The 144179-nt window shown below is 44.8% G+C and overlaps 2 protein-coding genes across 15 annotated transcripts in view; one reads left to right on the top strand and one right to left on the bottom strand.

The window, feature by feature from the left end:
- Nucleotides 1–40669: 40669 nt before the first annotated feature.
- Nucleotides 40670–110226, bottom strand: LOC110491105 (protein SOGA1). Of its 6 annotated transcripts, none has more exons than XM_036947295.1 (14): nt 108587–110226; nt 104357–104581; nt 97245–97403; nt 64867–64929; nt 62011–63354; nt 59511–59627; nt 56668–56892; nt 56071–56301; nt 55334–55489; nt 54879–55046; nt 44345–44599; nt 43345–43418; nt 41727–43230; nt 40670–41538 (listed from the first exon to the last, which is right to left on the bottom strand). In XM_036947295.1, exons 1-14 carry the CDS (start codon nt 109496–109498, stop codon nt 41386–41388), a joined length of 5586 nt encoding a protein of 1861 aa, XP_036803190.1. In that variant the 5' UTR covers nt 109499–110226; the 3' UTR covers nt 40670–41385. The 6 variants fall into 6 exon arrangements, with proteins under 6 accessions (XP_036803190.1, XP_036803193.1, XP_036803191.1 ...); XM_036947298.1 differs by having other exon boundaries at nt 56668–56889; nt 59511–59624; nt 62011–63357; XM_036947296.1 differs by having other exon boundaries at nt 59511–59624; nt 62011–63357.
- Nucleotides 110227–115374: 5148 nt separating this feature from the next.
- LOC110492309 (oxysterol-binding protein-related protein 2) overlaps nt 115375–144179 on the top strand; it is a 36950-nt gene continuing 8145 nt past the window's right edge. For 2 of the 9 annotated variants that reach the window (XM_036947300.1, XM_036947308.1), the window contains exons 1-9: nt 115375–115501; nt 130059–130243; nt 136122–136245; nt 136647–136722; nt 136893–137159; nt 137396–137493; nt 138425–138607; nt 140540–140647; nt 141868–141957. In XM_036947300.1, the coding sequence (XP_036803195.1) occupies nt 130207–130243; nt 136122–136245; nt 136647–136722; nt 136893–137159; nt 137396–137493; nt 138425–138607; nt 140540–140647; nt 141868–141957 (983 nt within the window). In that variant the 5' untranslated portion in view covers nt 115375–115501; nt 130059–130206. Of the gene's footprint in view, nt 115502–128653; nt 128747–129408; nt 129565–129778; nt 129801–130055; nt 130244–136121; nt 136246–136646; nt 136723–136892; nt 137160–137395; nt 137494–138424; nt 138608–140539; nt 140648–141867; nt 141958–144179 lie in introns of those variants that run through there. The other 7 variants (XM_036947303.1, XM_036947307.1, XM_036947301.1 and 4 more) reach the window with 7 other exon arrangements.

Genomic DNA, 144179 nt, shown 5'->3' on the forward strand with positions numbered 1-144179 from the left:
GACAGTCGTGAAGAGGGCACGACAAAACCTTTTCCCCCTCAGGAGACTGAAAAGATTTGGCATGGGCCCCCAGATCCTCAAAAGGTTCTACAGCTGCACCATCGAGAACATCCTGACCGGTTGCATCACCGCCTGGTATGGCAACTGCTCAGCATCTGACCGTAAGGCACAACAGAGGGTAGTGCGAATGGCCCAGTACATCACTGGGACCAAGTTTCCTACCATTCAGGACCTATATAATAGACAGTGTCAGAGGAAAGCCCATAGAATTGTCAGAGACTCCAGTAGACTGTTTTCTCTGCTACCACATTGCAAGCGATACCAAAAGGCTCCTAAACAGCTTCTACCCCCAAGACTGCTGAACAAGTCAGAGAAATCAGAACCGGACCATTTACATTGACACCCACAATTACATCTGCTAAATAAACTCAGCAAAAAAAGAAACGTCCTCTCACTGTCAACTGCATTTATTTTCAGCAACCTTAACATGTATAAATATTTGTATGAACATAACAAGATTCCACAACTGAGACATAAACTCATGCTGAAAAAGCCTTCCCCAAACTGTTGCCACAAAGTTGGAAGCACAGCATCGTCTAGTGTCATTGTATGCTGTAGCGTTAAGATTTCCCTTCAGTAAAACTAAGGTTCTAGCCCGAACCATGAAAAACAGCCCCAGACAATTATTCCTCCTCCACCAAACTTTACAGTTGGCATTATGCGTTCGGGCAGGTAGTGTTCTCCTGGCTTTCGCTAAACCCAGATTCGTCCATCGGACTGCCAGACAGTAAAGAGCGATTAATCACTGCAGAGAACGCTTTTCCACTACTCCAGAGTCCAATGGCGGCGAGCTTTACACAACTCCAGCCAACGCTTGGTATTGAGTATGGTGATCTTAGGCTTGTGTGTGGCTGCTCGGCCACGGAAAACCATTTCATGATGCTCCCGACAAACAGTTATTGTGCTGACGTTGCTTCTAGAGGCAGTTTGGAACTCGGTAGTGAGTGTTACAACCGAGGACAGACGATTTTTACGCGTCACGTGCTTCAGCACTCAGTGGTCCCGTTCTGTGAGCTTGTGTGGCCTATCATTTCGCGGCTGAGCCATGGTAGCCCGTAGACATTTCCACTTTACAATAATAGTGCTTACAGTTGACCAGGGCAGCTCTAGCAGGGCAGAAACTGTCTTATTGGAAAGGTGGCATCCATCCTTATTCACCTGTCAGCAACGGGTGTGGTTGAACTAGCCAAATCCACTCATTTCACGGTGTGTCCACATACTTTTGTATATATAGTGTACATAAACTAATGTGTGTCTATGGTTCTAGTAAATGTTAAGAGAATATGAGGTCAAATGTAAAGCTGTTGAATAGCCCTTCCCTATTGTTGGAGTTGGAGGTTAGTAGACCTTCAGCTAATGTTCAGTCCTGGTCCTCAGTAAGGCTGAAAATGAGCCACCTGAAGGAGTGTAGTGTACTCTGCTCAAGCTCCTGCTCTTTCTCAGCATCTGTCTCCTCTTCTTCCATTGATTTATTTGTTCACTGTCCTCCAGACCCTCTGACTCATACAAGTGTTCATGTACTGCTCTACTCCTATCTGCTCCAGGTTGCTTGTTGAGATGCTTCTGATTTCTCTCCATCCACCTTCTGATAAATTGTTTCGACACAACAATACCACAGTATCTTCTCCATGGTTTGCAGAGAACAGCACATATTGTTTGATCACCACAGATACAGTTCAGTGGGGTTTTGTTTTCCATTGTACAGAATTACCACCTGATCTAGCACGGGGCGAGTAACAGGGTGTGTGTTTGTGTATGAGTGTAGGTCTCTTTATGCTGTATCTATTTCTCTCACCTAGGTGGAAAAGTGAGGAAATGGGTTGAGTGGGTAATTATCTTACTCTGTAAAACAGGTGGAATGATATTGCAGTTAAAGGGGCAATTTGCTGTTGCTACATCCATTTTTAGACTTTAATTAATGACAAATACCCATATAATTCCTGAATAATATTATTTCTAGATGACCGATGAGCTTAGTTCAACTGTCGTACCCATCAGAACCCAAAATAGAAGTTGTTTTACTCCAAGTTTAAAACTATAATTTGTATATCATGGATGGCTATTCCTTGTATCCATAGCTATGTCCTTGAGTTTGCGAGTGGTTCCATTTTTCTAGCCCTCAGCTGTTTACTTAACCCTTGTGTTGTTTTAAGGGTAAACAATGATCTGCCACTACGTTTAACAGCAGAGAAAACACCCTAAAAAATATTTTTGTATGGAGGTCAGTGACAGTGTCAAATTCAGTCAACAGAAAATGTCACTGCTAATTTTCTCCACCTGCCTTCCATCTTTGAGGACGTGCATTTCCATTGTTAGAGCGGTCACTCAACTCTCTTGTCAAAATAATAATCTTAATCTTTGCCTGTACTTTGACTTCCACCCACAATTCCCACTGCAGCGCACTGCTGTCAGGATGTAGTACCTTGATGAAGAGGGGGTATTGTAGCTTTTCGTAGTTGAAGGTCTCCTCTACGGACTCTGCCTTTGTGTTTGTGAAGAACAAGAATCGTCAGCTGAAAAAGAGACTGGTAAGTGCTTTAGAAAGTCATGTTTTAGCCTACACAACCAGCAATGAACATATAGATTAAACGATTGTAAAGATAAGGAGAGGTCTGTCTAATAAAGAGATGCTCTGCTTTTTTGACACCACACTCCACAAAGCAAGTCCTGCAGGCTCTAGTTTTGTCTTATCTTGATTATTATCTAGTCGTGTGGTCGAGTACTGACAGGAAAGACCCAGTTAAGCTGCAGCTGGCCCAGAACAGAGCAGCACATCTTGCTTTTCATTGTAATCAGAGGGCTGATATAAATACTATGCATGCCAGTCTCTCTAGGCTAAGAGTTGGATACTGACTGCATCACTTCTTTTTTATAAGAAACAATGTGTTGAATTTCCCAAATTGTTTGCATAGTCAACTTACACACAGCTTTGACTCACAGACTTACCCCACCAGATATGCCACCGATCCAGAACAAATTCAAGAAAACATTCCGTATTATAATGTCACGTTCGTCATAAGGAGTAGACCAAGATGCAGTGTGATATGTTTCCATCCTTTATTTCAGATTTGAAAACTTATAAATGTAAAAAAAAAAAACGTGACGCTATAATAATGCTCACAGGCAATTACACAAAAAACAAGATCCCACAAAACACAAAGGGGAAATGGCTGCCTAAATATGATCCAAAATCAGAGACAACGATAAACAGCTGCCTCTGATTGGGAACCATACCAGGCCAACATAGAAATATAAATCACCTAGATGACCCACCCTAGTCACACCCCGACCTAACCAACATAGAGAATGAAAAGCTTTCTAAGGTCAGGGCGTGACATATAAAGAGACATTATTGCATGGAATTCCGTTCCATCTCAGATCAGCTCAAATAAAAGCAAACCTGGTTTCAAAAAACAGATAAAGCAACACCTCACGGCACAACGCCTCTCTCCTATTTGACCTAGATAGTTTGTGTGTATGTATTGGCATGTAGGCAACGTGTGCCTTTAACAATTTTTTATTGTCTATAAATGTTCTGTATTAAGTCATGTTTCATGTTTTGTCCTAATAAAATAACAAATACAATGAAAACAATTCCCTGGTACTTTAATCTATTGGTAGAGATAGAGGACTGGGCAGGAGTGGTGTTTATCCTGTGTGTTTATCCTGTGTGGAAGAGTAGACCAGACTGACAAAATGCTTTCAAGGCTCAATATGTAATAATTGTTATAATGCTGTATTCATTTGGTAATAAATTGAAACAAGAATCTTTAATGATGTTTGGAATTAATGGATACAAAGCCAATGTTCTATCTACAGAACAACTTGTTATATAATGCATTGGGGGTACTCAAATGGACAAACACTCTAATAAAGAGGTACTTTTACGTAATTTAACAGAGCAATTAGCGTTGAGTGTCTTGCTCAAGGGCAAATCAACAGATGTTTCACCTAGTCAGCTCGGGGATTCAAACCAGTGAACTTTCAGTTACTGGCCCAACACTCTTAACTGCTAGGCTACCTGCCGCTGTAGTGGATTAGTTGGCACTTGGCAATGACAGCAAGAGATGGTGTCCATAACGCAATTACTGTAAAAGGACAATTGGCAGAAAAATTATTGTTCTTTGAAGTGTCTGTTGACTCAACTATGGATTTTATTTCATTATGTGAGCCCACATAAACCATGTATTCTGAAAACGCTGGTAAGAGACTGAAATGAAACCTGTCCTTTTGAATAACTGATGCAGTTTAAGGCTTGCAAAATAATGTAAGTGCTTTGTTGATGTTATGTTTCTCTCTCTCTTTCTCTCCTCTTCACTGCCAACTCGGTGAATGCCAGGCCATGAGGTTGCCATGGCAATGTGGACTAGTGCAGCGAGTTGCCAGGTGAGTTACTTCACCCCTGCTGAGCCCAACAGTACAGAGAGACAGAAGGAACACAGCTCACTGACATAGAGAGAGAGAAAGAGAGAGAGAGTGAGAGAGAGGAGCCACAAAAGAGCATCTTTCCTCCAGACAGACATGGTGCTCTGAAGAGGAGGAGGGCTGAAACTGTGACATCAGTGCTGACTGTGAAATCTGTTCAGACAGACAGACACTGAGCGTGTGTGTGTCTACTCATCAGACTGGCCACCCATTCACTCATCATCAGGGGCTTATTATGGGGTTTTCACAAGCCCATGCTATCCTGCTGTGCGTGGTATAAACATACCACTATCAAATGATTTGATTTCTGTACCCTCCCCCCTCTCCTACTCTGATATGCTTTATGAGTACAGCACCTGCTGTGTGGGCTAGCAATATGTACAGTACAGTGTACTCCTTCTATCCTCTGTGTTCCCTCTTTCCTCTCTCCTTCCTTCTGCTCTACCCTTTGTTGTCAACACACCTCCTCTCCTGGGAGAGCTGCTGCAGTGCAAGGGCAGGGGAAAATAGCTGTGCTCCTTCGCCACAACCCTCCCTCCCTTTCTTTTGACTGTCTTTAATCAGTCCTCCTCAGTCTGTTCTCCACTCTCCACTCCCCACCTTCCACATCTGCACATGACACAAGCGTCCTTCAGGATTCTCAGGTAATGGTGGTGGTGGCTGCGTTCTCTGTCTCCCCCTCAACTCACTGACCTCCCTCCATCCTGTCTAGTAGGTACCATCATGTTCCCATCAAGCTGCCCACGTGAAGCCATTGTGAAGATGAAAGGTTTTAGAGTGGCAGACAGTGTGACTTACTGCCAGGGTCTGCACTATGGGGCTCTATGGAGAGAGCTGTAGATAAGGCTCACAACCCTATTCCCCTTTGTTTTTGTTAACAAAGTATTTGTATCAACTTCAGTAGCTAATTACTGATACTCAAACAAGCAAGGACATAGCAGTGTGTTTACGCACATGCGGGTTCATCGTTCTTTTTCGCTTGTTTACTGTATTGGTCACTTCTTCTCTATTAGTCAGTGGGCCTGTGTAGCTGAATCACTAGCTGCTTCAGCTCCCAGCCTTGTTCTGTGTGTCTGAGTAATGATGAAACAGCAACAAGAAGAACATCACCCCTCCACTGCCTTATAAGGCTAGCACCAAGCCTGGCCTGCTGCTGCTGGAGGGAAGTGTTCACCAGGCTGTCTTAGACCAACATCACAGCCATCCATCTCCCAGAGAGGACCCCAGACTCACCAAGGGTGCCCAGGAGCTCTGTCAGGAGGACGGACCACATTATGTGCCTGATAAAAAAACGACATTTAAAAAACCTTATTGACGTTTAAATGCAGTTTATAAGTGAAGTGTGATGGTCTGCAAATGTTCTGTTTAAGGACATCCTCCTGTACTGTTCTCCTCAATGTAATTTAGTACTGAACAAGACTTTCTCTGGACAACATTCACCCATATAATGACCTCAGATGAAAAGGGTAGCTTTGTCTAGTCACTGCATCATAACAGTTTAACATTGTGTTGTGTGTAGACACTACCCCTCTGTGTAACGTATCGAGCGGTTCCTAGTGCAACACATTACAGAGAGCCTGTGTTCCATCACAGATGTGCTGTGGCTTCGTTAGCTGTCCAGAGAAAGGCTGATTGTTGAGTTCTCTTAATGTAATCTTTACATCACTTATTATGGTCTGACCTGTGTGCGTGTGTGTGTGTGTGCGTGTGTGCATGCGTATGTATGTGTGTGTGCGATAGCGCGTCTGTGTGCTGTCAATATGCCATGGTCTTTCAAGCTAATTCATTCATTCATTCATTCATGCTAGGTCCACTGGTTTTACAGTCAGAAATAAGGCACATTAGACACATCCACAGTCTTTTGCCAGTGGACCAGTCAGAGAGAGTCTCCCTCTGCTGCTCTAGGGTTGATCACATCATCAAGTTACATCTTTATTAACATAGTTTGCAGACTGGACACCACAGTGTAATGCACAATAAGCTACATCAAACTACAGCTGCAAACCCATAGAAATAGTTATTTTATTTTATGTATTTATTCCACCTTTATTTAACCAGGTAGGCCAGTTGAGAACAAGTTCTCATTTACCACTGCGACCTGGCCAAGATAAAGCAAAGCAGTGTGACACAAACAACAACACAGAGTTACACATGGAGTAAACAAAACATACAGTCAATAATACAATAGAAAAAGTATGTATACAGTGTGTACAAATGAGGTAGGATAAGGGACGTAAGGCAATAAATAGGCCATAGTGGCAAAATAATTACAATATAGCAATTAAACACTGGAGCGAGATGTGCAGAAGATGAATGTGCAAGTAGAGATACTGGGGTGCAAAGGAGAGAAATAAATAAATAACACTATGGGGATGAGGTAGTTGGATGGGCTATTAACAGATGGGCTATGTACACGTGCAGTGATCTGTGAGCTGCTCTGACAGCTGGTGCTTAAAGTTAGTGAGGGAGATATGAGTCTCCAGCTTCAGTGATTTTTGCAGTTCGTTCCAGTCATTGGCAGCAGAGAATTGGAAGGAAAGGCGGCCAATCTGGGAATTGGCTTTGGGGGTGACCAGTGAAATACACCTGCTGGAGGCCGTGCTACGGGTTGGTGCTGCTATGGTGACCAGTGAGCTGAGATAAAGCGGGGATTCACCTAGCAAAGACTTATAGATGACCTGGAGCCAGTGGGTTTGGCGACGAATATGAAGCGCGGGCCAGCCAACGAGAGCATACAGGTTGCAGTGGTGGGTAGTATATGGGACTTTTATGACAAAACAGATGGCACTGTGATAGACTGCATCCAATTTGCTGAATAGAGTGTTAGAGGCTATTTTGTAAATGACATCGCCAAAGTCAAGGATCGGTAGGATCGTCAGTTTTACGAGGGTATGTTTGGCAGCATGAGTGAAGGATGCTTTGTTGTGAAATAGGAAGCCAATTCTAAATTTAATTCTGTATTGGAGATGCTTAATGTGAGTCTGGAAGGAGAGTTTACAGTCTAACCAAACACCCAGGTATTTGTAGTTGTCCACATATTCTAAGTCAGAACCGTCCAGAGTACTGATGCTGGATGAGCGGGCAGGTGTGGGCAGCGATTGGTTGAAGAGCATGTATTTAGTGTTACTTGTATTTAAGAGCAGTTGGGAGGCCATGGAAGGAGAATTGTATGGCATCGAAGCTTGTCTGGAGGTTAGTTAACACAGCATCCAAAGCTGTGTTTGTTCTGTGTGCACATCCACAGTTGACCAGATTCTTTTGGCAATAGTAGGAAAACAGTATGTTCAAGCTTAATATACTGTACCAGACCAGTTCAATGGACCCCCAGACTTAATGGTCTGAGAAATTGAGCTAGCCGAACCACTGCTTGTCGATCTCAAAGTTTATTCATAGGTTGTTTTAATGGCTATAGTTTGTCATGTGTTAGTTGGTATATGTACGTGTGTGTGAAGTATAACTTGAGGTGTTACTTTATAACAGCCGCAATCAAATCATCCTAATATGTTTTCTCTGTGAGAACATGAATATTGAACGGGCCGAGAGTACAACATGCCTTGTGCTGCTACATCTCAATGTTTTACATCACAATGTGTCACGATCGCTGTCTTCAAACTCCCTGTCAAAAATGAGGCAAGGCACAGAGTGCATGTAATTCCACATCTTTAATAGGAGTGAAACCTTCACAAAAAAACAGGTAAACAGAAACCGACCGTGGCGCACACAAACACTCACAGAAAACAAATAATTACCCACAAACACATGTGGGGAAAAGGCTGCCTAAGTATGATTCCCAATCAGAGACAACGATAGACAGCTGCCTCTGATTGAGAACCACACCCAGCCAACAAAGAAACAGACAAACTAGAATGCCCAACAAAATCACACCTTGACCTAACCAAATAGAGAAATAAAGTAAATAATAATAAAGTAAATAATAATAATAAATAATAAGGCTCTCTAAGGTCAGGGCGTGACACAATGGAAGGGATGGCCTTTGAAAAGCCCACCCAGTCTCACCAGGTCCCTTGTTTGATGCCCCATTCAATTACTCTCAACACTCTGCAAAATACACACAGCAGAGGTCAAACTGGAACCCCATTATTTAGATCATATTGTCTGAATACAAATCAGCTTGTTGATAATAGCCCCTGGGAGTTGTTTTTCAGTGTGGTTGCTAGACCTGCTAATACTCTGACTAAAAAGAAAAAGAACAGCGAGATTGGTAGATTCGTTACATAGATAGATCTCAGTAGGCTGCTGATGGGAGGAAGGCTCATAATAATGGTTGGAATGGAGTGAATGGAATGGTATCAAACACATGGAAACCATGGAAACCCTGTGCTTGATACCTTTATATTTATTCCATTCCAGCCATTACTAAGAGTCCATCCTCCCTAATCAAGGTACCACTGGCCTGTGAGATAGATGTAACGCAACCATTCAAACAGAGCATTGGTAGATAGATAGATTGAGATCAACACCAACAAACGTTACATTCCACCCCTTTGATATCTATCAATATGCACTATCTATAAATATTCCTCAACAGTGTTTCCCTAGATAGCGTGTTTCCTTGGAAACCACTATAACAGTCCATTGTGTCCAATGTGACTGTCACACCACCGCTCAATGACAAAAGATGGTGTAATTTAGATTCCCATTATCTCGTAGTCTGGTTATATCATCTGGTAGCAGCAGTGTCCTTGTTCCACTGGTGTTAAACAACGATGTTATGAGTCTGCTTGCCGACCCCGAGGGAAAGATTTCCCCTAAATTAACAACAGGCGCTTTACTAGAGAACAGACCAGACCTGGGTTCAAATACTATTTTAAATCTTTCAAATACTTTTAGCGTTTTCTTCAGCCTGCCTAGAGTACCCGATGGGCGGGGCTTGCAACATTTGCGACTATTATATTGGTTACATTGTACCAAAAAAGCTCAATCAAGCCCAGATAAAGTATTTGAAATGATTTAATGATTTCAAACAGTATTTCAACCCAGGTCTGGTAGGGGCAACGCCAGCTGTGTTCTACAGCTTCGTCTGATAGTAACTGTCTGGCCAAAGTTACCACTGCTTTATCCGTGAGTTACGACCCGTATCGAGCGCCCTGTAACATTACAACTACTACTGCTAGATTTATGGGTGAGAGGTTGAACAGATATGTGTGCGAGGGGAATTGTCCAGCTATCCAGCGCGTATCCTCACAGCTCAAGGTTCATTTGCTATCGGTCAGAGCTGCTGATGATCACTTTGTCCGCACAGTGTTAATCTAACATTAGGGAACAGGAACACACAGACCATAAAATATATTGCCAACTAATGCTCCATTGAAACGTATGTCTCTTTCCATCGAACGGAACAAGATGCTTAGCTATGCTCAGGTTCTTTTTTATGACTGAGTCAATGTGGACCCTTAATCTCTCTCTCAATGTTCAAAATATAAACAACATTTTAGACTTTCAGAGGACCCAAACAGAGACCAACTCGGAGATGTCCCCAACTAGTTTTTCAGAATAATCTGAACCATCTTCCCCATTCCCATATTTGTGATATTAATTAAAGTAATTGCTCTCAATGTGTTTGCAGGCACACAATCATGGTGTGGGTAGAGGGAGAAGTGCTTACCCAAATTACAGTCCTCTATTTGACGACACCAAAGCAAAGTAGTGTGAACCAAAAAATTAAACGCCACACCATCTGTCATGTCAGAACAGCAATTCCCGCTCGAGGTTTACCCAGCAGAACGTAGAGCAGTGGTGTCCATAGAGAAATAAACTGCTCTGGTCCTGAATGGGCCTCCCTATTTCACATTATGGCCTTATTGGGCCTGTTCATTAAGGGGAAAGGGGGATACCTAGTCAGTTAGTAGTTGAACTAAGTGTTGTTGTATTGCTGCTGTTGTGTGTCAGACTGTGTCCTCTGGGAAATCAGTGTGCCACTGGTTTCAATTCTCTTTCGCAACATAATGACCACAGCTATTGATTTGATAAGTTTTGATAAGCTCTTGCTGTGACACATAATCAGGCAAACTGTTATTTGATTGGATTGAGACGATTATTTGATTTGGTTCAACTTTTTATGTAATGACTGTTTTCTACCGTTTCATGCTATGTTATATCAGTTGGGTCATAGACATATGCTCAATAAAATCACCCGTCTTGTCAAACCTTTCTTATCTTCATCTATTTTCTAAACGAATGGGCAGGCTGAGGAATCCAAACGCTGGTCTGTGAGTGTCCAATGGACAGAGGTGGCACTGAGGGTCAAAAGTCCAGCAACCCCAATCCGTCCCACCCCTCCATGCCAACCAGACCTCAGAGTCAGACAGGTTGAGTGAACGTGTCACATCCTGTGACATCACCGCCTGAGTAGACAAGGTCCTGACCTAAGCCATGGCAGGATGGAGTGGTGGAGAGGGATGGTGACAACGACAGCCCCTGTCCAAGGACGGGGTCATCTGGGGTGGGTGATGTGTGTGCTGGATTCACAGACCTGGCTGCCTGGTACACTCTGGGGGGGTGGGGGGGGGTACTTATACTTATTTTCCACCATAATTTGCAAATCCTACAATGTGATTTTCTGGATTTTTTTCTCATTTTGTCTGTCATAGTTGAAGAGTACCTATGATGAAAATTATTTTCCTCTCTCATCTTTTTAAATAGGAGAACTTGCACAATTGATGGCTGACTAAATACTTTCTTGCCCCACTGTATATATTTAAATGTTTTGTATTTTTATTGTTGGACATAAAAGACTGTAAAAACATCTGATTTTAATTTTGGAAATCTGTTTCAAAGTATTCCCACGCATAAAAGAGAGATATACTTTATGCGATCAAATATAAATGTAAAAGTAAGCAAGATTTGAAATGATTATGTTTTTAGTCAAATCTTATATCTGTTTGGGCTTCTTGCGGTCAATTTGCAAACTACAAACTATTTGTAATTATGTTCCGGCTCCCTGACCATCCGCTCAAGTAAAAATCTGCCCATGATGGAATCTAGTTGATGATCCCTGCACTAGACTCTACCCACACACTCACACATACTACACTGACACTCCAACACAACACAACACAACACACACACACACACATAGACACACTTTCACTCTTCACATCCTCTGCTGCTACTCTGTTTATTATATACAGTGATTTTTTACGTTTGCCCACTGACAAAGAAATTATCAGTCTATAATTTTAATGGTAGGTTTATTTGAACAGTGAGAGACAGAATAACAACAAAAAAAGTGTGTAAAAATGTTATAAATTGATTTGCATTTTAATGAGGGAAATAAGTATTTGACCCCTCTGCAAAACATGACTGAGTCCTTGGTGTCAAAACCCTTGTTGGCAATCACAGAGGTCAGACGTTTCTTGTAGTTGGCCACCAGGTTTGCACACATCTCAGGAGGGATTTTGTCCCACTCCTCTTTGCAGATCTTGTCCAAGTCATTAAGGTTTCGAGGCTGAAGTTTGGCAACTCGAACCTTCAGCTCCCTCCACATATTTTCTATGGGATTATGGGTGCCTTGGACCTTAATGTGCTTCTTCTTGAGCCACTCCTTTGTTTGCCTTGGCTGTGTGTTTTGGGTCATTGTCATGCTGGAATACCCATCCACGACCCATTTTCAATGCCCTGACTGAGGGAAGGAGGTTCTCACCCAAGATTTGATGGTACATGGCCCCGTCCATCGTCCCTTTGATGCGGTGAAGTTGTCCTGTCCCCTTAACAGAAAAACACCCCCAAAGCATAATGTTTCCACCTCCATGTTTGACGGTGGGGATGGTGATCTTGGGGTCATAAGCAGCATTCCTCCTCCTCCAAACTCGGCGAGTTGAGTTGATGCCAAAGAGCTCCATTTTGGTCTCATCTGACCACAACACTTTCACCCAGTTGTCCTTTGAATCATTCAGATGTTCATTGGCAAACTTCAGACAGGAATGTACATGTGCTTTCTTGAGCAGGGGGACCTTGCGGGGGCTGCAGGATTTCAGTCCTTCACGGCTTAGTGTGTTACCCATTGTTTTCTTGGTGACTATGGTGCCAGCTGCATTTAGATCATTGACAAGATCATCCCGTGTAGTTCTGGGCTGATTCCTCACCATTCTCATGATCATTGCAACTCCACGAGGTGAGTTCTTGCATGGAGCCCCAGGCCGAGGGAGATTGACAGTTCTTTTGTGTTTCTTCCATTTGCGAATAATCACACCAACTGTTGTCACCTTCTCACCAAGCTGGTTGGCGATGGTCTTGTAGCTCATTCCAGCCTTGTGTAGGTCTACAATCTTGTCCCTGACATCCTTGGAGAGCTCTTTGGTCTTGGCCATGGTGGAGAGTTTGGAATCTGATTGATTGATTGCTTGGACAGGTGTCTTTTATACAGGTAACAAACTGAGATTAGGAGCACTCCCTTTAAGAGTGTGCTCCTAATCTCAGCTCGTTACCTGTATAAAAGACACCTGGGAGCCAGAAATCTTTCTGATTGAGATGGGGTCAAATACTTATTTCCCTCATTAAAATGCAAATCAATTTATAACATTTTTGACATGCGTTTTTCGGATTTTTGTTGTCGTTATTCTGTCTCTCACTGTTCAAATAAACCTACCATTAAAATGATAGACTGATCATTTATTTGTCCGTGGGCAGGGGATCAGCAGGGGATCAGCAGGGGATCAAATACTTTTTCCCCTCACTGTATCCTGATTGCCTAGTCACTTTTACCCCTACCTACATGTACATCTACATGTATTACCTCAATTACCTCGTACCCCTGCACATTAACTCGGTACTGGTGCTCCTTGTGTATAGCCTCGCTATTCTTTTCATTGTGTTACTATATCCTTTTTTATTTAGCAAATATTTGTCTTACTTTTTAATTCTGCTTTGTTGGGAATGGGCTTGTGAGTAAGCATTTCACTGGTTTGATTTGATCTCAGATCAGCTTACGGATGGATGGTCTTTGACTGACAGGATTGTGTGAGAACTACAGGACCATGAATAATTCATGTCTCTCTCTCCATCTTTCTCTCTTTCGCTCACTCACTCTCTCACTCTCTAAGACACTAATGGGATATCAGACATTTTCTTCCTCAAACCTATCCTACATCATTTTGATTTTGTGTTCACAGTACCCGAAATGGCCTCCCAATTATTCCAGCTATCACAGCCAAGAATTTAGACACATTGTCTGATGCCAAATGGCATCATTAGCTTTGCATGCTGGGAAAACATCAAATGATCAGGCCTACCTCTGGGAGCTGTTTGGTGGCTGTTACCATGGTTACGTATACTATGTGAGGTTACGGTACAGCAGAGATATGTAGACTATTTAGCTTTTGTCGTTGCTACCAAGAGATGGAACTGAGAGGTGCCCTGCTTGAATGAAACATTAGGTATTAATGGTCCTGGATGGAAGAGAAAATGATTCATGACATGAACAGGAGTCTCACAGTCTGGTGTGGAAAGGTTTTGTTTTTAAAGCTCTTTGTGATGTTTGTAGAAGAGGGAGAGGTGAAACTAACCTAAAGGATTTTGCTATTTATTCCTTTAATATCTCCTCAGAGGAGTAGTGCCAATGAAGAGGAGCTTCTCTCTCATCTCTCATTAAACACAATGTATTAATCAAATCAAATGTATTTATATAGCCCTTCGTACATCAGCTGATGTCTCAAAGTGCTGTACAGAAACCCAGCCTAAAACCCCAAACAGCAAGCAATGCAGGTGTAGAAGCAGGTTGCTAGGAAAAACTCCCTAGAAAGGCCAAAACCTAGAAGAAACCTAGAGAGGAACCAGGCTATGAGGGGTGGCTAGTCCTCTTCTGGCTGTGCCGGTTGGAGATTATAACAGAACAAGGCCAAAATATTAAAATGTTCATAAATGACCAGCATGTTTGTCGAGGGTGCAACAAGTCAGCACCTCCGGAGTAAATGTCAGTTGGCTTTTCATAGCCGATCATTAAGAGTATCTCTACCACTCCTGCTGTCTCTAGAGAGTTGAAAACAGCAGGTCTGGGACAGGTAGCACGTCCGGTGAACAGGTCAGGATTCCATAGCCGCAGGCAGAACAGTTGAAACTGGAGCAGCAGCACGGCCAGGTGGACTGGGGAAAGCAAGGAGTCATCATGCCAGGTAGTCCTGAGGCATGGTCCTAGGGCTCCGGTCCTCCGAGAGAGAGAAAGAAAGAGAGAAAGAGAGAATTAGAGAGAGCATACTTAAATTCACACAGGACACCGGATAAGACAGGAGAAGTACTCCAGATATAACAAACTGACTCTAGCCCCCCGACAAATGAACTACTGCAGCATAAATACTGAAGGCTGAGACAGGAGGGGTCAGGAGACACTGTGGCCCCATCCGATGATACCCCCGGACAGGGCCAAACAGGAAGGATATAACCCCACCCACTTTGACAAAGCACAGCCCCCACACCACTAGAGGGATATCTTCAACCACCAACTTATCATCCTGAGACAAGGCCGAGTATAGCCCACAAAGATCTTCGCCACGGCACAACAGAAGGGGGGTTGTGTGTGTGTGTGTGTGTGTGTGTGTGTGTGTGTGTGTGTCTGTGTGTGTGTGTGTGTGTGTGTGTGTGTGTGTGAAAGTGTATGAGTGTGGGTGCATTTGTGTGTGTGTGCACAAGCGCACACTTGTTCGTGCAAATGAATTCGACTGCAATTGTGTAAATGTACTCTACCATCTATATTTAGATCCTTATTTGCACATTAATTTAGGATTTTCACACATTCTAATTAACCCAGTGTGAATGAGATTATACAGCGGAGCGCAGTATCTTCCCCTTACTCTCACTGTTTGGAGATGGCCTCCTGCTAATGGGTTGTCAACGAGCGATATGTTTTCCAACTCCCCCGCTAGACAACGGCAGACAGGACATCTGCTCTACCACAGACATTGACACAAATACACACATGCACACAGACACAGACAGACATGCACGCAAACGCACACACACTCACACGCTTCCCCAAAACCTCCCTCTTCTCTCCTTAACTTACCCTTTCCTCATATCTGCCAATGTTTCTCTCGGTGGGGTATTATAATTTGAGTCGATATCAGTGGTGTGTTTTTTAAGAAATTGTGATTTTGTGTTGATCTTGTGGGTGGCGTTTCTAACAACCTTGATCAGGAAGCTGACAGGGAGAAAAGCTATGTGTGAGAGAGGATGACACTTCTTTGTAGCAGAAGTGCACGACTTGGCATTTCAGCACCTCGTTAACCTGTCCCCTGCATGCACCTGAGGTATAGACACAGTTTTCAAGATATGCAAGGAGAACGAGAGGGATGGGTGAGAGAGATAAAAGTATAGACAGAAGAAAGGAAATTGAGAGCAGAGAGAGGGAGAGAGATGCAGAGAGAGGGAGAGCAGAGAGAAGGAGAGAGATGCAGAGAGAGAGAGAGAGAGAGAGAGAGAGAGAGAGCAGAGAGATGCAGAGAGAGAGAGAGCAGAGAGAGGGAGAGAGATGCAGAGAGAGAGCAGAGAGAGGGAGAGAGATGCAGAGAGAGAGAGAGAGAGGGAGAGAGATGCAGAGAGAGGGAGAGCAGAGAGAGGGAGAGAGAGAGAGAGAGAGAGAGAGAGAGAGAGAGCAGAGAGAGATGCAGAGAGAGGGAGAGAGCAGAGAGATGGAGAGAGATGCAGAGAGAGGGAGAGAGATGCAGAGAGAGAGAGCAGAGAGAGGGAGAGAGATACAGGGAGAGAGATGTGGAGAGGGAGAGCGATGCGGTGAGAGGGAGAGAGATACAGAGAGAGAGCAGAGAGAGGGAGAGAGATGCAGAGAGAGAGAGAGCAAAGAGAGGGAGAGAGCAGGGAGAGAGATGCGGAGAGGGAGAGCGATTCGGAAAGAGAGAGCAGAGAGAGGGAGAGATGCAGAGAGAGGGAGAGATGCGGAGAGGGAGAGCATTGCGGAGAGAGAGAGCAGAGAGAGGGAGAGAGATGCAGAGAGAGAGACAAAGAGAGAGAGAGCAGAATAAGTTGACAGGGAGAGAGAGAACAAACAACAACACGAAGAGCTATCTATTCAAAACGGAGATGTATGGATAAACCACATCTCCAATCTTTTTGGCCCTATAACAAAGAACAAACAGCAAAAACATGTACATGATCAAATACAAATCTTAGAATCAACTATTAAAGACTACCAGAACCAGGCTACCAGAATTCGGCTTGTCACCAAAAGCACTCACAAACTTCTACAGATGCACAATTGAGAGCATCCTGTTGGGCTGTATCACCGCCTGGTACGGCAACTGCTCCGCCCACAACCGTAAGGCTCTCCAGAGGGTAGTGAGGTCTGCACAACGCATCACTGGGGGCAAACTACCTGCCCTCCAGGACACCTACACCACCCGATGTCACAGGAAGGCTATAAAGATCATCAAGGACAACAACCACCTGAGCCACTGCCTGTTCACCCCGCTATCATCCAGAAGGCGAGGTCAGTACAGGTGCATCAAAGCAGGGACTGAGAGACTGAAAAACAGCTTCTATCTCAAGGCCATCAGACTGTTAAACAGCCACCACTAACATTGAGTGGCTGCTGCCAACATACTGACTCAACTCCAGCCTATTTAATAATGGAAAAATTGATCTAAAAAATGTATCACTAGCCACTTTAAACAATGCCACTTTTATATGTTTACATATCCTACATTACTCATCTCATATGTATATACTGTACTCGATACCATCTACTGCATCTTGCCTATGCCGTTCTGTACCATCACTCATTCATATATCTTTATATACATATTCTTCATCCCTTTATACTTGTGGGTATAAGGTAGTTGTTGTGAAATTGTTAGGTTAGATTACTCGTTGGTTATTACTGCATTGTCGGAACTAGAAGCACAAGCATTTTGCTACATTAACATCTGCTAACCATGTGTATGTGACAAATAAAATTTGATTTGATTTGATTTGAACCCACTGGATTCTCCAATCACATTGAACAAACTACAGGACAAAATACAAACCCTCCGACCCAAAAACACCTGTGATGTTGATGGTATCCTAAATTAAATGATCAAATATACAGACCAAAAATTCCAATTGGCTGTAGTTTTTAACATCATCCTTAGCTCTGGCATCTTCCCCAATATTTGGAACCAAGGACGGATCACCCCAATCCACAAAAGTGGAGACAAATTTGACCCCAATAACTACCTTGGGAAAATCCTCTGCAGTATCATTAACAGTTGACCTGTACATTTCCTCAATTAAAACAATGTACTGAGCAAATGTCAAATTGGCTCTTTACCAAATTATCGTACAACAGACCACATATTCACCCTGCACACCCTAATTGAAAAACAAACAAACCAAAACAAATGCAAAGTCTTCTCAGGCTTTGTTGACTTCAAAAAAGCTTTTGACTCAATTTGGCATGAGTGTCTGCTATACAAATTGATGGAAAGTGGTGTTGGGGGGAAAAACATACTACATTATAAAATCCATGTACACAAACAACAAGTGTGCGTTTAAAATTAGCAAAAAACACACACATTTCTTTCCACAGGGCCGTGGGGTGAGACAGGAATGCAGCGTAAGCCCCACCCTCTTCAACATATATATCAACGAATTGGCGAGGGCACTAGAACAGTCTGCAGCACCCGGCCTGACCTTACTAGAATCTGAAGTCAAACGTCTACTGTTTGCTGATGATCTGGTGCTTCTGTCCCAAAACAAGGAGGGCCTACAGCAGCACCTAGATCTTCTGCACAGATTCTGTCAGACCTGGGCCCTGACAGTAAATCTCAGTAAGACAAAAATAATGGTGTTCCAAAAAAGGTCCAGTTGCCAGGACCACAAATACAAATTCCATCTAGACACCGTTGCCGTAGAGCACACAAAAAACTATACATACCTTGGCCTAAACATTAGCGCCACAGGTAACTTCCACAAAACTGTGAATGATCTGAGAGACAAGGAAAGAAGGGCCTTCTAAGCCATCAGAAGGAACATCAAATTCGACATACCAATTAGGATCTGGCTCAAAATACTTGAATCAGTCATAGAACCCATTGCCCTCTATGGTTGTGAGGTCTGGGGTCCGCTCACCAACCAAGAATTCACAAAATAGGACAGTCACCAAATTGAGACTCTGCATGCAGAATTCTGCAAAAAAAATCCTGTGTACAACGTAAAACGACACACAATGCATGCAGAGCAGAATTAGGCCAACACCCTCTAATTATCAAAATCCAGCAAGAGACGTTAAATTCTACAACCACCTAAAATGAAGTGATTCCCACATTTTTTTAACCTTTATTTAACTATGTAAGTCAGTTAAGAACAAATTCTTATTTTCAATGACAGCCTAGGAACAGTGGGTTAATTGCCTGTTCAGGGGCAGAACTACAGATCTGTCAGCTCGGGGATTTGAACTTGCAACCTTCTGGTTACTAGACCAACGCTCTAACCACTAGGCTACCCTGCTGCCCCCAAATGGAGAAGAGTCCACCAAGCAAGCTGGTCCTGGGGCTCTGTTCACAAACACAAACACACCCCACAAAGCCCCAGGACAGCAACACAATTAGACCCAACCAAATCATGAGAAAATAAAAAGATAATTACTTGACACATTGGAAAGAATTAACAAAAAAACTGAGCAAATTAGAATGCGATTTGACCCTAAACAGAGAGTACACGGTGGCAGAATACCTGACCATTGTGACTGACCCAAAATTAAGGAAAGCTTTGACTATGTACAGACTCGGTGAGCATAGCCTTGCTATTGAGAAAGGCCAACGTAGGGAGACCTGGCTCTCAAGAGACGACAGGCTATTCGCACACTGCCCACAAAATTAGGTAGAAACTGAGCTTCACTTCCTAACCTCCTGCCAAAACATATTAGAGACACATGTTTCCTTCAGACCCACAAAGAGTTCAAAAACAAATCAAATTTTGATAAACTCCCATGCCTATTGGGTAAAATACCACAGTGTGCAATCACAACAGCAATATTTGTGACCTGTTGCCACAAGAAAAGGGCTACCAGTGAAGAACAAACACCATTGTAAATACAACCCAGATTTATGTTGACTTATTTTCCCTTTTGTACTTTAACTATTTGCACATCGTTACAACACTGTATATATATCTTGCATGACATTTAACATTTGTATTGTTTATTTCAGTTTCTTTGGCAATGTAAACATGTTTCCCATGCAAATAAAGCCCATTAAATTGAAATTGAATTGAGAGAGAGGGAGAGAGAGAGACTCATGTAAAATGTGCCACAGATGCAGCAGCACCTCCACCCTGCTAAGCAGTGGGCTCTGTCCTAAAACCCTGCACATAAACAATGCACTCACACAAACACACACACACACACGCACACACACGCACACACACGCACACACACACAGGTCTCCTAGGCATCTAGGATGTACAGTATTCTGAGTGAGACAGGGAACAAGGAAGGCATGTGCACACAAGCCTCACATCTTCACATCTATATATAGACAAATAATTCCTCTGTAAAGTCCTCTGGAATTTCCCAACCACATAAGTCTTGAGAGAGACATGGGGAACTGTCTGTATCATTGCCATGATGGATGACTGTATCTTCGCTCTTGTTTCTCAACCAGAAGGGACCATGCACTAATTCTAGATCTGTAGAATGTTCATGTAAGTGTGTGAGTGAATTATGTGAGTGTGTGTGAGTGTATGTGTCAATCTAGATCGCAATGTTAGGATTCTTCATCTTTACAGAAAGGATAACTGCCTATATTGTTGCCGAGATGTTTTCTATATATCCTTGTCCTAGAAATTGTAAATTCACCTTGGTTCATTAATTGGTGTCATGCAAATGTCATTGGGTAATCCTGAGTGAGTTTCCCAGATACAATCTACTGTGACCTTGATGTGTCATTGTCTCGGGTCACGTTGAGCTCCAGAGAGACAAACGTTTTGTCGCTTTAATGTGAAGAGTCTTTTTCAAACCTACTGTATACTGTATATCTGAGGTCTTTGTGTTCATTGAAGAGCATGAAAACAACTCGCTTGAGTGTGACATGCTAAATACATCTGTCTGTCTGTCTCTCTCTGTCTCTCTATGTCTCTGTCTCTCTGTCTCTGTCTCTGTCTCTGTCTCTGTCTCTCTGTCTGTCTGTCTATCTCTCTCTCTCTCTCTGTCTGTCTGTCTGTCTGTCTGTCTGAGAAATTCCCTGTTTGCCCATGGTTCAATCTCCCTCACATTTGAGACAGAATGATTGGAGATCCCCAGTGGAGTGGATTATACAGTATGTCGGCTGCTGAGGTACAGTACTGTACAGCCTCCTTTCCCAGCACTAGGTTCTATTAGTGGTAGGTCCTACCCTCCTCCTAGAGTTATTCATGCGTATGACAGGCTAAGCTTTGTGTATGTGTACTAGTGTGTGTTTGTGTGTATGTGTACTAGTGTGTGTTTGTGTGTATGTGTACTAGTGTGTGTTTGTGTGTATGTGTACTAGTGTGTGTTTGTGTGTATGTGTACTAGTGTGTGTTTGTGTGTATGCGTACTAGTGTGTGTTTGTGTGTATGCGTACTAGTGTGTGTTTGTGTGTATACGTACTAGTGTGTGTTTGTGTGTATGCGTACTAGTGTGTGTGTGTGTGTGTGACACCAGGTGATATATGACCATAGGGGGCCAGGGATGTCCAAGCCCCAGGGGTGATGAGGGAGCTGGATGTGGGGTGGAGGGGATTTGGGGGTGTTAAGATCACCCCTCATTGCCATGGCTAATGGAGCTTAAGCTAGTGGGTCTAGTGGGAAGTTTCCTGGGCTCACAGCAGGAAAGGCCAGGGGCATTACCCGCACTGCACTGTGAGAAGGCACAGCATTCACCAGGCAGTGGTGCCGGTGACATGAGTGACCCTCGCTGCAGCAATTATGTAACATCTCTTTTGCATCTAAGGAATATGCTTAACTGAACGTTTTTGTTACGTACTCACAGTGTAGTGAGCCAGCCAGTATTAGAATACTACCGTCATTTACGTCCTTGACTCAAATGTGTTTGCCATTGAGGCATAACGGCAGTAGAAAAGCCAAGCCTGTTGTTCTTCCCACAGAGCACCTGCTTTTTCACATGCCTTTTGATTCTAAGTCCCCGTGGTGGATCACAGAGGAGAGCAGGGTGGTGGATCACAGAGGAGAGCAGGGTGGTGGATCACAGAGGAGAGCAGGGTTGTGGATCACAGAGGAGAGCAGGGTGGTGGATCACAGAGGAGAGCAGGGTGGTGGATGTGTCCTTCTCTGTCCTTTCTCCCTCTACCTCTCCAGAGAGGAGAATCACTGTGTGAAGGAGAGGAGCTTTATAACGGTGGTGCTGGAACAAAGCAGCTCACACACACACACACACACACACACACACACACACACACACATTGAATTGTTGTGTTTTTCTATCCTTGTGGTCACCAAACAATTGATTCCAATTCAAAACCTAAACCTAAACCTAACCGCTAAGGCTAAAATTGTATCCCCCCTCAACACCACATCCTCAGCATGTCTCTGAACAGTGGGTTTCCTGGGTTTGCCACTGACACCTAGTCCCTGCACATGCACACACGCTGCTGATTATTACAGTTTTTTTATCGCTTTGGCACTAATGTCACAAGTATGTGGTACATTTTCACAACTCTTAGTTGTGAGGGTAGTAATTTTAAGTTCCTCGGCGTACACATCACGGACAAACTGAATTGGTCCACCCACACAGACAGCGTTGTGAAGAAGGCGCAGCAGCGCCTCTTCAACCTCAGCGCCTCTTCAACCGCGATGCGGAGAAAGGGAGAGATACAGAGAGATGCAGAGAGAAAGAAAGAGAGCAGAGAGAGGGAGAAAGATGCAGAGAGAGAGAGCAGAGAGAGGGAGAGAGATGCAAATAGAGACAAAGAGAGAGAGAGCAGAGGGAGGGAGAGAGACGCAGAGAGAGAGACAAAGAGTGTGTGTATAAGGTAGTTGTTGTGAAATTGTTAGGTTAGATTACTCGTTGGTTATTACTGCATTGTCGGAACTAGAAGCACAAGCATTTTGCTACATTAACATCTGCTAACCATGTGTATGTGACAAATAAAATGTGATTTGATTTGATTTTTAGTACAAAACTGGTCACACGCAGCCAGTCTTCCATTCAAACCTGTCATTGTGCATTCATTTGGATTGTAAACATCTCTCACCACACAACCATTGACTACAACTATGTTTATAGTGAAATGTAATGAGAACATTGGTTAAATCACCAAAACACAACATAATGATATATTTAGAATACAGTACTGTAAATTACAGTAGATTACACCGTTTTCACATTAGGAAATACACTTACATTACCCAACAAAATTAACAGAAAATCTATAATTTCCATAAATATCTATCAAATGTGTAATCAAAGGTGTGATCAATGAAGGTGTGATCAATGAAGGTGTGATCTACAATCATTCATGCAACAAAAAATGTAGGTGTACTGTCTGTAATCAAATGTAAGAAATTAAATGAAACAAATTAAATGAATGGAAATTAAACATAACATTTAGCACACATCATTTTAAATCAAGGCTCTTAAGAATTTGGCCATAAATTCTCCCCCACATCACAGTGAATGTCCTCATTGTTCATGCACCGCGGGTAAAACCTTTTGGCATGGAGAATCCAGCTTGACATTGGTCTGCATTGATGTTGTCAAATGCCTCATCCATGGCCAGAAGGAGGGTGGTACGCTCAAGAGGATGGTGATCGTACACCTTCCACCTCCATGCGGAAATAAATCCTCAATAGGGTTGACGAAAGGAGTGTATGTGGGCAGGTATATGGTCACGAATCGGGAATGTGCCCAAAACCATGTCTGAACCACCTCTGACCTCATCTCACCTCTGGAACCTGACATTGTCCCACACAATGACCCCTTCACTTTGACAGGCCTGCTCAATTTCATTGAGAAACACAATAAGGTGTGCAGTGTTGTAGGATCCAAGTAGTGGACTACGTCCCACCACACCATCTTCGGAGAGAGCTGTGGACATGGAGACGTCTCCCCCACGTTGTCCAGGATGAGGTTCCATCCCAGGGCCGAGGTTTGGCCAGGTTGAAGCCCGCTTCATCAACAAAGTAATACTTGTGATGGTTCACAGCAGCATCAAGCACCATCACCCTCCAAAAAATATATTTTGGATAGTTATTTTTACAGTATAGTTCTAATAGGATATTGTGAAGTAGCATGTGCATTAATAGTTACAGTAATACAGTATATAGTGCTGTACCTGAACATACTCAGCCTGCAGTTGTTTCACCCGGACGTTGTTTCTCTCAAAAGGCACCAGGTAAATGTGTTCCATAGATACCTGGTTCCTGGTCAAAAGGCGGGCAATTGTTGGAAGGCTGATGGATGCCACATTGGCAAAGGCGTCATCGTTCTCGTCAATGGCGTGCTGTGGCCCCATCCGATGATATCCCCGTATAGGGCCAAACAGGCAGGATATAACCCTGCTAGTCTCCACCATACCCTCGTCGGCCAAGGCGCACTGCTCGAGCAACATGACCAAGCCCAGAAGACCCTTCTGCACATCATTTTGTCACTAAATGTGTTCCATAGATACCTGGTTCCTGGTCAAAAGGCGGGCAATTGTTGGAAGGCTGATGGATGCCACATTGGCAAAGGCGTCATCGTTCTCGTCAATGGCGTGCTGTGGCCCCATCCGATGATATCCCCGTATAGGGCCAAACAGGCAGGATATAACCCTGCTACTCTCCACCATACCCTCGTCGGCCAAGGCGCACTGCTCGAGCAACATGACCAAGCCCAGAAGACCCTTCTGGAGCACATCATGGAGTTTTCACAGAGCCTGTCTGACCTACCGGGCTGACCCTTCGCCCAGAGCTCAAGTCCTCAAGTCCTTCTCCTCCCCTCCGGGAGCTGTTTGTTCCGACTCCCAAACGTTACAATGGCAACCTCGGAGCTTGCAGAGCCTTTTTGGTACAATGTTCACTAGTATTTGAGCAACAGCCCTACTCTTATGCTAGCGAACGGGCCAAGATTTCCTTTCTGATTGGCTGCCTCCGTGGAGCAGACCTTTCCTGGGACACGGAGGTGTGGGAGAGACAGTCCCCCATCTGCTTCTCCTACTCCAGATTCACAGAGGAGATTGCTCTTGTTAGGGCTTTGAGAATGTTTATTTAAAATGTGTATATATATATATATATATATATATTTTATATATATTTATTTTTTAACATGGCCTGGCCAACCCAATGTCGTGGACTATGTGAGGGGGAGGGAGTGTGCCTGCCTGGGGGGGATTACCATCTATCAGGTGCTAAAACGTCTTTGTCCATGAGGCAGGTTAGTACATGGTGTACATCACATCATCACTGTATAGCCATCCTCCAAGTGACTTCTCCAGCTATAGGGAGGAGATTCATCCACATTAGATGCAATCTGTGGTGTCAATAACGGTCTTATGTAATCATACTAATAACATCCAAATAATCCACAAGTAGATTGTTGCATTATTTCGTCTCATAGTGAGGAAATGTCAAGGTTATTGTTGTAGCTATACATGTCTGCACATGTCTGTATATGTATGTGAGGATATCCATAGTGCTGCTTGTGTAATGTTGCTCACTCAAGTGTTTTGTTATTTACTCTCCTCTTGCACACAGTAGGCTGGACAGCGAAATAGAGAGGGGGGGGGGGGGGGGGTGCCTGTGCTTTGATGGCCATACTGTGGGTAGTCAGGCAGAGACAGAAAAGGGCAAGAAGAATGAACAGGGTATCAGTCCACACACATACCCCCTCCCCCTCTCTCGATACACCCTTTGCCTTTCCCTCTACATCTTACTCTCCCCCATCTCTCTCTCTATCTCTCTCTCTCTCTCTCTCTCTCTCAAATATCCCAAAAAATCTCCTTGTCAGGAGAATTAGGTCAGTGACAGTGGCACAGAGAAGGAGAATGAGGGATCATGCGCTAGGTGGTGCTTATAAAGCAGAAATGTAAATACAGAGGCCCTGGTCTGGTTAAAGCATCTCACTCATTTATCCTGACCTGCATCATCAGAACATCTGCTTTCCTTTAGAAATGCAGGCTTACCTTACCATAGACCAAGCATCGTATGACTCCATGACTATGCTCCTGTACTGAGGAATCCAAAACAATATAGCACAGGTTTAATGTAATGTTTATTCTCAGTGGCTCTGGTTTGTGTTTACTGTTGTCTTTCATTCTGGAACAACAGACTTCTATTGTGCCTAAATGCTAGACAGATTCCAGCTCTGTCTTGCAATTTCTTCATAAGTCTGCTCTCTTCCTAATGTGTTCTAATAGAACCTGGAGCCTCTCTCTACCAATTTCACTGTACAGTAAGTGCTCACTATTGGGGGAATTCCGACCGATGTGTATTCTGATCTTAAACTTAAGCATGAGAATAGCATGCTATTCACCCGCTATTCGTTTGGGGTGGAGATCAAAGACACACATTCAACATATTCTAACCTTAACTTAATTCCCTCTAAATTCCACATCCTTTACAAGCGATGAAACAATGAATAAGGTAGAGCAACCTGTCGGTTCCAAGTGGAACATCTACTTTTCCCCCCGATTAAAATAACACCATTTTCCATGCACTATAATTTACAACTTGAAAAGAGCTATTGATAAGAGCTGGGTAAATTAGTAATCCGTTTGGATAAAGGAATTGTAAATATAAATTGCATATGTTTTAGAAATATTTTACCTTATAATCGATGGAGACAAATGTGAAACCAGTCATATGGCAGCAAACTGAAGCATATCAACATATCAACTTTCCCACAGTGAAGTTTATGAAATGCTGTGCCTTGTAACTTTCAGGGATGGAATTTGGAGACCCAAGGCTTCTGTAGTGATGAGGAAATGACAGTATAATGTCTAACCTACCGAGGTGATCTATGATTTCTAAAAAATGTGTTAAATATTAGCCACTCTCTGTAGCCACCGTCAGTTATACCCACATACATTTAGAACTGCCACTTGTGTTAGTTTCCTTTCATTTAGAACTGCCACTTTAGTGTTAGTTTCCTTTCATTTTGCTCTGTCATGTTTGTGTGGTTGTTCCTGAGGATCACTAGCAATAGTGGATCATATAACGTATTACAAGTTGTGCAATAATGAATTTAAATCGTTATGGAACGCAAACCATACAGTACAGCAGGTTGAAGCTGGAGCCTGGCGCACGGTTCCCGACAACTACCGTTGCCATCACAGTTCCATGATTAGTGAGGATTATTAGGCGAGATTTATAGGACTACTGTTATAGCCCGATTGTACACTTTTCTTACCTTGCAATGTTTCATGGATTAAACAATTAAATATGGCATCTTTCAGGATGAATCAAATCACTGTAGTTTTGGTTCACCAATATATTTTGTGTGTAAAGGCTCTTCAAGACAGTTTTTTAAAATTATTATTCATGAATAATTATGCAAGATCAGTAATTTTAAATCTACCAATTGATCCTGAAAAGGAGATTAATACGTATGTATTTACATGGCTTTCTTTCATTGTGTAACGGTTTTCTAGGTGTGAAGGAGAGTCGGACCAAAATGCGGCGTGGCTATTGAGATTCATGTTTAATGAAAAAACACACTAAACACAAACACTACCAAAACAATAAACGTAACGAAAACCGAAACAGCCTATACTTGTGTAAACTAACACAGAACAAGGACATCAGGACACTAAGGACAATCACCCACAAAACACCCAAAGAATATGGCTGCCTAAATATGGTTCCCAATCAGAGACAACGACAAACACCTGCCTCTGATTGAGAACCACTTCAGACAGCCACAGACTTCACCAGAACACCCCACTAAGCTACAATCCCAACACACCACATACAAAAACCCATGCCACACCCTGGCCTGACCAAAATAAATGAAGATAAACACAAAATACTTTGACCAGGGCGTGACACATTGTTCCCTAATATTCTGAACCGTCCTCTCATATCTGTCAAGAAAATTCAAAAGAAAGGTACACCAAATTTTAATGGATGGCTTTAGATAAATGTACTGAAAAACCCACTGAGTGAAAACTCCACTAGAAAATCTGTTGGCCAGCAAATGGGAGGATTTTCAGCTGTTGAATTAAATGTATTCAATGCGTGCAAGGGAACCACATCTGCAAATCCTGTTACACTCTTTCATAAGAAGACGTGCGTAGGAAATGCGTACATTTCCTAAGTCTGAATCAGAGAGAACTAGGGCACTGATTATCTTTTGACCTCTCTGCTATCAGTAGGGGCTTTTAAACCCACGTCTGGATGGTTATCTGAATAGGCAGCTCCAGGCTACTGCAGACCCGTGAGTGCACAGCAGCCCTGTTCACTTTGACTCCCATTGGTCTCTTTATTAAATATTGCAGTTGTGATTTGGAGTCGCCATGGCTTCCTAAATGTGTTTTCATCTGCGTTATTGATGGAGGAAACACAAAACCTTTCCTCAGTTTAGATGGCCACCGCATGTAACCACCCAACAAACACCTGTTTTTCTGTCCATTTTTTCCTCTGTGTGTGAGGGCAAGCCTGAGAGAAACAAGTTGGATTTCCCAGCGTTGTGCTCAATTGAACCTTTAATTGAAGGAGACCCATTGCATGCATCCTGTTTTTGTGTGGGATCCGGTCCAGGCCATTCTCATGTCTGTCTATGATCCCTTTTTGGGACAGTCACAGTGGTCTGACTGACCCAGGGCCAGGCACCAACAGTAGAAGTGCTAATCTAAGATAAGTTTGACCTTTTAGGTTATAATGAATAAGATGACATGGACGGGGGGGGACCTGATCCTAGATCAGCACTCCTACTCTGAGACTCTTTATGAATACAAGCCCTGAAGAAGGAGAGTGGTCAGACTGAACATAGAGCTCCACACTATGAATGGGAGTTTACCCCAGACACCAATACACATTATAAGTAGAATATACAGTACAGTAGTGACTTTCACCATCGTATGACATTGAAGAATTCCATTAAAGAAGAATTGCTCAGATCAGCTGTTCTATTGGTTGCACATATTGATTGATATCTGATTGTTAAGTTCAGCAGGCGGGGTTTATTAACGCAATCTTGATGGAGCACATGCCCAGGGGAGGCACGTACGAGAGTTGGGCCAGTAACCGAAAGGTTGCTCGATCGAATCACCGAGCTGACAACGTAAAAATCTGTAAAAATCTGTCGTTCTGCCCCTGAGCAAGGCAGTTAACCCACTGTTCCCCGGAAGCCGATGACGTGGATATCGATTAAGGCAGCCCCCCGCACCTCTCTGATTCAGAGGGGTTGGGTTAAATGTGGAAGACAGATTTCCGTTGAATGCATTCAGTTGTACAATTGACTTGGTATCCCCCTTTCCTATTTGTCCATACCCTAATCACTGCACTGCTGCTTTATCACATCCAATCAGATCATTAGACTGTCCATGCATAGTATAGTGGGCCATATGCATGTGAAATAGACAGCAGGGGGTAGTTAAAAAGTTTAACCTGTCCAGTGGCCTCTCAACCCATTGATTGGTGTGAGGGAGATTTGGGCCTTGGACCCCAAGTTTATGGTGAGATTGCTTGGTGCTGTTGTGTAGTGTGTAGTGTACAGTGTACAGTGTGTAGTGTGTAGTGTGCAGTCCCAGTCCAAGCTTTGCTTAGGCAGGCGTTTTCTCAGAGCAGGCCTTAAATAGAGGAGCGTTATGGGATTTGGGATCTGGAGACCTTGAATCTATGTTAATTAAAGAGAATCGATGATGACTGCCCCATCTCTCACGTTCTCCCCCTCTCTCTTACTCCTCCTAACAATCGTTCTTCCCTCCCCATCCTTAGTTGTTGAATTAAAGAGCTCATTGTGACACAGCTGCCGCCCTCTGATAGGGGCTTTTAAGACCAAGATTAAGATTTTTCATATTTTCATACAGGAATTCCTCAATACAGTTTTTCTTGTTTGCTTAAACACAAACTGGTTCCTGTACCACAAAAACCCATAACCTTATGTCATTCCCAAAAACACACACATTTCCCATAACCTTATGTCATTCCCAAAAACACACACATTTCCCATAACCTTATGTCATTCCCAAAAACACACACATTTCCCATGACCGTAAACACTATTCACCTGTTTTCACACCTTCCAATATTCAAAACTCTTTCTGCAAAACCTTACACAAAAGTGGCCAAACAAATCATTAATTGCACTATATATTCATTCATAATTATGCTCTCAATATAATTAACTCAAATCATCACAACCTAAACTCAAAGAGCACACCTTACTCCAGGTGCAAACACTAAGCCTCAAAATTGTTAACACACCAATCAGAATTGCAGGATCAATAAATGGGCCGAGAGGCATGTCCATGTGCTTCGGAACAATGGATCCTAACAATGCCGAAGTTGCAAGACAAACAGAGCGGAATAGGACGACGAAGACAACAACAAAGACAAGTAATCTCAGATGAAATCCATGCCACACTAGTTCATCATGTGTTCATACATGGGAGGACTATGAGAGAAGCTGGACAGCTAGTGCAACCCAGCCTAAGCCGTTACACGGGTTCATCCATTGTCCGGACTTTCAGAAGGGAAAACAGGTCATTTGGCTTGTTACTATGATACATGTAATGTTGTAGTGCATATAGACTGAATCTCCACTTTGTCCTCAGTGTAGTTTTTACCACAGTAATGGACGACCATAGGCCAGTAATGGTCAAATTACATTTTTGCAGAACTGAGAGGCGGCCATCTATTGGAGGTAGGTGGAGACCTCTCACAGCTGAGCAAGAGACTGCCCTAGTGAATATGGTGATTGCCAATAATGCCATCCATTTGAGGGAAATTCAAACCCAAATAGTTGAAGACCAGGTTGTCTTCCAAGGAATTGACAGCATCAGCCTTTACACCATTGTAAGGACAAAACAGCTGTACCGTGTGCCTTTTAAAGGGAATTCAAACAGAGTTAAGGAGCAACGATTCCAATACAGCTGAAGGCGGAAGTTTACATACACCTTAGCCAAATACATTTAAAAAAAAATCAGTTTTCACAATTCCTGACAATTAATCCACGTAAAAAATCCCTGTTTTAGGTCAGTTAGGATCACCACTTTATTTTAAGAATGTGAAATCTCAGAATAATAGTAGAGTGATTTATTTCAGATTTGATTTATTTCATCACATTCCCAGTGGGTCAGAAGTTTACATACACTCAATTAGTATTTGGTAGCATTGCCTTTAAATTGTTTAACTTGGGTCAAACGTTTTGGTTAGCCTTCCACAAGCTTCCCACAATAAGTTGGGGGAATTTTGGCCCATTCCTCCTGACAGACCTGGTGTAACTGAGTCAGGTTTGTAGGCCTCCTTGCTCGCACACGCTTTTTCAGATCTGCCAACACATTTTCTATAGGATTGAGGTCAGGGCTTTGTGATGGCCACTCCAATACCTTGACTTTGTTGTCCTTAAGCCATTTTCCCACAACTTTGGAAGCATGCTTGGGGTCATTGTCCATTTGGAAGACCCATTTGCGACCAAGCTTTAACTTTTGCTTCAATGTAACCACAACTTTCCTACTTCATGCTGCCATCTATTTTGTGAAGTGCACCAGTCCCTCCTGCAGCAAAGCACCCCCAAAACATAATTCTGCCACCCCCGTGCTTCACGGTTGGGATGGTGTTCTTCGGCTTGCAAGTGGATATAGGTACTTTTGTACCGGTTTCCTCCAGCATCTTCACAAGGTCCTTTGCTGTTCTGGGATTGATTTACACTTTTCGCACCAAAGTACGTTAATCTCTATGAGACACGTCTCCTTCCTGAGTGGTATGACAGCTGTGTGGTCCCATGGTGTTTATACTTGCTTCTTATTGTTTGTACAGATGAATGTGGTACCTTCAGGCGTTTGGAAAATGCTCCCAAGGATGAACCAGACTTGTGGAGGACTACAATTTTCTTTCTGAGGTCTTGGCTAATTTCTTTTGATTTTCCCATGATGTCAAGCAAAGAGGCACTGAGTTTGAAGGTAGGCCTTGAAATACATCCACAGGTACACCTCCATTTGACTCAAATGATGTCAATTAGCCAATCAGAAGCTTCTAAAGCCATGAAATCATTTTCTGGAATTTTCCAAGCTGTTTAAAGACACAGTCAACTTAGTGTATGTAAACTTCTGATCCACTAGAATTGTGATACAGTGAATTATAAGTGAAATAATCTGTCTGTAAACAATTTTTGGAAGAATTACTTGTCATGCACAAAGTAGATGTCCTAACTGACTTGCCAAAACTATAGTTTGTTAACAAGACATTTGTGGAGTGGTTGAAAAACTAGTTTTAATGACTCCAACCTAAGTGTATGTAAACGCCTGACTTCAACTGTATGTGCAGGTAATTGCTATACTGTACAGAATTTAAACAGTATGTAGAGTATGGCCCATCTCTCCAGCATATCAATACAGTACTGAGTTACAGTACTGAGTTACAGTAACTGAGTTACAGTAACTGCAGTACACAATCTTTCATACCAGTACAGTAGTACACTACAGTACTGTGTTTGTAGTACAGTAAAATGTGTGTTTTTGGACTTCTGTAGAGAATTTTTGAGCTGGATGCCATGGCTGACCCACAGGAGAACATCTTCTTTGACGAGGCAGGGTTCAAACTAACAAAAAGGCGCACCATCATTGGCCACCGTGCCGTCATACAAGTTCCTGGCCAGAGGAGAGGCAACGTCACCCTTTGTGCAGCCATCAGCAACCGTGACGTCCTCCACCGCCATGTCAAAGTGGGTCCATACAACACGACTCCTTCCATTTCTACATCAGCTGCACAATAACATTATTCAACAGGAAGGGGAGTCAGGGAAACCAGAGCAAGCCCAATATGTTGTCATTTGGGATAACGTGAGTTTCCATCGAGCTGCTCTGGTTCGCGTTTCAATGACCTCCCCAGGATCACCGTTCTTTTTTTGCCAGCATATTCCCTTTTTTCAAATCAGATTTTTTCAGGATGGCGGTGGAGAGTGTATGACCGTAACCCCTACGTACAGCAAACCCTCCTGGAGGCAATGGTGGACACCTGTGGTGATGTGTCTGTGGAGTCTATCCAGGGTTTTCTAAGGCACACAAGGGCATTTTTCCCATGCTGTCTGGCAAGAGCAAACATAATGTGTGACGTTGATGAGATGGACCTGAGACGAGATGATGAGAATGCTGATGCTGAGTAACCTGTACATTTGCTGCATTTGGAAATTAAGCTTTTTGAAATGGGGTATTTTTCTGTGCTTGGGCTCTTCCTTACATGTTTTGTCAGTATTTATTACAGTGCTGTCTTGAGGTTATCTTGCCAGGGTATCCTGAAAGGGTTATCTGGATAGTCAGTGTGGGATTTTACAAAGTTCCAAATTATTTCTCTGAAAACCTATTCTAAACATTTTGGTAGCAGTGTTTTGAATGAATCCCTCCAGTGTGTAACAAACAGTCATGTAGTCTGTGTTTTTGACAGCTTGTGTATGTTGTCTGAGGGCAAAGTTTGAATTGAGACCCAAAAGTGAAATGTTTGTACCATTGGGTGTGAGTTTTTAAAATTGTGTGTGAAGATTTGAGAAAATGGTGAGTTGTTTCAGGAATTGTGTGTATGTCACGCCCTGATCTGTTTCACCTGTCTTGGTGATTGTCTCCACCCACCTCCAGGTGTCTCCTATTTTTACCCATTAGTCCCCATTGTATTTATCCCTGTGTTTCCTGGCTCTCTGTGCTAGTTTGTCTTGTTTTGCCAAGTCAACCAGCATTTATCCTAGCTTCTATTTTTCCCAGTCTGTTTTTTCCTAGCCTTCCTGGTTTTGATCCTTGCCTGTCCTGACACCAAATCTGCCTGCCTAACCACTCTGCCTGTTCTGACCTCGAGCCTGCCTATCCCCTGGTACTGTTTGGACTCTGACCTGGTTTATGAACTCTCACATGTCCTTGTGCCCTCACCTTGTGCCCTTATAGTCTAAGCAATTGAGAAACTGTAAATGGGTGGAATCGAACCTAAAGATGGGAAGATCTGTATTTCCTATGGAGAAGGAGGCGTAGCGAGATCAGGAGTCAATCCATCCTTCATTGTCTTCCCTGATATGGGAGAGAATATCCATGGTACTTACAGCACGGAGAGCCAGGTTGAGATAAGCTCTTTCCCTCCCGTCCACTTTGACCGATTCTAACACATATCAAGGTTTCGAGCAGACACTCAGGCATCAGATCTATATCTCAGCCCAGAGTGATTAGACATGCAGATCCCCTGACACAGCAGCAGCAGTAGGCATAACATAACATTGGGGCTTTCAGACATCGGTAAATCTATGTAAAGTCCATGGGCTAAATTGTCTGTTTAATTTAAGTCCATATTTTGATCTCCCTTGTCTCTCCACATCAAACCTTCTGACACAGCCACTTTATTTTGTTCTAGAAATGTTATCTACTGTATAAGTGCATCATAACAGACTTGCACAGCCCTGTAGTATATGTGAAATGATCACATCAGGTGAACGTTTAAGTGGTGGGGTGGAGGCGTAGAAGACATGTAATCTGTAAATAGTAGAACAGGGGTGAGGAGGTATTAACTCCTCTAAAGTGGTCATTGGCGACCCGTCATTCAGGGCAGGTGGGGCAGCCACCTGTTTAGCTATTAAAAAAGAGTCATATCAGTTTGCAAACAATGAAAACAAATAATAATTTAGTTAATAAAGCAGCATACAAACATGGTCTCTTTTTTGCTTTCTTGTGTAAGGCAGCTCCAAAATGCAGGCGTTTCAGCCTAACTCAGTGCTTCCTGTAGTGGTGGGCCAGCCAGCGAAAAATGCGGAGCGTAGGGGTTGGTATGTGGTCCAAGTCTGGGTTTAAGGGTATTTTCCAAGCTTAAAAGGATAAACATTCAACATTGGCCATGCTGTCAATCCAGCATGACTTCTGCCACGTTCAAAAGAACTGGAACCTCGGAACTGGGAAATCTCAGACTTCAGTGAGTTCAAGACAACTGGGAACTCTGAAAAAAACCTAGATCTGACTGGGAAAATACGCTTTGAATGGTCATCCAACTTGGGAACTCTGGCTTCTTTCTAGAACTCCGACCTGAAGATCACTCCCAGTTGTCATGAGTTGACACTGTTTTTTTCAGAGTCCCCAGTTGTCTTGAAAGCACCATAAATTCCTGTAGGTTGAAGGAATTTTCCGTAGACAGGATTGTGTCAAAGCACAGATCTGGGGAAGGGTACCAAAAAAATTCTGCAGCATTGACGATCCCCAAGAACAGAGTGGGCTTCATCATTCTTAAATGGAAGAGGTTTGGAACCACCAAGAGTCTTCCTAGAGCTGGCCGCCTGGCCAAACTGAGCAATCGGGGGAGAAGGGCCTTGGTCAGGGAGGTTACCAAGAACCAAATGTTCACTCTGACTGATCTCCAGAGTTCCTCTGTGGAGATGGGAGAACCTTCCAGAAGGACAACCATCTCTGCAGCACTCCGCCAATCAGGCCTTTATGGTAGAGTGGCCAGAAGCCCACCTCGAGTTTGTCAAAAGGCACCTAAAGGACTCTCAGACCATGAGAAACAAGATTCTCTGGTCTGATGAAACCAAGATTGAACTCTTTGGCCTGGATGCCAAGCGTCACGTCTGTAGGAAACCTGGCACCATCCCTATGGTGAAGCATGGTGGTGGCTGCATCATGCTGTGTGGATGTTTTTCATCGGCAGGGACTGGGAGACTAGTCAGGATTAAGGGAAAGGTGAACGGAGCAAAGTACAGAGAGATCCTTGATGAAAACCTGGCCCAGAGGGTTCAGGGCCAAACACTGGGCGAAGGTTCACCTTCCACCAAGACAACGACCCTAAGCACACAGCCAAGACAACGTAGGAGTGGCTTCAGGACAAGTCTCGGAATGTCCTTGTGTGGCCCAGCCAGAGCCCGAAATTTAACCCAATCGAACATCTTGGAGAGACCTGAAAATAGCTTTGCATCAACACTCCTCATCCAACCTGACAGAGGTTGAGAGGATCTGCAGAGAAGAATGGGAGAAACTCCCCAAATTACAGGTGTGCCATGCCATGATGATAAAGTGTCACCTCTACCCTAACAGGAAGTCTTTCATGCTGTGGTGAGGTAATTTCCTGTCGGTCCACCAGCCAGACGGCCAGCTGGCAGCACATTCAAGCCCATACTTGTTTTGTTTTAAAAGGAGAGAGATTTGTTTTATTTATTAAACTATACTCAAATCCCAGATGTTTTTAACGAGGTGAAGCCCACTGGATCATTTGCCATCCCTATAACCACTCCCCCTTCCCCCCCCAAACCCCCTAACTTCAGTTCCTCTCCGATGACATCAGTCAAGTGTAACAGATTGGACAGAGAGCAGCCTGTGAGACAGACACATCAGTGGCCTCAAGCAGACCCTCACGCCTCTGTTAGAACGCTAGAGGATACAAACAACAAGATGGTATGTGACGGACAAACAGCTGAGAACTATGTTTCAGATTCACTGTGGAAAACCGCTCTCTTCCTCTTAGCCATTTCTTGCTCCTCTCTCACTCCTCACTCTCCACTGTATTCCTCAGTCTTCCATCTCTGGCCTCTCACCCTCCCCTTTTTTCTCTCTCCGCTTGTATGTGTTGCTCAATGTTTCATCATTTCTCTATGCAGCTGCCTAGTCAGCCCAGAGATAGTGTACAGGGACAGCTGGGCTGCATATAAAGACTGTGAGAGAAAGAGAAAGGACACAAAAAAGACACTGATTTCAGTCTCTCTCACGAATACCAAACCCACAACCATGTACAAATGTGTTAATTCAAGAATAATATAAAAACCCAATGATGAGAGAATAGATTCTTTATTTTCAACAAACATTTATTTGTGGTCTATATGACAAACAGAAGGAAATGAGATTTCAGCTGAACAGGGTACATGGTTGGAAAAGAACAACCCCAAAACCCCCTAAAAATCTAAATCCCGTTCCATTTCTTATCTTTCTTTTACTTTCTTTTTTAAAATGAGTCTATGTACAAAGACAGTGTCTGTAGAAAGGGAGAGAGCTACATACTTCAACAGTCAGCTCATAGCTACAGTAGACATTCAGCTTTATTCTCTACGCAAGGATAGAAAGAGTACAAGTAATATGTTGATGTATCCTTTTCAAGTAACAATACAAGCAATGATTTTTTTGTTTCATTTTCAGTCATTGCATTCTCTTTTTGCCCAAGAGTCAGTGTATTAGAAAGAAAGGAAATATATAAAGCGAATATACAGGCAATCTTTCAGTAATAATTTAGCTAATATTATTAACAGCGTAAGCTAAGAATTCATGTACATATTGCTAGGCATTGTGATGTGACAGCGGACAGTGTGGATGGGGAGGTGACATCATGCAGCTTGCTTAAGGATAGATGAACAATGACATGGTACAGTGGCATTGCCCTCTCATGCCTAGCAGTATCTCTCTCTCTGATTGGACCGTTGCTTTAGACTGAACCAAGACTCTCTCCTGTCATTGGCTACCTGCTGTGGGACCAGCTACTGTTACCTGAGGGAGAGGAGCCTAACATATGTACTTGACAGACAGGTAGAAAGGCTATATTAGACCGAAACTATTTAAAAAAAACAATAGGAAAGACCTTTACTGTAAACATAAAACCCGAAGTGTATTAAGAAGAAGCATATCATCATATTTTCAGTTCCCTTTTAAAATGTACATAATTATGACTTCACTTCCATTCATGTGCTCAGTTACTTGTTTTAGGAACGTAGAACAGCCAAGTGGTTTTGGATACTGTATAACACTTTATTGTGTTTTGCTAACTGCTGCTAACTGCTACCAAGACATTTTTATTTTAGAAAGGCACTCTAGTGACCTTCTTACTGACAACACAACAAACATGGTGGGCCTCGGGCAGGTAGGTAGGTACAAGTGACAGCCTTGCATTTAGTTCTTCCAGGTCAAAGGGCAGAGGAGGCCAGGGAGGTAGCGGACCGGGTATGGCAGCAGCTTTTATCAAAGGCAGGAGGAACCAGACCAGTTAAGTCTGTCTGTGTGGACTGGAATCAAGCTCGTCAGTGGTTGGATGGCTGGGCCTGTGAGAAATTGTGGGTTTGAACCACAAGTACATTTAAAGACTTTGAGAGACCTACTACTGTAATTCCCTATTTAAAGAGACGAGTCATCATTTCCTTCTTACAACAAGAAGAAACACACAAAAGAGCCTGCTGACTGCCCTTGCTAACTCAGCTTATAGGGAGGGAAAGAGAGAGAGTGAGAGAGAGGTGTGTGTATGTGCCTGTTACATGGTCAGTGAGGCTCTCGGGTAGCGGCCAAATCCGTTTTTACGACAGTGACATGCTCATCATTAAGGCACCTGCCAGGGACTGACTCCTAACCAATAGCCATTTAAATAGAATACTATGTGCCAATATAGCAAAGCTGAGTAATTTCTCTTACATAAAAGCATTGTAAAAAGCACTTTTTAAGATAACAGAATCTGCACTATTAGTCCAGCACCATTGCAATCCGAGAGAAAAACAAACATATATATATATATATATATATAAACATTTATAAAAAAACAAATAAAAATAATTTACTTCTCTGAAAAAAGTTCCTTGGTATCAAAAGAAAGTAAACCATTCGCTCTCTCTCTCTCTGTGCTTTTCAGAGTTGTTGATGGCGTGTTACTTCAGAATGATGTACTATAGAGTACAGGTTATATCTCCCTAAAATTATTACATGAACAATGGTGTCCGTTGAAAAGGTCTGGGGTTGTTGTTCTGAAGTGCGGTTTGGTGCGCTGACCTAGTCTAACAGGCACTTCAAAGTCAACACCACAACAGTCACCATATTAACAGACTGATTGACATCTATCAGACCTTAGAGAGACACTGAAATAGATGGAATACACCAAATCTAACTAGACAACTTCTCAGACTCTGACTTAATTTAAAGGTACAATAAACTCTCTTCACAACTGAGGCCTTTGTTCCCTCCATTTTCACAATGTTGTTTTTTCATAAGAAACATCACACATACAGTACCAGTCAAAGGTTTGGATACACCTACTCATTCAAGGGTTTTTCTTTTCTTTTTTACATTGAAGAATAACAGTGAAGACATCAAACTATGAAATAACACATATGGAATCATGTAATAACCTCAATAGTGTTAAACAAATCAAATTGTATTTTTTAAATTTGAGATTCTTCAAAATAGCCACCATTTGCCTTGACAGCTTTGCTCACTTTTGTCATTCTCTCAACCAGCTTCATTGGGTAGTCACCTGGAATGCATTTCAATTAACAGGCGTGCCTTGCTAAAAGTTAATTTGTAGAATTTCTTTCCTTCTTAATGCGTTGAGCCAATCAGTTGTGTTGTGACAAGGTAGGGGTGGTATACCTATTTGGTAAAATACCAAGTCCATATCATGGCAAGAACAGCTCAAATAAACAAAGAGAAACAACAGTCCATCATTACTTTAAGACATGAAGGTCAGTCAATCTGGAAAATGTCAAGAACTTTGAACATTTCTTCAAGTGCAGTCGCAAAAACCATCAAGCGCTATTATGAAACTGGCTCTCATGAGGACCGGCACAGGAAAAGAAGACCCAGAGTTTCCTCTGCTGCAGAGGATAAGTTCATTAGAGTTAACTGCACCTCTGATTGCAGCCCAAATAAATGTTTCACAGAGTTCAAGTAACAGACACATCTCAACATCAACTGTTCAGAGGAACATGTGTGAATCAGGCCTTCATGGTAAAATTGCTGCAAACAAACCACTATTAAAGGACACCAATAAAAATAAGAGATTTGCTTGGGCAAAGAAACACGAGCAATGGACATTAGACTGGTGGAAACTTGTACTTTGGTCTGATGAGTCAAACTTTGAGATTTTTGGTTCCAACCTCCTTGTCTTTGTGAGACGCAGAGTAAGTGAACATATGATCTCCACATGTGTGGTTCCCAGCGTGAAGCATGGAGGAGGAGGTGTGATGGTGCTTTGCTGGTGACACTGTCTGTGATTTATTTAGAATTCAAGGCACACTTAACCAGCATGGCTACCACAGCATTCTGCAGCAATACGCCATCCCATCTGGTTTACGCTTATTGGGACTATCATTTGTTTTTCAACAGGACAATGACCCAACACACCTCCAGGCTGTTTAAGGGCCAAGAAGGAGTGTGATGGAGTGCTGCATCAGATGACCTGACCTCCACAATCACCCGACCTCAACTCAATTGAGATGGTTCTGGATGAGTTGGACTGCAGAATGAAGGAAAAGCAGCCAACAAGCACTCAGAATATGTAGGAACTCTTTCCAGACTGTTGGAAAAGCATTTCTCATTAAGCTGGTTGAGAATGCAAAGAGTGTGCAAAGCTGTCAAGGCAAAGGGTGGCTACTTTGAAGAATCTAAAATATATTTTGATTTATATAACACTTTTTTGGTTACTACATGATTCCATTTGTGTTATTGCATACTTTTGATTTTGTACAATGTAGAAAATAGTACAAATAAAGAAAAACCCTTGAAAGAGTAGCGTGTCCAAACCTTTGACTGGTACTGAACAATATCTCAAGACTTCAGTGGTGACATGAGAAAAGGAAGGAGCTAACCTTCTGTAGAGGACATTGTGTCCTGTTACATTTAAAGCAGGAGACAAGAGGTCAGGAACACAGACAGTCGATGGCTGGGGATGAAGCAGAAACACTGTGCAACAACAACTGCCTTCACTATATGGGAATGCTGCAAAGGCATTCTAGAATGAGCATTCTGTCACTCGCACTCACGCACTCACACGTTAACAGATATGCCAGAGTGTAATTGGAATTGTAACGTAACAAAGGAATGCATTGTCTCTCAAAATGGGACAAGTTTGTGTTTTTTCCTGGCAGGGAGTTATCTTTACAGCTGGGATCCTCTTATACATCTACATCCTACAGTATAGTACACACAAGAGACAAAACTCATAGGGTCTCAGAGTCTTAACCACCATTCTATCAATGGGTGCCAACAACAGGCAGATTACAAACATTCAAACAACCTTTAGAAACCATAGGATATCATACGTAACAGAAGGACGTAAATGTCCTACCTCTTCATTGGATGAAAGTCTTTCAGAAAAACAACAGGGAGGCAGTTGACATACAAAAAAATGAACATACGTTGATGAGATGGTTGTTGGGTTATTATGGCAAGAGGTGGTCCACACCAGTAGAATCCTCTGCTTGGTGTTAGGGAGGAGGCTTGGACAGAGCTCTCCAGATGCTGGGTTGGGAAGGGACTGGTGCTGGCTAGGGAATTGGACTGGGAATAGGATTGGTATTTGGAATGGGAGCAGCTAACAAACCAACTCATATCCCTGTCGGTTGGGAAGATCCACTTTGTAGAAATCTAGTAGCCCAGTGTTCTCCCTATGCAATTCCAAAAATAGGTAAAGTAGAGTGTTATGAGTTCTGACATCATATAAGACTGTCTGAATTCCTAGGTGGTCGTTTCCACAAACTGTTTGTGTGCAAAATAGCACCCTATTCCCTAAATACTGCAGTATATAGGAAGTAGTGTGTCATTACTGTTCCAGTATGTGTGTTGTGTGTGAGTTTGTTGTCCTGCTGGTAGTTGGTAGTGGTTCTGGTGCTCAAAGAGGAATCCTAGGAGGCATTAGAATGTGCTGCTTGGGTTGAGTTCCAATTCCAGGTGTGTGTGTGTGTGTGTGAGTGTGTGCATGTGACAGTGGTTCTGTGTGGCAGTTTGTGAGGGATTGTGTGTATGTACAGTATGTATGTAGCAGTGTGTTTTTGTCTATGTTTTGTGACAGTACTGTAGCTTATGTGGCAGTGTGTTGGTGAGGCAGTATGTGTGTGTGTGTGTGTGTGTTCTCACTGATCCATCACTCATTGCCTGCATCTACTCTCTCCTCCGTTGCCGTGGGAGGCTCCTGAGAGCGGTGCATGCAGTGGCCCAGTGAATGGCGTGTGGCTGAGCGGGAGGGCCGGGCGAAGCAGGATGTAAGAGACTGGGAGTTGCAATCACACGCTGCATCCTGGGACAGGGAGGAGACATTAAATAGTTATGTTATAATGCAATCCAATGAAAGACAGAGCTGCTCAAATAATCTGCTTGGATATGATGTCCTGTATGTGTGTTTGTGCGTGCATGTGTGTACCCCTGTCTCTGTGTGAGTGTCTGTCCCTGTCTCTCTGTGTGTGAGTGAGTATGTGTGGGACCTACCTCCATGCTGGAGCTCAAGGTCAGGTCCCTGGCAGTGAGATCGTTAGCAGAGGCCCCCAACTCCTCCCTGGGCATCTGTCTCATGAACCTCTTGTTGACGATCTTGGTGACGCTGTCGTTCCCCACCAGCGAAACCCCGGAGAGGCACTCAGGCTTGGGCTCATCCATGGCCCCCACCTCCCTCTGCCCCCTCTCCCCTCCCCCGGGCATGGTCGTTCCGGTCCGGCCGCACACGTTCCTGAAAAACTCCTGGAAGGGGCCGTATTTCTGGGCTCCGGTGTCTGGTCCAGGGCCAGAGGGCTTCCCTGCTGCCTGGCGGGCTGGGCTGGCCCCTGGCTCACTCTTCCACAGAGACTCTACGCTGCCGGAGTGTTCCACCACGCTGAACAGGCTGGACAGGCCATCGTTGAGGCCGCTGAGCACGGGGCTGTCCCTGGTGGTGGTAGAACGGGCCCAGGCCGAGCCGCTGGATGTCGAGGACCGCTGGTGGAGGTTCCACAGGCTGCGGTCTCTGGATGAAGCCGAGGACAATCCTCCTCCGTCCAGCTTGGAGGAGGAGGCGGAAATGCGTCGCTGTAGCTTGGGGGAGCCGAACTTGGGTGAGCAGCAGGGCCTGTCGATTCGGCTGTGCACCTTATCCAGTGATGAGGAGATGTGGCGCGAGCGGGCCGAGGCCAGCGATGACGAGGGCCGGGGGGACCAGGAGGATTTGGTGTGGAAGCCCCCCACCCCCCGAGACCCGAGCCCGTCCGTCTGCAGCCCCACGCTCACAAACTGGACCGTCTGGGTGGAGCGGCTAGACACCCCCACCGTCTGGCTGCTCGCATCCTTGCTGCAATTCCTCTCCAGAGAGCTGGAGCGGATGGCCTGGCGCACACAGTTGGTCATCTCCTTCATGTCGTCCGAGAGGTTGGCAGAGATCTCCAGGCCATGGAAGGGCGCCACCCCCGCGCCACCGCTGCTGTTCTCCAGAAGGTCCCTGTGCTGCTTGGACAGAGAGCTCAACCACTGGTCATAGGACGAAGAGGAGGAGGCAGAGGAGGAGGAGGGAGGTTGGCCCTCCAGGGCCACAGCGTCTGAGGGAGTTGAAGCCCGAGACAGGTGGCCTTGCTGGGCTTGAGGTTTGTCCTGCTTCTCCTTGGCCAGCCGGCTCTCCATACGGCGCATGGTAGGGGGGCTGTAGTAGATGCGGATGCCGGTCTTGTCGGGGGCCGTGTAGCTCCTCTGGATGCTCTCCAGGTCCAGGAAACTGCTGGGGGAGCTGGGACAGTCCCACGTCTTGAAGGGGGCATCACCCTGCTCCATCAAAGCCATCTCATTGGTCAGGTACTTCCAGTTCTTCCTGGTGAGGTCACCCGGGTCTGTGTGGGTTAGAAGGGGAGGGGCCTGGGTGCTGGGCTGGTCCTTCTCTCCCTCCTCATTGGCTGTACCATTGACCTCCTGACTCGGAAGGAAAGGACAGGCCTCCAGCAGACCCTCCAACATGGACGGGATGGACTTGGTCCTGATAGAAGAAAAATTATATCACTAAACATGATCGTTTTATTATTCAGCTATGACTATACATTTTTCATGATCTTTGAAAAATAGCTTTTTATACATTAAATACATATGTTACCTTGATAAATTGGTTCCATTTGTAACAACGTCCAGTGCAGTTTTTGTTTCAGGGATGGTTTTGTAGTGCAGAGACTGAGGGAGAAAACAAGGAGACATTTTTTGTTTCCTGTCCAGACAGTCCGGTAGTTTTATTGGCAATGTTTAATGGAGGACATGAGGATGTGGCCATCATCTAGGAGTTACAGTATTTATCCCTGACAAAGGCCTTGCTGTCCCTGTAATGATGCTGACTCAGGAGCTTTCAGCTCACAAGGGGATGAGCTCACACACACACACACAAATAAAAACACATATTTCCTCCCGGGGGAGAGGAGGCGAGGGAAGGGAGAAGAGGAAGGATGGGGTGGTTCAAATTAATCCTGCAGTACATGACTGCTGTATTTTGATGCACAATGCAAGTGTGACTGACTGACAGGGAAGCAACAGTAGGGCCACGACAGATAGGAGAAAAGAGTAGCGAGAGAAAGAGGCGTCTGTCTGAAATAATGACGTCCTCTTGTGTGCTTGGCCTCAGTGCTATGTTCCTGTGCTGTTTTCTGACACAATAAGTACTGGAGTGCGAGAGACCTATTCTCCAAGACCAGCCAGTCAGTTTTGGGACAGACTGGATGACAGCCAGCCAGACACAGGTAATGAGGCTTTGCTGGTAGAAGAGCCAGTCTCTCACTCTCTCACTCTCACATACACACACACCCACACACACACACACACCCACACACACACACACACACACCCAGTGTGGTCTGGCCATGCAGCAGACACACTCATGTTCAGCAGCATGTTGTCTCTCCCTGCATTCCACTACTGGCCAGTTATCCCTAACCCCTCTATGGAAAACACTAAACCACTAGTCACAGAGTGCAGTAATGCATACACGCCAACAATGTCCTACCAGTGACATTAACCTTCCATTCCACCCCAACAAAAGACCACACAGAGAATTTTTTGTAGAGCAGAATACAAGCTTATCAGGACTGAGGTGCCAATAATCCAGTTACCATCTTGCACTGTAGCCTCTGCTCCCACTGGCCCCTCTCCTGACTGAAATGCTCTAGGAGGTCCAGCTTCTCGCGGTTCCAGTTCCTCTCGCCCATCTGCAGCTGCTTGGTCAGGTCCATGACGGCGGCATATGAGTCGGCCAGGAGGTGCTGGTGCTCCTCACGCTCCCTCTTCAGTGCCACCTTCAGGTCGGGAGGTCCTTGGAGGTCCTTCTCCCCCCCGGCCAGGGCAGCCAAGCCCGCCTTGCTCTCCAGCTGGGGGGAGGGTGACAGAGAGAGGGTTGGTGAGGATGGTGATTATGTGACACTATGGGGGATGTTGTGCTTGTTCCATACATGTTTGAGCAGCTAAATTACATTTATATGTGATGATGTAATACCAAAAGTAATGAATACCCAAATGCTCAACAAACACATCCTACACTCTCACTGATTAACACTCCAGATACATTTATTTAATTTTCCTTTCTTTTTGTCCATCTCTGAAAACACTAACATTTTTATCTGAAGATCTAAACAGACTATTAGCTTTTAAGTATTCCTCCCTCTATAAAACGAGATGTGGAGCGAGGCACTTAATGAGAAAGCTCTATAAATAAAGAAATAAAGAACAGCAGCAGATGTCTCTTGTGTGTGTGTTACGTTTAAGTCATCCTTCCCTTGTTTCTAAGATTGATGAGTTTACAGGTTCTCTTCCGTCACATTAAAAGACAACAGCTAAAGACGCCCGCTACGTTTCTCCTCTCCTCTCTTCTCTTCTCTTCTCTTCTCTTCTCTTCTCTTCTCTTCTCTCCTCTCCTCTCCTCTCCTCTCCTCTCCTCTCCTCTCCTCTCCTCTCCTCTCTTCTCTTCTCTTCTCCTCTCCTCTCCAATCCCCCCATTAGAATGAATCAAGCAGTGCTTCAAAGCTGAGGCGATTGCTCTTTCTTTCTTTTACGAGTCGGTCTCGTTTTTTTTCTCGTATTTGAAGTCACAGCTTTCGGGGGAGGGAGCCCCATCAATCACCATGGTGCCTGAGGATGACTGCAGGTTTCTGCCTTATATGGTGCTAATGGAGGAGTCTGGGTGGCCTTTCGGACGACTATGCCATTCATCTCCGACGGCGACGGAAGTGTTGATCTCGTCTGATGATGAATATCCATAATGAGTTTTATTGGTGAGGCGTTGCGGGGCTGCGACTAAATGGTTGTCTGCAGGTTTACAGCACAGAGAAAGACATTTGCTCTGAATGCTCCCAATTCACCCCAGATTCCCCCCAAAACCACTGAAGACAGACATGAGTCCCAAATGGCACTATGTTTTAGTGCACTACTTTTGACCAGGGCCCACATAGGCCTCTGCACTATACAGGGAATAGGGTGCCATTTGTGACACAGCCTTCCTTAGAAAACTGTCTGTTGGCATCTGTAGGCATTAGGCCATAAGCCTGGTTCCACAGTGCAACAGCTGCTGGTGCCATGCCACATTGCCAGGATGCTATCCTACTTCTGTGATTGGCTGAGCAGAGCAGGAAGAGATTGGACCCAGCTTTGCCATCCAGTTCTTTCCTGGGCACCAGCCCAGTGGGTTTACACGATACAAGGGCACAGTAACGGCATAGTTTATAGGGGTGAAGGGGTAAAGAGAGAATAGTAACAATTTGTGTGCGTGTGTGTGTGTGTGTGTGTGTGCGTGTGCGTGCGCACCCTCTCAGGATGGGGTGGTTCAAATGAATCCTACAGTATATGACTGCTGTATTTTGATGCACAATGCAAATGTGACTGACTGACAGAGAAGCAACAGTAGGGCCACGACAGATAGGAGAAAAGAGTAGCGAGAGAAAGAGGCGTCTGTCTGAAATAATGACGTCCACTTGTGTGCTTGGCCTCAGTGCTATGTTCCTGTGCTGTTTTCTGACACAATAAGTACTGGAGTGCGAGAGGCAGCAGATGATGAGTTTCGTAAAAAATAAGAAAAGCAAAATGAATCAAGCTCTGATTATGCCATAAAGGTTAGTCAGTAAATCTGATCTAATAAAATAAATGCAATGCATTTGGGGAATGGGCAAGCTGTTATCTTTTTTGATGGAGGTGGCTGTTATGGTAACCATATTACTGCCACACCGGCGATCACGAGTCATGACCACAGTCAATTTCCACATGACCATTTAGTCATGATAACTAGGCTTCTCAAAGCTCATAGCCTACCAAACGTGCTAACTGCCTGGTACTCAGCACTCTATTGTCCCTCTAATCACTCTGACATCAATGCAAATATAATCGAATATCTAATCAAACACTTCATCAGAGCCCATGAGCTGTTGTGTGAGAAAACAGAGTGATGGCCTCTATTAAAAAGAGGAGGATTCCATCAGCTTTCTATAGGCTAGGCCTACTATATTTATTTCTCAACTTTCCTAATTTCAAGCACATTGCTTCTCTTTACAACAGGAGTATAGCCTACCTGGCTGGCATGAAAATGAACCATGGGAAAAGCGTCCTCCATTTGCTATTTTAGCGCATAGATGACACATTCTTTTCCCCTGCCCATGTTTCGAGACAGGTGCATGACAATGGCCTATTCTAAATCCAAACAAATTTCACAGATATTATTTAGTATATGTAAAGACAAGATTAAATCAAGAAAAACAATATTAGCCTATGACTTGTGAATGATATATTATCACTTGTGAATGATGCCCAGCTTTTATGCTGTAAGGCAAGAAACAGCGCATGCCTTTTTTTGTCGCACATCTAACGTAGCTTAGCCCATAGGCCTATATGTTTTGATAAGGTTTGTATCTCAGCTAACATGGCCAAATGACTTCTTAAAATTAAGCACATTAATCTGCTTTACAACCGGTGTAGAGCCTAACTGGCATACAGTGTATTCGGATAGCACTCAAACACCTTGACCTTTTCCACATTTTGTTACATTACAAACGTATTCTAAAATTGATTAAATTGTTTTCCCTTCATCAATATACACACAATATACCATAATGACAAAGCAAAAACAGGTTTTTAGACATTTTGGCACATTTATTCATCAATGATCTCTCTGTACTTTGCTCCATTTATCTTTCCCTCGATCCTGACAAGTCTCCCAGTCCCTGCCACTGAAAAACATCCCCACAGCATGATACTGCCACCAACATGCACGTAGCGATGATGTCAGGTTTCCTCCAGATGTGATATTTGGCATTCAGGCCCAAAGAGTTCAATCTTGATTTCATCAGACCGGAGAATGCTGTTTCTCATGGTTTGAGAGTCCTTTAGGTGCAGTTTGGAAAACTCCAAACAGGCTGTCATGTGCCTTTTACTGAGGAGTGGGTTCCGTCTGCCACTCTACCATAAAGGCCTGATTGGTGGAGTGCTGCAGAGATGGAAGAACCTTCCAGAAGGACAAACATCTCCACAGAGGAACTCCGGAGCTCTGTCAGAGTGATCATCGAGTTCTTAGTCACCTCCAAGACCAAGGCCCTTCTCCCCCGATTTCTCAGCCAGCTCTAAGAAGAGTCTTGGTGGATCCAAACTTCTATAATTTAAGAATGATGGAGGTCACTGTGTTCTTGGGGACCTTCAATGCCGCAGACAAGTTTTGTACCCTTCCCCAGATCTGTGCCTTGACACAATCCAGTCTCGGAACTCTATGGACAATTCCGTGGACCTCATGGCTTGGTTTTTGCTCTGACATGCACTGTCATCTGTGAGACCTTACAGAAAACATCTCAAGGATGATCAATGGAAACAGCATGCACCGGAGCTCAATTTCGAGTCTCATAGCAAAGAATCGGAATACTTATGTAAATAAGGTTTTACACTTTTTAATACATTTGCAAACATTTCTAATGACCTGTTTTCGCTTTGTTATTTTGGGGCATTGTGTGTAGATTGATAATAAAATAAAAAATAAAAATGTATTTTTTCCCCTTTTTCTCCCCAATTTTGTGATATCCAATTGGTAGTTACAGTCTTGTCCCATCGCTGCCACTCCCGTACGGCCTTGGGAGAGGCGAAGGTCGAGAGCCGTGCGTCCTCTGAAACACAACCCAGCCAAGCCACACTGCTTCTTGACACAATGCCCGCTTAAATCAGAAGCCCACCTTACCAATGTGTCATAGGAAACACCGTACACCTGGCGACCGTGTCAGCGTGCATTGCACCCGGCCCGCCACAGGTGTCGCTAGTGCGCGATGGGACAAGAACATCCCTGCCGGCCAAACCCTCCCCTAACCCGGACGATGCTGGGCCAATTGTGCGCCACTCCATGGGTCTCCCGGTTGCGACAGAGCCTGGACTCGAACCAGGATCTCTTGTTGAAACAATTAGCACTTAGACCACTGTGCCATTCGGGAGGCATTGATGAGGATTGTTATTTAATTATAAATTTTTAGAATAAGGCTGTAACGTAACAAAATGTGGAAAAAGTTTAGGGGTCTGAATCCTTTTTGAATGCACTGTATATAGGCAGCGTGTGAGTTTCACATTTGGGAAAGATAATTATCCTCAGCAAAATGCAAGGATTACATGCATAACCGCATTTGTGGTCACTTTTGAGAACGGTGTTTTCCCGCTAATTGATTGCATTTTGGAACATTCACGCTTTTAGACAGCCAATTGCTGTGTGTGCATTGCTGCGCTTATAATGAGAAAAATTGCCTAATAGTTTATCAACATTTTAAGCTAAATGTTCTGATCTGTTGCATCAGCCTCATTGACTTTAAACGTTTTTTAATGCTAGTGGTTGTATTAATTTGGGATCGATTGCATCCCACAACGGTACCTGTCACGCCCAGATCTGTTTCACCTGTACTTGTGCTTGTCTCCACCCCCTCCAGGTGTCGCCAATCTTCCCTCCTATACAGTGGTTTCGAAAGTATTCACCCACTTGGCATTTTTCCTATTTTGTTGCCTTACAACCTGGAATTAAAATGGATTTTGGGGGGGGGTTATATCATTTGATTTACACAACATACCTACCACTTTGAAGATCCAAAATATTTTTTATTGTGAAACAAACAAGAAATAAGACAAAAAAACTGAAAACTTGAGCATGCATAGCTATTTACCCCCCAAAGTCAATACTTTGTAGAGTCACCTTTTGCAGCAAATACAGCTGCAAGTCTCTTGGGGTATGTCTCTATAAGCTTGGCACATCTAGCCACTGGGATTTTTTGCCGTTCTTCAAGGCTAAACCGCTCCAGCTCCTTCAAGTTGGATGGGTTCCGCTGGTGTACAGCAATATTTAAGTCATACCACATATTCTCAACTGGATTGAGGTCTGGGCTTTGACTAGGCCATTCCAAGACATTTAAATGTTTCCCCTTAAACCACTCGAGTGGTGCATTAGCAGTATGCTTAGGGTCATTGTCATGCTGGAAGGTGAACCTCTGTCCCAGTCTCAAATCTCTGGAAGACTGAAAAAGGTTTCCATCAGGAATTTCCCTGTATTTAGCGCCATCCATCATTCCTTCAATTCTGACCAGTTTCCCAGTCCCTGCTGATGAAAAACCTCCCCACAGCATGATGCTGCCACCACCTTTCTTCACTGTGGGGATGGCATTCTCGGGGTGAGGAGAGGTGTTAGGTTTGTGCCAGACATAGCGTTTTCCTTGATGGCCAAAAAGCTCAATCTTTGTCTCATCTAACCAGAGTACCTTCTTCCATATGTTTGGGGAGTCTCCCACATGTATTTTGGCGAACACCAAACATGATTGCTTATTTTTTCTTTAAGCAATGGCTTTTTTTCTGGCCACTCTTCCGTAAAACCCAGCTCTGTGGAGTGAACGGCTTAAAGTGGTCTTATGGACAGTTACTCCAATCTCCGCCGTGGAGCTTTGCAGCTCCTTCAGGGATATCTTTGGTCTCTTTGTTGCCTCTCTGATTAATGCCCACCTTGTCTGGTCTGTGAGTTTTGGTGGGCAGCCCTATCTTGGCAGGTTTGTTGTAGTGCCATATTCTTTCAATTTTTTAAATAATGGATTTAAAATGGTGCTGCATGGGATGTTCAAAGTTTCAGATCATTTTTTATAACCCAACCCTGATCTGTCCTTCTCCACAACTTTGTCCCTGACCTGTTTGGAGAGCTCCTTGGTCTTCATAGTGCCGCTTGCTTGGTTGTGCCCCTTGCTTAGTGGTGTTGCAGACTCTGGGTGCCTTTCAGTACAGGTGTAAATATACTGAGATCATGTGACAGATCATGTGACACTTAAATAAAGTCCACCTGTGTGCAATCTAACTAATTATGTGACTTCTGAAGGTAATTGGTTCCACCAGATCTTATTTAGGGGCTTCATAGCAAAGGGGGTGAATACATATGTACCCACCACTTTCCGTTTTATATTTTTGGAGATTTTTTTCATTTCACTTCACCAATTTGGACTATTTTGTGAATGTCAATTACATGAAATCCAAATAAAAATCCATTTAAATTACAGATTGTAATGCAACAAAATAGGAAAAACGTCAAGGGGGTGAATACTTTTTCAAGGCACTATATACCTGTGTTTTCTGTCTGTCGTTGTCAGTTTGTCTTGTTTGTTCAAGCCTACCAGCGTTTTGTGTCTCAGCTCCTGCTTTTTCCAGTATCTCTTTTCTTGTCCTCCTGGATTTGACCCCTGCCTGTCCTGACTCCGAGCCCGCCTGCCTGACCACTCTGCCTGCCCCTGAGCCTGGCTGCCTGCCCCTGAGCCTGGCTGCCTGCCCCTGAGCCTGGCTGCCTGCCCCTGAGCCTGGCTGCCTGCCCCTGAGCCTGGCTGCCTGCCCCTGAGCCTGGCTGCCTGCCCCTGAGCCTGGCTGCCTGCCCCTGAGCCTGGCTGCCTGTCCCTGAGCCTGGCCGCCTGCCCCGGAGCCTGGCTGCCGTCCTGTATCTTTGCCCCCACTCTGGATTACAGACCTTCGCCTCACCTGAACCTGGGCCTGCCTGCCGTCCTGTATCTTGACCCCACTACTCTGGATTATCGACCCTTGCCTGCATTGGCCTGTTGTTTGCCTGCCCCTGTTGTTACAATAAACATTGTTACTTCTACACAGTCTGCACTTGGGTCTTCCCTGAAACCTGATAGTCTGGTACTATGTTTGGGCTCCCGAGTGGCGCAGCGGTCTAAGGCACTGCATCTCAGTGTTTGAGGTGTCACTACAGACACCCTGGTTCGATTCCAGGCTGTATCACAACCGGCCATGATTGGGAGTCCCTAACCTTTATTTAACTAGGCAAGTCAGTTAAGAACAAATTCTTATTTACAATGACGGCCTACCCGCCCAAACCTGGACAACGCTGGGCCAATTGTGCGCCGCCCCATGGGACTCCCAATCACGACCGGTTGTGATACAGCCTAGAATCAAACCTGGGTCTGTAGTGACGCCTCTTGCACTGAGATGCAGTGCCTTAGACCGCTGCGCCACTCAAAAAGAGAGTCAACGCTTTGATGATGGCCATGATTCACACAGGTGACACCTTTTTAAAGTGTTTCAACTGAGTCTGGGTCTTCTGGTGATACAAAACACAAATCAGGATTCTAACCCGGGGTAAAATCTAGACTTCACCCAAGGCTACAGACTGAGTCATGCTCCTACAGTCCATGTAGGCCATTATTTCAGCAGGAAATATCAATGAAAAAAATAAGTTAGTTGTGTCCAGTTTAATAAAGGTGTAGAACCAATGCACAAGAAGCCCCTTTTCCTGTCTCCTCAACACTTCTTTTCCCTCTCTCCCTCCCACCCTGACACACAACACATTACTACTGCCAGGGAAGAGAGAGACAAAACCCTCTACGGTGGATACAGGAGGAGGAAGGAGGGGGGATGGATGAATGAAAAACCCTGGCCCAGGTTGTAAATTGTGACCCAGTTATGGTGTTGAGTAGCTGTGTTGGCGCCGCCAGGAAAGGGATCCCCATGGCACAGTGCTGCTCTCAGGGCAGTCAACCATTTAGCTGTGCCCATACAGACCCATGGCACTGTGCTGCTCTCAGGGCAGGCAACCATTTAGCTGTGCCCTTACAGACCCATGGCACAGTGCTGCTCTCAGGGCAGGCAACCATTTAGCTGTGCCCTTACAGACCCATGGCACAGTGCTGCTCTCAGGGCAGGCAACCATTTAGCTGTGCCCTTACAGACCCACGGAGGATGGACTGCAGAGGGAGGGAACAGTCTGACAGGACCAAGGAAACATGCCTCAAACTCTCTCTGTGTCTACTGTACTGTACCTCTCTTTCTCTTTCGCTCTCTCTCCCTCTGTATATTTCTCATTGTCTCTCTCCCTCTGTTTATTCCCCCCCTCTCTCTCTCCCTCCCTCTGGGGTGGCAGGGTAGCCTAGTGGTTAGAGCGTTGGACTAGTAACCAGAAGGTTGCAAGTTCAAACCCCCGAGCTGATGTGTGACCTGATGCCACAAGAAAAGGGCTACCAGTGAAGAACAAACACCATTGTAAATACAACCCATATTTATGTTGATTTATTTTCCCTTTTTACTTTAACTATTTGCACATCGTTACAACACTGTATAATATGACATTTGAAATGTCTTTATTCTTTTGGAACTTCTGTGAGTGTAATGTGTATTCCCCCTCGCTCTAACCACTAGGCTACCCTGCCGCCCCAGAGGGAAGGAGAGAGAGAGGGGGGGAATAAACAGAGGGAGAGAGACATTGGGAAATATACAGAGGGAGAGAGAGCGAAAGAGAAAGTCGTTCTGCTCCTGAACAGGCAGGAGCCACTGTTCCTAGGCCGTCATTGAAAATAAGAATTTGTTGTTAACTGACTTGCCTAGTTAAATAAAGGTAAAATAAATAAAAAATCTCTCTCTCTCTGTTTATTCCCCCTCTCTCTCCCTCCATGTATTCTCTTTCTGTTTATTCCCCCTCTCTCTCCCTCTATTTATTCTCGTTCTCTGTTTATTCCCCCTCTCTCTCCCTTCTGTTTATTCCCCCTCTCTCTCCCTCTATTTATTCTCTTTCTCTGTTTATTCCCCCTCTCTCTCCCTCTATTTATTCTCTCTCTCCCTCTGTTTATTCCCCACTCAATTGAAGGGCTTTATTGGCATGGGAAACATGTGTTAACATTGCCAAAGCAAGTGAAGTAGATAATAAACAAAAGTGAAATAAACAATACAACTGAACAGTAAACATGACACTCACAGAAGTTCCAAAAGAATAAAGACATTTCAAATGTCATATTATGTATATACAGTGTTGTAACTATGTGCAAATAGTGAAAGTACAAAAGGGAAAATAAATCAAACATAAATATGGGTTGTATTTACGATGGTGTTTGTTCTTCACTGGTAGCCCTTTTCTTGTGGCATCAGGTCACACATCTTACTGCCGTGATGGCACACTGTGGGGTGTCTCTCTCTCTCTCTCTCTCTCTCTCTCTCTCTCTCTCTATCCCCCCTCTCATTATTCCTCTCCATCTCTTCCTCTCTTAATTCCTTTTCTCTTTTTTGCCTTCTATTTCCCCACTGGTCTGATAATATATACATTATCTCAGTGTAATGTGGTGACCTGTCTCAAACCCTGTTCATTTATGTCATTACGGAGGATGTTGTTATGAGAGTGTCTCAGGTTCCGAGGAGTCTGTATATTAACCTCATCTCTCACTGCCAGTTACCTCTGTCGCTCACTCGCTCGCCCGCATGCACGCACACAGATGAGCACACACACACACACACAGACACACACACACACACACACAGAGAACAGAGGTCTGGGGGAAAAGTAGACGGCCAAACTAAACCCCAGACAGATAGATTGGCACAAATCCACCACCTCGAGATATCAGCAGTTTCAAGCCACTTGTCAACATGAGTATTGGTGGTTAAATGAATACCCAGTGACTGATTCATACTTCTGATCATCTGTAACATAGCTCCCCGCAGCTCGGCAGCTTCTCTCAGTAAAACTGTGACAAATGACAGGTCATGTCATCCTTTATGAATGGGTAACTTGATCTTCGTACAGCTTCAGAGGGTGCTATCCTGCATGCTGAATGAAGACCTTTCTTATTTATAACTAGAAAAGCCCACTTAATGGTCATACAATCAATGTCTTTGCCTCAGACATCCAGGCAGCCAACAGGAGAAACGATTGGAGCCCAGTAGGTATATAGCAGGTCTGACTGATCAGGCAAGAGTCTACTCTAAAGTCTTTATTCTACCTCCAATTAGGGAACGATCCTAACCCTGGTGGCCAGAGTCCTATTATCAGCCCTCTCTATCCAGTAGTCTGGTGTAACGGCTGATGTATTACCCTCCCAGGGATGCCTTATGCTAAGCCTCTAAGATAATGGTCAGGCAGGGACCGTGACAAATCTGAAATCCATTGGTCTGTAAGCTACATAATAGACTGGCCTCTGAACTAGCCGAATAAGGTTTTTAGTTGGTTTCAGGTAAACTATGGGTTTAAAACTATAACTATACAACAGAGGGTTTCTATAGACTAGCTAGCACAATACCATGTCAGCCATATTGAGTGTACCCATGATGGTGAAGTTACATTTCCATTCTAGTAATTATATTTCTATGCTAGTTGCGCCCTTCTAGGTGGTGTGGTCTTACCTGGGTAATGAGGCTCTTGAGCTCTATCCTCTCCACCTCCCAGGAGGCCTTAGCGCGGGCAAACTGCTGGGTCAGTTCCTGTGAGCCCTGGCGCTCCTCTCGCAGCTCTCCGCTCAGATCCTGGAGCGCTCCTTTCAGGTCCGCCAGTGTGCTGCTCACGCCGCTCGTCTAGGCCACGGACAGGATGGAGAATCAGTGAATGACCTCTCAACGTTATAGAGATGAACATGACATTTGAGAAGATCTCCATGTCATGCACTTGATCAATAACAGCTGTTTCCTGTGTGATGTCAGGGTTGTCTTCAGTAGACACTAAACAGAAAGAACCGACTGAAACCGAGAGGAACAACCTGAACTTGTCCAATAACAAAGGCTTGTTTTGGTTTTCTGTAGCAAAACATTTTTGCAACGGTGTGCACTAATGAATATGACCTAGGTGCGACCTGTTCCTGCACCTGTGTGTAGCTCTTCTCCAGCACACAAAGCTCCTTGGAGATGGTGGGGCAGAGGTGCTGCTCCTCTGCGGAGGTAATCTTGTTGTCTCCCTGTTGGGGGTGGGCGGCCAGACTCTCCTCCTCCAACAGCAGGTACAGGTCCTTCAGGCTGTTCACCTGTAGGGAAACACACAGCAAATTAGTAGTCAGCCAAGTTTCTTAAACAGCTAATTTATTTGATTTAACCCAGTAAGTTGACTGAGAACACATTCTCATTTACAGCAACAACCTGGGGAATAGTTACAGGATGAACGAGCCAATTGTAAGCTGGGGATGATTAGGTAAACGTGATGGTGGACACCAGGGTTAACAGCTCTACTCTTACAATAAGTGCAATGGAATCTTTAGTGACCACAGAGAGTCAGGACACCTGTTTAACATCCCATCCGAATGACGGCACCCTACACAGGGCAACGTCCCCAATCACTGCCCTGGGGCATTGGGATATTTACATTGTTTTAGACCAGAGGAAAGAGTGCCTCCTACTGACCCTCCAACACTACTTCCAGCAGCATCTGGTCTCCCATCCAGGGACCAACCAGGACAAACCAATGCTTAGTTTCATAAGCAAGCCAGCAGTGGGATGCAGGGTATTATGCTGCTGGTTAACGAGGATAAAATAATATCAACCAACCAAACTACTATGCCAAAGCTAAGTGGCTGATTCAAAGGGAGAGGGTGGCTAGTCAGTCCCGTACCTCCAGGACATCCTTGGCCTCCGTGTCCAGCTTGCGTCCCAGCCGCCACTGTTTGAGGAAGCAACGCAGCTTGAGGCTGAGCAGCAGCAGGGTCTGCTTGAGTTGCTGGGACTCCTGCAACATCAGGTTCCTCTCTTGGCTCCAGAACTTCTGCTGCAGCCGCGTCTGCAGACTCAGACTCTGTAGCTGGAAGTCCCTTCTCGTTAGGGCCTTCTGGTGCTCCTCCTGCAGCTGGAGACAGAGGGAGAGACAAACACACGCAGGCAGGCGTACACACACACACACACAGAGAGAGGAGACAGGCCAGTCAGTGGGCTACAGGGGCTCACAGTGCCAGTGTTGTTATGATAAGCGATTACGTGCAGCACCGTTTATGGAGTTTGCTTTAGCTGTTTGCTAAGTGGGTGAATGCATGTATATAATAAATTGGTGTTGTTGTACATATCATAGTAGTGATACCATACTGTTCTCAGGTGTGGTGCATACTCTATTAGCATTGACAAGACGTTACAGTAACAATGCTCTGTGTGGTTTAGAAGGGTTTGACTGTAGTCAGTGTTGTGCACATAGATATAGAACAGTTTGATGATTGTGTACCTGTGTGAATGTCTGTGAGCTGCTGTGGGTGGGGCCTCTGTGATCCCATCTCTCCACAGTCAGTTCCTCCTGCCTCTCCACAGTCAGTTCCTCCTGCCTCTCCACAGTCAGTTCCTCCTGCCTCTCCACAGACAGTTCCTCCTGCCTCTCCACAGACAGTTCCTCCTGCGTCCTGCAAGCATTGTCCCTCGCCTCCAACAGAAGGTCCTGCAGCTCACTGATCTGCTGAGGGAGGGAGGGATACACCATTATAGCTAGATTACAATACACTCTGCAATGCTAGAACACACTGTAAAGTGTAAAGCATACCACACCACTTCCCACAACTGAAAAATATCCTCCATTGATAAATCAGTTACTGGAGTTACTGTTCCCCGTAGTAGTGTTCTTCTTCACTTCTCGCTAACCCGTGGTGGGGGAACAACAATCCAACCTGTCACACAGTTAAAGACATACAGCACACTCACACACCCACACTGGGCTCCATGGTCCAACAAATACACCTCATCTGTAGTACCGTCACATGCTTCATTTGGCTGTTGAGTTAGAGGAGTTCCCCTTAGTGTTCTTCTTCTTCACTTCTCGCTAACCCGTGGTGGGGGCCACCCCAGCCTACCATTAGCGCTAACCTACGAAATGCTACTCAAATGGCCTCCGTTCTAATGACAGGCACAAGACCACCCACTCAAGCTTTTCATTATCACTCAGCGCCCAACATTTTTTCTCTTCACCAATTAGTGTGTAGAATTTGAAGGTGGGTCAATGGGGGTGTTCTGTGGAAGACTGAAATACCCCGAGAAGGTTTAAAATATTATTCCATTATCCACTGTGCCATAATGTTCCATGGATATCTGTGTTTAAATGGCACTTTAAAACTACTGCTGTGTTTTGAGGTACAATAACAACCTTTATGTTTTGTCCCAAGATTCTCTGAGGGCTTTGACAGATAAGTGAAAATACAATATTATTTTAATGTTAGTTTATTTAGATGTTGCATTGCTGGAATCATTGTTTTTTCCCCAATTTTTTTAATTCTTTGGGAAAAAAGAAAGTTGCACACTCAATATCTACTCATAATCGACTACAATCTACTTGGTTATTTACTAGGGATAACCAACATCTTGGCAGTATGCCCTCCCAACAACTCTTACCCTCCTTGTGCATTCTGAGAGAGTCCCTGCCAGTGCAAGTCCCAATTGCACTATGACACTGTAGCTCACTATTACTCAGCCAGTCACAAATGGATTTGCAGCCAATTGTTTCTATAATTTACACCGTAGCCCACTTCTGCATTTCTCCCCCTTTCTCCTTCTCCTCAGCAGCCTCTGTAAGTGACTTCTGACACCCTCTTTTTCTCACCAAAGGGATCCAAGGAGTAAGAGTGAAGGGAGCTCAATTTCAGCTGCTAAACCTTTCAATTTCCTCACATTCCAAAGCATATTCGCCTCATAGACCAGAACAGTTGTATAAAAGGCTTACACTCCCCAGCCAAGCCTTAGACACAGACTCCATGCATATAAATGGATAACCTGCTGTCAGTTTCCAATGCCTTTCACAGCATTATGTCAGTCTTACTGTCCCGCAGAATAATCTTCTATTTAAGGTCCTTTCTGAGCAGGATATAGTACCCTATTTTTAACATTACACAGTTACTCTGAAAGGGTTGGTTGGTGGTAATGGACACAAGAGGCACCACTCAGTGGGGAGAGACCAGGGCCGTATTCATTAGGCACTAAACAGGAGAAAACTGACTTAAACGGGGAGGGACTACCTGCACAACGTTTTGAAACTATGTTCCCTAATGAATAGGACCCAGAACACAGTCAGCCTGGTGGACCCCAGGTTCCCACCAACATCCATGTCCATACATCAGCCCTGTCACGCTTCTATCGACCGACCCTGTCTCTACAGACACACAGAGCACTTAGGCAGTCTGCGTGTGATAACGTCACCTGGCGTAGGGCCAAGGTGTTACTTCCTGCCTGTCCTATCCCCTGTCCTTTCCTCCTTCCCTCACCGGAGCTGGTCCTGATCTCCCCGGACCTGACAGCCTCATCATTGATCACTGAGAGGGGAGAGGAGCAGGGTGGATGATAATGTGTAGAAGCCAACAGTAGTTTGTGATGCAGAGGTTACTGAGAGAGACACAGGGTGAATTATTAGACCTACTTATTTCAAACACGTGGCCCGTGGGCCAAAAGTCACCCACAAGCTGATTTAATGTGGCCTGCTGAATGTTGTCATAGTTAACCGTCTACTATCATTTTATAATTCTATATTTACTCTGGAGAACCTTTAATAACCAGCCTACTGACAGCAACAATGAGTTTCTCTAGTTCTCACAGTTAGGGAGTGTGTGTTCAGATGACTACCTGATTATGTGCTACAGTACAGCCCAGAGAGAAACCTTCCCTTTCATGACATATTATAAAAGCAACATTGTATATCCTGTAACAGGAGAGCGGGCTGTGGCGATTGTGTTGCTCTCTGCTCTATTCATTGCTTCTGCAGTTGCCCCTCCCTCACAGCCCAGGTTTCCAAGGAGACCTGCTACGGAAAGGTCAAACGAACACTGAGCAGCAGACACTTCCTCTGCTCACTTCAAGAGCTGATGTCATTGTGTTTACTGCAGTGTGATTCCAACCTGATTCCCCCACTATCTATCACATGAAAGAACGAGGGAAGCGAGCCTAAAGACAGCCTAAACCGCATGTATGGGCAATCAAGGAGTGCACAGTGTGTGTGTGTGTGTGTGTGTGTGTGTGTGTGTGTGTGTGTGTGTGTGTGTGTGTGTGTATGCGTATGCATGTGTGTATTTTGACTGTTCTATAGCAGTGACCTACCAGGGCTGTGTCCGTCTCCTGTTTAACCTGGTTCTTGTTGCTGTCAATGTGGCTGTCACCCTCCTCCTCCTCCTGACCTTTCACTTCGCGCTCTGATTGGTCCCTAAAGTCGGGCTGCTGCATGCATGGGCAAGTTAATGAATAAAAATGAAACAAAATAATAAAAAGAGGGAAAGAGGAACAGAGGAAAGGGAAGGAAGAAGATGAGGGGAGACATATGGTAGGGAGAGAGGGAATCGAAAACAAAACAATACAACCAAAATGGAAGATCCGCAAGACACATTGAAAATAAAAAATGAAGCTCACAGGACAAATAAAAGTATGTAAAGGAAAAACAGCTTTGTCAGAGTGGCGTAGGACAGAGTGGAGAACAGAACCAAAACAATGATGAGAAGTACGAGCGACGGCTGGAGGGTTGGGGGATGAGGGTGGGAGTGAAGGACAGTAAGAGGAGAGTGTAGGAGAGGGGATTAACATAATCAAAGGAGTGAAAGAAGAGAGAGGAAGAAAGGGAAAGGGAAACAAGTGAAGAAAGCAGCGGTCATGGTGCCCATGCAGTGAGAGGGGGGAGAGGGGGGGACGGGGTGAGAGAGGGAGAGACGGGGTGAGAAAGGGAGAGACGGGGTGAGAGAGGGAGAGACAGGGTGAGAGAGGGAGAGACGGCGTGAGAGAGGGAGGGACGGGGTGAGAGAAGGAGGGACGGGTGAGAGAGGGAGAGACGGGGTGAGTGAGGGAGGGACGGGGTGAGAGAGTGAGGGACGGGGTGAGAGAGGGAGAGACGGGGTGAGAGAGGGAGAGACGGGGTGAGAGAGGGAGAGACAGCGTGAGATAGGGAGGGACGGGGTGAGAGAAGGAGGGACGGGTGAGAGAGGGAGAGACGGGGTGAGAGAGGGAGAGACGGGGTGAGAGAGGGAGGGACGGGGTGAGAGAAGGAGAGACGGGGTGAGAGAGGGAGAGATGGGGTGAGAGAAGGAGGGACGGGGTGAGAGAAGGAGGGACGGGGTGAGAGAGGGAGAGACGGGGTGAGAGAGGGAGAGACGGGTTGAGAGAGGGAGAGACGGGGTGAGAGAGGGAGGGACGGGTTGAGAGAGGGAGAGACGGGGTGAGAGAGGGAGAGACGGGGTGAGAGAGGGAGAGACGGCGTGAGAGAAGGAGAGACGGGGTAAGATAGGGAGAGACGGGGTGAGAGAGGGAGAGATGGGTTGAGAGAGGGAGAGACGGGGTGAGAGAAGGAGAGACGGGGTGAGAGAGGGAGAGGCGGGGTGAGAGAAGGAGAGACGGGGTGAGATAGGGAGAGACGGGGTGAGAGAGGGAGGGACGGGTTGAGAGAGGGAGGGACGGGTTGAGAGAGGGAGAGACGGGTGAGAGAGGGAGAGACGGGGTGAGAGAGGGAGAGACGGCATGAGAGAAGGAGAGACGGGGTAAGATAGGGAGAGACGGGGTGAGAGAGGGAGAGACGGGTTGAGAGAGGGAGAGACGGGGTGAGAGAAGGAGAGATGGGGTGAGAGAGGGAGAGGCGGGGTGAGAGAAGGAGAGACGGGGTGAGATAGGGAGAGACGGGGTGAGAGAGGGAGAGACGGGGTGAGAGAAGGAGAGACGGGGTGAGATAAGGAGAGACGGGGTGAGATAAGGAGAGACGGGGTGAGATAAGGAGAGACGGGGTGAGAGAGGGAGAGACGGGGTGAGAGAGGGAGAGACGGGGTGAGATAGGGAGAGACGGGGTGAGAGAGGGAGAGACGGGGTGAGAGAGGGAGAGACGGGGTGAGAGAGGGAGGGACGGGGTGAGAGAGGGAGAGACGGCGTGAGAGAAGGAGAGATGGGGTGAGAGAGGGAGAGACGGCGTGAGAGAGGGAGAGACGGGGTAGGATAGGGAGAGACGGGGTGAGAGAGGGAGAGACGGGGTGAGAGAGGGAGAGACGGGGTGAGAGAAGGAGAGATGGGGTGAGAGAGGGAGAGACGGGGTGAGAGAAGGAGAGACGGGGTGAGAGAAGGTGAGACGGGGTGAGAGAGGGAGGGATGAGATGGGGAGGGAGAGACGGGGGGATGGGGTGAGAGAGGGAGGGAGGGACGGGGGGAGAGAGCGGATGGGGTTGGGACTCAGTTGGCCTCTAATGGAGCTTAACTCTAAGCATAGAACAAACTTTACTAGAGTGCATTTACTTGGATATGCAAATTGTATTTTGATGTGTGTAAATAGATGGTGGCTTACGGTTTCTATGATTTCTTTATCATTCTAGTTGTCATGCAGTACAGTGGTGGCTCCATTTGAGCCCTGAGCTCTATGTAGCATCTATAACAGGTTATAAGGCATCAAAGCAGCATGCGTGTCATGTCATGTGTGCCGGCAGGGAGAAACCATAGTGTGAGCTGGGAAGGGGTGGGAGCAAACGGAACAGAAATAATAGCCTTGCTACAAAAAAGGAGCGTATGAAAGAAAAGGAAAGAAACAAAATCAATAATAAATGAGTGGTGGGAAGAGGAGGAGGGTGTTCATTCTTACCTTCTGCCCTGCAGTGATCTCACCCGCCTGGTCGTCTGGAGGGCAGGGGTGTGAGGCAGAGGGCGTATCCACCACGGAGTCTCCAGCTTCGGACAGTAGAGGCAGGGGGGATGCCACCTCCACCTGCTCCCTCCCAGGAGGGGCGCTGCCAAGGCTCTCCACTCGCTTCACGAAGGCCTGGAGCTGGGTGTGCAGTGCTCGCAGCCTGCCCGTCAGAGCCTCCACCAGGGGCAGGTCCTGGAGCTCCGAGGGTTGGGACTGCTGGCTCTTCTCTGGGACACAGGGCTCAGCAGTCTCCCCGGAGTAGTTGGAGGAGATCTTGCGGTAAAGGGAGAGGGAGGGGCAGTTGGAATCAGAAGCGGTCAGCAGCTGGATGGCTGTAGAGATGAGGCGGGCCTGGTCCCTCATGGCCAGCAGGGCCTCATGGTCATTCAGCCCCAGGGGGACGTTACCGTGCAGGTGAATGGGAACCCCCGTGGACGTCTTCTTCTCCTTTTCCTCCAGGGGCTTGTTCTCCCCTCCGATGGGGCCTTCCCGGCACGCTTGGCTGGGGAGGCACTCGGCCGAGTCCCCTGCCTCAGCGTCGGTCTCCAGGGCGGGCCTAGAAGAGCTGTGGTAGGAGGCCAGGTCGCAGCGCTGCAGGTTGGACAGCAACACACGGTTCTCGTACTGGAGCTTCTTCACTTTGCCGCTCAGCTCCCCGATCTGGAGCCTGGCGGCCTGCAGCAGCTCCTCATGGGGGGCCTCGGTGCTGATGAGAGCTCCCCCACCATGACCATCCTCCAGGAGAGAGATGGACGAGGAGTCATCCTGGTTTGGGTCCAACGTCAGCGGCAGCTCCGACTTGTAGCGGTTGATCTCATTCATCAGCAGCTTGTTCTGCTCCTCCATCTCCAGCAGCGAGCGCCGTAGCAGCTCCGCTTCCTCCTCCACAAACTGCAGGTGCCTCTGGAGCTCCATCACGTTATCCAGACCTCCTCCTCCAGGGCCTCCCATGCCTCCCAGCCCCAGCCCTGGAGGCAGCTCCTGGCCCTTCATGTCGTCCATTTCGGCCCGTAGGCCACGGTTCTCCACCTCTAGTTCCACGATGCGCCGGCTCAGCAGGTTGGCTTCCTCCTCCACCAGCTTCAGGTGAACTCTAACCTCGGCCTCACGGGTGTGGGGTGAGTCGTTGACCTCCTCCACGGTGAGTGAGGCGTCCACATCGCCGTAGACCGAGCGGTACTTGGCCAGCTCCTCCCGCATGGCCTCGCTGTCCTTGGCCATCTTGGTCAGCTTCTTACACATGAGAACGGACTCCTCCTTGGCAAAATGGAGCTGGCACTTGAGGTCAGAGTTGTCCTCCTGCTGGCCCCAGAGAGGCACAGAGACCAGCTGTTAGGAACACTGACAACACACTGACTCACTCACATACACAATGACAATATATCCTTTCACATACCACAGAGAGAGAGACCGAGAGAGAAAGATTGCGAGGCCAAAATTACAAATTATTATTTTTTTGTTGTTCTGGCTTAAACTCATCTGACATCCTCATATTAACCCCTTCAAATATTTAGACCAATGCTATGGATTTTTGGGGGGCAAAGTGGGATAGCTTGATGCAACACTGGGGAGTCATGCATACTATTTTACAGTGTAATGTGTGCTAGCTGGGGGCATTGAGGTACATTGGTGTATTTATAAAAGACATAAGCTATTTTGAATATTAAACACCCGCTATTATTTAACCAACTGACTCAAAATGGTGAAGACCCATTAAAAAATGTGTTGTGTACTTTATTGGTGATGGGGCTATTTCCCAGAACATCAAACATAGTCTGGAGAGGGTTTATACCAATTACAGTATGTCACAGTGGCACCACTGCTTTAACCTCATCCCCACAGAAATGGAGGAAGAGAGAGCGAGAGCGAACATGGAACACGGAACATGGAACACACATTTTTTACTATCTTATCCCGGAATATAGGTCTGCCTTATCCCGGAATATAGGTCTGCCTAAAGAGCAGGAACCCAGACTTCATCAAATAAATTACCATCCTACAAGAAACATGGTATAGAGGAGATGGACCCGCTGGTTGCCCTCTAAGTTACAGTGTGCTGTTAGTCCCATCCACCAAACTACCAGGTGTGAAACAAGAAAAAAGACTCAGGGTGTAAGCTAATTTGGTATAGAGAACACCTAACCCACACTATCAAATTAATCAAAACAGGAACACTGCATCGCAGTGCCACCAGAGACTCTGGGTTCGAGCCCAGGTTCTGTCGCAGCCGGCCGCGACCTGGAAGGCAATGGGGCAACGCACAATTTGCCTAGCGTCGTCCGGGTTAGGGAGGGTTTGGCCGGTAGGGATATCTTTGTCTCATCGCGCTCTAGCGACTCCTGTGGCGGGCCAGGCGCAGTGCGCGCTAATCAGGACGCCAGGCGCACGGTGTTTCCTCCAACACATTGGATGCCCTGTATTTTCCCTTTCATACTTCTTTTAAAACGTTTGTGTGTAATGTTTCATGTTCCTTTTTGACTGTTTATTTCACTTGCACAGTCTGAGCTGCTCATGTCAAACTAGTAATACTGTATGAAGTGCTATCTGTGAATCATCTCTCCCATCAACTACCTACCCAACTCCCACTATGGACTAAATTGTGAAAGCGAGAACAATCAGTGTAACTGTAATACTTTAGTACTGACTTTGGGTTCAATTGCTCAGGTAAGAATCAGAGGTGAGTGTCTGGAGACAAACTGCTGCAGCTGCAGTCTGTTTCTTTGGTTGAGTCGTTTGCAAATCTATATGAGATTTTCCTTTTGGCTGTTCAATGTGGAAGAAACATCGAAGGTCTCTGTTGGTCTAAGTTACCTGGACAGATGGCTTCTTCTCTGGCTTGTTGTTTGGCCGAGCGCCTCTCTTCTTCAGAGAGTTCTGGAAATGGAGAGAAACACATACAATTCACAATAATTAGTATCAATCAATCAATTAAATTATATTTCCATAGCACTTTCAATAACAACGTTTGTCACAAAGTGCTTTTACAGTAACCCGACCTAATGTTAGGCCCTAGACCCCCAAAGGGCTAGCACCAGCACATTGGCTAAGGTGTTATACAACATAATAATACCACCTTGAGTCTATAGACTTCTCCCCTGCCCCCCACCCCCTCAGGCCTGCCCTTTCACCCAGTTTATCATCACCATGGAGATGTTTATCCCCACAGTGACACCAATAGGGGTGTGGAGCTACAGTTGACTGCATTTCTACTATGTAAACAGAGAGTATAAGATAAAGAGGGGGAGATGAGGGAGAGGGTGGGAGGATAGGTGGAGAAAGGGGCAGGAGAGAGAGAGGAGTGTGAGAGAAAAGGGAAAGGATAGAGAGAGAACAAGAGAGAGGAGAGAGAAAGATGAAAGAGTTGAAGAGAAAGAGAGGGAGAGAGGGAGTGATAGAGGAGAGAGAGAATGGAAGAGAGGGAAGGATAGAGAGAAAGAAATGTGTGTAAACTGAGACGAGACAATAAAGAGAACATGAGCACCATTGCTAATGACAGCCAGCTCCTCCCCCTGGTCACCTGGGCCCCAGTACACTGAGTTAGATCCTAATAGATCCTCATTCCTACCAGATTCCTGAGAGATCACACACACACAACAGGCACACAGACAGAGGAGCTGCAGAACAAGCTTATCTCGCTAAGGCGTTTCCATGGAAACTGGCTACTTTCTCTGCACTGAGCTGACTGGTGGAAAAAGCAGGGATTTCCAGTCCACTCTGCTGTGTCCTATTCAATCAAGCTGAAAACAAACAAGACCCTGCTACCACGGGACATTATACAGCCTTTAATATAGCACCCCCCCCCCCCCCCCCCCCCCCACACACACACACACACACACACTCCATCCAGAACCAATTCCCCTAGTGGAAAAAGCCAGCTGGAGAGAAAGCAGGGTAACTAGACTGGATTTAAAGTGGTGCTGGTACAGCATAAAGAGCAGCATCCAATCCAATCTCAGACCCCATTTTGTGTTTGCTGACAATGTCACACAGTTTAGCTGAGAACCTTTTAATGGTGCTAAACTTCACTGTGGAATCAATGGTGCGGAGAGATAATGGAACTATTGATCTGGACACATATCGACCAACTTTGGGACACTTTTACGTTTTGTTTCGACCATTGGTTTGGTCAGGCCAGCTGCAACAGTCTCGCTATGACAAGTGACAGGGATGTAGAGGTGTCACTGTGACAGGCAAGTCAACACTATTCTAACACAGAGCTAAACCATAATACCTATTCATCATCTATAAATCCCATTTATGATACATCTCGTAGATTTTTTTTCTGTCCCCTAAACCTATTTTGTTATCTGTATCAAATATCAATAACTTTCACACTTCCCCCTCGTCCTTCCCTCCTCCCCTCCCACACCAAAGCTCTCCCGGTGCATCCCAAATAGCACCCAATTCCCCATGTTGTGCCCTATGGGCCCTGGTCAAAAGTAGTGCAATTTATAGGGGACATGGTGGCATTTGGGACACTACCCTGCTCTGCGATCTCACGTCCCGAAAAGAACCAGACAAAATTCCACCCACTCTGCCAAGTTGATGTAATCGGCCGGCTCTCTCTGCACAACAGCTACGTGTCGTCCGGAACACAAGGTCACTCACACAAACAGTGCAGTAAAACACAGACAACGTTAGGGAGATGAGCTTTCAAATGAGGTTTCTGTATGTAAAATGGTGCCACTCCAGGCCTGCCTGTCTCATGCCTTTACACACACATACACAGTGTACAGTTAAAGACACACACACACGCACAGAGATATACGCACACACGCACACACACGATGTACGCATGCACACACACCCTACCGTTAGCAAAATAAGTATTGAAAAGCATGTGCTTGTGCTATCTGATGCCATGGTCCTGTGGGTGTATGTCAACAGGTTGTAACTCTAGATGTGTGGGCTGGGTAACCTGAGGCCTGGAGGGGGTAGGTAGGTAAAATAATCCCTGGCTGGATGTCTCTCTCCTGGGAGAGGGAGGTAGAGATGTGTGGACCTGGCCATCATGCCTGACACACTTGTGCCTACTACAGCTCTGCTAGGTTTGGCTTGGCTTGGTTTGGCCCTATAGTGTAATTCAGCCATAAGACATCTTGCCTCGACTTAGGAAATAATGCCAGGTGCACAGGAAATAACTGAGACGTTGTCATGCCTTTGTCATGGATGAGGAACCATGTCGGCATCCTTTCTTACACAACCTCACAGTCCACAGCTGGGAAAGATACACTTGTGTAATGGGCTCAACAATGAATGTTAGGATAGGAATGGACATCATCTCAACATTCATGTGGAATTTCTAGATATCTCATGGGTTATGGATCTGTGTGTGGGGAGCGGTTAACCTTTTACTGCAGTGGGCTGAATCAGGGTCACACAGAGTGTTTGTTGGTAGTCTTAAACAAATCTACTTTGAAACAAAAGTATATACACCACACACATGGTTATGGGCTTAGTCATTTAGCAGGCGTTCTTATCTAGAGCGACTTACAGGAGCAATTAGGGTTAAGTTCCTTGCTCAAAGGCACATCAACTGATTTTTCACCTAGTTGGCTCAGGGATTGGAACCAGCGACCTTCACCGTCGACTCAACTAAGTGACAAGACACAGCAGCACAGTATTCCAATTTCTCCTTCCTTTGTTTCTGTGTCTGTCGTATCTAAACCGTTACAAGGTGTGAGACAAGGGAGTAAGAAAGGAGGGAGAAAAACCTAGTGAGAGAGGGGAGTGGGGAACTGGGAGGGAGGTAAGGAGGAGTGGGAGAGAGTGAGAGAGGGGAGTGGGGAACTGGGAGGGAGGTAAGGAGGAGTGGGAGAGAGTGAGAGAGGGGAGTGGGGAATTGGGAGGGAGGTAAGGAGGAGTGGGAGAGTGAGAGAGAGAGTGGGGGATAGCGTAATGCTGACTAGTTTAGAAAGGACGGAGACCACGGCATGCCTAGATAGATGAGGGGTCATGACCCTGACGTGACCAGAGGAAAAATAGTCCCACACGCCCACTGATGAATCCGTCAGGCACTAAAACAATGGATCGCTCCGCCAGCCCGAAGCACAATCACACAGGGGAACTACAACCAACACAGCCATCACAAAATATGGCTTTATCATATCATTTCATATCATGAAATTAGAAATATGAATATCCAATCAGTAGGGTTATTAAAAACCAGTCGATGACATTCTTGTTGTAAGAATGGTGCTATTGCAGTAGCAGACGAGGCAAGTTCTAAATTCAATCTGCGTTCTATATTCAATCTGCGTTCTAAATTCAATCTGCATTCTATCTGCATTGCAGAAGGAGAAGTGAGTAGAATAGTCTATTTGCATGACACTCCCCGGACTGCTGTATGCAGAGCTGCAGGTGTGATATGATGTGAGTAGAGTTGACAACAGCAGACAATACACTCCCCCACTCTGTTTGCTTTTGGTCTTATCTACAGAACAATCAATAGTGCTCGGTTCAACCCAAGTTTGAGATCCAGGGGGTGAGATATTTGTCTCTTTGTTACCAAACTCACTGCTGCTCACTTTCAGCCATCGTGTGAAGACTGTCAGAAAGAAGGCTGTTGATTGGTCTGACCCTCTGTATCCACTGGTCTAACTATGTTTCATCAATTTCAAGCAGAGCAGACATAGAGTAATGTTTGAAATGTGTGTGTTTCTGTCTGTTGGTGTGTCAGTCTGTGTGTGGTGAGTGAAGGGCAACAATGAGTTGGGGAGAGGGGGGGGGGGCTCTAGACGTCCTCTAAAGCATGTCAGCACAGCACAATCCAGGGGGGGAACAGACATCATGAACACTAGCCACCAGTCCCCTATCTGTCTCAGTCCCTCCTCTCCTCTCTTCAGGCTCCTATTGTCCCTGTACTGCACTCACAATGGTCCCAATCCCCAACCCTGTATTCACCCAGTCCCAGGGATGAAATGTAAACCCTGACTCTAAGCAAGGAGCTCTGCAGGAGTAGAGAGAGAAATTGAGAGAGAGAAAGAGAGAGTGGGGGAGATTAAGCCAATCAGCATAGGAATGGAGAGTAAGAGTGAGAGATGGAAGGGGGAGGGAGACATAAGGATACATATTTAATTTCCTAAACTACAGCGAGCCTTCGTTACAGAGATTGGGGGGATGGATGTATCATCCATTATCCCACTGCCACAGACCATCATAAGTTCCCATGACAAATGCTTGTGCACTCCCTCGTTGAGTTTCTGACAGTGGTGGCCAACGAAACAAATTGGTGAAAGGGGGGGGTGGAAAAGAGGTAGCCTCGCAAAGGATGTGAATCAGCCTGGTATTTACAAGAGGAAAGGAAGGGGTTGAAAAAACATGGAGGACAGGAAATGAAGACCCTTGAAATCCATCTTGACACGAGACAGCTTCGCTCTTCAAAAACCAGTGGAAATAACGACAAACGGCCCTCTCTTTCAGTTCCTGATGCGTCTATACATACAATTGGAAATGTGATGATTTGCATACGGATTACTCAGATGTTAACATGAACACATGTTGTTGCACACACTATTTATTTTCCAATGTTGTATTAACCAAAACATACAGAACAGGAACACACACAGGCCTGAGAGATACACTATATACTATTACACAGATTGAGAAAAATCTGTTCTGAATATCCAGAAAAGCCAAAGGATTTGAAGCAGTCTTTCACCTGCCCTTCACTTCATCCCCACAACACCCGTGCCTCAATCATTCATCTCCCAAGCTCCCCGTGCCTCAACCCTTCATCCCCCAAGCTCCCCGTGCCTCAACCCTTCATCCCCCAAGCTCCCCGTGCCTCAACCCTTCATCCCCCAAGCTCCCCGTGCCTCAACCCTTCATCCCCCAAGCTCCCCGTGCCTCAACCCTTCATCTCCCAAGCTCCCTGTGCCTCAACCCTTCATCCCCCAAGCTCCCCGTGCCTCAACCCTTCATCCCCCAAGCTCCCCGTGCCTCAACCCTTCATCCCCCAAGCTCCCCGTGCCTCAACCCTTCATCCCCCAAGCTCCCCGTGCCTCAACCCTTCATCCCCCAAGCTCCCCGTGCCTCAACCCTTCATCCCCCAAGCTCCCCGTGCCTCAACCCTTCATCCCCCAAGCTCCCCGTGCCTCAACCCTTCATCTCCCAAGCTCCCCGTGCCTCAACCCTTCATCCCCCAAGCTCCCCGTGCCTCAACCCTTCATCTCCCAAGCTCCCCGTGCCTCAACCCTTCATCCCCCAAGCTCCCCGTGCCTCAACCCTTCATCCCCCAAGCTCCCCATGCCTCAACCCTTCATCTCCCAAGCTCCCCGTACTTCAACCTTTCATCCCCCTAGCTCCCCGTACTTCAACCCTCCAACTCCCCAGCTCCCTATGCCTCAATCATTCATCCTCCCAGCTCCCTAAGCCTCAATCCTTCATTCCCCCAGCTCCCCGTGCCTCAACCCTTCATCCCCCCCAGCTTCCCATACTTCAACCCTTCATCCCCCCGTGCCTCAACCTTTCATCCCCCCAGCTTCCTGTGCCTCAACCCATCATCCCCCCAGCTCCCAGCTCCCTGTGCCTCACCCCTTCATCCCCCTGGTCCTCAAGCCTTCATCCCCCCAGCTTCCCATGCCTCAAGCCTCCATCCTTCCAGCTCCCCATGCCTCACCCCTTCATCCCCCATACCTCCCCCCAGCTCCCCATGCCTCACCCCATTCATCCCTCCATCCCACAGTTCCCCCTTGCCTCAACCCTTCACCCCCCCAGCTTCCCATGCCTCCCCCTTCATCCCCAAATCTCCCAATGCCTCAAAACCTCCATCCCACAGTTCCCCCTTGCCTAAACCCTTTACCCCCCCAACTTCCCATGCCTCCCCCCTTCATCCCCAAATCTCCCCATGCCTCAAAACCTCCATCCCACAGCTTCCCATGCCTCAAGCCTCCACCCTTCCAGCTCCCCATGCCTCAAACCTTAATCTGCCCCAGCACCCCATGCCTCACCCCTTCATCCCCACATACCTCCCCCCAGCACCCCATGCCTCAACCCTCCATCCCCCATGCCTCAACCCTTCATCCCCCATGCCTCAACCCTTCATCCACCCAGCTCCCCATGCCTCAACCCTTCAACCCCCAGCTCCCCATGCCTCAACCCTTCATCCACCCAGCTCCCCATGCCTCAACCCTCCATCCCCCAGATCCCCAAGCCTCAACCCTTCATCCACCCAGCTCCCCATGCCTCAACCCTTCATCCACCCAGCTCCCCATGCCTCAACCCTTCATCCACCCAGCTCCCCATGCCTCAACCCTCCATCCCCCAGATCCCCATGCTTCAACCCTTCATCCACCCAGCTCCCCATGCCTCAACCCTCCATCCCCCAGATCCCCAAGCCTCAACCCTTCATCCACCCAGCTCCCCATGCCTCAACCCTTCATCCACCCAGCTCCCCATGCCTCAACCCTTCATCCACCCAGCTCCCCATGCCTCAACCCTTCATCCACCCAGCTCCCCATGCCTCAACCCTTCATCCCCCAGCTCCCCATGGCTCAACCCTTCATTCCCCAGCACCCCATGCCCCAACCCTCCATCCCCCATGGCTCAACTCTTCATCCACCCAGCTCCCCATGCCTCAACCCTCCATCCCCCAGCTCCCCATGCCTCAAACCTTCATCGACCCAGCTCCCCATGCCTCAACCCTCCATCCCCCAGATCCCCATGCTTCAACCCTTCATCCACCCAGCTCCCCATGCCTCAACCCTTCATCCACCCAGCTCCCCGTGCCTCAACCCTTCATCCACCCAGCTCCCCATGCCTCAACCCTTCATCCACCCAGCTCCCCATGCCTCAACCCTCCATCCCCCAGCTCCCCATGCCTCAACCCTTCATCGACCCAGCTCCCCATGCCTCAACCCTCCATCCCCCAGATCCCCATGCTTCAACCCTTCATCCACCCAGCTCCCCATGCCTCAACCCTCCATCCCCCAGCTCCCCATGCCTCAAACCTTCATCGACCCAGCTCCCCATGCCTCAACCCTCCATCCCCCAGCTCCCCATGCCTCAACCCTTCATCCACCCAGCTCCCCACGCCTCAACCCTTCATCCACCCAGCTCCCCATGCCTCAACCCTCCATCCCCCAGCTCCCCATGCCTCAACCCTTCATCCACCCAGCTCCCCATGCCTCAACCCTTCATCCACCCAGCTCCCCATGCCTCAACCCTTCATCCACCCAGATCCCCATGCCTCAAAACTTCATCTATTCAACACCTCTTACTCTACATTTCCATTGTCTGAGTAATACAAAGATGATTGGCCAAAACCTGAAAGCCTGGCCATCCCTGCTGCAGGCAGCTCTCCCACCCCCTCATTCTCTTCCCTTTCCTCTCTCTCCCTTCTCCCTCACTTGAGGACACCTGAGCTGATAGCAACTGTTACCATGGCATCACAGAGAGAGCCCATATGTTAATGAGAAAACACACACACACTCACACACACAATCCCCAGCATTGAGACAACCCTATAGCTCTTCCCCAACCATCTGTCCAAGGGTATGTAACAGAGGGTGTCCCAAACACACACAGACCCTGTTACAACCCTAAAAATAGTCCCCCATCTTTGACAACAGAGCCCCATCGCCCCGCCGTATCCCTCCCCCACAGCACCCACGTAGAGCATCAGTGACACCTCCCAGAATATGCCTCTGTGATTGTGGTGACTGGGGTGATGGAGGGAGAGGAGCAGTGACTGGACTTATTTGTAATTAGCGCTGTGAAACAGTGTTATAATTGTGCCCTGAATGGGGGAGTTCTTTCTGAGCTTGAGGGAACACAACATATTGACTGGCCCTATCCATTTAGGTTACGAGTGGACTCCAGAGTTGACTTCGGAGAGTGGAGAGGACAACAATAGAGGTTATTTCCAGGTCGTGATAGAATGACGTTGGACAGTGGAGGTGATGTATTTTGTTCTCTTGTTTTGACCCAGTCAAAGTAACAATTACGCTATGAAAAATAGCCCATTATAATCCATGCACATGGAATAAAGTTCAAATAAAAGTAATGGATGAAATTAAGATGTTATCCCTCCATCCAACCACCCTTTAGATGAGTGTCATTGTTTAAACAGCCACACAAATACTAGGATAAAACCTGCTGAACCCCTGACGTTCACCCTTTCATCTCTCCCTTGAATGTACTGAAACCAGCATCACTTCTAGGTTAAGTCCCAAATGGCACCCTATTCCCCATGGGCCCTGACCAAAAGAAGTGCACTAAATAGGGAATATGGTGCCGTTTGGGACACGCCCCTAGAATGGACTTGTCCTGCCTAGACTGCTCTCACTGCCATTTAACTACCAGCACTGGCCCAAATGTCAGGGATTTGACTGTTTGTCTACTGAAATTAAACATCACACAAATCTCTCTGAAATCTATTTTCATCAGACACCTTCCTGGAGACATGACTTGTGTAACCCAGGCGATCTCCCCTTTCTGACAGGACATCAATGTGGGAATGTACGTACATACCCCAACCAGAAGCCATGGATTACAGGCAACATCCGCAATGAGCTAAAGGCTAGACCTGCCGCATTCAAGGAGCGGGACTCTAACCCGGAAGCTTATAAGAAGGGCTTGCAGACCATTAGACTACAAAGGGAAGCACAGCCGAGAGCTGTCCAGTGACACGAGCCTACCAGACGAGCTACTTCTATGCTCGCTTCAAGGCAAATAACACTGAAACATGCATGAGAGCACTAGCTGTTCCAGAAGAGCTGTTCCAGAAGACTGTGTGATCATGCTCTCCGCAGCCGATGTGAGTAAGACCTTTAAACAGGTCAACATTCACAAGGCCGCGGGGCCAGATGGATTACCAGGACGTGTGCTGCTAGCATGCGCTGACCAACTGGCAAGTGTCTTCACTGACATTTTCAACCTCTCCCTGTCCGAGTCTGTAATACCAACATGTTTTAAGCAGACCACCATAGTGCCTGTGCCCAAAAACACTAAGGTAACCTGCCTAAATGACTACCGACCCGTAGCACTCATGTCTGTAGCCATGAAGTGATTTGAAAGGTTGGTCAGGGCTCACATCAACACCATTAACCCAGAAACCCTAGATCCACTCCAATTTGCATACCGCCCAAACAGATCCACAGATGATGCAATCTCTATTGCACTCCCCACTGCCCTTTCCCACCTGGACAAAAGGAACACCTATGTGAGAATGCTATTCATTGACTACAGCTCAGCGTTCAACACCATAGTGCCCTCAAAGCTCATCAATAAGCTAAGGAACCTGGGACTAAACACCTCCCTCTGCAACTGGATCCTGGACTTCCTGACAGGCCACCCGCAGGTGGTAAGGGTAGGTAAAAACACATTCGCCATGCTGATCCTCAACACAGGGGCCCCTCAGGGGTGCGTGCTCATTCTACTCCTCTACTCCTCCTCTACTCCCTGTTCACTTACGACTGTACGGCCAGGCACGACTCCAACACCATCATTAAGTTTGCCGATGACACAACAGTTGTAGGCCTGATCACCGACAATGACGAGACAACCTATAGGGAGTATGGTGTGGTGCCAGGACAACAACCTCTCCCTCAACATGATCAAGACAAAGGAGATGATTATGGCCTACAGGAAAAAGAGGACAGAGCACGCCCCCCATTCTCAGTGACAGGGCTGCAGTGGAGCAAGTTGAAAGGTTCAGGTTCCTTGGTGTCCACGAACAAACTAGCATGGTCCAAGCACACCAGGACAGTCGTGTAGAGGGCACGACAAAACCTATTCCCCCTCAGGAGACTGAAAAGATTTGGCATGGGTCCTAAGATCCTCAAAAGGTTCTACAACTGCAACATCGAGAGCATCCTGACAGGTTACAAGCCTGGTATGGCAACTGCTCGGCCTCTAACCGCAAGGCACGACAGAGGGAAGTGTGAATGGCCCAGTACATCACTGGGGCCAAGCTTCCTGCCATCCAGGACCTCTATAAGAGGCGGTGTCAGAGGAAGGCCCTAAAAATTGTCAAAGACTCCAACCACCCTGGTCTAGACTGTTCTCTTTTCTACCGCACGGCAAGCGGTACTGGAGCGCCAAGTCCAGGTCCAAGAGGCTTCTAAACAGCTTCTACCCCCAAGCCATAAGACTCATGACCATGTAATCAAGTGGCTACCCAGACTATTTGCATTGCCCCCCCCCCTCCCCCTCTTTTACGCCGCTGCTACTCTCTGTTGTTATTATCTATGCAGTCACTTTAATAACTCTACCTACATGTACATATTACCACAACTAACCGGTGCCACCACACATTGACTCTGTACCAGTACCCCCTTGGATATAGTCTCGATATTGTTATTTTACTGCTGCTCTTTAATTACTTGTTACTTTTATTTCTTATTCTTATCCATATTTTTTTAAAGCGGCATTGTTGGTTATTAACTTGTAAGTAAGCATTTCACTGTAAGGTAACCTGTTGTGTTCGGCGCATGTGACTAATAAATTATTAGATTGATTTGAATAGGAAATTGATTAAACATTATTAACGCAATCATGTCCCTCAGGGCACAATTCTGGCAGAAGAGCGAGACAGAGACATTGACAGAGACACAGATATACACAGTAACAAAATAAAATAAAACAAAGCCATCTGCATGTGCTCCTACAAAGACACAACAGGCCCAGCTGCAGTAAACACATGGTTAATTACACATAGGTGTGGGCCAGTCACACTTAACCACCACAACATCATTATGCTAACCAAAATGGCCGCCACTGAGACAATACAGACTCTGTCCTGGTGATGGAACTACGGGGAAACAGAAATCTGATACCCTTGTGAATATGCATGGGGAGCAAGAAAACAAGAAATATGTTTGTGAGGCCTGACATTACACAGTTATGACACATAATTCTGGCAGCAGAGAAGTCAAAAAGGAAAATGTCATCCATTCCTAGGCCACTCAGCTCAGAGAAGATTAGACATTTTATTCAGAGACGGATACTGGGAGGTGTGGAGTCTCTCTCTCGCTCACTCTCTGAGAGATAATCAAATAAGGCCTAAGAGTCAAATCAGAACTGGGAGATCAGTTTGACCCAGTTAACAGCAGCATCTCCCTCCCTCTCTCTCGCTTCCTTCTTTCCTCCCCACCTAGCACATCACCTGCTTTGTGATGCGTGTTTAACAGGGCTCTCCATCCAATGCCTGTCTGCGTTTACTTTCTATTAAGACTGACTGAGGACTAGAGGCAGGAGGAGACAAGACCAACAAAGTATATATCCCAACTGTCGCATAACAAATACCGTCTTCCTCTCTTCTCTTCTCTCCTCTCTTCCTCTTTCCTTTCATTTCTTCTCCTCTTCTCCATTCTCTTCAATGGAATTCAATCAAGGCGAACACCTTCACCTCTTTCTCCCCCTCTCGTTAGGAGAATCTGGAGCACCTGACGCTCATTAAGCCGTAAGTCAGCTGGTCGCTAACGGAGACAGAGGCTCAGCCGATGGAGAAGGGCGCGACGGTCCCCTGCATTCCTCCCATAGCTCACCTCATATCTTTATTAAGGCCGGCACAACAACAACAGTGGCGACAGGGCCTTTTCCCATTTCTAACCAGACTGAAGAAAGATGCAAATAGCAAATTAAATGGATTCAGTTTCAAACTGTAAGAGATGTGTGATTGTATCTTGGGGCTTTTTGTGTTGAGTGGGCAGGTGCACACTTCACAAATAAAGACACCCATCCAGCACTCAACATCACACACACACACAGATCCGCACCCCTCCTTCCCTCACACGCACACACAGACACACACACAGACACACACACACCAATCATCCTCTTTTGACTAAACCTCTCACACCCTCAGCACAGAGGGGTTGCCAGCCAATTTATTTTCCTTTCTGCCACAAAATGAGTTTGGAGAGCTCTCCATGCCCCGGAGCTCAACTAACAAGCTCCCCGTAAGTCCCGAGAGAGACAAGCACTGAACGCTACGCTGCTCTTATCAAATCACAGATAGGAGTATATACACATGTATATACACCATGTCCGGTGTGACAGCTAGTCAGCCTTCTATGTGCTCTCAAAACCAAGCAGGACCAAGTGGGAGCACTGAGGCTGAAACCTCACAGTCCATCAGCCCATCCAGAGCTGTGATGATGGTGGTAGTGGAGGGGATTTGTGCCGGTCAATGGAGAGATAAAGAGAGGGATGAGATGAATATCCAGCTGGTATCGCAGACAGGGTGCTAAAAACATCCAACAGCCACACTACAGAAGACAGATCCAGGAGAAGATGGGATGTCCAATTAAAACATATTTTGACCAATGGGTAAAATAATATGTTAAAGGAAAACTTCACAGGTCACGCTGGCATAAATGGTTGGGGAACAGGCGCAGGACTGAGTAATAGGGGTTTTTATTTCCCAAATTACAGTGTGCCATGTAAAGGCATGGGGACGAAGACCAAACAAACACATATACAAAACACAGGGTAGAAACCCAAACAAAAGAGCGAGGAGTGCCTTGAATAAATACACAATCGCACAATGATTATCACACGGGACGAGGCCGGTAATCATCTGCACAATATACGTGGCACGAAAGCCAAAACACAGCACAGGTACTCACACGACCAACGGACATTGGAACAATAATCGACAGGACAATGGTGAACAAAGGGCACACTTATACAATTACTAATCAATGGGAATAGGGACCAGGTGTGCGTAAGGACAGTTCCAGAGGGATCTGTGACATCACCATTTTCAACTTCATATTCATCTCCAGCACCACCCCAATGTCAACATATGTGAAAAAGGTGCGTTTCTCCACTACCGTTAAAAAGTTTAATAATAACAAGTTTAATAATAAATAACATCAAATTGATCAGAAATACAGTGTAGACATTGTTAATGTTGTAAATGACTATTGTAGCTGGAAACGGCTGATTCTTTTATGGAATATCTACATAGGTGTACAGAGGCCCATTATCAGCAACCATCCCTTCTGTGTTCAAATAAAAATTAAATCAAATGTATTGGTCACATACACATGGTTAGGAAATGTTAATGTGAGTGTAGCAACATGCTTGTGCTTCTAGTTCCGACTATGCAGTAATGAAAATGGCACGTTCCAAGTTTATCATTTGAAAAGGCTAATTAGCTTTTTCTTTGGAAGTCTGACTATAAGGCCAAAATCCCAGGGTGGTCTCTTCACTGTTGATGTTGAGACTGGTGTTTTGCGGGTATTATTAAATGAAGCTGCCAGTTGACGACTTGTGAGGCGTCTGTTTCTCAAACTAGACACTCTAATGTACTTGTCCTCTTTCTCAGTTGTGCACCGGGGCCTCCCACTCCTCTTTCTATTCTAGTAAGAGCCAGTTTGCACTGTCAATTGAAATACATTCATTATGCCCTAATTTATGGATTTCACATCACTGGGTAGTTGTGCAGCCATGGGTAGGCCTAGGAGGGCATAGGTCCATCTACTTGGGAGCCAGGCCCACCCACTGGGGAGCCAAGCCCAGCCAATCAAGCTTCAATGCCATACAACTCTCCTTCCGTGGCCTCCAATTGCTCTTAAAAACAAGTAAAACTAAATGCATGCTCTTCAACCGATCGCTACCTGCACCTACCCGCCTGTCCAACATCACTACTCTGGACGGCTCTGACTTAGAATACGTGGACAACTACAAATACTTAGGTGTCTGGTTAGACTGTAAACTCTCCTTCCAGACCCATATCAAACATCTCCAATCCAAAGTTAAATCTAGAATTGGCTTCCTATTTCGCAACAAAGCATCCTTCACTCATGCTGCCAAACATACCCTTGTAAAACTGACCATCCTACCAATCCTCGACTTTGGCGATGTCATTTACAAAATAGCCTCCAATACCCTACTCAACAAATTGGATGCAGTCTATCACAGTGCAATCCGTTTTGTCACCAAAGCCCCATATACTACCCACCATTGCGACCTGTACGCTCTCGTTGGCTGGCCCTCGCTTCATACTCGTCGCCAAACCCACTGGCTCCATGTCATCTACAAGACCCTGCTAGGTAAAGTCCCCCCTTATCTCAGCTCGCTGGTCACCATAGCATCTCCCACCTGTAGCACACGCTCCAGCAGGTATATCTCTCTAGTCACCCCCAAAACCAATTCTTTCTTTGGCCGCCTCTCTTTCCAGTTCTCTGCTGCCAATGACTGGAATGAACTACAAAAATCTCTGAAACTGGAAACACTTATCTCCCTCACTAGCTTTAAGCACCAACTGTCAGAGCAGCTCACAGATTACTGCACCTGTACATAGCCCACCTATAATTTAGCCCAAACAACTACCTCTTTCCCAACTGTATTTAATTTATTTATTTATTTTGCTCCTTTGCACCCCATTATTTTTATTTCTACTTTGCACATTCTTCCATTGCAAAACTACCATTCCAGTGCTTTACTTGCTATATTGTATTTACCTTGCCACCATGGCCTTTTTTGCCTTTACCTCCCTTCTCACCTCATTTGCTCACATTGTATATAGACTTGTTTATACTGTATTATTGACTGTATGTTTGTTTTACTCCATGTTTAACTCTGTGTCGTTGTATCTGTCGAACTGCTTTGCTTTATCTTGGCCAGGTCGCAATTGTAAATGAGAACTTGTTCTCAACTTGCCTACCTGGTTAAATAAAGGTAAAATAAATAAATAAAAAATCAGAATGAGTTTTTCCCCACAAAAGGGCTTTATTACAGAAAAATACTTTTCAGTCTCATGAGCTGTCTGGGTGGCTGGTCTCAGATGATTCCGCAGGTGAAGAAGCCGGATGTGGAGGTCCTGGGCTGGTGTGGTTCCACATGGTTGTAAGGCCGGTTGGAGGCAGCTTATGGTAGAGAAATTAACATTCAAATCTCTGGCAACAGCTCTGATGGACATTCCTGCAGGCAACATGCCAATAGGGCGCTCCCTCAGAATGTAGATATCTGTAGCATTGTGTTGTGTGCCAAAACTGCACATTTAAGAGTGGCATTTTTGTGTAATGATCATGCTGTTTAATTAGCTTCTTGATATGCCACACCTGTCAGGTGGATGGATTATCTTGGCAGCGGAGAAATGCTCAATAACAGAGATGTACACAAATTTGTGCACAATCATTTAGAGAAGTAAGCTTTTGTGTGATTGGAACATTTCTGGGATATTTTATTCCAGCACATGAAACATGGACACTTTACATGTTGCGTTTATAGTTTTGTTCAGTAAAATGTTGCTTTTTGTGACCAGCAGAAACAACTTTGAAGACGACCACCATTACATATAAAATCCTCAAAGGTTCCTGTGAGAAAGCGGCACCGCTCTGTCAAAAGAGCTCAGTGATTAAAATCGGATTTAGAAGTTTACAAAATCAGACTTTCTTGATATAATGTTAATGATAAGTTACAGAAAGACCCCACTGAACAATTCAGAACATGAATAATCATATTTGTCTTGGTAAAATATATTTTACAACATAAAGAAGTGACATTTCCTCACCAAACTTATGTAGTGATGCTTTGTCCAGTCCTATATAGCATTACTGACCATCTCACCAGCCATGTATATATTTTATATAGTTTTTATGAAGTTTATTTGGACAGGGACAATGTACAACAAAAACATACATCTCAGAAGTGAGAACTGATGCGTTTGCACCAGATTTGAGCTTACAGCTAATTTACATCTACGGTCCCAGAATGAACATCAAGAGGTGTGTAATGAATGTCAAGAGAGACTACATTACTACAATGTGTACTGTGCTTAATACGGATGAGTCCCCCTCTCAACGTAGCAGACACAGAATGTTATGGTGTTTTAATTGCAGTCTTACTATGCTGCTGTTAGCAGTGCCAGGCATAGTAATCGATATGTAGGTGATAATTGATGAGTGCTTCATTTTACTGTGCTCATCCAGGGTCTTCTCTCTGATTTTATTTTTTATTTTACCTTTATTTAACCAGGCAAGTCAGTTAAGAACAAATTCTTATTTTCAATGACGGCCTGGGAACAGTGGGTTAACTGCCTGTTCAGGGGCAGAACGACAGATTTGTACCTTGTCAGCTCGGGGGTTTGAACTTGCAACCTTCCGGTTACTAGTCCAACGCTCTAACCACTAGGCTACCCTGCCGCCCCCGATACTACTGTCTGCAGCTGCCTGGAAGTTAACTGATAATTGAAGAGGAGAAAGATGAGAGAAAAGTGTGTCACAGCACGGGTGCTGAGCTCTAGGAGAGACGATAAGGGGATGGGTGTGTACAGCATATCACCCCATTGCAGCATGCTACTGCCTGCCTGCGTGCACACACACACACATACACTCATGCACGCAGACACACAAACAAGCATGTGCATGGACACACATCAAACAAGTATGTGCACGCACGCACAGTGAGAGAAGCCTGCCCTGTTAAGCTGCTGCATATTCTAAGCAGAGAGAAGATGATCTCTCTCTCTCTCTCTCTCTCTCCCAGGTCAGTGTACAGAGCACTAGTAATGGTACCTCCCCAAAGAGGGACCAATGAAGATGCAATTTTCCTTTTCCAATTGAGCAATCAATCTCACTTCTCATTCGCTCCACTCAGCCTCATTACTAGGGCTGGGAATTGCCAGGGAACTCACGATATGATATTATCATGATGAAATCCCTGAGAGGTTTCCTGAGTTATGAAGGATGCCTGCATCTTTGTAATTTCTGGGTGTATTGATACACCATCCAAAGTGTAATTATTAACTTCTACATGCTCAAAGGGATATGAAATGTCAGCTTTTTCCTACCAATAGGTGCCCTACTTTGTGAGGCATTGGAAAACTTCCCTGGTCTTTGTGGTTTATTCTGTGTTTGAAATTCACTACTGAACTGAGGGACATTACAGATAATTGTATGTGTGGGGTACAGAGATGGGTTGGAAGAATTGACTTGGAAGAATTCTAGTGTTGGATAGTCATAGCCAACTAGCTAACATTGAATCCCTCTGTTTGTGCTGGCTGCATTTGCTAGCTAAGTGAAAGTGAAAAAAATACAGCAAAATATAGCTAGCTCTCTCACTTTTGCTTCTCCTTAATTTTTAAATACATGAATTTGTTCAAAACTTTTCAACTATTGTCTTTCTCTCTCTTTGAGTCAACTACTCATCACATTTGATGCACTGCAGTGCTAGGTTGCTGTAGTTTATGCTTTCAGAATGATTCATTCTCTGAGCCTATGATTTGGTGGACAACATGTCAGTTCATGCTGCAAGAGCTCTGATAAGTTGGAGGACATCCTCCGGAAGTTGTCATAATTACTGTGTAAGTCTATGGAAGGGAGTGAGAACCACGAGCCTCCTAGGTTCTGTATGGAAGTCAATGTACGCAGACGAGGAGGGAAACTAGTCTTCCTCCAGTTACACCATTATGCTACTCTACAGAGTGCTGTTGAAACTACTGCAGACCTTCATTGCAAAAAAAGTGTGTTTTAATAAATGATTTGGTGACGGGAATATATTTAGTATAGTTTTATCTAAAAAGGATAACTTTATTACGTTTCACTATTTTTATTTTTATGAAATTAACTGAGGAGGATGGTCCTCCCCTTCCTCATCTGAAGAGCATCCACTGTTTAAAACAGTTACAGTTTAATGGCTGTGAAAGGTGTAAACTGAGGATGGATCGACAACATTGGAAACTCAGCAGAAAAAGAAACGTCCCTTATTCAGGACATTGTCTTTCAAAGATAATTCGTAAAAATCCAAATACCTTCACAGATCATTGTAAAGGGAAACACTGTTTCCCATGCTTGTTCCATGAACCATGAACAATTAATGAAAATGCACCTGTGGAACAGTTGTTAAGACACCTACAGCAATTAAGGTCACAGTTATGAAAACTTAGGACACTAAAGAGGCCTTTCTACTGACTCTGAAAAACACCAAAAGAAAGATGCGCAGGGTCCCTGCTCATCTGCGTGAACGTGCCTTAGGCATGCTGCAAGGAGGCATGAGGACTGCAGATGTGGTCAGGGCAATAAATTGCAATGTCCGTACTGTGAGACGCCTAAGACAGCACTACAGGGAGACAGGACGGACAGCTGATTGTCCTTGCAGTGGCTGACCACGTATAACAACACCTGCACATGATCGGTACATCCGAACATCACACCTGCGGGACAGGTACAGGATGGCAACAACAACAACTGCCCGAGTTACACCAGGAACGCACAATCCCTCCATCAGTGCTCAGACTGTCCGCAATAGGCTGAGAGAGGCTGGACTGGGGGCTTGTAGGCCTGCTGTAAGGCAGGTCCTCACCAGACATCACCGGGCAACAACGTCGCCTATGGACACAAACCCACCGTCGCTGGACCAGACAGGACTGGCAAAAAGTGCTCTTCACTGACGAGTCACGGTTTTGTCTCACCAGGGGTGATGTTCGGATTTGCGTTTATCGTTGAAGGAATGAGCGTTACACCGAGGGCTGTACTCTGGAGCGGGATCGATTTGGAGGTGCAGGGTCCATCATGGTCTGGGGTGGCGTGTCACAGCATCATCGGACTAAGCTTGTTGTCATTGCAGGCAATCTCAACGCTGTGCGTTACAGGGAAGACATCCTCCTCCCTCATGTGGTACCCTTCTTGCAGGCTCATCCTGACATGACCCTCCAGACAATGCCACCAGCCATACTGCTCGTTCTGTGTGTGATTTCCTGTACGACAGGACTGTCAGTGTTTTGCCATGGCCAGTGAAGAGCCCAGATCTCAATCCCATTGAGCACGCCTGGGACCTATTGGAACGGAGGTTGAGGGCTAGGGCCAATCCCCCCCAGAAATGTCCAGGAACTTGCAGGTGCCTTGGTGGAAGAGTGGGGTAACATCTCACAGCAAAAACTGGCAAATCTGGTGCAGTCCATGAGGAGGAGATGCACTGCCATACTTCATGCAGCTGGTGGCCACAGCAGATACTAACTGTTACTTTTGATTTTGACCACCCCTTTGTTCAGGGACACATTATTCAATTTCTGTGGAACTTGTCTCAGTTGTTGAATCTTGTTATGTTCATACAAATATTTACACGTTAAGTTTGCTGAAAATAAATGCAGTTGACAGTGAGAAGACGTTTATTTTTTTTGCTGAGTTTAGTTAATCCTCAATACTAACCTAAATGACAGAGTGAAAGAAGGAAGCCTGTACAGAATAAAATATTCCAAAACATGCATCCTGTTTGCAATAAGGCACTAAAGTAAAACTGCAAAAAATGTGGAATATAAATTAACATTATGTTCTGAATACAAAGCACAACACAACACATCACTGAGTACCACTCTTCCTATTTTCAAGCATGGTGGTGGCTGCATCATGTTATGGGTATGCTTGTCATCGGTAAGGACTATGGAGTTTGCTAGGATAAATAGAAATGGAATAGGCCTCCCGAGTGGCGCAGTGGTCTAAGGCAACACTACTGACCCGGATTCGATCTCAGGCTGTGTCACATCCGGCCGTGACCTTGAGTCCCATAGGGTGTTGCACAATTGGCCCTGCGTCATCTGGGTTAGGGGTGGGTTTGGCCAAGTGGGCGGCTTTACTTGGCTCATCGCGCTCTAGTGACTCCTTGTGGTGGGCTGGGCGCCTGCAGACTGACTTTGGTCATCAGTTGACTGGTGTCTCCTCCGACACATTGGTGCAGCTGGCTTCCGGGTCAAGCGGCGGGTGTTGCGAAGCACGGTTTGGCAGTTCATGTTTCGGAGGACGCATTACTTGACCTTCGCCTCTCCCGAGCCCGTTGGGGAGTTGCAGCGATGAGACAAGATCGTAATTGGATTGCAATTGGATATCACGAAATTGGGGGGAAAAAAGGGGGTAAATAAAAAAAATCCTAGAGGCAAAAACATGCTTCAATCTGCTTTCCAACAGACAAATTCATCTTTCAGCAGGACAATAACCTTAAACACAAGGCCAAATATACACTGGAGTTGCTTACCAAGATGACATTGAATATTCCTCAGGGGCTTAGTTACAGGTTTGACTTAAATTGGCTTGAAAATCTATGGCAAGACTTGAAAATGACTGTCTAGCAAAGATCAACGACCAACTTGACAGAGCATGAAGAATTTTTACAATAATAATATGCAAATACTGTACAATTCAGGTTTAAAATCTCTCCGAGACTTACCCAGAAAGACTCACAGCTGTAATCACTTCCAAAGGTGACTCTAACATGTATTGACTCAGCGATGTGAACACATGTAAACGTGATATTTCTGTATTTCATTTTCAATAAATTAGCTAAATATTCAAAAAACATGTTTTCACTTGTCATTATGGGGTATTGTGTGTAGATGGGTGAGATTTTGTATTTATTTAATACATTTTGAATTGTCGCAGTAACACAACAAAATGTGGAAAATGTCAAGGGGTATGAATACTTTCTGAAGGTACTTAACTGTACTTAAGACATTTCAGCTTTTCATTTTTTATTATTTTGTAAAAGAAAAATCCACTTTTACATTTTGTGTTACTGTATGTAGGCCAGTGACAAAAAAAATAAAAATGTAATAAATTTTAAATTCAGGCTGTGACACAATTTATTTTTGAAAAAGTCAAGGGTCGTGAATACTTGCTGAAGGCAGTACAGTATATACATTTTTACTAATCAATAGTTGGAGTCAAAGTATCAATATACACTATATTACCAAAAGCATGTGGACACCTGCTAGTCAAACAAATCATTCCAAAATCATGGGCATTAATATGGAGTTGGACCCCCTTTGCTGTTATAACAGTCTCCACTCTTCTGGGAAGGCTTTCCACTAGATGTTGGAACATTGCTGCAGGGACTTGCTTCCATTCAGACACAAGAGTATTAGTGAGGACGGGCACTGATGTTGGGCTCTTAGTTGGTGTTCCAATTCATCCCAAAGGTGTTCGATAGGGTTGAGGTCAGGGCTCTGTGCAGGCCAGTCAAGTTCGTCCACACCAATCTCGACAAACCATTTCTGCAACCGAGGACATACGATTTTTACGCGCTATGTGCTTCATCACTCACCGGTCCTGTTCTGTGAGCTTGTGTGGCCTACCACTTAGCGGCTAAGCCATTTTTGCTCCTAGACGTTTCCACTTCACAATAACAGCACAGTTACTGTCTTGTTGGAAAGGTGGCATCCTATGACGGTGCCACATTAAAAGTCACTGAGCTCTTCAGTAAGGCCATTCTACTGCCAAGGTTTGTCTATGGAGGTTGCATGGCTGTGTGCTAGTACTGGTTGTCAATTTTGAGACGCTGTAGCCTGTATACACTTCCTCAAAATAGTCTGAATTAATGTAAGATAACTCAAGAAATCTGTCATTCATTTTGACATTTTTGCAGAGATCTTAGTCGCGCAATTTTACATCTAACTAAGATGTTTGGTGCAGTATTTCTCAATGAAAACACTTGCATGAAAACGAGTAATCTTTTGTTGAATGACAACAAAAAACATAATTGAAGAATCCCTACTGTTGACCAATCACTGACGAAGGGGCGCAGACCTCGGCTACCGAAAAAAAACGTGTGTGCCTGAACAGCCGAAAAAACCCTCACTGAAGTCCAAAACTAACAGAAACATCCCAAAATGTTGTCATAATAAATGCATGAACTCTTCCAAACTGTTTCGGCTGGGAAGCATGCGGATGCCATAGGCTCTTATCCTGACCCTTTGCTATCCTACTGTCTGAACGGTCTCAACTCAACACTACGACACCACTCCCACACAGAGTGATGGAGAGAGAGAAAAACAGAGAGAGAGAGAGAGAGAGATAGAAACAGAGAGAGAGAGAGAGAGAGAGAAACAGAGAGATAGAGAGAAACAGAGAGAGAGAGAGAGAGAGAGAAGAGAAACAGAGAGAAGGAAAAATAGAGACAGATGAAGTGGAGCTCAGCTCCTTCTCAGTCTCCTGATGCAGACAGACATGTACATAACAGGGTGTTTTTAATACACACACAAAACAATATAGCCCCATAGTATTTTCTAATTAGATAAGAATCTGATAAGGCCTGCCCTACAGGAACCCACGAGAGGAGTGGGAGACTTCTCGAGATTCGGGATGTACTGATTCTCTGTCAGTCAGAGAGACAGGAGCATTCTGACAGGAACTAACAAGGAGAACAGGGAACACAGAGAACCCTGGAGAATAGCTGTGGTTCAGACAAACAGCATCTCTGTGTATCTACAGTTGAAGTCATACGTTTACATACACCTTAGCCAAATACATTTAAACTCTGTTTTTCACAATTCCTGACATTTAATCCTCGTAAAAAAAATCCCTGTCTTAGGTCAGTTAGGATCACCACTTTATTTTAAGAATGTGAAATGTCAGAAAATTGGTATAGAGAATGATTTATTTCAGCCTTTATTTATTTCATCACATTCCCAGTGGGTCAGAAGTTTACATAAACTCAATTAGTATTTGGTAGCATTGCCTTGAAATTGTTTAACTTGGGTCAAATGTTTCGGGTAGACTTCCACAAGCTTTCCACAATAAGTTGGGTGAATTTTGGCCCATTCCTCCTGACAGAGCTGGTGTAATTGTGTCAGGTTTGTAGGCCTCCTTGCTCACACACACTTTTCAGTTCTGCCCACAAATGTTCTATAGGATTGAGGTCAGGGCTTTGTGATGGCCACTCCAATACCTTGACTTTGTAGTCCTTAAGCCATTGTGCCACAACTTTGGAGGTATACTTGGGGTCATTGTCCATTTGGAAGACTCATTTGCGACCAAGCTTTAACTTCCTGACTGATGTCTTGAGATGTTGCTTCAATATACAGTGCCTTGCAAAAGTATTCGGCCCCCTTGAACTTTGCGACCTTTTGCCACATTTCAGGCTTCAAACATAAAGATATAAAACTGTATTTTTTTGTGAAGAATCAACAACAAGTGGGACACAATCACGAAGTGGAACGACATTTATTGGATATTTCAAACTTTTTTAACAAATCAAAAACTGAAAAATTGGGCGTGCAAAATTATTCAGCCCCCTTAAGTTAATACTTTGTAGCGCCACCTTTTTCTGCGATTACAGCTGTAAGTCGCGTGGGGTATGTCTCTATCAGTTTTGCACATCGAGAGACTGACATTTTTTCCCATTCCTCCTTGCAAAACAGCTCAAGCTCAGTGAGGTTGGATGGAGAGCATTTGTGAACAGCAGTTTTCAGTTCTTTCCACAGATTCTCGATTGGATTCAGGTCTGGACTTTGACTTGGCCATTCTAACACCTGGATATGTTTATTTTTGAACCATTCCATTGTAGATTTTGCTTTATGTTTTGGATCATTGTCTTGTTGGAAGACAAATCTCCGTCCCAGTCTCAGGTCTTTTGCAGACTCCATCAGGTTTTCTTCCAGAATGGTCCTGTATTTGGCTCCATCCATCTTCCCATCAATTTTAACCATCTTCCCTGTCCCTGCTGAAGAAAAGCAGGCCCAAACCATGATGCTGCCACCACCATGTTTGTCAGTGGGGATGGTGTGTTCAGGGTGATGAGCTGTGTTGCTTTTACGCCAAACATAACGTTTTGCATTGTTGCCAAAAAGTTCAATTTTGGTTTCATCTGCCCAGAGCACCTTCTTCCACATGTATGGTGTGTCTCCCAGGTGGCTTGTGGCAAACTTTAAACAACACTTTTTATGGATATCTTTAAGAAATGGCTTTCTTCTTGCCACTCTTCCATAAAGGCCAGATTTGTGCAATATACGACTGATTGTTGTCCTATGGACAGAGTCTCCCACCTCAGCTGTAGATCTCTGCAGTTCATCCAGAGTGATCATGGGCCTCTTGGCTGCATCTCTGATCAGTCTTCTCCTTGTATGAGCTGAAAGTTTAGAGGGACGGCCAGGTCTTGGTAGATTTGCAGTGGTCTGATACTCCTTCCATTTCAATATTATCGCTTGCACAGTGCTCCTTGGGATGTTTCAAGCTTGGGAAATCTTTTTGTATCCAAATCCGGCTTTAAACTTCTTCACAACAGTATCTCGGACCTGCCTGGTGTGTTCCTTGTTCTTCATGATGCTCTCTGCGCTTTTAACAGACCTCTGAGACTATCACAGTGCAGGTGCATTTATACTGAGACTTGATTACACACAGGTGGATTGTATTTATCATCATTAGTCATTTAGGTCAACAATGGATCATTCAGAGATCCTCACTGAACTTCTGGAGAGAGTTTGCTGCACTGAAAGTAAAGGGGCTGAATAATTTTGCACGCCCAATTTTTCAGTTTATGATTTGTTAAAAAAGTTTGAAATATCCAATAAATGTCGTTCCACTTCATGATTGTGTCCCACTTGTTGTTGATTCTTCACAAAAAAATACAGTTTTATTTCTTTATGTTTGAAGCCTGAAATGTGGCAAAAGGTCGCAAAGTTCAAGGGGGCCGAATACTTTCGCAAGGCACTGTAAATGTGCCAAACATCATAAATGACACGACACATCCCTGGGTTTGGGTTTCTTCCCCTGTGAAAATGTCCGACAGGGTCCCTTTGTGTCCTCCGATAAGGAAATATGAAAAGGAGCTGCATGCGAGATCTCTCAATGATTCCCTTCGGTCGTATGCTTAGCTGGAAGCAGTATGTTAATTGTAGCGGAATCTTGCAGCTTTATGAAACACGGTCTAGTGAGCAGATTACTCTGACATAAGTATATATAATTCATGTGTAATTCTCCAATCAGGAGCTGTTTAGAATCACACACACACTATCACACACACACAAACACACACATATGTACACCCACATACACACACACACTGGTACAGAACAGATGCACTCTGGAGAGCAATTCATTTTCACCACTAAGCCTTAGTGAGGAAAGGTAAGACTATCGATAAAACCGTCTATCCCCCCAGATCCCCCTTCACCTGCCCATCGAACATCTCATTCCAAAATCACAAGCGTTAATATGGTGTTGGTCCCCCTTTTTGTTGCTACTCATCCAGAATGTAATTGTGTGCTGTAGCGTTAAGATTTCCCTTCAATGGAACTAAGGGGCCCAGTCCGAACCATGAAAACCCCCCCAGACCATTATTCCTCCTCCACCAGACTTTACAGTTGGCACTATGCATTCAGGCAGGTAGCGTTCTCCTGGCATTCGCCAAACCCAGATTTGTCCGTCCAACTGCCAGATGATGAAGCGTGATTCATCACTCCAGAGAATGTGTTTCCACAGCTCCAGAATCCAATGGCAGTGAGCTTTACACCACTCCAGCCGACGCTTGGCATTGCGCATGGCGATCTTATGCTTGTGTGCGGCTGCTCAGCTATGGAAACCCATTTCGTGAAGCTCCCAACAAACAGTTATTGTGCAATTTTCAGCACTCAGTGGTCCCGTTCTGTGAGCGTGTGTGGCCTAACACCTCGTGGCTGAGCTGTTGTTGCTCCTAGATGTTTCCACTTAACAATAACAGCACTTACAGTTGACCGGGGCAGCTCTAGCAGGGCAGAAATTTGATGAACTGACTTGTTGGAAAGGTGGCATCCTATGATGGTGTCATGTTGAAAGTCACTAAACTCTTCAGTACAGGCCATTCTACTGTCAATGTTTGTCTATGGAGATTGCATGGCTGAGTGCTCAATTTTATACACCTGTCCACAACGGATGTGGCTGAAATAACTGAATCCACTCATTTGAAGGGTTGTCCACATACTTTTAGCTATGTAGTGTATAACCTTTACCTTTTAACATTAAAAACATTTGAATGTCTATAAAACAGGATGAAAGAGAGAGGGGGGGAGAAAGGAGAGCGATATAAAACAACAGCTAGAAGACCTATGGACCAGGGGGGTGATAAACAGAGCAATGGTTTTTGAGTCTGTGATTCTCTCTCTCTTCCCTCTCTCTCTCTTCCCTCTCTCTCTCTACCCTCTCTCTCTCTACCCCCTCTCTCTCTCTCTCTCTTCCCTCTCTCTCCTCCCTCTCTCTCTCTCTCTCTCTCTTCCCTCTCTCTCTCTTCCCTCTCGCTCTCCTCCCTCTCTCTCTCCTCCCTTTCTCTCTCTCTCTCTCTCTTCCCTCTCTCTCTCTTCCCTCTCGCTCTCCTCCCTCTCGCTCTCCTCCCTCTCTCTCCTTCTCTCTCTCTCTCCTCCCTCTCTCTCTCCTCCCTCTCTCTCCCTCCCTCTCTCTCTACCCTCTCTCTCTCTCTCTCTCTCTCTCTCTCCTTCTCTCTCTCCTCCCTCTCTCTCTCTCCCCTGCAGACTGGTACAGGTGTGGATAGGCTGGCTGGGAATGGAGAGACAAGCAGGAGATGGATAATGGAAATAAAATGACTTCCATCTAACCTGTCAGGTGTCCAGCGGTCTGCATTCTTTCTGTCTGCTGGTTGTGTTTCTATGTCCACAGTGTTTTCACTCTGTAATGAGGAGGAGTAGGAGCCTAGAGCCTCAGGTCGCTGTGTAAGGATCCATTCCACACTTGACATGACTCTTCTCAATTTTCATGTGTATTTTTATTGGAGCATGAAATTACCTTGCGATCCCTTAGGGGGTAAATGTGCGTGTGTTTGAAAAATTCAACACAGAGTTTGGTTGGCTGTGCCTTACTCATACATGAGGAAATGGCCCGTGCAGCTCCAAGATGTGTTACATGGATACATGTATATATGTGTTTTGTGACACAGTCTGTTCTGTATATGTTTATTTTGTAGTGAGATGTGTGTGTGTGTGTCCACCTGGGTGCATGAGCATGCACGTGTCTGATGGTCTGATGTGACATCATCGGCCTTCGCCCTTGCTTGCGGAACCAATAGAGGACAAAAGAAGAAAGGCCTACTGTAAACTGGTGAATCGCCAAGGATGACTTTACAGAGGCGTGGAGCGTGAGAGCGGTTCTATATAGAGTGGACAAAGAGGGGGGCTTGGTTTTAACATTAGCATGAAGTAAGCCAGCAGCATACCACTCTGCATCCCACTACTGGCTTACCTCTGAAGTTAAGCAGGGACGGTCCCTGGATGGGAAACCAGATGCTGCTGGAAGTGGTGTTAGAGGGCCTGTAGGAGGCACTCTTTCCTCTTGTCAAAAAAATATAATAATGCCCCAGGGCAGTGATTGGGGACATTTCCCTGTGTAGGGTGCTGTCTTTCAAATTGGACGTTAAACAGGTGTCCTGACTCTCTGTCGTCACTAAGGATCCCATTGTACTTGTAAGATTAGGGGTGTTAACCCCTCTGTCCTGGCTAAATTCCCAATCTGGCCCTCATACCCACATGGTCACCTAATCATCCCCAGCTTCCAATTGGCTCATTCATCCCCCTCCTCTTCCCTGTAACTATTCCCCAGGTTGTTGCTGTAAATTAGAATGTGTTCTCAGTCAACTTACCTGGTCAAATAAAAGATTGTGCCTGAAATTATGTAACTATTGGGCCAGAAAATATATGTTCTGTCTCTCTCCTTCAGGCATTAGACTAAGAAAAAGTTGAAGAAATGCATCTAGTACATCTGTCCTGAGACAGTGACGTCCTGATCAATCACAATGATCCAAAAAAACAACCATCCATCCAGTGCCTCCATAACACATCTACTTTGATGGTCCATAACAGGTTTGTTTGTATTTGGCAGAATCCTTGAACACACCCAGCGCAGGGCGCTCCTCATCAAATACCTCATCAAATACAGCTGGCCAGCTACATCATTATTAGGCTGGGAGAAGTTTAGACCAGGGGTAAGCAGCTCTGATTTTATGAGCCAGACAGTCATTATCGGGGAAGGCTCTGTTACGACCTGGAGTTCTGCAGGTCTAGCAGTCTACAGGTCTGTCGGTCTGCAGGTCTAGCAGTCTACAGGTCTGTCGGTCTGCAGGTCCAGCAGTCTACAGGTCTGTCGGTCTGCAGGTCCAGCAGTCTACAGGTCTGTCGGTCTGCAGGTCCAGCAGTCTACAGGTCTGTCGGTCTGCAGGTCCAGCAGTCTACCGGTCTGTCAGTCTGCAGGTCTAGCAGTCTACAGGTCTGTCGGTCTGCAGGTCTAGCAGTCTACAGGTTTGTCGGTCTGCAGGTCTAGCAGTCTACAGGTTTGTCGGTCTGCAGGTCTAGCAGTCTACAGGTCTGTCGGTCTGCAGGTCTAGCAGTCTACAGTTCTGGAGGTCTGCAGCACGGTGGGATCCAGTTTAGCCCAATCCACTTTGGCCACTAGCAGGCAGGTGAGGAGTTCTAATCAGAGCACACAGCACGCACTCAGACAGAGACAGACAGACAGACAGACAGACACAGTGACAGTGACAGTGATTGCCCACAGCGACCTGATTGGTTGGCAGGAGCTGAGTGCAGAATCCCAGATTAAACCTCTCAGCTTGACCCACGGAGGAGAAGCACTCAGAACCCACCTAATGCAGCGGAACAGGGTGTGTACTACTGTATGTGTGCCTGTGGTGTAATTTCTGGCCCATTTCACTGTAACCTAACTGAATATAACCACCACTGTGTGGGAACTAAAGTGGGCCACAGTGCCACACAGAAAATGGAATATTGTCCAAGGTACCAAAGAAAACACACTGTTGTTCACTGTCCTAGTCCTAACTGTCCACTACTCATCACATGAAAACACCCTTCAGCAGCTCATCTGCATGTTGTGAAATACTGAATAATCAATGGCTCAATCCCAGAACAAAACCATTCATTCATTGGGAGAAACAACCATGTGATTGATAAGGACGTAGCTCACAATCACATGTCCTTTAGCTCCACATACCTTCTCTTTGCCTCTCTTAGGCTGCTCCCCTTCTCTAGCTCAAGGACATGCTTCCCCCAGCCCCCTACAAACAAAGGACAACAGCCCTTCCTGAAATTCACATATACAATGGGGGCAGGATCGGTGTTGTGTTTCCTAGAAAAGTAGTGGCAAAATGAGCGGCGGTTGCAAAACAAACATCCCAACAAGCATTAGGCCCTGTTGGGATCAACTGCTAAAGAAGTCTGTGTCCCTAAGCCGTCCACGCCTTGTTCCCACAAAATCACACTGTTCTGGGGTGATGAGAGCCCACGAATAAACATTGTTCTGGGGTAATGAGAGCCCACAAATAAACACTGTTCTGGGGTAATGAGAGCCCACGAATAAATGCTGTTCTGGGGTAATGAGAGCCCACAAATAAACACTGTTCTGGGGTAATGAGAGCCCACAAATAAACACTGTTCTGGGGTAATGAGAGCCCAGAAAAATCACACTGTTCTGGGGTAATGAGAGCCCAGAAAATCACACTGTTCTGGGGTAATGAGAGCCCACAAATCACACTGTTCTGGGGTAATGAGAGCCCACAAATAAACACTGTTCTGGGGTAATGAGAGCCCACGAATAAACACTGTTCTGGGGTAATGAGAGCCCAGAAAATCACACTGTTCTGGGGTAATGAGAGCCCAGAAAATCACACTGTTCTGGGGTAATGAGAGCCCACAAATCACACTGTTCTGGGGTAATGAGAGCCCACAAATCACACTGTTCTGGGGTAATGAGAGCCCACAAATCACACTGTTCTGGGGTGATGAGAGCCCACAAATCACACTGTTCTGGGGTAATGAGAGCCCACGAATAAACACTGTTCTGGGGTAATGAGAGCCCACAAATAAACACACCAGTAAACAGAAAACACTGCCCAGTCTGCCCACAACCTCCAAGAAAGAGAGAGAGACTGGTGGAGAACAAGAGAGAGAGACTGGGAGTGAAAGTGAGAGAGAGGTAGTGAGAATGAGAAAAAGAAACAGAGGGAAAACAAGTTAAAGAGAGAGAAAGAAAGGAGGGAAATATGCCCTGTGGAATTTTTCTTCGCCCTCTCACCATTCAGGTTTCCAATTAAGGGCAGTATCTTCCCTGATTTCCTTCCCCCTGCAAGGACCCCATACATTTAGGCCCACCTCTGTCTCCATTCATCTCAGTTGGAGCTGCTGCAGGACCCAACCCCAGAACCCCTCCCCTCCTTACCACAGACCCCCCTCCATCAAATCCAGCTTCATCACCTTCAGAGGGTCAAAAAAGCTGGAATGGGAATCAATGCTCTTGGAATAAGAGGGGGAATGAGCAGAGATAGGAGATAATAACTTAATCAGCAGTGTTCTGTGTCTCTTTTGGAAAGGGAAGGGGTTGCAATCATTCCGCTTTCCTTTGTCCATTTTTGTGCAATCTCTGCTTATCAAACATGTGTCTGGTCATAGTGGTGCAGTAGAACCAGGCAGCCAAAACCACTCAAATGTATCTAATCATCATCGAGAGAGAGAGAGCTGTCCTAACTTAGCCTCAGCGGTCCCCGACTCCCCTACTCTTGACCCAAAACTATTTCAATTGGTTTAGAAGTGTGGATGGTTGATGCATTATAGTCCATTTACATGATGAACGACTGAGAGCCTAAAATGGTTTTTAAACAGATTGTCTAATGTCACAGGAGGCAGACCAACTAGCAGCAGAACCCAATGGGCTAGCCAGGCAAAGCAGCTTGTCTAATGTCACAGGAGGCAGACCAACTAGCAGCAGAACCCAATGGGCTAGCCAGGCAAAGCAGCTTGTCTAATGTCACAGGAGGCAGACCAACTAGCAGCAGAACCCAATGGGCTAGCCAGGCAAAGCAGCTGGTCTAATGTCACAGGAGGCAGACCAACTAGCAGCAGAACCCAATGGGCTAGCCAGGCAAAGCAGCTGGTCTAATATCACAGGAGGCAGACCAACTAGCAGCAGAACCCAATGGGCTAGCCAGGCAAAGCAGCTTGTCTAATATCACAGGAGGTAGATCAACTAGCAGCAGAACCCATCGGGCTAGCCAGGCAAAGCAGCTGGTCTAATATCACAGGAGGCAGATCAACTAGCAGCAGAACCCAATGGGCTAGCCAGGCAAAGCAGCTTGTCTAATATCACAGGAGGCAGATCAACTAGCAGCAGAACCCAATGGGCTAGCCAGGCAAAGCAGCTGGTCTAATATCACAGGAGGTAGATCAACTAGCAGCAGAACCCAATGGGCTAGCCAGGCAAAGCAGCTGGTCTAATATCACAGGAGGCAGATCAACTAGCAGCAGAACCCAATGGGCTAGCCAGGCAAAGCAGCTTGTCTAATATCACAGGAGGCAGATCAACTAGCAGCAGAAGCCAATGGGCTAGCCAGGCAAAGCAGCTGGTTGAGCTCAATACTACAGCAGCATCACTTACACACCGAGACAGGAGCCACAGAATACCAATCAATTATTTACAAACCTCCTTTTATTACCTTTATACACACGTCTGTGATTCTCTCTCTCTCTCTCTCTCTCTCTCTCTCTCTCTCTCTCTCAACAGAGACATTCCTAACTGACTGAGAACAGAGACAGAGAGGGTAGTGAAGCAGTGAAGCCAGGGACAGACAGGCACACATAACAGTCCTGGATCAGAAGTGTCAGCTATGCAAAGAATTCTCTTTTCCATGGGGCAAGCACAATACAGCAGCGGTACCCCGTTTAGCATAGCCTGCCAACCAACCAGCCAGCCAAACAGCCAGTCAGCCATCCAGTGAGAGTGAGTTTGTTTCGCAGTCAGCAAGACAGCCAGCTACCCACCCAGCCAGCCCCGGTTCTGAGATCTTGGCCAAGGCTACGGTCAGTGATCAGCCCCCCTCCCTGCTCTCCTCTCATCCATAAAGGGACGGCAGGAAAGAGGGGCCTCCTTTTGTCCACTTCAGATTAGTTAACACAGAGGGAGGGCAGAGATTGAGAGAAGAGGACATTTGATTTCTCCTGAGAGCATTAACTGAGCATAACGCAATATCTGTAGAGAGTAAAGAGTGTTTTTAACGGAAGCTTTTATGAGGATAGAAAGACTTGCACAAAGCAGCTTCCTCCCACGGTTTTCTATTCAACTCTGTCCAGTAAACATACCGCCAAATGGTTAGCAGTCCAAACAAAAACACAACTCTCTATCAAAAAAACTCAAATCGCCCACTTCTTCATTCTACACAACATACTGGACAACATATCATTGTGGTTCAGTCTGACCATGTATGAGGTCCCAAACTTCAATGTTTTTATTCCAAGCCCGGTGAATGTATATGGACCATTGAAGAAAGCCTACTTAACCTAGCCATCTCAACACAGTGTAACCTATAGCCAAACCCAGCTAAACCCAGTCCAGCTAGACAAAGCCGTGGTCAACCCAACCGAGCCCAGCCAAACCAAACTCAGCCCGGCAGTACATCATGTCTTACCTCTCAACACGGCCCGACCATAGTAAACCCAGCTCAATCCAATCCCAGCCCTCCCAGCCTGGCAGTCCACCATGTCTTACCTCTCGTTGCTTCTCCATCTCAGTCTGCAGGACCTGCTTGGCCACCTCTAGGTCCTGGAGCCTGACCCTCAGCTCCTCGTTCTCCTGCTCCAGACGACCCCTCTTCTTCTCCACAGAGTCCAACTCGTTGTGCAGCCGGATGGACACGTCTTTAGCCACCTGACGTCCAAAGGAGGAGAGAAGAGAGAGAAGACATGAGGGAGGGTGGTCAGCATCAGTATGATCCACATGCCATGATCCAGAGTCACACTAAAGGACTAAATGAGTCACTACTATAAATGCCCTATAAAGCCTTCACACTGTAAAAAGTCATTTATTTAAAGTATGACTACGTATATATGCCTAAGAAATGTATGGCTCTCTACTAATGGTGTCTTCACAGCACAGTAATAAATCACACCATACTGTAGCTTATCACGAATGTGTTACAGCAGTAAGTAACACATTATTTGGATAGTATGACCCAGCATTATCACTAATATGTGTAGGAGTGGAGCAGAGAGCAGCTCTGAGATAATCATGTGTTGACATGTCGTTACCGAACAAGACTGTTATAACCGGCTGATCTTCTTAAAAGGTTCAATGCACCCGTTTCTAACTCATTATCAAATCATTTCTGGGTGACAATTAAGTACCTCACTGGGATTGTTTTCAATGAAAAGGGTCCAAATGAAACAAAAAAATGCTTCTTAGCAAAGGGAATTTCTCAAGCAACAACTTTGCTAAGACTGTCTGGTAGTGGTCTGAGTGGGGAGGGACAAACTGAAAACTAGCTGTTATTGGAACTCTCTTTCTTATTGGTCTGTTAACTAATTTACAGCCTGGCGATGTCACCAGACAGGCCAAAAACTCAGGCGGTCTTTTCAAACAGCTCTTACACTGAAAGAGCATTATCATAATTTTCACAATTTCATATTATTACTCCAACTTCATAGTGTGGAAATATATATAAAACCCAGGAAAATCACGTTTTTGACTGCACTGGCCCTTTAAAGTTGTGTTCCTCTGAGCGGTTGGAAGGCCATTAAACACAGTTAGGGATAAACGCAGACCCTATCCAGATGAGTGCATGATGTTCTGCTGGGCCAACAACAACATAAGGTGCAGATTTGATCATAACAAAGAACCGTGTGTGTGTGTGTGTGTGACTGTATATCACAGGGCACTATAACAGGTTGTTCAATCCAAAAGCAAATCCAACTGCCTGGTTCTAATTGTTTATATGGAAAGGAGGTGACATGTCAAGGGTGCATATTCATACGATAGATGGGAAACATATCCAAAACATTTGAGTGGATTGTCATCTTTATGTCAAATGTTCTGGAAACAGTTTATACTGAAAATGTAAACATAATGATACAAGGCACATTATTATTATTTCATTTTCACCCTTACTCTATATTTGTCTCCCTCTTTGCATCATCATAGCATGAGATGGGAGTCTATTGGTATAGGATGGTACAGTGCTGATCTCATTGAATGAGGAAGGGGGTGACAGGAAACAGGGCCTGTGTGTGTGTGTGTGTGTGTGTGTGTGCATTGGGGGATTCTCTCTGCCCCTGAATCAGAGCCAATGTGCAGCTGGGAATCACAATGCCCCTCTGTGCTGCCCACTCTGAGCTGGACCAACTGCCCAGTTCACCACCACACTCTAATTAATTTCTCTCACTCTCTCCTACGTATCTCCCTTTGTGTGTTGCTTGGCTGTTTTTAATGCTGTCCTTAACTTTTAAGGAAGGAAAACAACAGAGACAGAGACAATATATTATTTACAAACCACATTTTTATTCACCTTTATACACACACAAATCTGTGATTCTCTTTCTCTCTCTTTCCTTATACTTCTTTGCCTCTCCCTCTCTGCCCTCTCCTCTCCATACTGTAGAAGGGAGAAAGGGGACAGGCGGGGAGACGGACTGCATGGTCAAATCAATGCCTCTTTCATTAGCGTTCTGGGAGGTTTCCAGGCTCTGTTTTTAGACTTTGATGCTTTATGGTGATTGGGCCCCATTGGCAGTAAACAACAGCCTTTATTAATGGCCTGTTAACTTAACACACATTCAATGAGAGGACTCTCCCTCTCGCAGTTAAGCTCCTTTCCATACACTGCTTTGTCTGCCTGCACCTCCCAATAAATATAATGCTTTGATATGTAAAGAGAAAAAACACCTCGAGTTCCCCCTAGGTACAGATCTAGGATCAGCTTGCTCTCTCCCAATCTTAACCTTAACCAATAGTTGGAAAAAATCACCGTCTAGGGTCACCCAACGAGCGGTTTTAGCATTGGTGAGAGTGGCCCCAGCTGGCACTAGAAGATGTGACAGGCATACAGTCAGTGTATATGTAGGGGGGAGTGACTGGTACATTATGGTCAAGTCCCAGCCTTCAAACATCTATCAGCCAGCCCTCCTACCTATACACTTGAGATGCCCTCTATTCTCTGTGGTCCACTGGACAGAGTCAGACAAAATCAAAAGGAGACATTTAACCATCAAAAGGGTGTCTTTCATGTATTCGTGTGTGTGTGTGTGTGTGTGTGTGTGTGTGTCTACATACGCGTATGTGTATTTGCATGCCTGCGTGCATTGGAGTGTGTGTGTGTGCGTGCTGAAACAGATCCCTGTTCGCTCTCTGATCCTGCCTGTCAGCATTGTCACAGCTCTAACTGTTCCTCACACTGCCGTCTTCCAAAGACTTCCCTGTACATTTTATCATCAGGGTTTTGCATGTTGGCAGTAAGCGCAGGATGGGGGAGTGTGTAAAGCATTGGCCATGGCTACGTCCCAAATGGCAGCCTATTCCGTATGTAGTGAACTACTTTTGAACAGGGCTCATAGGGTTCTGCTCAAAAGTGGAGCACTATTTAGGGAATAGGCTGCCATTTGCAATGTTGCCAACTTGATTAGCCGATGCCTTACTGACTTTACTGTAAAGTATGTCTTAAAGAGATATTGTATTTTCTACTTTAATGAGCTAAGAAAGTGTTTACAAAGGAGAGCATACTCTATGAAAGCATTGAGTATATACTATATAGAGTATATACTATAGATCTTTGCTATTTAAATGGTGATGGGATCCAGTATTAAAGTATCAGCTAACAGGCTCACCCAACTGGTGCACTTTTATATACCTATCATCTAGTTGTTATCCTTCCTGTTGCAGCCTCCAGAAACAGAGAATAGTACATCTTCTTCCATTCTGTGTATAGATAAAAAGGCTCCCCAGCTGTTAAAGAGCCAACCTCTGCACGACAGTGGTTACAGTATAATCAACATTGTGGGCATCCACACACGCTCCTGCTAGTGCCGTGCTGAGCAGGCAGCAGGCACAGGGATCAACAACACTTCCTGGAACTCCATGAGCAAGCCAATCGGCTCTCTGAACGGGAGCCTGCCTGGCTGACACATGGAGACGGTTTCTATGTGTATAGTATCTCCAGGATGCAGCAGCCCAGCTGTTATCTGCAGTCCTTTGTAAGCTCAGTTGGTAGAGCACGGCGCTTGTAACATCAGGGTAGTATGTTTGATTCCCGGGACCACCCAAATGTAAAATCCATGCATGCATGACTCTAAGTTGCTCTGGATAAAAGTGTCTTCTAAATGGCATATATGATTTATTTGTCTGCTGCTGAGAGAGGGATGGAGAGAGGGAGAGTGGAGAGAGAGAGAGAGGGAATCCACCCTCATCTCCCTATCTCACTAACCTCTCCTTTCCCTCCCTATATGCTAAGCAACATTGTGCTGCTATTTTTATTGATTTGGCCAAAGCTTTTGATACGATAGACCATTCCATTCTTGTGGGCCGGCTAAGGAGTATTGATGTCTCTGAGGGGTCTTTGGGCTGGTTTGCTAACTACCTCTCTCAAAGAGTGCAGTGCATGAAGTCAGAAAATCTGCTGTCTCAGCCACATCCTGTCACCAAGGGAGTACAGCAAGGCTCGATCCTAGGCCCCACGCTCTTCTCAATTTACATCAACAGCATAGCTCAGGTAGTAGGAAGCTCTCTCATCCATTTATATGCAGATGATACAGTCTTATACTCAGCTGGCCCCTCCCCGGATTTTGTGTTAAACGCTCTACAACAAAGTTTTCTTAGTGTGCAACAAGCTTTCTCTACCCTTAACCTTGTTCTGAACACCTCCAAAACAAAGGTCATGAGGTTTGGTAAGAACAATGCCCCTCCCCCCACCGGTGTTATTCATACCTCTGAGGGTTTAGAGCTTGAGGTAGTCACCTCATACAAGTACTTGGGAGTATGGTTAGACGGTACACTGTCCTTCTCTCAGCACATATAAAAGCTGCAGGCTAAAGTTAAATCTAGACTTGGTTTCCTCTATCGTAATCACTCCTCTTTCCCCCCAGCTGCCAAACTAACCCTGATTCAGATGACCATCCTACCCATGCTAGATTACGACAACATCATTTACAGATCGACAGGTAAGGGTGCTCTCGAGCGGCTAGATGTTCTTTACTATTTGGCCATCAGATTTGCCACCAATGCTCCTTATAGGACACATCACTGCACTCTGTACTCCTCTGTAAACTGGTCTTCTCTGTATACACGTCGCAAGACACACTGGTTGATGCTTATTTATAAAACCCTCTTAGGCCTCACTCCCCCCTATCTGAGATATCTACTGCAGCCCTCATCCCCCACATACAACACCCGTTCTGCCAGTCACATTCTGTTAAAGGTCCTCAAAGCACACACATCCCTGGGTCGCTCCTCTTTTCAGTTCGCTGCAGCTAGCGACTGGAACGAGCTGCAACAAACACTCAAACTGGACAGTTTTATCTCAAACTCTTCATTCAAAGACTCAATCATGGACACTCTTACTGACAGTTGTGGCTGCTTTGTGTGATGTATTGTTGTCTCTACCTTCTTGCCCTTTGTGCTCTTGTCTGTGCCCAATTATGTTAGTACCATGTTTTGTGCTGCTACCTTGGTGTGTTGCTACTATACCATGTTGTTGTCATGTTGTGTTGCTACCATGCTGTGTTGTCATGTGTTGCTGCCTTGCTATGTTGTTGTCTTAGGTCTCTCTTTATGTAGTGTTGTCTCTCTTGTTGTGATGTATGTTTTGTCCTATATTTTTATTTTATTTATTTACATTTTTAATCCCAGCCCCCGTCCCCGCAGGAGGCCTTTTGCCTTTTGGTAGGCCGTCATTGTAAATAAGAATTTGTTCTTAACTGACTTGCCTAGTTAAATAAAGGTTAAATAAAAAATTGAATTAAAATAAAATATGCAACTCGTCTATTGCTATGAGTACATGGAATCTCAGCCCACACATCCTGTGTATGTGAAGCTCAGAAGGGAAGGATATGGTATCTTTCACACCTGAGCCAAGTAAACAGTGAAGACCACAGATCACAGGTAGCGTGAAGAGACCGTGGTTTATGACTATAAATAAAATACCTTGGTCGCTTTCCCCAGCAAGAAATGACAATAGCATCATAGCCTCCTGGGAGAGAATGATGTGTATCCATTAAGCTAGCTAGCTGCCTTGAAGAAAAAACACTGACCCAGACAGTGTAATGCCAGACTAATTCCATATCCTACTGGACATTCTTGGAACAAATACTGTATTTCCCTTAGTGTATATCCCATTGACATTGTGGTAGACCTCACTGTTTTCTATTTCCTGTATCAGACCCAGATGTTTCATAGCTCTGGAATTAGGACAGTGGGTCAGAGAGGCCAGAAAATGACCAGGGGTATCCCATGACCATCTCCAGATATCACACACATGTGAAAACTGTATGCATGCAAGGGTACACCCCCCCCCCCCCCCCCCCCCCCACACACACACACACACACACACACAGCCCTATCAACTTACAGTATGTTATTTTATTTGATGTTGGTTGAGTACTATGTGACTAATAAAGACTGAGTATTTTTTTTGTTCTAAAGAACCTTCCCCAATGTGTTGAAACAACTTGTATCCACTGAATGTAACATAGCGTACTAGTGTTCAGGTTAAAGAGAGTTTACAGTGGCTGGTACAGGACAGGTCTCAAATATCACTAGGAATACATATAGCATAAATCCTCTAAACATGTGACACACATTTCCTTCACCAGTGCTTGGTTTGATGCTTGATTAACCCCTACTGTCAGAGAACAAAGCCAGCCTCACTGTTCAGATGAATTCAGTTTGGAGTGAGTCGGGAGGGCATGGGAGTGTTTAAACCCAATTTGAGGGAACAAGGGAACATTTGACCTGGTGTAGTTGGTAGCTAGAGGAAACAATCAGGTATATGTTGAGAGACTGGGCTGTTTAGGAATACGGAAAGAGAGATGGCGGAGAGCAGAGGCCGCCGGGGTCACATCCCTGTGGTTTGTTTTTGGTTTCCTGTGTTAACAGCCTTTTTTGACTGGCTTCCCTCGGCCTGGAGAGCCTTGCGTCCTCCCGCTGCGCCCCGATTGGCTGCTGAGGACCTAACTCGGGAGCCAGACCAATTCCTTATCCCCCAGAGTCAGCACAGAAACACCGCTCAGAGGCATAATATTTTGATTACCAGATAGAAGGGGAGCTTTTCTTCCCGTTTCTTTCTCTCTCTTTTTTTAAAGATATACAACTGGACTGTTTTTAATGAGGGACAGCGGCCGGCCATCGGGGGATGACATCATCACCCTCCACTCTCCTCTCCCCCTCTCTTCCCTCCTTCCCCTATTTCTGAGAAAGACCTCATTGTGCTACTGTCACATGGAAATGGTTCACAAACAGCTGTGAATTTGGGATGTGTAACCATAGCCTCAGGTCAGTAGGAAGACCCACAACCAGAAATGTCTCTCCTAACAAGAAATCCCATCAATGGTTTGTGAATGGATGCATTTAAAGCCAAATGTAACTTTTGTCCTATGATCTGTTATCCCCCTATCTTTGAAGTCTGTGAACACCTAAATGCTAGCAATTTACCCAATGTTCAGTATCTCTTCAAGTTTCTGATGGTGTTGCTAACATATGAATTATGCATTGGCCTGTACACACCCATACACACACATACCCACACACACCACCTTAGCTGTCCATCGAAGTCGATGATGACAGACACACCCCACCCTTACAAACACAGTTCCATCCAGATTTTCTCCCTCTCCCCTCACCTTGACGTCCTGCTCCAGGGTCCGGATGAGCTCCCCGTCTACCTGTCCCGTCTGGGCCACGCGGAGGCTGCGTCTCTCGGCCTTGCGGAGGCGGTACTGCAGGATGCGGCAGGTCTTGTTAGCCTGCTCAAACTGTTGCCTCAGCTCCTGCAGCTGGTACACATCCTCCTCCATGTACATATCCCTCATCTCCAACATCTCAGAGCGCAGCTCCTCCATCTCATCCTGGGGAAAGAGAATGGGGGAAGGATGGAGGAGAGGATGGGGGAAGGATGGAGGAGAGAGGATGGGGGAAGGATGGAGTAGAGAGGATGGGGAAGGATGGGGAAGGATGGAGGAGAGAGGATGGGGGAAGGATGGAGGAGAGAGGATGGGGGAAGGATGGAGTAGAGAGGATGGGGGAAGGATGGAGTAGAGAGGATGGGGGAAGGATGGAGTAGAGAGGATGGGGGAAGGATGGAGTAGAGAGGATGGGGAAGGATGGAGTAGAGAGGATGGGGAAGGATGGAGGAGAGAGGATGGGGGAAGGATGGAGGTGAGAGGATGGGGGAAGGATGGAGGAGAGAGGATGGGGAAGGATGGAGGAGAGAGGATGGGGGAAGGATGGAGTAGAGAGGATGGGGAAGGATGGAGTAGAGAGGATGGGGGAAGGATGGAGGAGAGAGGATGGGGAAGGATGGAGTAGAGAGGATGGGGGAAGGATGGAGGAGAGAGGATGGGGGAAGGATGGAGGAGAGAGGATGGGGGAAGGATGGAGTAGAGAGGATGGGGAAGGATGGAGTAGAGAGGATGGGGGAAGGATGGAGGAGAGAGGATGGGGGAAGGATGGAGGAGAGAGGATGGAGGAAGGATGGAGGAGAGAGGATGGAGGAAGGATGGAGGAGAGAGGATGGAGTAGAGAGGATGGGGAAGGATGGAGTAGAGAGGATGGGGGAAGGATGGAGTAGAGAGGATGGGGGAAGGATGGAGTAGAGAGGATCGGGGAAGGATGGAGGAGAGAGGATGGGGGAAGGATGGAGGAGAGAGGATGGGGAAGGATGGAGGAGAGAGGATGGGGGAAGGATGGAGGAGAGAGGATGGGGGAAGGATGGAGGAGAGAGGATGGGGAAGGATGGAGGAGAGAGGATGGGGAAGGATGGAGGAGAGAGGATGGGGGAAGGATGGAGGAGAGAGGATGGGGGAAGGATGGAGGAGAGAGGATGGGGGAAGGATGGCGGAGAGAGGATGGGGGGTGGAGGAGAGAGGAGGGGGGAAGGATGGAAGAGAGAGGAAGGATGGAGGAGAGAGGATGGGGGAAGGATGGAGGAGAGAGGATGGGGAAGGATGGAGGAGAGAGGATGGGGGGTGGAGGAGAGAGGATGGGGGAAGGATGGAGGAGAGAGGATGGGGGGGTGGAGGAGAGAGAAGGGGGAAGGATGGAGGAGAGAGGATGGGGGGTGGAGGAGAGAGGAGGGGGGAAGGATGGAAGAGAGAGGAAGGATGGAGGAGAGAGGATGGGGGGGTGGAGGAGAGAGGAGGGGGGAAGGATGGAAGAGAGAGGAAGGATGGAGGAGAGAGGATGGGGGGGTGGAGGAGAGAGGAGGGGGGAAGGATGGAAGAGAGAGGATGGGGAAGGATGGAGAGAGGATGGGGGAAGGATGGAGGAGAGAGGATGGGGAAGGATGGAGGAGAGAGGAGGGGGGAAGGATGGAGGAGAGAGGATGGGGGAAGGATGGAGGAGAGAGGAGGGGGGAAGGATGGAGGAGAGAGGAGGGGGGAAGGATGGAGGAGAGAGGAGGGGGAAAGGATGGAGGAGAGAGTATGGGGGAAGGATGGAGGAGAGAGTATGGGGGAAGGATGGAGGAGAGAGGAGGGGGGAAGGATGGAGTAGAGAGGAGGGGGAAAGGATGGAGGAGAGAGGAGGGGGAAAGGATGGAGGAGAGAGGAGGGGGGAAGGATGGAGGAGAGAGGAGGGGGAAAGGATGGAGTAGAGAAGAGGGGTAAGAATAGTTGGAAATGCTTACCTACCATATACAGGGTCTTGATGAGCCAATCATTATACTCATTCTAATCATTAATGTACAGTATATGTCAGCATCTGATCAGTCCTCAACACCATCATTGTCACTGTCTCCTTGGCAGGATGTGTATCTTCCTCTCAGAATTATTAACAATGTATATTAACAACCCCATCATAGCTGGTAGTCTACATAACCAGTCCAGGGGTAAACCCCTACAGAACACTGAGAGTAATACAGAACTGAACTTTTCCCAGCTGACAAATACCTGAATAATAACAATGTTATGATTTAAATGATTTATGATTTATTTCAAACACAAAAAGCCTTAGGGGCTTAACCTGGCATTACCTACTACTATTTACATAACACAGTGTGCAGTTTGAGAGGCATTACCCAAATCCCTCAACCCCCCTGACAACGGGATAGTAATAAGGCAGTTCAAATATTTATAAGGGTGGTGGTGGATGAAATGTGTAGTAGTAGTAGTAGTAAATAGAAGCATTTTATCACATGGCTAATGTGCGGAGGGCTGCCGTGCAGCACACGCTGATACAAGACAGGGGAATGTGGGTCAACCACTGCAGAGCTCGTCACTAGTGCAGCCCGGTACAAACAATGATGTGTGGAATGAGGACGGTAGGCACACTCGACTGCAGCATCTGCACGAGGCAGGCTAGCTCCAGAAAACAGCTGCTATAGTCCGACAGGTGTGTAGAGAACAGAAGCAGGGGATGAATGAATGCAGCGGTGGAGGTCTGGTACTACTATGGCTGCACACATGACCTGATTTTTACGCCGAATTAGACTGACTAATAAAAAAGGATGTGGCTCCCCATGGCTGTCTGTGGTAATCGGCAGGTAGCCTAGTGGTTAGAGCGTTGGACTAGTAACCGAAAGGTTAGAAGATCGAATCCCCAGACAGACAAGGTAAAAATCTGCCGTTCTGCCCCTGAACAAGGCAGTTAACCCACTGTTCCATCAGGGATGTCATTGAAAATAAGAACTTGTTCTTAACTGACTTGCCTAGTAAAATAAATATCAATCAGTCAGCTGGATTTGATGATTATGGTCAGCAATCAATCAAAAAATCTAGCATGATTGTGGAAGTGTGCATGACTGTCCTAGTGAACCTTTGGTGGACTTTTGATCTTAGATGGCCACCACATAGTAGCCTAGGGAGGCCTATGTATACCATAATAATCATCATTCTAATTCTAAAGAAAGAAAATGTGCTTAAGGTAACCTAGAAGATGATTGGATAACCCGTTGTCATGGCGCGCCTCTGCACACAGGCCTGTAGGATAATTCAATGAATTATTAAGCTCCCCCACTGAGGCAGTCTCCGTGAAGTGTGGCAATGATATTGGAAGATAAAATACAATTAGTCAAGCTGTCTTAACCATGTCACTGTAATCATCCCGTGCGTAACGGATGAGCCCCTGAAACCACCTCTGATGTGTTGGGAATTCACTAACCTGACCATCATCAGCTGAGAAAACATTGGGTTTATATTCTGAGATAAAACTGACCACCCTAAGCCGCTGTGCCTTCAAAGGGTGGTATTTTGTTGTTGTTTTTGGACAAGAGTGAGGATGAGTTAACAATCTTGCACTTTAGAAGTTGTTGGCTATGTGGCCCATTTGGGTTTGCCCTGATTTTTTAAACTTGAAGTTCAGAACAGTAATTATGCGTGAATATTTTATGCAAATGAATCTAGGTTTTTTTGGTGATCCAATGAAAACAGTAGTTCGGCTCCATCTCTTAAAGGGGCATTCAGCAGTTGAAACAACAACAAAGTGAACTCCCCGCCCCGTTTCAGTAAAAATTGAAGGCTGGGGCTGAACAAATTTAACCACTTTCAAATTCACAGACAAAGATATGGTTGCAAGTACTGACCATCCAAAATTATAGTTTTGACCATGCATAGTCCATGTTTTAAACATGTTTTGAGGCCATATAGTGTTTGTTTACAAACACTGGAGTAAAACAAGCTTATATTTTGGGTTGTCTGTGGGACTATAACAGTTGAACTAAGCTCATGGGGCATTTCTAAGTTATTTTCTTCAAGAATCAATGAGTACAATATCATTCATTTATACGTAGAAAATGCAGGTAGCAACTACAGATTGCCCCTTGAACAGAACAGTTCTTGGAGAGTAGGGTTTTGTTGTTGTTTTCTTTCACAAATGAGAGCAATCTGAGGGAGGCAATCTGGAAAACATATGCTTACTTTTAGGTAATCGTTCTCTGATCTCAGTTCCTCGATTTCTCTGACTAATTCTTCATGCATGCCATCCATGAACTCTTCCGTCAGGTCGGAGAAAGCTAGGGATGTGCTGGCAGGCACCCGGCTGTCGAACGAGGTGAGAGACCGTTCATCCCCAGGAGAAATGCTCCCCCCTACGGTCTCCACTCCCAGGGAGGTTCGGTCCTTATCCACTGGGGTCTTGGCGTGATGGTCACCACGACTACCCCTATCCGGTGGCCCATGTCCGCAGTCACTGCTTGGTTTATCGCCATCAAGACCCCCGCCTCGGCTGTTGGATTCGGTGTCACTACTCAGAGCGTCCGTGGATAGTTTATTCTCCTCTGAGGCACAATCGGAGAGCTCGGAACTGCTATCGGTTGATGAACGTTTGCCCGCAGCGCAACCGGAGTCTTTGCTCTGGTCGTCGGAGGCGTTGCTCGCATCGGACACCTTCCTCCGACCACCTTTCATCGATTTACTGCTGCTCTTCTGGGCACTGGCTACCGATACCGTGGATTTTCCCGTCAGTTTTCCTTTCTCAGATTTCGTCTCTTTCCCGCTAACCGGACTACGCCTGGACACCCGGCTGCCTAAATGTATGGATCCTGGTTTAACGCTCAGTGTTGGTGTACCGATTCCTCCACGGATCTTGGTGAGGGACCATCCAGGCACATCCTTGGGTCTGGCGGGTGATGGAGCCCGATTATTTTTTTTCTTTGCGTTGACTTGAATGGGCTGCACTACGGGCTGTTGCTCGAACTGGTGCTGTTGTTGAGGCTTCGCCTGCCCGCTGTCGGCGCTCTCCGTCCCGCTTTCCATTTTGTGCCTGTGTCTCCTTTCCTTCGGCGAGACAAAGTGAGTTGGCGAATTAACATCCGCCTTTGTCTTTGTCATTCATTCCGCTTTGACAAATACAGAAAAACAGAAATGAAACCCCTATCAGAAAAGGCAGAAGAAGTCGAGCTTTTATCTCACAACTGCAAACAAATAAACTGCAGCAATCCCTATTAAACCGGATTTAACAGCGCATAGAGATGGAAACGGCAAATTAGGCTACAATAACATAACACGCTGTAGGCCTAATGATGTTTTATGGTTAATTCCGTTTAGGTTTTGGCACATCTTCTACTCATATTGCACTAACATATGCAACTATATCTCGCCGGAGTGGTTCGAAGTGGTAGAAACAGAGTGGAAGTGTGCTCGCGAGTTTTTTTCACCGCCCAGCTTTAGCGGTTCTGTCTGTGGCGAATCGCTGTCTGGAAATTCAGCATCACTTAGTGCTCTCTGCTGCCACCCAGACTTGTAGATCGTTTCAAGAAGCACAGGTAAAAAATACATAAATAGGCTGGCTATATGCTATTAAATTCAGACTTAAACAATATTTGGACAGTATAGGCCGGCTGGTGTAAAGCTTTGCAGGAAATGGATGACACAAATATAATTAATTCAGCCCAAATTTACTGGTAAACAATTAGGCAATGTTTCAAATGAAACCCCTGCCTTTCTTAGCTGGCCAAATCCATAAAATAACATATACAGTTCTGCTTATAGAACATGTTTACCAGGGGGTTTCTAGGATTTCAGGACATTGGGGTTTAGCCCAAAGCCAGAGGTGGAATTTCAACAGATAAATGCATCAGTCAGGTGCACTGTGTGATGAACATAGAGATATTAGATCTACTAAGAATTTTGTTAAACATGAATTCATGTTGGTGAACTATCCCTTTAAAATAGGGCTTGAAGAAAGTTTTGCAGGGGGTATGTTCCCCAAGTGCAGGGGGTTTGAAAATGTTCCTGCTATAACAATTAATTTCTCCAAGTTGCCCCACCTTCACAACAAATCTAAAGGTGGTTGAGGCTGATTAGTTGCAGATACTTATCATCTTACAATACACAGGCAAGATCTTTTGCGTTTATGAGCTATTGAGAGACCCCTTACCATCTATGCCTAGCAGCTTTCACACTACTAAAATGACTAAATAATTGAGGTAACAGTCATTTCAATACAGCTTATTCTCGTTTTCATGACTTACAATCAATGGCATAGCCTACCTACATGAATGCCAACAAAGCCTCTTGTCATATATTTTCAAACACCCAAGTAGGCATATTAGATTTCAATAAGTAGTTACATCATCAAAATTGGGAAGAAGTGGAATAATAAAATACTGAAAGGAATAACAGTACTGTTCTTACTGACAAGCACACTAATTATCCTATAATATGGTAGCCCTTCATAAGGAATAGGACTTGTTCCACTGACTTACATCAGCTAATGTGAAAGATGTGAAAGAAAGAAATGAAACAGAAAATCTCAAGAAGACAACATGCCATAGCCTAAATCTACCCAGGACTACACCCTAATCAAACTATGTATTTTTTTCCCACTCTCTCCACTAGGATAAAACGTATACTTTAGGGATTTAAGGTAGCATGACTGAACAAGCTTGTTATTGAACAAATAAGCTAATTAGCAGTCCGTGAGTAGACTAGTTTCAAAATGGGCCAGGACGTGGTTTATTTATCAAATGCTTCCCTCAAATTCATAATAGAAAAAAAAAAAAACATACACTACCGTTCAAAAGTTTGGGGTCACTTAGAAATGTCCTTGTTTTAGAAAGAAAAGCATATTTTTCATCCGTTAAAATAACATCAAATTGATCAGAAATGCAGTGTAGACATTGTTAATGTTGTAAATGACTATTGTAGCTGGAAACGGCAGATTTGTTATGGAATATCTACATAGGCGTACAGAGGCTCATTATCAGCAACCATCACTTCTGTGTTCCAATGGCACGTTGTGTTAGCTAATCCAAGTGTATCATTTTAAAAGGCTAATTGATCATTAGAAAACCGGTTTGCAATTATTTTAGCACAGTTGAAAACTGTTGTCTGATTAAATAAGCAATAAAACTGTCTTTCTTTAGACTCGTTGAGTATCTGGAGCATCAGCATTTGTGAGTTCAATTACAGGCTCAAAATGGCCAGAAATAAAGAACTTTCTTCTGAAACTCATCAGTCTATTCTTGTTCTGGGAAATTAAGGCTATACCATACGAGAAATTGACAAGAAACTGAAGATCTCGTACAATGCTGTGAACTACTCCCTTCACAGAACAGTGCAAACTGGCTCTAACCATAACAGAAAGAGGAGTGGGAAGCCCCGGTGCACACCTGAGCAAGAGGACAAGTACATTAGTGTCTAGTTTGAGAAACAGACGCCTCACAAGTCCTCAACTAGCAGCTTCATTAAATAGTACTCGTAAAACACTGGATGCTGGCCTTCAAGGCAGAGTTGTAAAGAAAAAGCCATATCTCAGACTGGCCAATAAAAAGAAAAGATTAAGATGGGAAAAAGAACACAGACACTGGACAGAGGAACTCTGCCTAGAAGGCCAGAATCCCAGAGACGCGTCTTCACTGTTGACGTTGAGACTAGTGTTTTGCGGGTACTATTTAATGAAGCTGCCAGTTGAGGACTTGTGAGGCGTCTCCTTCTCAAACTAGACACTCTAATGTACTTGTCTTCTTGCTCAGTTGTGCACACACACACACACACACACACAGCACAGCACAGCACAAAGCTCCTGGTTAACCCCTTACAGGGTTATTACCAGCCTCTCTAGGGTCTAATGCAGGCTGATAGTCACCCCAGCTCCTAAAAAACACATTAATAATAGATGAACATGCTGCAATGGCAATCTTCAAAGACCAATAATGGAATAATATCATAAAGTAAGTCATGAGTAGCTGTGAGCTTCCGCCAGGGATCATGTAACAATGTTACATAAAACCTATCAAAGCGGATTTGCACAGAGATAATACATGAAAGGCTGTCAGCCTTGCAAAACATCCTACTGGAAGAGCCACTATCTATCTATCTATCTATCTATCTATCTATCTATCTATCTATCTATCTATCTATCTATCTATCTATCTATCTATCTATCTATCTATCTATCTATCTATCTATCTATCTGTCTATCTGTCTGTCTGTCTGTGTCTGTCTGTCCTTTGTTTACTGTTTGAAGATGGGCATTTCTGCAAGATATGCCATCTGCTAGGTTGGGCATAGTCCAAACAAGGCACTTTGTGGTGCCAGGGCTACCATGGCTGCATCCTTGGCAGAGCCAGGATATGGCATGGAATCACAGACGGCACCGGGGCCCAGCGTTTTATCGTTCTCAGAGCTGGAACAGGGAGGGAGAGAACCAACTAAACATGGAGATAGTCCTTAATGATCTTACACCTTTTTCTTTCCCTTCCAGTTTAGATATTTGAAGTCCATCCGCTCTGGATATACAGGAGACTATTACCCATATAGAAAAACTGCTGTCCAAGCATGTCTTTACCATAAAATAATTGGAATCCAGTCATCCTCAACATAAGTTTTGAGAACTTGGCTATTATCTATTATCAGTGCTATTACATAAGTATGCCAGCATTCTCAGAGACAGATTTAAACCATCATTTAACTGCTGGTGGAATATAAAGTAACATTATTTTTTTACAGTATGAATAACAAGCATTTCCTCTGCTTTCATCCCAGAATAACTGTAATAATGATATCAATAGTAGGACCCCCTACTGCTCTGTTGTCCCTCCAGAGGCCTAGATGAACACTGTTTCTGTGGCCCTCTGGCGGTGCACTGCCACCAAGTCTCCATAGTGATGGTTTGGATGCCAACAATGATGATAACTGTATGCTCATCTTTCATCTGGCCTTGTTATTTTTTTCCTCTGCTTGTTGTGTGTTGACATGGTGAGTGACACAAAGGAATATAAATAGTAAAAAGATGTGACATAAATCACAGCAAATTATATTTACATTAATACAGTATGTGACCTTCGTATGCACGGGAAATCATACCTTCGATTTGAGCTGTCTTTTGGTCAAATGTGCAAATAATAATGTTCTCACAACATCTGGATTGCCTTCAATTAACTCTCAAAATTGTTACAGTTTTCACTCATTAACAATTTTAATCTAGGGAGACAGCATATCATGAAAACTGAATAGATTTCTGATCAAACTGATTGTGGAAAATCAAGAAAATGTATCACAGTTCTCTACCTCCATCTAGTGGGGATATGAGGAACAGCCAGTAAGGACATTGCAAGGGAAATCAGGGCGTCAGCAAGAAGGAGCAATACGTATGACTACCCCCTGAAACAATGAACACGACTACTCCTTGAAGTAAACAACATATCCTCACAGAAAAATAAGTCTGTGATAAGTAATTTGTGAGAAGCCTATTTGATTACAAAATATTTGACACAACAATTTCAATGTTTCCTACGCTCAAAGCTTTCTTGGTCAATCTAAATTCCAAAAGAATAAAATAGTTTAGGACCCATTGTTGTGATATGCCAAGAGATAAATATACATATTTTTTCTTCTCTGAAGCACTTGAACTAAACTAGTCTGTGGCATTCTCCAGCCCTGGTTATCTGTGTAATTACCGTTCATAATGCTGAATGAATAACTCTTTCTCTGAAGCTGGCTCAACAACTTCTCTTGCGTTGCCGTGAACCATCAGAGCGATGCCGCTTCAACAATGGCCATAATTATCCACTCTCTCTGTACATTCTCCCTGTTTTCAGGGGGGTGTGAGTAGACAAACAGGTCTGTGTTTTATTGAAGAGCCCAGAACTGGGCAGTGCTTGAATGGAGAAAACAACTCCCTCACTCATCAAATCATCAGACTTATGCAACACAAGTTGGCCAAGATCCTGTCTAATCCACCCAACATCTCATCTGCTCTCAGCGAATGATCGAGGTTGATTGTTATGCTCTTTCTCCCTCCTCCTCTCGTGTCTCTCTCTTATCTGAAACACACACACACACACACACACACACACACACACACACACACACACACACACACAGTGAGTGCATATTTGTGACAGGGTCACTGCAGGTCATGGCAGCGGCCAGTAGTCATTGCTTTATGATGATCTAAGCAGGTGGGTGTATCAGTCACTGCTGCCTCCCTTATCGATACGCAGAATAATACATGGCAACCAAACTTATCCCTCATTAATAATGCACTGCCTCCTGATTACTGCTATAGATCTACTCCCATCCCTCCCAGCTTTATCTTTGGTGCAGGACATGCTGGAAGTAGGTAGACTGGCAATGAAAAATACTCTCCCTGTCAGTTGCTGTATTTGATTGCCTAATGTGTCTACAATTGTCTGTACATGTGATATCATTCACTTTAGAATACAGTTTGACATATTTGTAGAGGAGGTGTCTCTACTACAGTCCCATGGTTTTCTCTCATCATCACCAGCATTATCAGTAAAGCATTATCAACTTCAATACAACCAACAATTACCATTCACCATTCACTGAGCCTTCATGCAGACATGGTTGTGCACCTGGCTTTGGCAGTGTCCATGAGAGCAGACAGAATGTGTTGGCTGTTGATGTTGTGTAGTAATGCCATGGGATTAGGAGATTTCAGATATAAATGATCAAAATGAAAAACAACAAGGTGGTGTGGTAAGAAAATCGACCGAGTATTTTCCATAATCATTAATGATTTCCTCTGTCCTCTGGAAATTGATTGTTGGGTCACATATCACTTTGATAGTAATTCGATATTTTGCCATACACCTTATCACTAATGTGGATAAAACACGTTTTTGTATCCGAATACTGAGTACAGTGTGTATGTAATGTTATTTACAGTAGTAGTACACTCTGTTCTTCTTCCAGCCTTTCAGCATGTGTTTGTGTGGATCAGGCGGTCCATTCACGGATGCCCGATTGGCTTGTCATGAGACCGCCCCTGTGGTCAAGCATTTCCGCTTCTGTGTCAATTCACACAGAGCGTTTGGTCACCCTGTCAAATTAAGTCAAGCGTCACCAGGTGTCCCAAATCTTCAGGTACAGTAATTATTTAACACTATATGTGACAGTTCTCTGAGTTTTGTGCATGGAATGGAATGTGAAGAAGTGCAAACTTGTGCTTAATCTTTGTTTTGATGCTAGCTAACAAGCTTTTCTCGACGAGCTCTCGGGACCAGCTAGCTAACTTTCTAGCTGAAGCAAGACATCACTTCCATAGTTTGTTTGGTTTATTTTATGTAGCAAGTAAATTCAGTGTTATAAAGGTTGGTGTCGCATTGATGTAATGTTAGCTCCCTAGCCAGCCAATAGATTTGATAACGTTAACACTTACTAGCTAGTTACTGTAACATAGCTAACTTAGCTAATGTCTCCCTCCTATTAATTCCCTACTATATCTAGTCCCATGTTTAGTTAGCTAGCAACCTAATCTAGCTTTGAGCAATAAAATGCATTTACTTTCACTGCCATCCCTGGCTACTACCGACATCGGAGACTTGTTCAGGGAATGCAATACATGGGCATAATTTAAGACACTATTATCCAGAGCGATTTACATTACAGGAGAAATTAGGGCCTTGCTCAAGGGTACATAGACAAAACCGTTGATTCGAAACAGCAACGTTTTTGTTACTGGCCGAACGTTCTTAACCGCTAGGCTACCTGTCGCACTAAAGGTGGGGATCAAATTGGATTTGTCACAGGCACCGAATACAACAGGTGTAGGACCTTACCGTGAAATACTTACAAGCACTTAACCAACAATGCAGGTCAAGAAAAAGTTAATACAATATTTACCAAATAAACTGAAGTTAAAAAGTAACACAACAACGAGCCAATAATATACAGGGGGTACCGAGATAAATGGTATGTCTGTCTGTGTCAATGCTGTCTGTATCTGTCAAGATGCGGAGAGCTATCTGCTCCATCAGCTAATGTTAGAAGATGTTCTGGCCGCTGTTAACCTCTGTCTGTGCTGGAAATGGGCCACTGTGACATTAGGCAGCTTCATGTTATTTGAAGTACCAGCATCTTGACAGAAATCAAGAAATGGTGAATTGTACAGATGTAGTGTGAATCCCATTTACATGATGCACAATTAGAGTAAAGATTCAACTTTGTTGACAGATAAATCCCCATGGGAATAGCCTGTGTAAGGTGACTTTCTGTAATTGCCCGCACCAATCAATTAGCAGCATCCATTTCAACCCACGCATCTCTCATACTTACACAATCCTCAGAGGCCCTAGGTGTGTCAGCACTCAACATGACAAATTAGGTTTATGCCTGGAGGTTAGTCATTACCATTGAGGACTATGGAAAAGTCTCTGACATGGTTGGTGCTTCAGGTATACAGTTTAAAGCACATCGCTCCTCTTGATGTTTTTGAGTTCCGGGGAGGATGCAGGAGAAGTTTTGGGGGCAGGATCCTCCTAGGTAGTAGTGTGTGTGACTGTTCTCCCAGGTTTCAGGTGACGCTGCATTGTGCTGACTCACTCTCTAGCTCGTACTAAGTGGGTGTGTATCTGCAGACACCTGCAGCAGTGTCTTGCCCTGCCATTGGTTGCCTCATTATCAGTGTCAAAAGGTTTTAAGGTTACATTCCTCAAGGCTTACCCTGAGGGACACCAGGCCGGAACGTAGCAACTTCCTCAATGTTTGTCTTTTATACATTGTCAATGTTGTCACAGGCGTGTGTTGGTGGTTTTCTTTTGTCAGTTAAAGTTCGATTCACAGAGTACCAGATAAAGCCCCACATTTCCTAGAATGTCCTACACCCGGAGCAATGTAAACCCATGGCCCTGTGCTTGACTATTAGTACCTACCTTTAATCAAATACATTTTTATTGGTCACATACACATGTTTATCAGATGTTATTGTGGGTGTAGTGAAATGCTTGTGTTTCTAGCTCCAACAGTGCAGTAATATCTAACAAGTAAGAGTACAACAATGGAAATAAGTCCCAGACTTTTGTGTGTTATCCTCAATGATTTTATTCATGTGCATGTATGACTTACGTTTTATGTGTGCTTGTTTTTTAAAATGGTCAAATTAATAAACTAAACTAAAAGTAATATCTAACAATTTCACAGCAATACACACAAATTGAAAGTAAAGGAAGGGAATTAAGAATATATAAATATTTGGACGAGTAATGTCGGAGCGGCGTAGACTAAAATACAGTAGAATGGAATACAGTAAATACATATGAGATGAGTAGTGCAAAATATGTAAACATTATTGAGGTGATTAGTGTGCCAATTATTAGTGGCCAGTGATTACAAGTCTATGTATATAGGTTAGCAGCCTCTTAAGGGGCTAGTGATGGCTGTTTAACAGTCTGATAGCCTTGTGATCGAAGCTGTTTTTCAGTCTCTCAGTCCCAGCTTTGATGCACCTTTACTGACCTCACCTTCTGGATGATAGCGGGGTGAACAGGCAGTGGCTCGGGTGGTTGTTGTCCTTGAGGATCTTTTTGGCCTTCCTGTGACATCGGGTGCTGCAGGTGTCCTGGAGGGCAGGTAGTGTGCCCCCGGTGATGTGTTGGACAGACCGCACCACCCTCTGAAGAGCCCTGTGGTTCGGGGGGTGCAGTTGCTGTACCAGGCAGTGATACAGCCTGACAGAATGCCCTCAATTGTGCATCTGTAAAAGTCTGAGGATTTTAGGTGCCAAGCCAAATTTCTTCAGCCTCCTGAGGTTGAAGAGGCACTGTTGCGCCTTCTTCACCACACTGTCTGTGTGGGTGGACCACCACAGTTTGTCAGTGATGTGTGAGGAACTTGAAGCTTTTCACCTTCTCCACCGTGGCCCCGTTTGTGGATAGGTGGGTGTTCCCTCTGCTGTTTCCTGAAGTCCACGATCAGCTTTATTAACTCGGTGTGTTTTTTCTATCCTGTCTCAATATGATTTACTTTTCTACCAGTTGTCCTTTTCCAAGTTTGACTCATCGCTTACACTATAAGTCACTCCCATTCTCAATCATCACCATGTAGATTCATTTTTGTAGACACTCACGCTAACCTTTCCACCACTACAGCTGTCAATGGCATTTATTCAGAGATTTGCGGCGAAGGATTGAAAGCCAGGCCTTTCTCTTGATTTCAGTCATTATGCCTAGTCTAGCCTATTGATTGACTGCTTTCTTATTTTTGGTTTTCTGCTATGGGCCTTGTGATGGCTGTTTCAATTCCAATTTGAGGCTGTGATAGTAGAAGTCAACCATCATTCTAAAGAGAGTAGACCACTTTCTGCATTTTGAGTATATGTTTCAAAGGCATTGTTACTAACATGTTGGACAGGTGTAGGGTATGTAATGGGCGATTCATGCCAGCGGGTGCGGAAAGTATTTTTGGTATCTGATTCTTCTGGCAATTCTCACATAGAAACTTCATTGGAAGGAAGGATGTTTGACATGCTTTTTACAAAATGTTTTTAGAAAATCATGAAAAGTGGCCATTTTAGGCCCTTTTTAGCCTAAAATGACCTTATGATCCGTGAACCATACATGATACAGACATCTTGGTCATTATACTCCAAAATATGGAGCATGTCTATATGCTGAAATACACATTTGGACAAATGTATTCAAAATTAAAAATAGGAATATCTCAACTACTCTTTTAGATTTAGTACATTTTAATCCATTGTTTGGAACTAAATACTCTATAAGTGCATACAATTTCCAGAGTGGGCTCTACTAATTTTGAAGTTCTGATAAACGTTATGACACCACCAACACACTATAATGGTAAATGGATTCCAAGGCAGCTCCCTCTGCTGGTGATTTCCTGAAAGTGCAATCCTAAAGGAGGGCTGTGATTGGTCATTGAGCTACAACTTATAAGTACCAGAGTTCAATGTCTTAAAATAAGCTAAATTAAAAATGATCGTTTTGAGTTATTGATATTAAAGGCCCACCTCAGAGGAAGTTGCCACACCGATTTCGAGTAATTCCTGTCGTAGACCAGAAATTCTCATTTAGATTCCACCTCAAACGGACACAGGCTGCTAATACATACATATTCAGGGTGGAAACATTGTGGTGATTTCCAAGTGTAGCAGAGAAATAACAACAAATAGTGCATTGACTGACAAATGCCCGTGTAACTAGCTAGGATGCTAACCAAAGCCAGCTAATGAAAGTTATGTGAGCACCATTTCAGTTAAGACAGCCATACTGTACTAGCCTACCTGTTGAGATGAATGTCAGCTTAACCATGAGCTGTTGAGGGTTGATAATTCCAGTGAAACCGTGTCGGATTTCAGAAGTCATTAATATTTGGATATGTATACTAGAGGTCGACCGATTAATCGGAATGGCCGATTAATTAGGGCCGATTTCAAGTTTTCATAACAATCGGAAATCTGTATTTTTGGGTGCCGATTTAAAAATAAATAAATATATATTATTATTATTTTTTTGACACCTTTTTATTTAATCTTTATTTAACTAGGCAAGTCAGTTAAGAACACATTCTTATTTTCAATGACGGCCTAGGAACGGTGGGTTAACTGCCTCGTTCAGGGGCAGAAAGACATATTTTCACATTGTCAGCTCGGGGGATCCAATCTTGCAACCTTACAGTTAACTAGTCCAACGCAATAACGACCTGCCTCTCTCTCGTTGCACTCCACAAGGAGTAGTAAGCCAAGGTAAGTTGCTAGCTAGCATTAAAACAATGCATTTTTTTTGTAATTTGTAATTTTTTTAATCGGTATCAGCTTTTTTGGTCCTCCAATAATCGGTATCGGCGTTGAAAAATCATAATCGGTCGACCTCTAATGCATACAGACATGATCAAATACCTATATTCATAGTTCTCTCTGTTATTTCAAATCAAAGTTTATTTGTCACGTGCGCCCAATACAAGTAGACCTTACAGTGAAATGCTTACTTACAGGCTGTAACCAATAGTGCGGAGAAAAAAGTGTGTGTGTGTGTGTGTGTGTGTAGGTAAGTAAAGAAATAAAACAACAGTAAAAATACATTTGAAAATAAGAGTAGCAAGGCTATATACAGACACTGGTTAGTCAGGCTTATTGAGGTAGTATGTACATGTAGGTATGGTTAAAGTGACTTTGCATATATGATGAACAGAGAGTAGCACTAGCGTAAAAAGAGGGGCTAGCGGATGGTGGGACACTATGCAGATGTTTGGGCCAATTGAGGTAGTATGTACATGAATGAATAGTTAAAGTGGCTGCATTTAAGATAAACGGAGAGAAACAGCAGCGTAAAATAGGGGTTGGGGGGTGGCACACAATGCAAATAGTCCGGGTAACCATTCAGTAGTCCTAGACTTGACACTCCGGTACCGCTTGCCATGCGGTAGTAGAGAGAACCGTCTGTGGCTGGGGTTTTTGACAATTTTTAGGGCCTTCCTCTGACACCGCCTGGTGTAGAGGTCCTGGATGGCAGGCAGCTTTGCCCCAGTGATGTACTGGGCCGTACGCACTACCCTCTGAAGTGCTTTGCGGCCGGAGGCCGAGTAATTGCCGTACCAGGCAGTGATGCAACCAGTCATGCTCTTGATGTTGCAGCTGTAGAACCCTTTGTGGATCTCAGGACCCATGCCAAATCTTTTTAGTTTCCTGAGGTGGAATAGGCTTTGTCGTGCCCTTTTCACGACTGTCTTGGTGTGTTTGGACCATTCTAATTTGAAGCTCTCAACCTGCTCCACTACAGCCCCGTCGATGAGAATGGGGACGTGCTCGGTGCTCTTTTTCCTGTAGTCCACAATCATCTCCTTGGTCTTGGTTACGTTGAGGGATAGGTTGTTATTCTGGCACCACCCGGCCAGGTCTCTGACCTCCCTATAGGCGGTCTCCTCATTGTCGGTTGTGTCGTCAGCAAACTTAATGATGGTGTTGGAGTCGTGCCTGGCCATGCAGTCGTGGGTGAACAGGGAGTACAGGAGGGGACTGAGCACGCACCCCTGGGGAGCTCCAGTGTTGAGGATCAGCGTGGCAGATGTGTTGCTACCTACCCTCACCACCTGGGGGCAGCCCGTCAGGAAGTCCAGGATCCAGTTGCAGAGGGAGGTGTTTAGTCCCAGGTTCCTTCGCTTAGTGATTAGCTTTGAGGGTACTATGGTGTTGAATGCTGAGCTGTAGTCAATGAACAGGATTCTCACATAGGTGTTCCTTTTGTCCAGGTGGGAAAGGGTAGTTTGGAGTACAATAGAGAGTGCATCATCTGTGGATCTGTTTGGGCGGTATGCAAATTGGAGTGGGTCTAGGGTTCCTGGGATAATGGTGTTGATGTGAGCCATTACCAGCTTTTCAAAGCACTTCATGGCTACAGACGAGAGTGCCACGGGTCTGTAGTCATTTAGGCAGGTTGCCTTTGTGTTCTTGGGCACAGGTACTATGGTGGTCTGCTTGAGGCATGTTGGTATTGCAGACTCAATCAGGGGAATGTCGAAAATGTCAGTGAAGACACCTGCCAGTTGGTCAGCACATGCCCGGAGCACACGTCCTGGTAATCCATCTGGCCCCGCAGCCTTGTGAATGTTGACCGGTTTAAAGGTCTTACTCACGTCGGCTACGGAGAGTGTGATCACACAGTCATCCGGAACAGCTGATACTCTCCTGCATGCCTCAGTGTTGCTTCCCTCGAAGCGAGCATAGAAGTGATTTAGCTCGTCTGATAGGCTTGTGTCACTGGGCAGCTCGCGGCTGTGCTTCCCTTTGTAGTCTGTAATAGCTTGCAAGCCCTGCCACATCTGACGAGCGTCGGAGCCGGTGTAGTATGATTCAATCTGTATTGACGCTTTGCCTGTTTGATGGTTCGTCGCAGGGCATAGCGGGATTTCTTGTAAGCTTCCGGGTTAGAGTCCCGCACCTTGAAAGCGGCAGCTCTACCCTTTAGCTCAGTGCGAATGTTGCCTGTAATCCATGGCTTCTGGTTGGGGTATGTACGCACAGTCACTGTGGGGACGACATCCTCAATGCACTTATTGATAAAGCCAGTGACTGATGTGGTGTATTCCTCAATGTCATCGGAAGAATCCCGGAACATGTTCCAGTCTGTGATAGCTAAACAGTCCTGTAGTTTAGCATCTGCTTCTGGTGCTTCCTGGTTAAATTTTTGCTTGTAAGCAGGAATCAGGAGGATAGAGTTGTGGTCGAGTTTACCAAATGGAGGGCGAGGGAGAGCTCTGTACCCATCTCTGTGTGTGGAGTACAGGTGATCTAAAAAATAATAATTCTCCCTCTGGTTGCACATTTAACATGTTGATAGAGATTTAGTTGAACTGATTTACGTTTCCCTGCATTAAAGTCTCCGGCCACTAGGAGCGTAGCCTCTGGGTGAGTGGTTTCCTGTTTGCTTATTTCCTTATACAGCTGGCTGAGTGAGGTCTTAGTGCCGGCATCTGTCTGTGGTGGTAAATAAACAGCCACGAAAGGTATAGCTGACAACTCTCTAGGCAAGTAGTGTGGCCTGCAATTTATCATAATATACTCTACTTCAGGCGAGCAAAATCTAGAGACTTCCTTAGATTTCATGCACCAGCTGTTGTTTACAAATATGCACAGACATCCCCCCCCCCTCCCTGCTCTTACCGGAGTGTTCTGTTCTGTCCTGCCGGTGCAGCGTGTATCCCACTAGCTGAATATCCATGTCGTCATTCAGCCACGATTCCCTGAAGCATAGGATATTACAGTTTTTGATGTCCCGTTGGTAGGATATTTGTGATCGTACCTCGTCTAGTTTATTGTCCAATGATTGCACGCTGGCGAGTAATATTGACGGTAACGGCAGCTTTCCTAGTTGTCTTCTGCGGGTCCGGATGAGGTATCCGGCTCTTCTTCCTCTGCGTCGCTTCCTTTTGCGAATAATTGGGCTGTCTGTCCTGTGGGGTGTTTGGAGAATATCGTGTGAGTCCTACTTGCTGCTGTTGTTGTTGAAAAAATCTTTGTCTAACCCGAGGTGAGTGATCGCTGTCCTGATATCTAGAAGCTCTTTGTCTAATCCGAGGTGAGTGATTGCTGTCCTGCTATCCAGAAGCTCTTTTCTGCTGTAAGATACAGTTGCAGAAACATTATGTACAAAATAATTTACAAATATTGCGGGGAAAAAACACAATAGCACAATTGGTTAGGAGACTGTAAAACGGAGGCCATCTCCTCTGGCGCCATTATGTCCATGGTAGCTTCATGTTGCTAATGTTTAGTATACTCAGTGTGTTTAGTATACTCAGTGCATTATCTAAATTGCAGCCAAGAATTCGTTGTAGAAATAGGTAGAATATAAGCTCCGGTAATATGGATGGCCTAACTATTGAACGGTTTGGAGTGTGCGCTGAAGTAATGGAAGGGTTCGATACTGCTACCAAAAGAGTCACCAAGCCTGAAAACTTTGCCGTGGTATAGTTTCGGTATCCATGGCCGAGCAGCCATACACAAAGGCCTTTCCTGTTTAAGCATGGCAATGCCCCCGTGCGCAAAGCGAGGTCCAAATAGGAATGGTTTTTGAGATTGGTGTGGAAGAACTTGACTGGCCTGCAAAGAGCCCTGACTTCAACTCCATCAAACACCATTTGGATGAATTGGAAAGATTCTGTGAGCCAGGCCTAATCGCCCAACATCAGTGCCCAACCTTTGACTATTGGATGTTCTTATAGGCACTTTAGTATTGCCACTGTAACATTATAGCTTCCGTCCCCCTCCTCGCTCCTACCTGGGCTCGTCAATGTGTTCCTGGTTCAACAGCCAACCTCGAAGCAGCGTTACCCATGCAGAGCAAGGGGTACAACCACTCCAAGTCTCAGAGGGAGTGACGTTTGAAACGCTATTAGCGCGCACCCCGCTAACTAGCTAGCCATTTCACATTGGTTACACCAGCCTAATCTCGGGAGTTGATAGGCTTGAAGTCATAAACAGCTGCTGGCAAACGCACGAAAGTGTTGTTTGAATGAATGCTTACGAGCCTGTTGGTGCCTACCATCGCTCAGTCAGACTGCTCTGTCAAATCATAGACTTAGTTATAACATGATAACACACAGAAATATGAGCCTTAGGTCATTAATATGGCCGAATCAGGAAACTATCATCTCGAAAACAAGACGTTTATTCTTTCAGTGAAATACGGAACCGTTCCGTATTTTATCTAACGGGTGGCATCCATAAGTCTAAATATACCTGTTACATTGCACAACCTTCAATGTTATGTCATAAAATTCTGGCAAATTAGGTGGCCCAAACTGTTGCATATACACTGACTCTGCGTGCAATGAACGCAAGAGAAGTGACACAATTTCACCTGGTTAATATCGCCTGCTAACCTGGATTTCTTTTAACTAAATATGCAGGTTTAAAAATATATACTTCTGTGTATTGATTTTAAGAAAGGCATTGATGTTTATGGTTAGGCACACATTGGCGCAACGATACGCACCGCATCGATTATATGCAACGCAGGACACGCTAGATAAACTAGTAATATCATCAACCATGTGTAGTTAACTAATTGATTGTTTTTTATAAGAAGTCTGAGTATGCAGGCCATGGAAGAAGTGGGACATTTTCGTCTTCCTTTGCTTCCATGGGGCCGTGCATTATCATGCTGAAACATGAGGTGATGGCAGCGGATGCATGGCAATGGGCCTTAAGATCTCGTCATGGTATCTCTGTGCATTCAAATTGCCATCAATAAAATGCAATTGTGTTCATTGTCCGTAGCTTATGCCAGCTAATACAATAACCCACCGACAAAAATGGAGCACTCTGTTCACAACATTTACATCAGCAAACTGCTCGCCCACACGACGCTATACACTCTGTCTGCCATCTGCCTGGTACAGTTAAACCGGGATTAATCCGTAAAGAGCACACTTCTCCACTGCATTTGCCCACTCAAGTCGGTTACGACCCCGAACTCCAGTCAGGTCAAGACCCTGGTGAGGACGACGAACATGCAGATGAGCCTCCCTGAGATGGTTTCTGACAGTTTGTGCAGAAATTTGCGCATGGTTACATGGTCTGCGCTTTTGAGGCCGGTTGGAAGTACTGCCAAATTCTCTAAAATTACATTGGAAGCGGCTTATGCTAGAGAAATTATGATTGAATTCGCTGCAACAACTCTGGTCGGCATTCCTGCAGTCAGCATGCCAATTGTACAGTCCCTCAACTTGAGATATCGATATCTGGGGCATTGTGTTGTGACACTGCACATTTTTGAGTGGCCTTTTATTGTCCCCCAGCACAAGGTGCACCTGTGTAATGATCATGCTGTTTAATCAGCTTCTTGATATGCACTTCTGTCAGGTGGATGGATTATCAATGGAGAAATGCTCACGCTAGCTTTACACACTCACACACGCGCGCACACACTCTCCAGGCTTTGTGTTCTCTCTTAATGGGGCTCCTGGGTGTGTTGGTCCCATTTGTTATTTTGCTCTCAGCTAACCCCTAAGAAGCCACTCTGCTTGCCAAACGGGATTCTATTCAATTTTCTCAGGTCGTTGCTGTAGCTACCATTCCTCAAAGTCCATGTCCTCACAGGCACACGGAGGTATGTGTGTGTGTGTGCCAAATTTCACTGTGTGTTTGTGTGTGTCTGTGCCTCTCGCATGATGACAGCTCTCCATGGCTGAGGCTCTCTTCCCTTTCTCTCTCTCTCGTCTCTGACTTCCGCTGGTTTTGGATGTTGTTTACCAACCACACAGGACCGTACTAGGAGCAGCATAGAGAATTTGAATGGCATAATGGGTTGGCAACGGCTCTATCTCCATTATTACTGTCTACAGCTGTAGCCTCAGACAATCTGTCTGATGGGTTGCTAGTCTCTCATTAGCCTGTCAAGTGTTCTTCCAACGTCCTTTAAGGAGTCAGTTATCTGAATCTGTCAGTTAGGTTGTGTTGCTCTTGTTGGTTTAAGTGACAATTTTGCTCATGGCAGTCAAGGCTTCGGATGTGTGTATTGTAGTTGCACCTGTCGTGTCCGAAGGAAAGCAATCGGTTGGACCTTAGACTGTGTTGATCAAATGACAGTTTGGACCTTATATTTGTGTCCCATTTAGGTAAATGATGGTTAGGCCTATTTGTTCTCATGACTGTTAATAAGAGATTTGGGCTGCCAACTGTATGAAATGTTCAATCAGTAAGATGGCCAAACAAATGTAGAGTAACAACAGTTGAGTTGTGTGTAAGTTACCTTAAGAAACTCCTACCTTAAGAAAGCTCCTCCCCTGTTGACCCAGTCTCTAGCCACCAGACCGACTGTAGCGTTATCCTCTGGGTCATACTGTGCTCTTTTTCATCGCACTAAATAGACTTATGAGTGAGCGAGTAGTTAGTGTGTGATAACGTATCGTTTACCTATGATGCATATGGCATGATATGGTGCCATGTCTCTAACACTTACGTAATCCTTAATGAGAGGTCGATGGAGTGAGTGTGACATGACCTGAGAGATGGTAACAGCCAATCAGATGGCTCACACGGGGAACGGGTGGAGAGCAAGGTCTCATATGTTCAGATATGAGTAGGTCTCTACTGTTGTCTGTTACTGATGCCTCTGTCTGCTGATGGACTTAGAGTTACGCCAACAGCCTAGGGAACTTTCAAAGGCCAAGGATGGGGTCAGCAGTGGGAGGTCATAGTTGCTCCTCAAGCATTTTATCTAATTATTGGTCAATGTCTGCTTTCTTAAGCCATAGGCCTACTTCAACTCTCCTCACCCCTTAGTTCTAGCATAGATAGGCAAAACCATAATCATCGATTCATTTGACACATGATGAATGCATTAAAGTGTCATAAAAGTTGCCTAAACACTTTCTTGTGTGAGGTGACTAGTGTTGAAGAAACGTCTACTTTTTCGATCCTAGAATATGAAAAACGGTTTGGTACTTTCAAATGTCAAATGTCTGCCGTCGTCTACTGATTGAGCGTACCGTTCCTGCTCCCCTTAGTCATTGCCAGCTCTAGCCTGTCCTGAGGAACCACTGCACTCACTGGGAGTATGGGCTGTATGCTACACAGAAGTTAACACACTTAAATAATGCACGTACAATATTTTATAACTGTCCATTACAGGCTACAAGTCTTCACATTGCAAGAAGATACCGGTAGCTTCCAGCTTTGTGGGCTAACTTTCCGTGCTAGCTTACAGCTGAAGCTAACATAAATTCACTACCCGAGTACTGTGTTTGTCACAATATGCAAACCATAATGCAAAATATTGCTAATTTCAAATCTGATTGTCCCAAAAAACATTAGTCATTCACTTTGTCTCCCCCGCCTCACGTCTCTCCCAGTCAAGATCATCTTTGCTCAAGCCTTGAATGGACTCTGTGTGTGAATGACATATTGGGTCTTAAAGAGACAGCGCACACTTTTATATAAGAAGAGATTGCTTCATCTATGCAAATGTTGTGGATCAGTGGTGACTCGGTTAATTAATGCTCCAGATAATTTACTGATTTAATTACTGGAATTATTAATTTATCTGATTTTGTTTGATTCATTTGGTTATCCTATCCAAATCTGAGGCACCATTTTTAAGGTTTCAATATAAAGAAACCCTTGACTGAACTCTATCACTAGTCCTCATTAACTGTTATAATGTTAGTAACATCAACAATATACAGGGCATTCAGAAAGTGTTAAGACCCCTTGACTTGTTCCACATTGTTACCTTACAGCCTTATTTTAAAATGGATTAAATAAAATGTTTTCCTTATCAATCTACACACAATATCCCATAATGACAAAGCAAAAGCAGCTTTTTAGAAATGTTTGCAAATGTCTAAAAAAGATAAACATACCTTATTTACATAAGTATTCAGACCCAAGCCTTGAGGTTGAAAGAATTTTCCGTGGAGCTCCAAGACAGGATTGTGACGAGGCACAGATCTGGGGAAGGGTACCAAAACATTTCCGCAGCATTGAAGGTCCCCAAGAACACAGTGGCCTCCATTCTTAAATGGAAGACGTTTGGAACCACCAATGCTCTTGCTAGAGCTGGCCTCCCGGCCAAACTGAGCAATCAGGGGAGAAGGGCCTTGGTCAGGAACCATACCTACTGTGAAGCATGGTGGGGGCAGCATCATGCTTTGGGGCTGTTTTTCAACGGCATGCACTGGGAGACTAGTCAGGATTGAGGGAAAGATGAACGGAGCAAAGTACAGAGAGATCCTTGATGAAAACCTGCCCCAGACTAACTTTTCTCTTTTTGTCCTTAGTCTTTACTTACCCAGTACCAGTAACGCCTCAAACACATTCACTGGTGAACTTTGGACTGTACCACGATCGCTAAGCGTGGAGGAGACCTGTTGGTGAGTAAGCCCTATGTATTCAGTTCCACACAGAGGATTGGTCACATCTAAAAATAGCTTTATTATGGAGTATTGTGAGTAGATAAGTGGGGGAAAAAAACAATTTAATCAATTTTAGAATAAGGCTGTAACCTAACAAAATGTGGAAAAAGTAAATGGGTCTGAATACTTTCCAAGGTAGCCTATACTGGTAGGAATCCACATACCGATATGGATTTTATAATACCGTCTGTGTCGATACGATGCTAAATAAAGGAAGTTCTACAAATTGTACTACTTCACTGTCAGTTTTGTCCTAGTTTGTTTATGTATAAAACAAATCAGAATGGAAAAAGCCCATTTAAAGCCACTTAGAATGTATGTGTTGCCATCCTAGGGTCATGCACTACTCATGAAACATAATTTAGAACTTTTATTATTCAAAAACATAAAATGCTGTCAGATACCACTATACAGTCAACAGTGAAAAACATTTATATATTTGGGCTAGAGCGCCCAGTCCCGAGGGGGGGGGGGGTGTATTTTATTAACTTTTAATATGGAACTTAGATGTGACCAATCCTCTGTGCAGAACTGAATACATAGGGCTTATGCACCAACCGGTCTCCTCGCTTATCGATCGTGGTACAGTCCAAAGTTCACTAGTGAGTTTGTTTGAGGCGTTCCTGGTACTGGGTATGTAAAGACTAAGGACACAAATAGAGAAGTCAGTCAGTCAGTCAGTCAGTCACCCTCCCTAGTTGTCCTACACCCAGAAAAACCTCCTAGACCACAGGCTAGGTCTGAATAGGGAGACTAACCAGACAGCAGAACAGCAGGTAAGGCTAACGCACAGAGAGAGAAAGTTCAGGATCAGATTAACACCAGACCGACCGACAGACTGACACAGCAAATGGCAGCCATTTTACTCCTGTGTTTGGTTATGTAATTTGAGCACTGTTTGTTTGGGCTCAGTGGACCATACAGGCCACCACTTACTGGGTCCACTCCAAACCAGAAACCACAGCTACTAGACTAGAGGGACAGCAAGGAGAAGAGTTCATATAGTCTACTGGTAAATGAGTGTGTTGTGAAATTAATAGGAGTTTCATGGACAGATTGCCTAGTTGTATTGTTGTTGATGTGTGATCGTTAATGGTGGTCTGTCTGGGTCATTCATTTGACACAAAATTGAAGAAAACGGACTGAAACAGGGAGGGACTACCTGGACTTGTCTAATAAGAACTGCTCGTTTTTGGTTTCCGTTGCAAAACATTACGCTACAGTGTGCATTAATGAATACAACCCTGACCTGATTGTCTTTGTCCAGCAGGTTTGCTGTGTGAGCTGCTGCCTGTCCTGACGTGGAGGAGGAGGCATTTGAAGTGCCAGTGACCAGTGAGGCTCACTAGAGGGACCATGCTTTAGAGACTCACCTCTCTCTCCGCTAGCACCTGGAGGTCTGACTTTGACCCTGTACAATGAACAACGATGACGAGTTCTACGATGCAGTCACAGGTGGGTGTCCCTGTCTGCACGGGCGGCGGGCCTAGATAATAGAATTACTTACAAGAACTTCAAATGTTACCACATAGTTGTAGGAGAATAGAAGACACACACAGAGACAGAGCATTGACAGTGACTTAAGTTATTTATCATCACTCTTGTCATGGTCATGTTCAGCAGGTTCAAAATGGGAGTTTTTAAAACAGGAAGGGCTACCAGGAAATGTTCATTTTTCTTTTTTCGCTAAATTCTCAAATACATTGTCTCCTGTTTATACCTACTGAACATGACCTTGTTGTGGTCTTAACATTTAATGGCTCTTGCCATTTTGGACTGTTGCGCTTGACACACTTATGGGCAGGACTCAGGAGTTAGAGATGTGTCTTTTGTACTTTAGCTCACACAGTGGCCCAGTGCCACACAGTAACCTTAGCAGTCGAACTGATAGCTTCAATCATGCAGCGAAGCACCGCCGCGGCGCATGATATTTTACAGCCAAGGCTCCAGCAGACGCAAACTCCTTTGTCGGCTACTTTTGTCTGTGCACGTGTGCGATTGGCTGGGGAACAACGTGTATGTGCTGGTGGCTCCTTGGCTCTGTGGAGAAACAAACTTGCGGAGGTGTGCGTGCATGTGTGCATGTGCGTGCGAGGGGATGAAAGGATGGACAAAGGGAGAGCCTGCTGAACGTGAGGTGAACTGCAGATCACACAGTGTCATCAAGTTATTGTTTATGGCTATCAGATATTCTTATGAATCCCAGATCAGATTTCTTTGGGTGTTTCGGGTTGACCTATCTAATTATTTATTAGTTAATTATTTATAGCAAATAAATGCTTAGCTCAGAGTCGGTGTATGTTGTGTCAATTTGTATCACGTCATAGTGCATTAGTTCTGTGGCCCCCTCCCATGTAGTCATTTCTTTCACCTGTAGCCTAATTGTAAGACTGTCAAATGTCAGACTGTTTACTTACTTGTTATTATACAGCGCATTCGGAAAGTATTCAGACCCCTTCACTTTTTCCACATTTGATTACGTTACAGCCTTATTCTAAAATGGATTAAATACATTTTTTTCCTCCAAATCTACACACAATAACCCATAATGAAAAATGTAAAAAAACAAAACATATACCTTAATTACATAAGTATTCAGACCCTTTGCCATGAGACTCGAAATTGAGCTAGGGACATCCTGTTTCCATTGATAATCCTTGATGTTTCTACAACTTAATTGGAGTCCACCTGTGGTAAATTCAATTGATTGGCCATGATTTGAAAAGGCACACACCTGTCTATATAAGGTCCCACAGTTGACAGCGTGTCAGAGCAAAATCCAAGCCTTGAGGTTGAAAGAATTGTCCGTGGAGCTCTGAAACAGGATTGAGTCGAGGCACATATCTGGGGAAGGGTACCAAAACATGACTGCAGCATTGAAGGTCCTTAAGAACACAGTGGCCTCTTAGAGCTGGCCGCCCGGCCAAACCGAGCCATTGGGGGAGAATGGCCTTGGCCAGGGAGTTGACCAAGAACCCGACTCTTCCACGGAGATGAGACCGCCATCTCTGCAGCACTCCACCAATCAGGCCTTTATGGTAGCGTGGCCAGACAGAAGCCACTCCTCAGCAAAAGGCACATGACAGCACACTTGGAGTTTGCCAAAAGGCACCTAAAGGACTCTCCGACCATGAGAAACAGGATTCTCTGGTTTGATGAAACCAAGATTGAACTCTTTGGCCTGAATGCCAAGCGTCACGTCTGGAGGAAACCTGGCACCATCTCTACGGTGAAGCGTGGTGGCAGCATCATGCTGTGTGGATGTTTTTCAGCTAGTCCGGATCGAAGGAAAGCTGAACGACGCAAAGTACAGAGAGGTCATTGATCAAACCTGCTCCAAAGCGCTCAGGACCTCCGACTGGGGCGAAGGTTCACTTTCCAACGGGACATCAATCCTAAGCATACAGCCAAGACAACGCATATAAATGAATGGAACAAGGACTTAAAAATAACTGTTGGCTCAAGATGGAGGGAAAATTGGAGCATAGCTAATGAAATTACAGTTAACGAAAATTTACTTAATACAGTAACTAATGTATAATCAATTCTATACAACTGTCAAAATTCACATTCTACAACACAATGGCAGTCGTGTGTTAAGTGTAAAACTAACAATGATTCAATAATCCATGCTTTCCGGGAATGCTGTAAAGTGATGACTGCTTTGCACACTCTTGGCATTCTCTCAACCAGCTTCTTGAGGTAGTCACCTGGAATGCATTTCAATTAACAGGTGTGCCTTGTTAAAAATTAATTTGTGGAATTTCTTTCCTTAATGCGTTTGCGCCAATCAGTTGTGTTGTGAGAAGGTAGGGTTGGTATACAGAAGATCTATTTGGTAATAGACAAAGTCCATATTATGGCAAGAACAACTCAAATAAGCAAAGAGAAACACCAGTCCATCATTAATTTAAGACATGAAGGTCAGTCATTCCGGAACATTTTCAAGAACTTTGAACGTTTCTTCAAGTGCAGTCGCAAAAACCATCAAGCGCTATTATGAAACTGGCTCTCATGAGGGCCGCCATGGGAAAGGAAGACCCAGAGTGACCCCTCTGCTGCAGAGGATAAGGTCATTAGAGTTACCAGTCTTAGAAATTGCAGCCCATTAATCGTTAATACAATGGAAAAATCAAATATTTATTTTTAATAGCATGGCGACCGATAATAAAAAATAAAAAATGGTACAACGGAAGGCCATGTGGCAAACAATAATGCAGGAACTAGGATGGGAGGTGTGAGCCATGCGTGTCTGGGCAGAGGAGATGTAGTTGGGTTTTGTGTGTGTCTGTAGTTGTTGTTGTGTGTGTTTTTGGTGTGAAGAATATATATATATATATATATATATATATATATATATATATATATATATATTTTTTTTTTAAAGTAATTATAAAATATATTAGGTAACCTTGTCAGGCTAGGTGAGTTATGTAATGTAAAGATCCATTTCCCTAAAACTGTTGAAAATAATTGTTTGACCAAATACAATACTATTTCTCTGTAAACAAATTGAACAAGACTTTCAGCATGCTTATAGAGAGGCACTCAACATGTACTGCACTGAAACAATTACTAATGATTGGTTGAAAGAAATTGATACGACGATTGTGGGAGCTCGACTGTTAAATTTCAGTGCAGCTTTTTGATATTATTGTCCGTAACCTGTTGAAAAAACATATGTTATGGCTTTGCAACCGCCAACATATCGTGAATTCGGAGCTATTGTATTTATCCAATAGAACACCAGAGGGGTTTCTTTTATATAATATTTTCTAATGTTTAACATGTGAAGTGTGGTGTACCGCAGAGCAGCTCTGTGTGTCCATGTATGCTCATTATTCAACCCTATGTGTCAGCAACCACAGCTAGTGAAATCACTGCAACCCTAAACAAAGAGTTGCAGTCCGTTTTAGAATGGGTGGCCAGTAATTGACCGGTCCTGAACATCTCTAAAACTAAGAGCATTCTAGACCTGAGCGTAATAATGGTAATGAATGGTGTGGCTGTTAAGCAAGTTGAGGAAACTAAGTAATTTAGTTTACCATCTAAGGCAACACCATCATGGTCAAAACATGTTGATTCAATGGTTGTAAAGATGGGGAGAGGTCTGTCTGGTGATAAAGAGAGGCTTTTCTTTTTTGACACCACACTCCATAAAGCAAGTCCTGCAGGCTCTAGTTTTATCTTGATTATTGTCCAGTCATATGGGAAACTGCTGCCAAGAAGGATCTAGTTAAGCTGCACCGGCACCAGAACAGAGCGGAATATTGTGCTATTCATCAGTGATATCAATACTAGTCTCTCTTGGCTAAGCATTGATGAGACTGAATGCATCACTTCTTGTTTTTATAAGAAACATTGTGTTTAAAAAAATCCTAATTGTTTGCAGAGTCAACTTACACAGCACTGACACACACTTACCCCACCAGACATGCCACCAGGGGTCTTTTCACAGTCACCAGGTCCAGAACAAATGCAAGGAAACATACAGTATTATACAGAGCCATGATTGAATGGAACTCCCTTCCATCTTATATTGAGCAAGTGAACAGCAAACCTGCTTTCAATAAACAAATAAAACAACACTTATGTGCTCGAGCATTGCAAAATAAATGTACACAAGTTATTCAATAATTTAATCCAAACTGCTTGCACGTCTCAACAAGCTTCTGTGTAGCCAGGCGTTAAAATAGAACTTGGTTCTATTTTTGATGCTTGACGCACTGCAAGTCCCGCCTCTCCCATCCCTTATTGGTTTTTAGGAGCATATACCCATGTGGGTGAGAAAGACGAACTGGGGTCCACACTCCAGTCCAGTTGGTGGTGGTAATGCACCTTTTTAAAGTTGGTTGCCAACTGCCATATAAAGTCAGAAGAAGAAATTACTAGAAACTGACAAGGTTTCCCCTTTTATCTGTGGAATAATTGTCGGAGTAGAGAACATATGATTTTGTGTAACTCAAAATGGGTCCAAATTCTACAAAGATCCAGAAAAAAAGGAGATTGTGCATTTCAGGTAAAATAACAACCCAATATTTAGCTAGCAACTAGCTGGGCATTAATGTTTCATGTGTTTCGACCTGTCCCTAAATTAATCTAGTTGGTTCAGTTTGATTTGATATTTCAACCTGTGTGTCCTGATCGCGTCTGGTGTGGATGTACAAAACCAACATGCGCGCTCGTGCCCGGTCTAGTCAACATGTCACTAAGGTGCTTTTTTTGAGCTCTCCTAGCCTTGCCATTGAGGAACTGAAGCAAACACACTCATCGTTTTTTGTTTGGAACACAGCCCTCCGTCCCCACCTTCATACAATTACTGTTGTTTACACAATCCAAAAACTTTTATAAATGTATAAATCGCAATCTGGGTCAGGTGGGCGTAATTTGAAAGCTTATTCTATTGCCAACATATGTTATATGTTATAAAATAGGATCTTAGTGTTCTGCTTTCAAACTGCACTTCAGACAAATTGTAATTTATGTGCGCATAGAATGGAGTTGTGTTCCATGGCATATTTTTGTCACAATACTACAAACAGTCTTATTCTATTCAGGACTACCCAGGTTAGGCATGCCATCCTTGAAACTGGTTAAAACATAGCGATCAGAAATGTTGATACTGTAAATGACATGAGTCTTCAAATATAGAAATGTGAAGTGCACATTTGGGACTAATGAGTGATTTGATTGTGTAACATCGAAGCTGTATTTATTATAATCCCCAATGTGTCATCTTTCAGAACACATAGTCTCCTTTCAATTTACAGCATTTCACTCCGATTACAAATTTGCAAAAGTTGCCCAATTAGCGGGAGGGATGGGGTCATCTCGTGTGCTCAAGTTTAGAACGGCTGTCAGTCAAAACCCATACAGCGCTGTGAAGTGGATAACCTGAGCTCTGACAGGTATAGCATGTTACTGTATATCCACTACGTTCAAATTTAGGCATTTATCAATGACGAAATCGGCCATTTTCAACCTGTATACGGGATGACGGGCTGTGAGTGGAGAGGCTACCAAACATGTAATCAGATGGTTATCGTCTACAACATCACTATGTCATCAGAGGGTGATTACCTAAGGGCTAGTAAGGCAAGGTCAAAGATCACAAATAGAGCTAGATAAAGCTATAAGAATAATATACTTGTTGGACATAGCCATCAGTCTTGCGTGTTTTCACGGTAATCAATCACTGTTAAGTTTGTCAATGTCCCGACATCTGTGTTAGCTATCCTGCTACAGATGCACGTGCATCACTCAACATGACTGATGGTAAACTTAAAATGGCTCTATAGCCTTTCCCTAATTTGTGTGTGTTTGTCTGTGTTAGGCCTGGACTCTGATGAGTCGTATGAAGGCACGTCGGAGGCCAGTTTTAAAGATGCCGTGGTGTATGATGGCACCCAGAGGAATAATGGTTCCTTGCCACAGGAGAACGGAATCAGGAAACACAGGTACGCTAAGATTCCTGTTGTGTCCTCCTCTCCAGGTCTTCTTTCTCTCCATCCATCTCTTTTTCTTTTCGTTCTCTCTCGCACTCTTTCTCACACTATTGTAATCTGTCTCTTTCTGACTCTGTGTTGCTCTCCCTCTACTGCCCCCCTCCCTCCCTCTCTTTCTCTCACATTCTTAATAGCTTTAACCCTGCTAGAAGACTGGCCAGTCCACATGCTCCATTTATCTCTAACCCAGTCAGCCAGCCAGTCAGTATATAATAACATCCAACAGGTCAGCCTACAGTCACATACTTTAGTAGTGATAGTCATCATGGTGATACTCACCTTCTCTGATTCTCTACAAGACACTAATATGTTGTCTTTGTGTGTTTTGTCTGTCTTATCCTTAAATCTTTCAGGACAACACTACCCGCCCCAATGTTTTCCAGAAACAACTTCAGTGTGTGGGGCATTCTAAAGAAATGCATTGGACTGGTAAGGGCTACAGACCATATCTAAAGAATCACTTCATGATCACACATCTATTTATAGACTATGACATTCTCTAGGTTTCTACACTAAAGAGTTTGAATTCATCCCACTTCTGTGAAGGTATTTGACATTCTAATCTTGCTGCTTTTCTCTGTGTGTGTGCGAGTGTGTAGGAGCTGTCCAAGATCACCATGCCCATTGTGTTCAACGAGCCCCTGAGCTTCCTCCAGCGGATCACTGAGTATATGGAGCACACATACCTCATCAACAAAGCCTGCTCGCTGTCTGACTCCATAGAGCGCATGCAGGTGAGAGCATACACACACCGTAACAACAAAGCCTGCTCGCTGTCTGACTCCATAGAGCGCATGCAGGGGAGAGCATACACACACCATAACAACAAAGCCTGCTCGCTGTCTGACTCCATAGAGCGCATGCAGGTGAGACCATACACACACCGTAACAACAAAGCCTGCTCGCTGTCTCACTCCCTAGAGCGCATGCAGGTGAGAGCATATACACACACCGTAACAACAAAGCCTGCTCGCTGTCTCACTCCATAGAGCGCATGCAGGTGAGAGCATACACACACCGTAACAACAAAGGAAGCTTCCGGTAACCCAGTTGGATGACTAAACAGTAAGAGACAGTGAATCCTCCCCTCGTGTCTTCCCAGGCGGTAGCTGCTTTTGCCGTGTCGGCCGTAGCGTCACAGTGGGACAGAACTGGAAAGCCCTTCAACCCTCTGCTAGGAGAGACCTACGAGCTGACACGGTGAGGGGACAGGACTGCAACACTTCCATACCTAGTTGCATAGAGAGGTGTTGTAAAAAGCTGTGTAGCTCTGGACTGTTCCTCCCTGTCTCTGACTAGACTGCACACTGTATTGGTCTTCAAGCCTTTAATAGGACATCTTTACCTGCTTTCAACCATTAATTTAACAATAATACTTACACTACCATTCAGAAGTTTGCGGTCACTTAGAAATGTCCTTGTTTTTGAAAGAAAAGCACTTTTTTGTGTCGTCCATTAAAATAACACCAAATTGATCCAAAATACAGTGTAGACATTGTTAATGTTGTAAATAACTATTAAAGCTGGAAAATGCAGCTTTTTAATGGAATATCTACATTTATCACCAACCATCACTTCTGTGTTCCAATGTCATGTTGTGTTAGCTAATCCAAGTTACTCAACTAGTCTAAAGAAGGCCAGTTTTATTGCTTCTTTAATCAACAACAGTTTTCAGCTGTGCTAACATAATTGCAAAAGGGTTTTCTAATGATCAATTAGCCTTTTGAAATGATAAACTTGAATTAGCTAACACAACGTGCCATTGGAACACAGGAGTGATGGTTGCTGATAATGGGCCTCTGTATGGCTTTATAGATATTCCATAAAAAATCTGCAGTTTCCAGCTACAATCATCACTAACAACATTAGCAATGTCTACACTGTATTTCTGATCAATTTGATGTTATTTTAATGGCCATTTTTTTTGCTTTTCTTTCAAAAACAAGGACATTTCTAAGTATATGTTCCTCTGTTGACCTTATTTTCAATGTGCTATGATAAGTCTGTATTTTTTCCTCCTCCTGTCCTGCCTATATTATTTTTCTTCCCCTCTCTTTCTCATCCTCCCTTTCTCTTCTCTCTTTTCTCTCTCCTCTGTCTTGCTCTGTCTCGCTCTCTCTCTCTCCCCTAGAGAGGACCATGGCTACAGGCTGATCTCGGAGCAGGTCAGCCACCACCCCCCCATCAGTGCCTTCCATGCTGAAAGCCTAGTCGGGGACTTCGTCTTCCACGGCTCCATCTACCCCAAACTAAAGTTCTGGGGCAAGAGTGTGGAGGCCGAGCCAAAGGGAACCATCACACTAGAACTCCTGAAGTGAGTCAAATCAATCCAATCAAATGTTATTTATCACATGTGCCGAATACAACAGGTGTAGACTTTACCGTGAAATGCTTACTTACCTTCTCTGGTACAAGTGTCCCACCTCGACAACAGCCAGTGAAATTGCAGGGCGCCAAATTCAAAACAACAGAAACCCCATAATTAAAATTCCTCAAACATACAAGTATTATCCACCATTTTAAAGATAAACTTCTTGTAAATCCAACCACAGTGTCCAATTTCAAAAAGGCTTTACTGCGAAAGCACACCATGCGATTATGTTAGGTCAGCACCTAGTCACAGAAAACCATACAGCCATTTTCCAGCCAAGGAGAGAGCTCACAAGTCAGAAATAGTGATTAAATTAATCACTAACCTTTAATCTTCATCAGATAACACTCATAGGAATTCATGTTACACAATACATGTATGTTTTGTTCGATAATGTTCATATTTATATCCAAAAATCTCAGTTTACATTGGCGCGTTAAGTTCAGAAATGCATTGTCTCAAACAAACATCTGGTGAAAGTGCAGAGAGACACATCAAATTACAGAAATACTCATCATAAACATTGATAAACGATACAAGTGTTAAACATACGAATAAAGATAAACTTCTCCTTAATGCAACCGCTGTGTCAGATTTCAAAAAGGCTTTACGGAAAAAGCACACTTTGCGATTATGTTAGGTCAGCACCTAGCCACAGAAACCCATACAGCCATTTTCCAGCCAAGGAGAGTGTCACAAAAGTCAGAAATAGCATTAAAACTAATCACTTACCTTTGAGCATCTTCATCTGGTGACACTCCAAGGTCTCCATGTTAGACAAATGTTTGTTTTGTTCGATAATATCCCTCTTTATGACCAAAAACCTGCTTTTTGTTTTTTGCGTTTTGTCCAGTAATCCAAATGCTTAAGGCGCGTGCACTAAGTCCAGACGAAAAGTTTTAAAAAGTACAATAAAAGTTAGTAGAAACATGCCAAACGATGTTTAAAATCAGTCCTCTGGTTGTTTTTGTCATAAATAATCAATAATATTTAAACCGGACAAAAGCTTTGTCGATAGGAAAGGAGAAACATGGCTGATGAATGGAAATTTCCACTGGCCACTGATTGAAAGTGCTGTATCTCCCTCATTTTTCAGAGTAAAAGCCTGAAACAATGCCTAAAGACTGGCCACATGTAGAGGAAGCCACAGAGCTCGTGAACTGGGTCCTAAGTCTTTGTATGGTGGATAGGCTTTCATTGGAAAAACAGCCTTTCAAAATAATAGTACTTCCTGGTTGGATTTTCCTCGGGTTTTCGCTCGCCTGATCTGTTATACTCACAGACATTATTTGAACCGGTTTGGAAACTTTAGTGTTTTCTATCCAATTCTCCTAATTATATGCATATCCTATCTTCTGGGCCTGAGTAGAAGGCAGTTTAATTTGGGCATGCTTTTCATCCAAAATTCCAAATGCTGCCCCCTACCCTAGTGAAGTTAAGTGCCCTTTTCCAACAATGCAGAGTTAAAAAGAACAACATTTTTTCCTTATTAAAAATAAGAAAAAAATGTATTCAAAAAATAAGGCTATATACAAGGACTACCAGTACAGAGTGAATGTGCAGGGGTACGAGGTAGAGGTAATATGTACATGTACCTGTAAGTATGGTTAAAAGTGTCTAGGCATTCAGGATAGATGATAAACAGTAGCAGCAGCGTATATGAGTGTGTGTGTAGCGTCTATGCATGTGCGTGTGAGCGTATGTAGTGTTTGTGTGAGTGTATGTAGTGAGTGTCAGTGCAGTATGTGTAGGTAGAGTCCAGTGAGTGTGCACAGCCAATGCAAATAGTCCGGATAGCCATTTGATTAACTGTTCAGCAAACGTGTGTGTGAGAATCCATTGTACTGAGGCTTTGTTTGCTCCCCTTCTCCCCAGGCATGGTGAGGTCTATACATGGACCAACCCTTTCTGCTGTGTACACAATGTCATCCTGGGTAAACTGTGGATCGAGCAGTATGGCACTGTGGAGATCCTCAACCACAGGTGAATATAGGAATGGCTATTTTGTTTACCTTAGTTTACCTTCAATTCTTGGTTTGGAAGCATATAAATGTGTTAATATCCACTACTTTCAGTAGAACAGACATAGGGGCAAATCCTAACTTCCACTTCAATACAATGTTCACTTAATCATGCATTAATGTCAATGGGTTAAGTCTTGTTCACACTGGCAGTTTGAAGTGACTCAGATCCAATTTTTTTGCGTTTCCTTTTCGAATCTGATCTTTTTCCTGCAGACTGAACAACCAATAAACACACGGAATCAGATATTCTCAAGTCAAATTCAAACCACATTAATAGGTGATGTTAAATCCGATACAAATTTGATTCCTGGTCATGTTTATTTTAATTTTATTTTACCTTTATTTAACTAGGCAAGTCAGTTAAGAACAAATTCTTATTTTCAATGACGGCCTAGGAACAGTGGGTTAACTGCCTGTTCAGGGGCAGAACTACAGATTTGTACCTTGTCAGCTCGGGGATGTGACTTGTCTGAATGGTTAAATCTGATTTATTGACTCTTAAGTGTTTTTTAGACTTATTTGGCATATCTTGTTACTTGCTAGCTACTCTGTTGACAGTTTGATAAAAACATGATGTGGTAGCTAACTAGCTTATTAATTGTTTACAAACAAATGAGTGAATATGCTAGCAAGCTGAACAGCTAGCTAGCTAGTTGACTCTTGTGGTTAGAAAAAAATGACTAATTTTGAAGTTGAAAGTTGGAGCCTCTTATCCTTTTGAGGCTTAAAGTGTTCATACACTGATTTCGAACAGTCAAAGCAACTGGGAAACTTCTATGGTAGGCGTTGTTGTCACCTTCGCTTGCAACACAAGAACTGCTGAGCAAGAGGAAACCCGAGAACCACCACCAGTCAGCCTTCACCACTGTACACACACCCCCGTCATTACCATGACAACTAGCGTAACCATGTCAGCAAATGACTACAGTCTGAGCATACCGAAATCCACTTTGGTCACTTGTAACTTGCTGTTTGGACAGTCAGTATCCCAAAACGGATTTGAAAAACAAAAGTGATTTGAGCGTTAAGGTCTGCGTTGTGAACAAAGCTTAAGTAAAAATGTGACTTTAGTGGTAGTTAAGATTTGCCCCTGAAGACAGTACTTGAGCCATAATGGTCTGGAAATGAATGATTGTTTATTTTCTCCTCATTCTTCTGGTCTCTGTCTGTCCTGAGCAGTACTGGTGATAAGTGTGTGCTGAACTTCAAGCCATGTGGCATGTTTGGGAAGGAGCTACACAGAGTAGAGGGCTACATTCAGGATAAGAGGTACAGAATGTGGAAGTATTGGCACTCTGATACACCACCTATGGCTTACTTCTCTGGTCCTGAATTCACTGGTCCAGTTGAAGTGTTTTGTGACACACTGCAACAAAAGTATTTACAACGGAAAACATAATATGTGTTCTTATTGGGCAGAGTTGATCAGGGTCACACAGTTTTTCTGGGTAGTCTTAAACAAACCTACTTTGAAACAAAGGTATACACCTTACACATGATTATGGGCTTACAAAACAGAAGACTATGTCATATATACAGTGGTTCTTCCTTTAAAAGTTTTGAGCTTATGCGCGACCGTTTGTGGTAGATGGTGGCAGATAAATTGTGATAAATTGCATCATTCTGGCAACAATGGCTGACACTTAAATAACGTGCCATAGAATTCTGCGGCACCCCCAAGCTGTGCTGCAGTACGCCACAACTTTTAAAGGAAGAACCACTGTAGAGCTGAAATGTATAACATTTTGAGTTTGAGTCACAATATTAATCTTTATATACATCACAAAATACTGAAATATAACATAACTGTTTATTCAAATCAAATGTGCCGAATACAACAGGACCTTACCGTGAAATGCTTACTTACAAGCCCTTAACCAACAATGCAGTTCAAGAAATAGAGTTAAGAGAAGATTGACTAAATTATTTTTATTTTATTTTTATTTAACCTTTATTTAACCAGGTAGGCTAGTTGAGAACAAGTTCTCATTTGCAACTGCGACCTGACCAAGATAAAGCGTAGCAATTCGACACATACAACAACACAGAGTTACACATGGAATAAACAAAACATACAGTCAATAATACAGCAGAACAAAAGAAAACAAAAGGTATATTTACAGTGAGTGCAAATGAGGTAAGTTAAGGAAATAAATAGGCCATGGTGGCAAAGTAATTACAATTTAGCAATTAAACACTGGAATGGTAGATCGGCAGAAGATGAATGTGCAAGTAGAGATACTGGGGTTCAAAGGAGCAAGATAAATAAATAAATACAGTATGGGGATGAGGTAGGTAGATAGCCCATCTGTAAACAGCCCATCTATGTACAGGTGCAGTGATCTGTGAGCTGCTCTGACAGCTGGTGCTTAAAGCTAGTGAGGGAGATGTGAGTCTCCAGCTTCAGAGATTTTTGCAGTTCATTCCAGTCATGGGCAGCAGAGAACTGGAAGGAAAGACGACCAAAGGAGGAATTGGCTTTGGGGGTGACCAGTGAGATATACCTGCTGGAGCACGTGCTACGAGTGGGTGCTGCTATGGTGACCAGTGAGCTGAGATAAGGCGGGGCGTTACCTAGCAGAGACTTGTACATAACCTGTAGCCAGTGGGTTTGGCGACGAGTATGAAGCGAGGGCCAACCAACGAGAGCGTACAGGTCGCAATGGTGGGTAGTGTATGGGGCGTTGGTGACAAAACGGATGGCACTGTAATAGGCTGCATCCAGTTTGTAGAGTGTTGGAGGCTATTTCATAGATGACATCACCGAAGTCGAGGATCGGTAGGATGGTCAGTTTTACGAGGGTATGTTTGGCAAAATGAGTGAAAGATGCTTTGTTGCAATATAGGTAGCCGATTCTAGATTTAATTTTGGATTGGAGATGCTTAATGTGAGTCTGGAAGGAGAGTTTACAGTCTAACCAGACACCCAGGTATTTGTAGGTGTCCACGTATTCTAAGTCAGAGCCGTCCAGAGTAGTGATGCTGGACGGACGAGCAGGTGCGGGCAGTGATCGATTGAATAGCATGCATTTAGTTTTACTTGCGTTTAAGAGCAGTTGGAGGCCACGGAAGGAGAGTCGTATGGCATTGAAGCTCATCTGGAGGTTAGTTAACAGTGTCCAAAGAGGGGCCAGAAGTATACAGAATGGTGTCGTCTGCGTAGAGGTGGATCAGAGAATCACCAGCAGCAAGAGCAACATCAGTGATGTATACAGAAAAGAGAGTCGGCCCGAGAATTGAACCCTGTGGCACACCCAAAGATACTGTCAGAGGTCCGGACAACAGGCCTTCCGATTTGACACACTGAACTCTATCAGAGAAGTAGTTGGTAAACCAGGCGAGGCAATCATTTGAGAAACCAAGGCTGTCGAGTCTGTCAATAAGAATGTTGTGATTGACAGAGTCGAAAGCCTTGGCCAGGTCGATGAATACGGCTGCATAGTAATGTTTCTTATCGATGGCGGTTATGATGTTGTTTAGGACCTTGAGCG

Source organism: Oncorhynchus mykiss, chromosome 16 (assembly GCF_013265735.2).
Source record: "Oncorhynchus mykiss isolate Arlee chromosome 16, USDA_OmykA_1.1, whole genome shotgun sequence".
NCBI lineage: Eukaryota > Metazoa > Chordata > Actinopteri > Salmoniformes > Salmonidae > Oncorhynchus > Oncorhynchus mykiss.

Coding starts and splice junctions, on each gene's coding strand:
- LOC110491105 (XM_036947294.1), bottom strand. CDS start 109,498: ATGACAAAGACAAAGGCGGATGTTAATTCGCCAACTCACTTTGTCTCG. Junction 97,404..104,356: donor CCCTGGAGCAGGACGTCAAG/GTGAGGGGAGAG, acceptor TTTGGACGTCAG/GTGGCTAAAGACGTGTCCAT. Junction 64,930..97,244: donor AGATGGAGAAGCAACGAGAG/GTAAGACATGGT, acceptor CTCCATTTCCAG/AACTCTCTGAAGAAGAGAGG.